Source organism: Macaca mulatta, chromosome 17 (assembly GCF_049350105.2).
Source record: "Macaca mulatta isolate MMU2019108-1 chromosome 17, T2T-MMU8v2.0, whole genome shotgun sequence".
Classification (NCBI taxonomy): domain Eukaryota; kingdom Metazoa; phylum Chordata; class Mammalia; order Primates; family Cercopithecidae; genus Macaca; species Macaca mulatta.
Window position 1 is genome coordinate 23,148,577 of NC_133422.1, and position 144,179 is coordinate 23,292,755.

The following is a 144,179-nucleotide window of genomic DNA, read 5'->3' on the forward strand; positions in this document are numbered from 1 at the left end:
GGGTGTGCTGGGCCCAATCCTCTCCGAAGGAGGACTCAGTGCCCTGGCTCATCTGACTCAGTCACTGTCAGTTCACTCAGGAAGATGGTTTGTGATTCACCCTCTGGGAACACTTCAGCACAGCGTTTGTGTTCCTTCGACAATCTGCATCAGCTTCACCGGGGGAGCTTGTTGAAGATTCAGGTTCCTGGCCTGAACCCAAGACATGCTGGATCATAAACCTCTGGTCTGGCACCCAGGGATCTGCATCAAACGGGCTATTCTTTTTTATTATTATTATTTTAAGTTCTGGGATACATGTGCAGAACGTGCAGGTTTGTTACATAGTGCCATGTGCCATGGTGCTTTGCTGCATCCATCAACCCATCATCTAGGTTTTAAGCCCTGCATGCATTAGATATTTGTCCTAATGCTCTCCCTCACCTCGCCCCCCACCCCCCAACAGGCCCTGGTATGTGATGTTCCCCTCCCTGTGTCCATGGATTCTCATTCCAACAGGCTATTCTTATGCGTTTTGGAGACTGATAACCACTGACCAGAACCTTGGGATTCTTACTCTTGTAGCCTCTGTGGTTCCTAAGATCAAACTGCCAGTGGGAGGGCCTACAATGCTTCATTCCAGGCCTTTCCGGCAAGGACTGTTCTAGAGCCATGTAGCCCTGCACATCAGCACCAGCTGTGGCACTTTGAAGAGTTCTGCTTCCTAAGTCCCTTCTCAGTGATTCTGATTCACTGAGTACTTCCTCAGGCTGCACCAATGTACAGCCAGGCTTAGTAAGCCGCAGCTCTAGGGAAACTCCAGGATTACCCCTGCAAAGACAGTCCCCAGAAGACTGTGAAGCAGGCAGAACATGTTTGCTGTCTCCCACTGTCTTCTGCATATGGCCTCCCCTTCCTCTTGGTACTCCACCTCCTGCTGTGGGCACCTCCTCTCTCTTTCACTACCAATTCTCTGATTCCTTTCATTTATCCCATTTTTGATAAGGGTGGTTGATGGCAGCTCACCTCTCCAAAACATTAGCTTTTAATGAACTGAGGTGCCCACAGGGTGGTGTATAAAATCTGGAAATATGAAATGTTGTTTGTCATATATTGTAATGTAGTATCCAAACCAACTATGTCTTCAGACTTAGTGCTTCTTCTTTATTTTATTTTATTATTTTATTTTATTTTATTTTATTTTATTTTATTTTATTTTATTGAGATGGAGTCTTGCTCTGTCACCCAGGCTGGAGTGCAGTGGTGCAATCTCAGCTCACTGCAACCTCCGCTCCCTAGGTTCAAGCGATTCTCTCACCTCAGCCTCCCAAGTAGCTGGGACTACAAGCATGCACCACCACCCCTGGCTATTTTGTTGTTGTTGTCGTATTTTTAGTAGAGATGGGGTTTCCCCATGTTGGCCAGGCTGGTCTCAAATTCCTGACCTCAAGTGATCTGCCTGCCTCGGCCTCCCAAAGTGCTGGGATTACAGGCGTGAGCCACCGCCGCACCTGGCCAAGTGCTCCTTCTTTAGATAGAATGTCATTGTGTTAGCCTGATAAAGGCTGCCAGCTTGTCATGAGAGGGAGTGTGTGTAGTTGGACCAGAGCGTACTGTGAACTGTGTGGCAGTATGAACAGAGCCTTGCTTCTGGAGACCTTTGTGGAAGTTGACTCATGTGAGTTATCACCTATTTTGGAGATGGTGGACATCACAAAGGCAGTGAGGTGTCAGCAAACCAGAGCTGTCTCTGACTTCCCTACCTGACACAGTGACACCAAGTAAAGGCATTTATCTCCAGGACCAAGAACACCCTTCTGTCCCTTATCTATAGCCAGTCTGGCCATCAAACCCAGCTCACATCTAAGCCCACTGTGGAGCCCTCCTAGGCCAGGCCTGTTCATAGCAATCTCTTCTTTTCCAAAACCACATCATGGATACTTTGATCCACCAAATGAAAACTAGTTATAGACTGTTTTGAAATATTCCTCATATCAAAGAAGGAGGTGTAAAGAAGGATGATTTGAAAGAGAAAATTTGGGATGACATGTAATATAAGTATTATTCACTTTACCATTATCTTTCCAACTCACTGGAAAGATGCTCATTGGAAGCAGCGACCATGTCTTGTCTTTTTTATATCTTGCATGGTACTCTCACAGAGCAAGTGCTCGATAAATATTAGCTCATTTGATACAGCTTTTTCTCTCGCATCTCTCCTCAGGAATGAGGCATGAATAGCAATTTACTGGAGTGCTCAAAAGTGCTTTTAATGTAGGACTTGTCGAATATTCTCCACATTGACAACTACAAAGCTGCCAAGTAGGAAATGTCTCAGGTAAGAGACCCTCTGGAGTCTCAGATTCAGATCCTTCCCAGATGAAGTCCTTCTTTGGTTGGTGATCTTAGACACCTACCTCTTCTGCTTAGTTCTAGCAAATTCTCATTGGTTCACTATGCCTTTTTCCTGTACATAGATCTTCCCCTTAGGCAATTCTGTTATTTTCTTAGAATAGTGTTTGTCCTGTTCCCCAGTCTCCCACAGCCATAGACATATCCTCTTCTGACTTACTGATGGTTTCTCTGTTCCGGTTACATTAGAAATATAACTTTGTAAAATGCTGCTATGCAAGCTTCTAAGCAAGTTTGATTTCATTGGTTTAGAGAGGGGGCCAAGAATTTGAAGTTTTCAACATTCTCTTGGGTAATTCTAGCATACAGTCAGATTGAGAACACTCCATTTTCTGTTTTACATTGTGCTCAGCTAAGAAGTTCCTGTTTTGTCCTTCTCCTCAATTTTAGGCCAGAACCCTGGCTTACAGTTTAACTGTTAAAAATTAATATTTGCAAGTATAGACATTCACCTAAAAAGCCAACAGTGATATAGACTATGTAAAATAAAACCAAATAAAATTATATAAACATAATGTATAATAGAAGAGTGTTATACTCTGCTCTACTTCTATTACTTTGTGGAGATAACTAGAATCCTCAGATATTTTAAAGGTTTTAAGGCTAGAGATTCCCCAAATGGGTTTAAGAATTGCTTAGTTAATATATGGATTATAAATTGATATGAAACTGAAAGATTTGGTGAAACAAGATCTTGAGACTCTACCAATGTTCGCTCTCCCCAAGCGTTTCTGCCAATTTCCCCAAGCATTTCTGCCAATTTCAAATGCTGGAGAAATCAAGGAGTCAAGAATGTGATTTTCTTCAAGGAAAGGATTGCCTTGAGTAGAATTTAGAACACATGACTCCCACTCAAATGTGCTGCCCAGTAGAAGATGCTGCCAATGATTAAATCAAACTGGGTTTGCTGCCCACTCTGTACCGTTTCCAGGATTTTTGATGTTAATTACTATTGAGTACAATGACATGGGATATTTCTCAGCCCATCACTATGTTTTGTATAGCACATAAAGTGTCTGGGGTATATGTGAATGACTAATAAATATATGTGTGTAATAGGTTTAGCTAAAATAAAATGATTCACATTAGGACAGAATGCCCTCCTCCATCCATTTGAAATTGTTTTATTTAATTGTATTCTACACTATTGAATCCCTAATATTTCTGTCAGCAATCAATGGAAATGATGATGGCATAAAATCTACATGCCTAACATCTAATTTATCAGGAAAAATTAGTGGGTTTAAATACATAATTAGTTTATAAAATGTGGTTTTGAACACATTTACAGAATGAGAGTTTTTATCTGCCAGCTCACTGAAAAGGCCTTTATGAGTGTTTAGGGAACTTTAAGGACAATTGTAAAAGAACTTGTAACCAATTGGAGGATGAGCCTTGGAAGAGGAGCATAAATTGTTGGCCCAAAATTGTTATGAAACTGTTTCATCTTCCCAAAAACATATTCTGTGTGAGTTCTGAACAGCCATTTCTCTATTTCTGTTCCACCTCCCTTGCTTTTTGTTTCTCTTTGGAGAATGTTAACAGAGTTTGCTAAGTCTAGGTTTTGTTACTTTTGTAAAGATACATAGATGAGTAATTGAAAAATCAAAAAGATTTGACAAATCAGAAAGCCAGAGTGAGAGACAGAATACACAAATGTGTGATTCTTGAGAGACCCCCAACCATGCTGCCTTCTCTTTAATTTGCAGACCTGTTATGTAGGTGTATCTTCTTTGTTCTCTTTTTCCCTGTCAACTAAGTAGGTCAAAGTTGACCCAGCAGCATTTAACAGCTCTTTAGAGATGAAGCAGAATACAGTGACACAGCAGAATCACTACTTTTAAGCATGAAGTTTTGTTCTTTTAGAACAGTTATTAAGATTGGGTAAATGCCCAGGTAACAGATTTTTTTCCCAGAACAGAATAAAGGACTTTCTTTCCTACCTCGAAAATTAATGGAGAATATCAATAGAATAAAAAATTGTCAAAACATGATGGTTCCCTGCTGCCACAGCAAGGACAAGGTAAAACTAGAAAGCAGATGGCAAACAGAAGCCTGCTTTGTAACAATGAGTGATTAACAGTGACTCAAGGGTTTTGAGCAACTGATCAATTGACGAAAGAAGGAAGGGGACACTGCAAGAGGTGGGAGGAAAATAAATCTGTCTCTATTTTGCTCTACTAAAGAAAATTCTGTTTTTTAACCCTTGAATAAAAAACAGAAGATATTTTTGGTTTTTCTCTTTTTATTTATTTATTTATTTATTTATTTATTTATTTATTTATTTTTGAGATGGAGTCTCACTCTGTCACCCAGGCTGGAGTACAGTGATGTGATCTCGGCTCACTGCAACCTCCACCTCCTGGGTTCAAGCAATCCTCCCACCTCAGCCTCCCGAGTAGCTGGGATAAAAGGTGCCTACCACCACTCCCAACTAATTTTTGTATTTTTAGTAGAGACAGGGTTTCGCCATGTTCGTCAGGCTGGTCTCCAACTCCTGATCCCAAGTGATCCACCCGCCTCAGCCTCTCCAAGTGCTGGGATTACAGACGTGAGCCACCATGCCCGGCCTAGATACTCTTTATTGAATATCATAATTTATAAAGTTACAAGCTGGTTAGAAATCATGCCTTCATCCTCTTGTAGGATAATGGCAATTGACTTCTTCTCTTCTGCAACTATTTCAAAGAAGTCCAGGGAAATGTATTGCAATGGACAAAACCTTATCGGCCTACATTAATAGATGATTAGGGCCAAGTGTTATACAATTCCAGGGGACAACATTCATTCAGGTGACTTACTATTTTTGCATAGCAGGTAGGAATCTCAAACCATGAACATAACTGTGCAAGACATACCCATTTGTTTTCTATAACCAAACTTAATTTCTGACTCTAGGATTCCCATCATCCATTTTTTGGAGGAAAATTTATCCTCTGCCTTTCTTGGAAGCCTCCTCCAGCCCAAAATGTGCCATTGTTCTGGGATTTTGCACACCACCAAGTGGATACTGGGAGGAGCCAGGCTCGAGCCATCTCCAGAGGCTGCCTGTTAAAGCGAATGGCCCCCAGCAAGTAGAAAGAGACGGTGGGTCATCACGAGAGGACAGAAGCTGAGGAGGCTGGTAAGAGGTCATTTGGAAAGTGTATCATAGAGAATGGTGCAGATTAGAATTCCTCGGAGGGGAGGCATTTAAGTAATCTGCAAATACAACCCAACAGAGACTACATTTTAATGACCATTGAGACAGAACCACAAACAGCAAAAGCAAGTAAAGAGGCCTTTTCTCTTGCTTTTAGCCCTCCTCTTCCCCACTGGAGGAGAGGAGGGGATGTGGTATTGGGAGCTGGAGTTTAGAAAAAGACAGCAGTAGAAACAGCCTGCGCTTCCTACTCCTGGTACCCAAACAAAGCCAGAAGTCAGGCTTCAGTTAAGAGGAGAGAAGCTTTAGTTTAAATTAAAAAATTGAAGTGAGACTTCTGTATACCTAAAGATAAGACTGTAGCTGTGGTTGAAAATGACCAGAAATGCTATGGGATCTCTCTGAGATATTGCCAAGTGGTAGGGAGGTGTCTAGCAGGGCATGGGTGAAGAGTGGTTTGCTGATTGTATCCTAAACAGAATGTGCTTACGTGCTTTGTCCCTTCCAGTCTGACTGCCCTCTGACGCCTCCCTGTCCTCCTTCCTCCCCAGTCAAACCATGACTTGAAGCCATTCTGCACTAGGCTCCTGCTGCCTCCCTGGAGGCTGCATTTGACTCCTCCCTGCTGCAGGGTCTCCCTTTCTAGGCAAACCTCTCTCTCCCTCCTACTTTTTTCAAATTCCACTTGTTCCTGCAAATATTGTCTCCCTTATATATCCTCTATAAACAGTGTAAGTTCTTCTGTCGGCTTACATTTTATTTTTAGAAACTAAAGCCAGAAGGGGCAAAGGCTACTTTACTTTCTATACCTGAAGTAGTGACTATTGGCATGAGTATGGAAAGGGCAAAGGACAAATAAAAATGGTGAGGAAAAAACATAAATTATATATCAAAGCCATATGCAGTTCTATGTTGATTTCCAATGGAACTTAGTCATTCTTGAGCTGATTGGATTTTGCTGTTGGACACAGAAGATAAATGTAACTGAAATGAATCACAGCATATTTTATACAGCATATGCTTGCCTTCTTCCATGTGCTTTATGTGGGCTGTGTAAGAGGAGAAGCAGAGAACTCACCATATTTATAATTAAATAATTAATCTAATAGCTCTTACAGATCTGCCTTTGATGCTCAACTGCAAGCTCCATGACTGCTGAAACTATGTTCGTTTTTTCACTGTGGATCTGAATTTCTTCTCCATAGGTATATTCTTGTTATATGAATGAGTGAATCTGTCAAAGTGGCAGGTATGGTGGGAGGTGTAGGTCAGGAGCGTGGCAGCCAGGACCAGGCTGCTATTCAGCCACTTTGCATGAAGAGCAGGGGATTTGGGAAAGGTGAGTAGACCTGGATTAAGTCATCTCCTGAGATCCCTTACAACACACCCAACTGTCCGGGGGCTTTCTGATTCAGGGTCAGTCTGGTCTTACATATGACCTGCCATAGCTTTGAGGGTTATAAGATATAATACAATAGGTTTTGTTCAAGCACTTGTCAAAACAGAAAATTACCAGACTATTTCTTTTTACTTTCAAGAGGCGTGAAAAAATGGCATCAACCCATTGGTAGCATTTATGCCTATAAACAATAGAAACACCTCAACTTAGTGTTTGGCTTTAAGAGAAAAATTTTAAAAATTAAATTGCCACTTCTTTACATTTAATTAGCATATTCACAGACTAAAAAAGAAATAATTGCAGGTCTCTTAAAGGCCTTATGGCTTACTCCAAAGTCAGTAGTTTCCAATTTAACTTAGACTAATGGGTTAGTCAGCTGAGGATTGCTTTGGAGAGAGGGACTTACTTTAGTGTTTACAGAGAACACTGATTCTTAAAGACTTCATGTTCTGAAAAGCATTATAATGATGAAATGATTATAAATAATAATATTCATAGGACACTTTATAAAGAAGCCTGCCATAGCTATGATTTCATGTCTAAACCAACCCAGGGAGTAGCACATGAACCAATGGTGTAGGTCCTCAGAGACATGTTTCCCTGCTTCCCCACTCCCACCCAGCCTCTGAGTCTCCATACAGCTCGGATTCAAAGATTCTCTTTTGTTCGTTCTCTATGATAGTTAGACCCACATGCTCAGTTCCTTAGTTGTTCCAGCACACAATGGCTATGGTTTGAAATATCCCAGCCTTTCCTTTCTATTTCATCCATATCCTACCCATCATCTCAAAGATAGCTCATCTTGTTCACTCCTCTGAAAATTTGTGAAACACATTTGGTATTTCATTATATTCACTCTTTCAGTGCTGCTGAACTGTTTCATCTGCTTCAGGTATTAGTGGCACAACTGGGTGTGAGATGAAGGAAGGAGGGGACCATGCCTTGTACATTACGTTGCAGAGATTCAGTTAGTAGATGTACACTTGTTGAATAAATGGTCCAGAATCATTCCAATTGGAATACTTCCTTAAGTCAAGTTACATGTTTGTTTGGTGCCCTAGAAAATGTCTAGCACTTATTAGATGTTCAGTAAATATTAATACTGCATTTGTAACCTGAGATGTTGAGTTTGGTTTTAAAATAAGCCAACAAAGTAAGCAAGCGACTTCCCAGGTATGTTAACTTTTATAACTTCTGTGTTTACAACTCTACTGCCATATTGAGAGAATAACTATTTAACATGATGACCCTGTGGTAAAAATCCATACTCATTAAGAAATAAAAGTTTGATTTTCAAGTCAGTTACAGGTAAAATCAAATAAAGGAAGAAAGGAAGGAAAGCAGGAGGAAGGGAAGGAGAGAGGGAGGGAGGAAAGAAGAAAAAAAGAAAGACATTAAAATGCATTTGACATATTGAATGTATTAATTCAATTGCCACCCAATCTTTTGCAGTGCCTCCTAATCCTGGACAACAGAACATTGCTGGACAATCATGGCAAAGCTGAGCTCAGTGGACTCACCATGGATTTACTCTGATCTGCATTACTTAGATCGTTAATGCCAATCCCTTTTTTCCCAGTAACTTTATGTCTGTTCACATCATTTCATTCTCAATTACACTAGCTCTATGCTGTTACCCTCAGCTGTTATCCTTACCCTCTATCTAAATAAGAACTCCTTTGATTTCCTTCTTCCTCATTTTAAAATTTTCTTTTTCCTTTGATCATTCTCTTATTTTTCTCATCCTGTCTCAGGAGTGCTCTTTCTTCCCAAGGCTGTGCCTTCCTCTCTGCGTGGATCTTGTCCCCTCCTGGCTTTCCAGGACCACTGCGTGAATTACCTTCTATTCTCTTGCATCTTTGGTGTCACCCTTTTCATGAGCTCTGCAACGGTACTATTGCCCAAGCTCTAGGAAACCCCCCTCTTTTAAATTAATGTATTTCTAGCCTTTCATTTACTATCTCGTTTCTCAAACGTGCAATGAACATGTTATTTCCTTTTATCTACTCTTTTGGTTTGAGGCATATCATCCTTCTAGTTCTCACACTTAAGGTCTCAAATTCCACCTGTAAGGGGGTGAGCTTGCACTTAGGTTCTAGGCTAAATCTAGTCACAGGAAAGTAACTAGTGCAGTTAGATTCACAGTTTAGAGTGTCTGTGGAAATGCTCCACCTTGAGATGGGATTCTGCCTGTGTTACTGTTACTTGAGCATACTGATGCCACCCGAATATTCACCTGCTTCAGCTTCTGCCTATTGACCCCTTGCACACTCCCTTCTCCCCCTCTCATGTTTGGAAGAATTAACCTTAAAATATTAACTTCATTATTGATAAAGCCAATTGGGGAACATATCTTTAGATGTTTGGTCAAAAGCCTTGCTGAGTTGAATTTTCTCCTACAACAGCAACCCAGAATGCATTCTCTCTGCACTTGGTTTGCAGGCTGGCTTATGGAGAGTCAGGGGTTAAGTGTTCTTCCAACTTTGCAAAAGAGAAATCAGTCATCTACTAGGAAAAGAGGAAAATCAGAGATAAGCTGAAAGCATTCCTCTCATAATTTTCCATTCCTGGGGAGTAGATTCGACATTTTTTTCCCTTAATGGAAACATGAGTCATGAGGTATAAATGCTCCCTGCTATCAGTCCTCTCTCTCCCTTCTGGGGCTTCTCCTGGTTCCTGTTCTGCCCCCAGAAAACTTGTCTAATCTTGGCTACCCTGATCCAGCCTCCACCAGCCCCGATGCTGCTGGTATACACTTGCTCCTTAACCACACATACTGTGGTTTCTGCTTTAATAACCAACCACACCAACATGGCACATGTGTACATATGTAACAAACCTGAACGTTGTGCACATGTACCTTAAAACTTAAAGTATAAAAACAAATCAACCATAAGGCTTTAATTACCCAATCTAGCCACACGTTCCCAGGCCTTTTCTTCTCTAACTTCTCAGCTCTAATACTGTGAATACATCCCGTTTGATTGTGGACAAAGAGACAATGATCATAGGTAATGCCCTATGTTTTTGTACACTAAGTTTCTTTTGTAAATACCGTTGTTTCTAGCCAGGCGTGGTGGCTCACACCTGTAATCCCAGCACTTTGGAAGGCTGAGGCAGGCGGATTGCTTGAGGTCAGGAGTTCGAGATCAGCCTGACCAACATGGTGAAACCCCATCGCTACTAAAAATACAAAAATTAGCTGGGTATGGTGGCACGTGCCTGTAATCCCAGCTACTGAGGAGGCTGAGGCAGGAGAATCGCTTGAACCCAGCAGGAGGAGATTGCAGTGAGCCAAGATTGTGCCACTGCACTCTAGCCTGGGTGAGAGAGCAAGATGCTGTCTCAGAAAAATTAAATAAACAAATAAATAAAAACTGTTGTTTTTAATTAAAAAAAAAAAGCAGTTTCCTTAATATTCAAGTATGCTCTATTCTAAGGCTTTTCTAAAAACCAGTATTCATGTAAAAAATACTTTCTACTGATGTAGAAGAGGGGTAAGAACTTTGGAGTGAAAACAGATTAGAGCTTGGGTTTGAATTCCAATTCTGACACTTACTAGTTAAATAACCTTATTTAATTTCTCATCACTTTAGTAATTTCATTTCTAAACTGGTGATTAACAGTGGCTAATGTGTATTAAATACATAATGCTAATCACTGAGGGCTTCATATGCATTATCTTATTTAATCTTACAACTCCATGAAATAATCATATTATTCTTTCCATTTTACAGATTTTAAAAATGAGATTTAATGAACAAAAGAAACTTGCCCAAAGTCACACAACCAGTAAGTGAGAGAGTTTGGAATCAAATCTAATAAAACACATATTTGAACTCAGGTTTATGTAACTCCAAAGTTAAAGCTCTTAAAAGCTGTGCTTTTCTTCTTTTTCTATACTTAGTGTATGCAAAGATCTCCTACAGTGCCTTGTAATGATTATGAAGTCGCTAGACAATAGCTGTCATTATCATCATTGTCATCATTATTATAAACAAAAGATTATGTTCGAGCTTGGCCATCAGTCTTTTTGCAGTATTTTTCAATTTGGTGTCTTATTATGGATTTACTAAAAGGAGTCAATTTCTCTTTTATATGGACACTTTGTAGTAGAATTGAAGATAACAATTGTTAGATAAATTGACATGGTGTTATTCATGTTCAAGAAGGAAACATTGACATGTTTCTTAATAAGCTAAGTATGAGAAAAATTTTCCTATGACACAAAACACAAAAACAGTAAAACAATTGATCAATTCAGCTACATAAAAATAAAACAACTTTTGCATGGCAAAAGTAAGTATTATTAAAAAGAAAGTGAAAAGATAAATGACAAGCTGGGGAAAATACTTGCTACTTCTGTCACAAACGAAAGATTATTCTGGCATGAAGACAGCCACACTGCCCTACAGGATAGACTAGAATGCCAAGAAACAAGCTCTCACACAGATGGTCAAAAGCTTTTACAAGGGGACCAAGATCATTCAATGAGGAAGAAACAGTCTTCCACAAATGGTGCTGGGAAAACTGGATATCTACTTGCAAAAGAATGAAGTTGACCCCTGCTTTTATACCACATACGAAAATCAACTCAAAATGTATCAAAGATTGGGCTGAGTGTGGTGGCTCACACTAACCCTAGTACTTTGGGAGGCCAAGGTGGGTGGATCACCTGAGGTCAGGAGTTCGAGACCAGACTGGCCAACATGGTGAAACCCCAACTCCACTAAAAATACACAAGTTAGCCGGGCGTGGTAACACATGCCTGTAATGCCAGCTACTTGGGAAGCTGAGGCAGGAGAATCACTTGAACCCAGGAGGCAGAAGTTGCTGTGACCTGAGATCGTGCCACTGCACTGCAATCTGGGTGATAGAGCCAGACTCTGTCTCAAAAAAAAAAAAGTATCAAAAATCTAAACATGAGGGCTAAAACAATAAAATTACTAGAAGAAAAAACATGGTGGAAAGCTTCATGACATTGGATTTAGCAAAGATTTCTTAGATATGATGTAAAATCACAGGCAATGAAAAAATAGATAAATTGTTGGACTACATCAAAATGTCAAAAATCTGTGCACCAAAGGACATAGTAAACAATGTAAAAAGGCAACTAAAGAATGCAGGAAAATATCTGCAAATCATATAATTGATAAAGAATTAATATCTAGAATTTATAAATAACTCTTAGAATTCAAATAATAACAAAACAACCTGATTAATAAATAGGCAAAGAACTTTAATACATATTTATCCAAAGAAGATATGCAAAAAGCCAATAAATAAGCACATAAAAAAGATGTTCAATATCACTTAGGAAAATGCAAATGAAAACCACAGTGCAAAACCACCTCACCCCATAAAGATGGCTACTATAAAAATAAAAAAAAAAAACAGAAAATAACAAGTGTTGGCAAGGATGTGAAGAAATTGGAACCATTGTGCATTGCTGGTATGACTGGAAAATGGTACAGATGGCGTGGAAAACAAATTGCAGTTGGTCCTTGAATACCATGGGTTTGAACTGCACAAGTTCATTTTATGTGAATTTTTTAAATTTTTTCAATAAAATGTGCACTGTGCTGCTTCTCCTGCCACTTCTTCCACCTCCTCCAAGTCTTCTGCCTCTGCCATCCTGGAGACAGCAAAGCCAACCCCTCCTTTTCCTCCTCTTCCTCAGCCTACTCAACATGAAGATGACAAGGATGAAGATATTTATGATGATCCACTTCCACTTAATGAATAGCAAATATATTTTCTCTTCCTTATGATTTTCTTAATGACATTTTCTTTCTTAGCTTCTTTTTTGTAAGAATATAATATAATATATATATATAACATGCAAAAAATGTGTTAATCAACTGTTTATGTTATTGGTGAAGCTTCTGGTCAACAGTAGACTATTAGTAGTGTTGTTTTGGGAGACTCAAAAGTTAGATGCAAATTTTTGACTGTGTAGGGGTCAGCACCCATAACTCCCAAGTCGTTCAAGGGTCATCTGTAAATATAGAGTTACCATATGATCCAGCTGTTTCACTTCTAGGTATATGTGTTAGTTTGCTTTGCATTCCTGTAACAGAACACCTGAGACAGTGTAATTTATAAGGAACAGAAATTTATTTCTCACAGTTCTGGAAGCTGGAAGTCCAAGACCAAGGCCAGGACTAGTGAGGACCTTCTCCTGCATTTTCCCATGGTGGAAGGTGGAAGAGCAAGAAAGAGAAACCCTGTGACCTCACATGGCAGCCAAGCAGAAGAGGACAGGTGAACCCACTCTCTTAATTCCTTTTTTATGATAGCATTAATCCATTCATGAGCCCTAATCTAAACACCTCCCACTGGGCCTCACCTCCCAGCACCGTCACTTTGGGGATAAAGTTTTCAACATATAAATTTTGGGGAACACATTCAGTTCATAGCAGTATATATACAAAAAATGAAAGCAGGGTCTCTAGCACCTGTACACTATGTACATAGCAGCATTACTCACAATAGCTAAAACAGGAAGCATCCCAAGTGTCCATCAATAGATAGATGAATGGATAAACAATGTGATATATGCCTACAGTAAAATACTACTTAGCCTTTAAAAAGAAGGTAATTCTGACACATGCTGCAATGTGGATAAACCTTGAAGACATTAAACTAAGTGAAATAAGCCAGGCACAAAAGGGCAAATATTATGATTCTACTTATATGAGGTAGCTAGAGTAGTCAAAATCACAGAGGCAGAAAGTAGAATGGTGGTTGCCAAGGGCTGGGGTAGGGGGAAAGGAAGAGTTATCGTTCAATAGTACAGAGATTCAGTTTGGGATGATGAAAAAGTTATGGAGATAGGTGGTGCTGATGGTGGTAATAACACAACAATGTGATTGAACTGTATGCTACTGAACTGTCCACATAGAAATGGCTAAAATGGTAAATTTTATGTTATACATATTTTAGCACAATACCAATACAAGAATGATTATTATTGCTTATATATAAAGTGCCTCTAAAAATTGAGAAGAAAAAAAATCAATTCAATTTTTTAAATGGGCAGAACACTTAAAAATACTTAGCAGAAAAAGAAATGCTTATGGCCTTTAAACATATGAAAAATGTTGAACCTCACTTATTTGAGAAAAGCATATTAAAATATATTTGTATAATAGTTCTCTGACTTATTATGTAGGAAAAATCCAAAAGCTTGACAATGTACAGTGATGGTAAGACTTTGGAGAAGCAAATAGTCTCATACATTGTTGGTGTGAATATAAAAATTGTAGGTACACCACCAGTGGGTGGAGTTTGCTAATATCTAGCAAAATTATATGTGCATGTATGTTTTCAGCCAGCAATTCCACTTCTAGGAGTCTATTTCAAAGATATACTGGCTAAAATAGAAAATGACGTTGTCATGAGGGAGCATCCATTGCAGTACTATTTGTAACAACAAAAGATTACAAACAACCCAAATATTCATTAAAAGTTGAATAACTGATGACATCTATTAGAATGAAAAGTGATATAACTATGAAAAAGAAACTAGGAAGACCTCTATGTATCACTGTGGAGATATGGCCAGGATATATTTAGTAAAAAGAAGCAACAAAGCCAACAAAGTTTAAAGAGCCTATACTATGCTACTTTTTGTCTCATAAAGGGATACAGTACTTTTTTATATTTAAAAAGAAAATGAAATGATGAATCAAAAAAATAAAAATCGTATGCTACAGAGGGATCAGGAAAGTAAGAAGAGAGCAGAAAGGGAATCCAGACCTCTCTAAAGTTACCTTATTTTATAATTTTAACTTGGAACCATGTAAATATCTCACATAATTAAAAAATAAGATGAAATAAAGATTTAAAATGTGATTTCTAGAAATATAAAAAAGAGAAACAAAATACATATTTTGTCTATTCATCGCTAGAATATCATAAGGACAAAAAGAACCAAAAAAACCTGAAGTTTTTTTTATTGTCAACACAATTGTTATTATTATTTTGAAACAATAAATATTTGTATTAATGTGATTTAGGAAGTAGGATTTTCAGCACAGGAGAAAAAAGTGCATCTATAAAAGCGAAGGCGTTAAGGAAAACTCTATGTAATCTTTGACTTGAAAAACATAGTATAAACTGATGGGTTTTTAAAAATCAGTCCAAACTATTGTCCAAAATAACAGTAGAAACTGATTATTTACTTATAAGTCCAAAAATATTGATATTTTCTACCTCTACCCATGGAAAAATCTGAGGAATAGTGACAACCTAGTTTTGATGAACACCCTTAATGCCCAGCTTGTGGTCTCTAAACACTATTTCCTAATTTAAAAAAACACAAGAGCTCCATGGTAAAGTAGCAGGTTTCATGTCTAAGGCAGGGAATATAGATGGTAAGTATGAGACAACTTGACACTCCTTAAGCAAGTAAGTTACAAAAAGCTTGGGGTTTTGCCGAAAGGACATTCAAGATAACTTGAGAAACTCTCACTGGTCAAAGATAGGGCTGTTTGAACACCAATAATAATACTGTCACTGATTAAAACATCAAATATATAAAAATCTATGAGTTCATTATAATGCTTCGAAAAGGGAATCTGGCTTATTACCTTTGAATGTGGTTAGAACACTGGCTTATTATTCTAAACGTTGAAAATTAAAAAGAATCGAGTATCAATCCTGCCTCTCTTCTATGAACCATGTTTCCAGTAAATCAAAGAGCTGACAAAGCTGAATTTGTCTTCATATAAGAATCACAGCAAATAAATCAGTTTCTCATCTCTAAAATGAGAATATTTGTGATCTACTTTATATTGTTGCTGTGGCTCACAGTAAAGGTGCAGTACACATTAGCTTTTACAATTACACATTTTGAAGGGTATGCTTTCTTTTTAAAAATGCTATAGAGAAAGTACACATGCTTTCAAATGTCTTATTCCATATGCTATTCCATAAAGATAAGCCAGGAAGAAAAATGTGTTTTAGGATTTTTTTTCTTTATCCTTAACCTTTGGGAGTTTGGAAATTTGATTATTAAATTCCTTGAGGTAGTCTTCTTTGGGTTAAATCTGCTCGCTGGTCAATATCCTTCTCAGACTTGAGTATTGATCTCTTTCTGTAGGGTTTTTTTTTTAATTTTTATTTTCTGAGACAGAATTTTGTTCAAGTCACCCAGGCTGGAGTGCAGTGGCGCAATCTTGGCTCACTGCAACCTCCACCTCCCAAGTTTAAGCCGTTCTCCTGCCTCAGCCTCCCGAGTAGTTGGGATTGCAGGCGTCCCCCACAATGCCTAGCTAATTTTTGTATTTTTGGTAGAGATGGGGTTTCAACATGTTGGCCAGGCTGGTCTCAAACTCCTGACCTCAAGTGATCCGCCTGGTTCAGCCTTCCAAAGTACTGGGATTATAGGCATAAGCCACCACACCTGGCACTTTCTCTAGGTTTGATAAGTTCTCTGATCTTATCCCTTTGAATAAACTTTCTACCGCATCTCTTTACCTCCTTTTTAAGGTCAATAACTCTTAGATTTGCCCTTTTGAGGCTATTTTCTAGATCTTTTAAGAGTACTTCATTCTTTCTTATTCTTTTGTCTTTTGTCTCCTCTGACTGTGTATTTTCAAATGCTTGTCTTCAAGCTCATTAATTCTTTCTTCTGCCTGATCAATTCTGATATTAAGAGGCTCTGATGCATTCTTCAGTGTGTCACTTGCATTTTTCAACTCGAGAATTTCTCCTTGATTCTTTTAAATAATTTCAATCTGCTTGTTAAATTCATCTGATAGAATTCTGAATTCCCTCTCTGTGTTATCTTGAATTTCTCATAAGTTTCCTCAACGCAGTCATTTTGAATTTTCTGTCTGGAAGGACACATATCTCTGTTTCTCCAGGATCAGTCCCTGGTGCCTTATTTAGTTTCTTTGGTGAGCTCATGTTTTCCTGGATGGTCTTGATACTGGTAGATGTTCGTCGGTGTCTGGTCATTGAAGTGTTAGGCATTTATTGTCGTCTTTGCAGTGTGGGCTGGTTTGTGCCCCTCCTTCTTGGGAAGGCTTTTCAGGTGTTGGAAGGAACTTGAGCCTCAAGCCCAATAATGCTGTGGTTCTTGCAGACTCATAGAGATACTGCCTTGGCAGTCTTGCATGAGATCTAGAAGAATTCTCTGGATTACCAAGCAGAGACTCTCGTTCTTTTCCCTCGCTTTCCCGCAAATGGAGTCTCTGTCTGTCTGCTGAGCTCCCTGAAACTGGGGGTGGGGAACACAGGTTACCACCACTGGGACTGCACCGATTCAGACTTGAAAACAGCACAGCACTGGGTTTCACCCAAGGCCCCCTGTAATCACTACCTGGCTACCGCCTATGATCACTCAAGGCCTTAGGGCTCTATGATTAGCAAGTGGTGAAGCCAGCCAAGTTTATGTCCCTTCTTTAAGGGTAGCAAGTTCCCCCAGGTCCCAGTTGGGTCCAAAGATGCTGTCTAGGAGCCAGGGATTAGAGTCAAAAACCTTAACAATTTACCTGATGTTCTATTCTACTGTGGCTAAGCTGGCATTCAACCACAATACAAACCCTTTCCCACTCTTCTCTCTCCTTTTCACAGAGAGAGGAGCCTTTCCCTGTGGCCACCACCACCACCAGTCCATGGTGGGGTTCTGCCAGGGCACTGCTGATGTTCACTTAAAGCCTAAGGGCTCTTCAGTCAACTTGTGATGAAGGCTTCCAGGCCTGGGACTTACCCTTCAGGGTGGTGGGCTCCCCTTCTTGTACAAGGCAGGTCTAGTAATGGCCATCCAAGAGCCTAGGCCTGGAATTGGGGGCTCCAAGAGTCTGCTGGTACTCTACTCCCCAGTGGCCAAGCTGGCACCTAAGGTGCAAGACAAAGTCCCCTTTACTTCTCTCTCTGCTTTTCTCAAACAGAAGGAGTCTTTTGCTGCAGTCACCACAGCTGGGAATGTGCTAAATCACAACTAAAGCCAACATGTCTCAGAGCCCAAGGCCCACGGTGTACTATCTGGGTATTGCTGTTTATTATCTGGGGCCCAACGACTCCTTAGTTAGCAGGTGATGAATTCTGCCAGGACTGGGTCCTTCTCTTCAAGGCAGCAGGTTTCATTCTGGCCCAGGGTGTGTCTAGAAATGTAATCCACTAGCTAGGGCCTGGAAAGAGGGGCCTCATGACTCTGCCTGATGCCCTGTCTCACTGTGGCTGGGCTGGTATCCAAAATGCAAGACAAAGTCCTCTTTACTCTTTGCTCTCCTTTCCCCAAGCAGAAGGAAGGAGTCACTTTCATCTCTGCGAGCTGCACCGCCTGGAGTTGAGGCAGGGGTGGTGCAAGCACTCCCTCGGCCGTGCTCTCTGGTATCACTCTAGACCATTTACCCAACAAGTTCACAGGATCTAATACCAGCCCAACGCTAGGAGTTGCCTAGGAATTGCAATCCTTGTGCCCTAGATTACTTTTCAAGCTTACCTAGGACATCAGAGCACTTATGGCCCACAGTGGCAAGGCTTTCAGAGAAACTCAAGTTTCCATCACTGGGATGGGTGATTCCCCTCTGGCTAGGTCTGCTCTGAAAGCCTCCCCCATGCGTGGGCGCTGGCTGACCCCAGCATACCTTTGCTCTCTACTCCCAGGGCAGCACTGAGTTCAGTGTAAAGTCCCCCAGTTTTCCTTCCCCCAAGTGCACAGATTCTCTCTCTCTGAGCCCCCAATCACTGCTGGGTTATGGAGGAGTGATGGTTTTCGTGATTCAAGACTGTCTCTTCTAGCCTCTTTCAGAAATAGGAGTTGAAACTAGGTACTGTGATTGTTCACCTGGTTTTGGGTTCTTGTGATGATGGTACTCTTTTGCGTGTAGTTAGAATTTGGTGTTCCTGCTGGGAGAATGAGTGGTGTGGGCTTCTATTGGGTCGTCTTGCTTTGCCCTCCAAAAAATGTATTAAATGACAATAAATAATGATTTCATGTTTTAGCAAGGAGTTTAACCCTTTTTATGCCAATGGAATCTCTCAGATTGGAGGAGTGAGTTCAATATGAGTGAACAGTATGCTATGACTACCATGAAAAGCACATGTAAACTGAGGTTGCATTAGTAGAAACTTGGGTCCCAAATATGGGATGAAATAGGTCTCTTATATAAGCAACTATTGAGACTGTATCTTCAGTATCATTTTCTCTTCTTCAACTTTCATCGGACAATGTGAAGGAAGAGTATATCCAAAGGGATGTGACTAGCATGGTGAAAGGACTTGCACTTATGCCACATAAGTTGTGATAGAAATGGAATCCCTGCTTTTCACTACATATAGAAATTAACTGAAGATGGATTAAAAACTTAAATGTAAGACCTCAAACTATAAAGATCCTAGAACAAAACCTAAAAAATACTTTTCTGGACATCTGCCTAGGCAAAGACTTTATGACTAAGTCCTCAAAAGCAATTGTAACAAAAACAAAAATTAACAATTTCGACTTAATTAAAGACCTTCTGCACAGCAAAAGAAACTAACAGCAGAGTAAGCAAACAATCTACAGAATGGGAGAAAATATTTGCAAACTATACAGCTGACAAAGATTCCTCAGAATCTATAAGGAACTTAAACAAATCAACAAGAAAAAAATCAAATAACCCCATTAAAAAGCGGGCAAAGGACACGAACAGACACTTCTCAAAAGAAGATATACAAGTGGCCAACAAACATATGAAAAAATGGTCAGCATTACTAATCATCAGAGAAATGCAAATCAAAACCACAATGAGATACCATCTCATACCAGTCAGAATGGCTATTGTTAAAAAGTCAAAAACAACAGATGCTGGTGAGGCTGCAGAGAAAAGAGAATGCTTATACATTGTTGGTGGACATGTAAATTAGTTCAGCCACTGTGGAAAGCAATTTGAAGATTTCTCAAAAAACTAAAAATAGAACTACCATTTAACCCAGCAGTACCATTACTGGGTATATACTCAAAGGAAAATAAATTGTTCTACCAAAAAGACACTTGCATGGGTATGTGTTTTAATTGAAGCACTATTCGCAATAGCAAAGACGTGCAATCAACCGAGGTACCTATAAATGGTGGACTGGATAAATAAAATGTGGTACATATACACCATGGAATACTATGCATCCATAAGAAAGAATGAAATCATGTCCTTTGCAGCAATATGGATGCATCTGGAGGCCACCATTCTAAGTGAATTAATGCAGAAAAAGAAAACCAAAATTTGCATGTTCTCACTTATAACTGGGAGCTAAACACTGGGTACACACAGACATAAAGATAGTACTGGGGACTCTAAAAGGAGTGGGTAGGGCAAGGGCTGAAAAACTTCCTGTTGGGTACTATCTTCACTATCTGGGTCACGGGATCAGTAGAAGTGGAACCTCAGCATCATGCAGTATACCCTGTAACAAACATGCACATGTACCCCCTGAATCTAAAATAAAAATAAACATTCTTAGAAAAGAAGAACTGGAAGTATTTAGCACAGACAAAACAGTACTCGATCTGGACATGGGTTAAATATTCCCAGCAATTTGAAACACAACTTATAGTCACTCTTTAAAAAACACAAGTAGAATATATTGTCTGTAATGCTTTGTAATCTACTTTTTGTCTCAACCCGTTCAGTGAATTTATACACTTGGAAACATGCATATTATTAAGTTATTTTTCCCCCATTATTTAGTAAAGTATATTTAGCCTTTCATTTTTTCTTCACTCTGCTCTAGTGCTCACCATATTAAATAGTGCTATTTTGTTAATTCAGATTCAAAGAATGCATACAATTTCAGGGACACTGTATTTTTTGAACTTATTTACCTAAATTGTGATGTATTCACAATTACAATAGTTAATACCACAAAACACACACTATCTCTTTGGTATATGGGATAGTAAATCATGTTACTGTGGTGGTTTATTTATTAGCTACCCAGTGCTTTTCCATTTTGTTGTGTACATTATTTCTCAAATATCCCTGGCTAAAGCAGCCATAATTGTGCTAAACTGTATTTGATAATTAAAGCATTTGGGAAACATCCTAATGAAAGCTCAAAACTCCCTTTGTACTAGAAAATTAGCACTCTCTAAGGTCTAATAAGCACGGTTAAGAATACCTGGGATGCCAAAACTCTGAAAAGTACTCAAAACCCCTGTGCCATCAACGAATAGGATATTGTAACTTTAGAGAAAAAAACTAAACACTACTTGAAAGTGATCAAAATAGAGGTTATTTTCAGCAGTGCAAAAAAAATAATTTAATAGACACAGAAAGCTGGTTTTCTGAAAATGACTTTGCTGTAGATGTAATTAGGAACGATATAAAGTGTATCATTGGAAAAAACTGTATTCGAATTACAGTTAAATTTCATAACCATGCATAACCATACAGAAACAATAGAACGAAGTGAAATTGCCCAAAATCATCTTAAATATTTATTACATTTATGACTAATTTATAGTACTGTATTCAGAGAAATGTTATGATTTCCATTTTTAATAAGAATTTTCGTTTCTATTCCCAGACAGTCCCACTTGGTTAGCTGTATTTTCATGAAGCTTATTACAGCTTTTTCTTTTAAAGATGGAATATTTTACATAATTATTCAATATATCAAACTCTTTTAAAGCATGGTTCAAAGTATTTATAATGAAAGGACACAAAAGCATATTTCTTGTGGCTTGTTAAGCACATTTACTTTCATTAGAGCTACCTAAAAGTATCATTACATGTTCCAGAAAAGCATTTTTTAAAAATGCTTGGGTATTTATAAACGTTCATACATTTTGGTGTAAAATTATAAAAGTAGATTTTGGAAATAGTCCAGGAAAAATGAATTTTCATTTTCTTTTATAAATCATAAATGAATTATCTTTTATTTGGTATCATTTTATGTCAATCAAATGCTAGAGTGTTCATAATGGAGCCCAAGACTCAAAAGCTTAAAATGATTTTAATCTATTCTAAACGAGAAGGCTTACATAAGTTCTCTAAATTGTAAGCCTCTGTCTCTATAAATTTGATTCAGAAATCATGATACAGTTTTTTTGGTACAGTTGACCCTTGAATAACACAAGTTTGGACTGCGTGGGTTGTGTGAGTCCACTTACATGGGATTCTTTTTCATCCAAATGCAGATGAAAAATACAGTATTCTAGGGATGCAAGACCATGTATATGGAGGGCTGACTTTTGCTATGCAGAAGTTCTGCAGGGCCGACTGTGGGCTTGAGCATGCTCAGATTTTGTTACACATAGGGGTCCTGGAACCCATCCGTTGTTTATACTGAGGGATGGCTGTGCTTCTAAACTGTGGCATTGCAGAGAAATTGAGACATGTTAAATGAAGTTCAGCTTTATTGTAGCTGTAACCATTGAAATTTGTCCTAAAGTGGGAGTTGGAGTTGACTCCTGGATGTTGGGAGAGAGAACTCCCAGGCAGAGGGAATAATATGGTAAAGCACATGCTTAGAGAAGAGTTAGAATTTTGTTTTGGCTGAAGTACAGAGTTTATCTGTTAGATAGAATGGGAAAAATCAGGTTGGATAAGCAGGTTGGGGACAGATTTTAAAGTGTTTGCTCTTTACTCATGGCAAGGATTTTGTGCCCATGGAAAGGTTTTTTTTTTTCTTCTTCTTACTTTTTAGAAGAGGCATTACATGCTCAATTTTTACTCAAAGAAGGCAACTCAAGCAATGGTACTGACAGTGAAGATTAGAGGTAGGAAAGACTGAAGATAGGATATTGGGAGATTTTGATGAGACTGATTATCTTGTTCATTAATTTATTCAACATACATCAGAGTACACATTATGTGTCAGGTGTCTGCTAGCTGGTGGAGATTATAATGGAGAATAAAATAGGAATGTTTCGAGTCTAATGAATGAGAATATCCATGAGAACTTATACTTGCTTTGCAGCCACGTCAAATGCCAAGTCTTCCTTTAAGCAACATCCTTCCCCAATTGGGATTAATTTCTCCTTATTTTGAGTTTCCAAAATAAAATAAGGGCTTGGTTTATGCTTCTGTTACAGGATGTTTTACATCATATTTGAGCCTATTTTATACAGAGATACACACACACACACACACACACACACACACACACACACACATCTTTCTTGCCAACTAAATTGATCTCCTGGGTAAGAAGAATTACATCATATTTATTCTTGCAGTTACCTAACACAGAGAAGGTATAACATGAAAATTGGTTACAATTCTTTGCCATCAGTTTCCTGTTTTGGGCTCTCACACTGGTCAGTGTGAGATAAATTTAATTTAAAGAACTAAATAAATAAATTTAGTTCTTTAAAAGTCAATATTCAAGTTTTGTTCCTATTACTATGCCCCACTTCCATAAGTGTATGACATTTTATGGCAGTTTTAAATTATTTGTATATAAGCTACAAATGTTGAGGACTAGCACCATTAATTTACAAGTTTACAAGTGTTTTGAGGTCCAGGGCAAAAAAGGTTACGTTGACTTTAGCGTAAGCTAAAATCATTTTTACAACACTAAAAATTAATTTTGATAAATTGTTACTAATCTTATATTTTAAGTTCTGATATAGTAAAAATATTACAAATATATCATGTTATGGTTGACAATAAATACTGTTAAAGTTACTCTAAGTTTTCTGTAACTATGATGACAAATGCTGTGGCTGATATTTTGCAGTGTTATGTCCTATAGATCCATACTCCTTTATAATTTTCGGAGTTAATTGCTCTTCATCTGCATCACACTATTACGCTAGTGTTTTTTGAGCTGTAGATGTGACAATGAATGGCTAAAAGGGAGAATTGCTAATTTTATTTTTATTTTTATTTTTATTTTTTTGGGACAGAGTCTTGCTCTGTCACCCAGCCTGGAGTATAGTGGTACGATCTCGGCTCACTGCACCCTCCCTTCCTAGCCTCATGTGATTCTCCTGCCTCCGCCTCCTGAGTAGCTGAGACTACAGGCGTGTGCCACCATACCTGGCTAATTTTTGTATTTTTAGTAGAGATGGGGTTTCAACATGTTGGCCAGACTGGTCTCGAACTTCTGACCTCAAGTGATCTGCCTGCCTTGACTTCCCAAAGTGCTGGGATTACAGGTGTGAGCCAACATACCCAACCAGCTCATTTTAAAAGATGAGAAAGAATGGTCTGAGAGAACCAAGGTGATTATAGAAGGACATAGGATCTGTACAGACATAATTTGCTCCTGTCCATGTCCCTGTCTTTGTCATCTAGTCGGAATGAGAACAACCAAAATATTGTCCCCAAATATCACTCTTTTGGTCTGGTTGCATGAGACTTCTAATCTGTCTAAAACATTGTGTGACCTCAACATAGTTGAAAAATATCCTAAACTTTTAAATTGGGGTTTCAGAATCTAGATTTATTTATTAATTTTTTTAAGATAGAGTCTCACTCTGTTGCCCAGACTGGAGTGCAGTGGCGCGATCTCAGCTCACTGCAGCCTCTGCCTCCCAGCTGCAAGTGATTCTTCTGCCTCAGCCTCCTGAGTAGCTAGGATTGCAGGCACGCGCCACCACGCCCAGCTAATTTTTGTATTTTTAGTAGAGACAGGGTTTCACCATGTTGGCCAGGCTGGTCTTGAACTCCTGACCTCAGGTGATCCACCTGCCTCAGCCTCCCAAAGTGCTGGGATTACAGGCATGAGCCACTGCGCCTGGCCTGGTTTGCTTTTCTATTTAAAGCAAATAAATAGTGTCAAAATTACATTGAATGGGACAGTGATTAGATGTCTTTCCTTTGGCTGCTGCTGGGAGTGGACCTGATTTGGGGTAAGGGAGGAGGGAGGAACAGGGAGTAGAACGATAGTCATCTCTTGAAAATAGAGATTTCCATGTGTGATTAATCTTGTAAGGTGACTTAGTTTGGGATTCCCAGAAGCAGATTCTGAGATGAAGATTCTTGAGCAAGTGATTTATTATTGAAGGCTTCCTCAGAGAAATTGGTAAAGGAAGCAAGACTGGTAAGGAGAAAAGAAGCCAAGAAAGGCTGCAATATCAAGGAAAGTCCCTTTAAGGGTAGGAAACATCCCGAAGAAAGTCTTAGGTGAGAGTTTTTGGAGGCGAAAGCATGACTCAACTGGGAGAGTGCTGCCCAAAAAGGATTTTTTAAAAATCTGAGAGGATTTGAGCAAAGCAGTAACTGTGTCTATTGCACAATGTTTCAGAAAGTTTTTCTTTGTGAGGCATGTCAAAGTAAAGAAATGATAGATTCTTGCATAAGCCAGTTCTAAATGAAGAGATTATTTTCAATGACTGAGATCTAAGTTGAGGCCACTGGACTAAGCTTTGGGGTTACCACAAAAAATGAGAATCGGAGCTTGAAGATGGTGCAACTTACGGCTGTGTAGGGACTGAAAAAGCTGAGGTGTGAATGAGGAAGCTGCTTTTTTTATTAAAAGAGATGAAAGAAACATGAGAGAATTACACTAATTATTAGAAAACTGTGCATGAGTAAATTATATTGACAGATTAATTGAGATTGAAAGGCTTAGAAGACAAATATTCTAAATTAGTGGAAGGTTAGAGTAAGGACGGATCTTTTTCTGAATTGAATGTTTTATATGTTTTATTCGTATGAACCACAAATTAAAATTAAAATACTATCAACATTATTTAACTGCCCAGCAAAGTCAATATTACATCTAAGTGAAGAAAGTGTTCTCAGAGAGGTTTCATTTTAAACAATGACACTTGAGAGTGGCTAGACAGTCTCTGTGGAAAAGGTGGAAAAGAAAATCATGTGATATTTTTTGCCAAGTAGGTGTGTAGGTCATGCACAGGGATCCAGATATCTGGCTTAGATTCCTGTGCATGAGTTAGTTAACGCTAGGTCACTGAAGACAAAAATAACGAATGCAAATTGTAGGCTTGCTATATATTTTTTCAGTGTCATATACACAAAGAAGCACTATGGATTCTGGGAGAAACAGTCTCAAAAGCATCTCAAGGAAGCCTCTCCAAAACAAGCATCGGGATTACATACGTCTATTTCATGTAAAATAATGTTCGGGAGACAGCAATAGCAGATGAAGTAGATGATGTGTCTTGACTTACTTATTTTGGACAAAAAATATTTAAAAATTCATCTTAGACTGGCAGTATATGTCAATGCCTCTAAATTACTTTGTGTTATGTGAGTGAGTAATGCTGGCAAATATCTGTAATTTAAGTGTTTTATTCCATTTTTGACATGATTTTTATGCCAGAGAGCTTTGTGGGTAAGAAGCCTTTTAAAACTATTTACCACATGAACTCTAATTTTCTTTTGGAATACATCATCTCATTAATTAAGAGGTTGAAGTCTCATTACTTCATGTCTGTCTTCACTGGATTATGTAAACAGCAACCCTGTCATTACCAGATCATATGCTATTTTTATTTTTCTAAAGATCTATAGCTCACAGTCATTATTTAAATAGAACATTACAGAAAAGAAAAAGCAATTTGGAGCGACCTATTCTTAGCTATGTATTGAATAGATCTATTTTTCTATTAGTGTCTGTTTCAATTTATTTTTCTTGGTTTTGGTCATAGTTCAGTAATATTCAAGAGAAAGTATTATATGGTAGCTAATGTGATATAGAAGACCCATTCCTTACATGCCATTTTTATCAGCAAAAAAAAAAAAAAAAAAAAAACTTCCCTTAGAAATACATTATAAATTCAAATAACAGATAACATGGGCTGTTTTTGACAGGCATATAACTTTTAGCTGCTGATCATTACCTTTAGTAATCATTAGCTTAGTTAATGAAAAATAAAATTTTTATAATATTAAAAATATAAGAAGCTAAACTATGAGCAACTAACAAATCAAAACCCCGTGTTCTTCTGAATTCCTGACTCCCCCCCCAAATAGTTCCAAATCACTATAGTATTCGCATAGCCCTTTAATAAATTTTATGGATAAACAGTGAATTCTGTGTTCAATGTAAAATAACATAGAAATTTAGAGTTTTAGTTGCAATGTCCTATGTAAACTTTAAAAGGTTCCAAAGCAATTTTCATAAATGCGATTCCATTTTCCACAGCCAAAATACTATACCGACCCTGACCCTCATGTACTGTTACCTATGCATTTGTGTGCCATTTATTTTTAATTACAAAATTTCTCCCCTTGATTAAATTTATTGTATGCCTTTCAATATATCAAAATGATAGATTAAATGTAGAAATAAATTATTACTTACTTAGAATAAAATTGAATCTTGCCCTTGGAATCATTTTCTTGTAGTTCCTTGTAGCTAAAATAGGGCTTTGATTTCAACCTTGCCCCTGACGTGCTGTGTGATGAAATCTTAGGCAAGTTACTCTACCTAAGCATCAGTTTCCCCATCTGCAAATCAGAGAAAATAATATATGTTTTCATTATTTTGAGAGTTAAATGAAATGATGTATACAAATTGTCAAATAGGACACAGCATACTCAGTACTTTATCATTGTTTAGTGTTGTTATTTTTTTATCTACAGTGTTTTTGGAAAACAGCATGATTAATCAATTGACTGGAAGAGACACAGTCTAACAGACAAAATATAGACCATTTATATTGGCCATGAAAGTGTCCGTAATGGCTGACTTAACTGGCTTTAGTGTGTAAAATATGGTGACTCCCATGGTTTTTAAGATACGGCTTTAAGTAGATATCAACTTCTTTACATTGGTCAACTATAATTTGTCCACAGATTCCACATGTAGTAATATTTTGAGATGTTAACTGTGGGTTTTTTTCCCTCCCTCTGTTTCCTTGCATTTGTTAGCTTTTACTGATCATTTAGGTAATGGTGCCTAGCAGGCCTGGGTCAGGACAGATACTACTGAGAATTCAGAAGTAATATATTTGCTTTGAGTTTCATATGAGGCTTTTTTAAAAGTCCACAGTAGAAACAGTATTCTTGAAATCATAGCGTTCCTTTGCAGAAGACTCGGTATTTTGAGAGTTGACATTTTGCTAAGCCATTAAAAGCACTGAGAACCTTGAAAGAATCCATTTATACTGAAATCGAGGAGTGGGGAAGAATGCATGGGTAGAATAACAGCTCCCAAAGAGATAAAAATTGACCACCATGCAGACAGAAAATGAAATAGGGCTAGAAGAGGTCTTGTGATTGGACAATGAAGCTGACCGTATTGACTAAACAATTGCAGGTATAGCGCAGACTCACGATGATCCTCAACACCAGGAAGAATGGATTAGATCTCTGCAGAGGCCAGTGAGATCAGAAAACGACATTTGGTGCAGAGCAGTGTCCCTGATGACACAAGTCCGCCGGAACTTAGAACACTTCCATGGAGAAAAAAAATGAGGAAGAGGAGAATTTTGAACAGAATATTTATCCCAAAGAGACTGAGTTTTAAACCAGAAGTATGTGTGTGAAATGCCACTAAGCAAAAGGGCTCATATTCTAAGCTAGGTTCAATTATACAGAACTAAAATTAAAAATAACTTCAATTTTCTAATTTTAGAGTTTGTGATTGTGTTGAAATACCATATCCACTAAATCATCAGGCTTTGGATATCTCAAATTTTAGTTCTTCATTAATCTGAAAGCCTCTATTATCTGAAATAGTTTCCAAGATAAGAAAAAACAGGGAAAAAAGGTTTCTTTTTCAAATAATTTTTGACTGTCATAAAATGTAAAATAGGTATATGGATTATCAAGGATATTTTAGAAAACTACATTAAAACTTACAAGCAGAGCACATTATCTTAAGCAGATTACACCTATTTTCTTCATATCTGAATTTAAAAGCAAACTTTCAAATCTATAACTCAAGGTGTTATCATTTACAAATGTTTTGAATCCCAATATAAACTTTAAAACAGTTTAGAAAACTAGAATTTTTTATAAGCGATAACTAAACTTACAAAGTATAATAACTTTTTAATTTGCAAGTTACATTAAAATCTATTTATATAATCAGCATTTGGTTCTGACTTGTCTTCAGCTGAGTATACTGTGTACTCCCCACAATCTGTAGGTTTCACCATTTTCACTGTAGCTGTTTCTGAGTCATGGACCAAAGCTGATTGTGTTACAGGATAAGCTGTTTGAAGTGTTAGCCATAGTAAGCCATGCTAAGCCATCATAAAACTATTACTGTTAGACATAATAAGATTATTAATATCAGGTTTTGTATCAGCTCCACTTACTGAATTTTAGGCACATAAAAAGGTAAGGAGAAAATGGATTTACATTTTTTTTTTTTGATGCTGTCTGTTTGAAATTATTTAATCCTACAAATGAATATTTTTTTATTATTTTTTTATTTTTTTATTATTATTATACTTTAAGTTCTAGGGTACATGTGCATAACGTGCAGGTTTGTTACATATGTATACTTGTGCCATGTTGCTGTGCTGCACCCATCAACTCGTCAGCACCCATCAACTCACCATTTACATCAGGTATAACTCCCAATGCAATCCCTCCCCCCTCCCCCTTCCCCATGATAGGCCCCGGTGTGTGATGTCCCCCTTCCCGAGTCCAAGTGATCTCATTGTTCAGTTCCCACCTATGAGTGAGAACATGCGGTGTTTGGTTTTCTGTTCTTGTGATAGTTTGCTAAGAATGATGGTTTCCAGCTGCATCCATGTCCCTACAAAGGACACAAACTCATCCTTTTTATGGCTGCATAGTATTCCATGGTGTATATGTGCCACATTTTCTTAATCCAGTCTGTCACTGATGGACATTTGGGTTGATTCCAAGTCTTTGCTATTGTGAATAGTGCCACAATAAACATACGTGTGCATGTGTCTTTATAGCAGCATGATTTATAATCCTTTGGGTATATACCCAGTAATGGGATGGCTGAGTCATATGGTACATCTAGTTCTAGATCCTTGAGGAATCGCCATACTGTTTTCCATAATGGTTGAACTAGTTTACAATCCCACCAACAGTGTAAAAGTGTTCCTATTTCTCCACATCCTCTCCAGCACCTGTTGTTTCCTGACTTTCTAATGATCGCCATTCTAACTGGTGTGAGATGGTATCTCATTGTGGTTTTGATTTGCATTTATCTGATGGCCAGTGATGATAAGCATTTTTTCATGTGTCTGTTGGCTGTATGAATGTCTTGAGAAATGTCTGTTCATATCCTTTGCCCACTTTTTGATGGGGTTGTTTTTTTCTTGTAAATTTGTTTGAGTTCTTTGTAAGTTCTGGATATTAGCCCTTTGTCAGAGAGTAGATTGCAAAAATTTTCTCCCATTCTGTAGGTTGCCTGTTCACTCTGACGGTAGTTTCTTTTGCTGTGCAGAAGCTTTTTAGTTTAATGAGATCCCATTTGTCAATTTTGGCTTTTGCTGCCGTTGCTTTTGGTGTTTTAGACATGAAGTCTTTGCCCATGCCTATGTCCTGAATGGTACTACCTAGGTTTTCCTCTAGGGTTTTTATGGTATTAGGTCTCACATTTAAGTCTCTAATCCATCTTGAATTAATTTTCATATAAGGAGTAAGGAAAGGATCCAGTTTCAGCTTTCTACTTATGGCTAGCCAATTTTCCCAGCACCATTTATTAAATAGGGAATCCTTTCCCCATTTCTTGTTTTTGTCAGGTTTGTCAAAGATCAGATGGCTGTAGATGTGTGGTATTAACAAATGAATATTTTAAAACCATATTTCCTATTTGTTTTTGTTTCTAAGTATTTGACTCAATGGAACCATGAAAAAGGGGAGCACTTTTATCTGAAAGGGACAAGTTACCATTTGATTTTTGACATTTTGCCTTTCAGTGAGAAAAAATATGTTAGTCTATACTGAGTAATACTCTTAAGAGTTACATGATGTTATAACTTTAATTTAGTTACAGAATATGAATAATTTATAGAAAGAAAAGTGAACAAAATATTTTATTCATTGTATCACTCTAAAATATGTTATTTTATAACAAAGAAAAATGATTGTTACCTTCTGGACAGAAGAGAAAATGGAGTAAAATATTTGAAGCATTGAACATACAAAAACATTATTATAAATATCAATATTTATGGGCTACTGTGAAGGCAGTTGTAAAAAAAAAACTTCCAATAAAAAGTTTGAAACAGACAAACATTTGAAAATATCTTAACAATTTAAATCATTGAAAATTCAAGTGTTTTTTCCCTTCTAAATTTTTACTTTATAAGGTAGCAAATGCAACATAAACAGGTATTCATGAGTATAATACATTTTACACACTCCCAATAGTCATAGAGACTCTTGCACTATTTTTCTGTAGGCATTCCTATTGTCTGTCTACTGCTATCAAGTGTAGGGTTAGAAGGCATTTTAACAAATGGATGACTGATTTAAAAACAACAACGACAACAACAACAAAGACATCTGTCATTAAGACAGGCCTCTGATAGTGGATGCTTGTTATTAAGAATCCAAAAGATTTTCTTAATGTTCTGTCCCGTAATTTTTGTTGTCATGGTCTGTGTTCCACACTGCCCTATGGCAATGTTATTCTTGCATTCCAATGCATTTTCTTAATTCGGCTGCAGTTTTTTCCAGTTGTTGAATGTTCCATTGCCACTGTCGTCTATTTGCCTGAAGCTTGTTCACCTGACAATGCAAACGCTTAAGAATTGCGTCATATCTCTTATGTTGTACCTATTGAAAGAAGAGCACACATCAACAGGGCTTGTGAAGTATAAATAGTAAGCAGCCATAAATAATATTTTGACTGCTCTAAAGAGGAAAGCACTTAATTAGAAACTATACACTATAAATAACTATGATAAAATAAACAGTAATTGTATAACTATTTATTCCACACTTATTACATGTTAGATACTGTGCTGAGAGCTTTCTGCATATAATTAAATTCTTATAACACCATATGATACGGGTATTATTATCCTCATTTTTGTGTGAAGAAACCAAAGATAAAAGAGTTCAAGTAATTTGACCAAAGTTTCATAGCTAGCAGGTGATAGAGTTTGGGAGTTGAGCTGAAGTGAAGTATCCATAATGGAATGTCTTCTTGTTAAGAGAGTTACCAGTGTTAAACTAAATTTGTCCTGGGGGACTCTACTTTGAGTCCCTATGTGAGGAACCACAACCTAACAGTATTTAAACTAACTGAAAGCCTAACTAGGAGTACATTTTTGTAACAATAGCTGAGACTCAGTCCACCACAGCAGCCAGCTTTGGTCAATCACAGGTGGTCCGCTGATCACACCATATTCAAATAAAACAGACATTGAGCTGTAACCAATCAAACTCTTTCTGCACCTCATTTCCATTTCCTGTCCATAAATGTTGCCTGCCCACTTTGTGAAGTGGAGCTCTCTGAACCTCTGCTGGTTCTGAGGGCTGCTGGTTCTCTCATCATTCTTCTATTAAGCTCTGTCAAATTTAATTTTATGAAATTTACATTTGTCTAAAGTTTTAAATTTATCAAATTTATTTAAAGTTTTTCTTTTAACATCAGTTAAGAAAAATGGTTCCATTTCCCATTTCCTGTATCCAGTGATTCACTGAAACATAGATCATTCGGTCTAAAAGATCCAGGAGATCATGTAGTCCATTTCCTTGCTATTAAATAAACCATCATTTATGCTGAGCCAGGCGAGGATACACTGGAAGGCAATGAAGCACAGTGGAAAGTGCTTCATTGGTCTTGGTGTTGGGCCACAAGAACACTCAATCTTTTTAAAAAACAGTTTTATGGAAATATAATTCACATACCATATAATTCATCCTTTAAAGTGTACAACTCAATGGCTTTTAGTATATTCACAGAGTTGTACAACTGTTACCGACCACAGGTTCTTGGGCTCTCATGTAATAGAAATTGACACGAGGCTGAGCAAGTTTCCCAAACAAGGCTTTTATTGGGGGCTTATGTTTGAACATAATGGAGACAGTGCAGGAGCAAGAGTTAGCTGGCTGGCTTTCCAAGGGCAGGTCTTTGTGGTGTTTTTAGGAAAGGTGACAGGAATGTGCATGGGGTATGGGAGTATCATTACAGTGCATGGTGGAGCGCAGAGTGTGCAGGCACAGTGAGAAATCATGCTAGCATGTACATTGCATGATCAAAATATGATGGATAAGCTCTTCCCTGGGTGAGGCTTTTAGTATTATAATGAGGCATGGGGTAAAGATCAGCCATTCTTCTGGTCTTGTGCACAGGCCTGCAATAAGGCTAACTCCCTTGAGTAAGGTTTACAGTGGGATGCTGCTTACCTCTGTTTCAAGAGGTATCTTGTGGTCAGCAGGCCAATGGATGGGGTTCTGCAAGGTCTGGTAATGGGTGGGTATGGAAAAAATGTATTAGTAGGGGTGGGGGCCAAATCATGGTGAGGGCTAAATTCCATTCCTACTCTGTTTCACAACTATAATCACAATCAATTTTAAAACATGTTCATCAACTGGTACCCATCAGCAGTCATTCCCTATTGAGTTGGTTCCACTTTCTGGCTATTATAAATAATACTGCCATGAACACTTGTCTGCAAGATTTTGTGTGAATATATGTTTTCACTTCTCAGGTATACAGTGAGGAGTAGAATTACTGGATCATATGGTAAGTCCATGTTTAACCATTTCAGGAACTGCCAAGCTGTTTTTCAAAACGACTGTATAATTTTACATTCCAGTGTAACTTTACACACCAGTAATGTGTGAAGGTTCCAATTTCTTCACATCCTTGAAAATACTTATTATCTATGTTTTTGGTCATGGCCATCGTTAAAATAAAAACTTCAGCCAAATTAAATTTAAAGAGTTTAATTGAGCAATGAATGATTCACAAATTGGGCACTCCCCAGAATCAGAGCAGATTCAGAGACTCCAGGGGTGCCTCGGGGTCAGAAGAAATGTATAGACAAAAAAAGTAAAGTGAGGTACAGGAATTGGAAGTGAGGTACAGAAACAGCAGGATTGGCTACAGCTCTGCGTTTGCCTTATTTGAACACAGTTTGAACACTCAGCAGTCTAGGAGTGGCTGAAGTATGGCCGCTGGGATTGTCCAACACTCAGCTGTTGTTACAGACACATACTCGTAAGTTGGGTTTTCAATCTTGTCTAAGAAGTATGGAGTTCTTCTCAGGCCATATTTAGTTTGCTTTAACACCATGCTCGTGGATGTGAAGTGGCATCTCATTATAGCAAAACATCTACTTTTAAATGGACTGATAAAATGATAGAATAATAGGGCTGGACAAGTTATCTATTCACAGGTAGTATGTGCAGTATTCCATTATATAAACATACCACAATTTATTTTTCCATTCTCCTTTCTAGGGATATTTGTGATGTTTCTATTTAGAGGCTTTTGTCAATAAAGCTACTATAAGAATGCATATACAAGTTTTACAAGTTTTTTAAGGCACATTTTTTTCATTTTTCTTGAGTAAACACCTAGGTGGAGAATTGTTTGTACAGTAGGTATATGCTAACTTTTTAGGAAACTCTCAAACTGTTTTTCCAAAGCAGTTGCACTATCTTATAATCTCCCCAGCAGTGCATGATCTTGACTGTTGTTTCATATCCTTAGCAACATTTGGTATTAATATTCATTGGAACTTTAATCATTCTAGGGGTAAAAACGTGTGAATAGTATCTCATTGTGGTTTTGATTTGTTTCCTTGGTGTTAAGGGTGTTATACATCTTGGTCATACTATGTCTTCCTCTGTTAAGTTCTGTTCAAATCTTTAGCCCATTTAAAAAAAAATGACTGTATGACTTTATTATTGGCTGATAGAAATTCTTTCTTTATACGTCCTGGATACAAGTCCTTTGTGCATATACATGTGTTGTAAATATTTTTACTTTTGTGATTTTCTCATTTTCTTTTGTTGTTGTTGTTGAAGTGGGGAGGTCTCACTTTGTTGCTGAGGCTGTACTGCAGTGGCATGATCACAGATCACTACAGCCTCGACCTCCTGGACTCAAGTGATCCTCCCACCTCAGCCTCCTGAGTAGCTAGGACCACAGGGGTGCGCCATCACACCTAATTTTTTATTTGTACAGACAAGATCTTACTGTATTACCCAGGCTGGTCTTCAACTCCTGGGCTCAAGACATTCTCCTGCCTCAGCCTCCCAAAGTGCTGGGATTATAGGCATGAGCCACTGTGCCCAGCCCTTTTCATTTTCTTAATGGTGTCTTTCAAAGAGTAAAAGTTTCAAAGTTTGAGGTCTAACATATCAATATTTTTCACTTATGGTTAGCGAAGTTTGTGTACCAAGAAATCTTTGCTAACCCAACATAATGAAGATATCCTCCTATAGTTTCTTCTGGAAGGTTTAGAGTTTTAACTTTCACATTGAGATCTATGATCCATTTCAGATGAATTTTTGTGTTTGTTGTGAGGTGGAGATACAGGTTCATTGTTTCCTCACCGATATCCAGTTGTTTTATCACCACTTGTTGATAAGACTTTCCTTTCTTCATTGAATTGCCTTGAAAACTTTGTCAAATTGACAAAATAGGATTAATTTCTGAACTCCATTCTGTTCCATTGGTCTATTTATTCTTTTACCAATACTACAGTTACTTGATAAGTATAGCTTTTTAATAAATCTTAACATCAGGTAGATTAGGTCCTACAAATTTATTCTTCTTTTATAAGGTTGTTTTGGCTACTAGATCCTTTGCATTTTCACGTAAATTTTAAAATTAGCTTATCAATTCCTGGAAAAAATACTTAGTGGGATTTTTATAGAACAATGTTGAACCTATACATCATTCAAAGGGAAAGTTGACACTAATAATATTGTGTTTTCTAAACTATGAACATAGAATATCATTCCATTTATTTAGTATCTTTAATTTCTCAGCAATTTTTATTGTAGTTTTGCACATTTTTTCACAAAATTCATTAGCAAGTATTTTATGTCATTTAGTGTTAATGAATAAAGTTTTGTTTTATTCATTTTACTTCCTCGTTGTTTATTGCTACTACACAGAAACTACATAAACATGTAACTGATTTTTGTATTTTGACCTTTTATGCTATGAGCTTTCTAAATTCACTTACTGGTTCTATTAGTCTTTTCTATTCCTTAAGATTTTCTACATAAACAATTATGCTATCTGTGAATAATGACAGTTTTACTTTTTTCTTTCCAATCTTTATGCCTTGTATTTATTTTTTTCTTATAACATTGATTAGGACTTCCAGAATAATGATGCATAAAGGAGGTGATACCAGACATCTTTGCCTTGTTCCCAATCTTAGGGGAGAAAGCATCCAACATTTCACCAGTAAGTATGATATGTTGTTAGCTATAAGGTTGTTTTTTAAAAATAAATTCCCTTTATCAAGTTGACGAAGTTTCCTTCTATTCTTAATTTGCTGAGATGTTACTCTCAGAAAATTTGTTACCCTCTGAAAATTTGTTGAGAGTGTTGAATTTTGTCTAATGCTGTTTCTGAAACTATTAAGTTGGTTACATCTTTTTTACTTCTGTCATTTTGTCACTACAGTAAATTACATCATTTGATTTTTGAAAGTTGAACCAGCCTTGTATTCTTAGGATAATCCCGCTTGGTTGTAATGTACTAGACTTTTGCTATATTGCTAAATTTAATTTGCAAGTATTTTGTTAGAGACTTGCATCTATACTCATGAGGGACATTGGTCTGTGATTTCTTTTCTGATAGGATTCCTGCTGATTTTTTTTCTTTTTGTATCAGGGTTATGTTCACCTCCTAAAATGAGTTGGGAGGAGTTTCCCCTTCTATTTTCTGAAATAGTCTGTTTAGATTGGGCATTATTTTTTCCTTAAATATATGATTAGAATTCACTAATGAAAATGTGTCCGTTGGAGTCTTATTTATGGGAAGAGTTTTTAATTATGAATTCAATTTCATTGATTCCTACCTACACCATTCATAAAGCTTAATTTGAAATAGATCATAAGGTTAAACATGGATGCAATTTCCTCTTGTGTTATAGTATGTTTTTTTTTTTTCCAAGGAATTTGTCTGTTTGTCTAATTGGCATAAAGTTTTTCATAATAGGCCTGCATCACCCTTTTAAGTCTACAGAACCTGGAGTAATGTCCCTACTAATCTCTCTCTTTTCTTGATCAGTATTGCTATGGGTTTCTCAATTTTATTACTCTTTTCAACTTTTGACTTTATTGATTTTTTTCTCATTTTTCTATTTCATTGATTTCTGTTATTTATCATTTAATTCCTTCTATTCACTTTTTGCTGAATTTATTTTTCTAGTCTGTGATGGTAGAAGCTTAGATAGTTGATTTCAAATCTTTTTCTCTTTTCTATTATAGGCATTAAAAACTTAATTTTCCTGTAAACACTGCTTTAGCTTCACCCCATAATTTTCCATATGTTGTGTTTTCATTATCCTTCAATTTCAAATATATTCTAATTTTTCTCGTGATTTCTTCTTTGACTCATGGGTTATTTAGAAGTATAATGCTCAATTTCCAAAAGCTTATGTATTTTCTAGCTATCTCACTGTTATTGATTTCTAATGGAATTCTGCTGTGATAATAGAATTTCAACTTTGAAATATATAATCTAGTATATTGTGTGTCTTGGTGAATGTTTCATGTACACTTAAAGCGTAATCAGTAGTTGTTATGTGCAGCACTTTATAAATGTTAATTAAGTTGATGGATAAGTTCTTCACATCTTCTATATGTTTACTGATATTCTGTATTGTACTATCAATTACTCAAAAAAGTTAAGATCTCTGATATGACTATAGATGTCTCTTTTTTTCCTTTGGTTCTGTTTGTTTTGCTCATGTATTTTGAAGCTCCATTATGTAAATATACATGGAGAATTGTTATTCCTTCTTGGTGAATTGACTGACCCTGTTTAACTTGGTTAGTAGTTCTTATCTTGAAATCTACTTGATATTAACACAGTTACACCAACTTTTTAAAGACTGGTGTATTCATAGTTTATCTTTTTCCTTTTTTTAACTTTCAAACTAAGTGTGGCTTTATATTAGAAGTGCATCTCTTGTGAAGAGGTTATGCTTGCCACTTGATTTTATTCAGTCTAATAATTTTCCCCCTTTTAATTGGAATGCTTAGTTCATTTACATTTAATGTAACTAATGATATTTTGGGGTTAAAATCTACCATCATAATGTTTGTCATCTATTAATCCCTTTTGTCCTTTTACTTTCTTCATTTTCTGTCTTCTTCTGGGTTGAGTATTTTTTGTTGTTCCATTTTATTTCTTCCTTTGTCCTTCTAGCTATGCCTATACCTTTATGTATTTTTTTAAGTTGCTCTAGGAATTTTAATATATTCTCTTAACTTATCACAATCTGTCTTCAATTAACATATCAGTACATGTAAAAATATAAGAACCTTACAACAAAAGGCTATTCTTGATATATATCTTACTCTACATCTTATAAAACCCAAAATCCATTATTGTTTTGTATTTAAAGTGTCAAATGACTTTTGAATTACTCAAAAGAAAAAAAGACTCATCTCTTTATGTATATATTTTCCATTTCTAGTCCTTCCCAGTATCATTTCCTTTCAGCTTTAAAAACTTCCTTTAGGCTGGGCATAGTGGCTCATGCCTTAATCCCAGCACTTTGGGAGGCTGAGGTGGGCAGACCACCTGAAGTCAGGAGTGCGAGACCAGCCTGGTCAGCATGGCGAAACCCCATCTCTACTAAAAATACAAAAAATTAGCAGGGCATGGTAGTGCATGCCTATAGTCCCAGATACTGGGGAGGCTGAGGCAGGAGAATTGCTGGAGCCCGGGAGGCAGAGGCTACAGTGAGCTGAGATTGTGCCACTGCACTCCAGTCTGGGCAGCGGCAAGACTCCAACTCTAAAAATAAAACAAAACAAAACTTTCTTTAGCATTTTTTATAGTGCAAGTCTATTGGAAACAAAGTCCACCAACTGTTGTTTATCAATACATTTTAAAAATTCAACTTATTTTTTCAGTATTAAGATTTCCATTTGGTTGTTTTATGTGATTAAAATCCTCTCTCTTTACCCACAATATCAATCATTATACACTTCCTTTAATTATAAAATGAAAAGGATGTTTGTATATCCACTATAAACATCCTGTAGAATGTGTAACATACTTACAGTTTTCTAGTCCTTGTCTAACAACTTCTGAGTCAACTGTCGCTATTTTTATTGGTTGATTCTACTTTTAGCTATGGATAATATTTTTCTTTTTCTTTCTTTCTTTTTTTTTTGAGATGGAGTTTCACTGTTGTTGCCCAGGCTGGAGTGCAATGGCACCATCTCAGCTCACTGCAACCTCCGCCTCCCAGGTTCAAGCAATTCTCCAGCCTCAGCCTCCTGAATAGCTGGGATTACAGGCCCCCACCACCACGCCCGGCTAATTTTTGTATTTTTAGTAGAGACGGGGTTTCAACACGTTGGCCAGGCTGGTCTCAAACTCCTGACCTCCAGTGATCTGCCCACCTTGGACTCCCAAAGTGCTGGGTTTACAGGCATGAGCCACCATGCCCGGCCAATATTTTTCTTTTTCCTCACATTGAGTAATGTTTTATTACTAACCATTGTGCACATGTTGAAAACTCTGAATTTTATTACTTTCCTCTGAAAAGTGTTTTGTTCTGTCAGTTAAATTACTGGTGGATCATCTTGAACTCTTGACACTTTGTTTTATACTTTAAGTTAGAGTATATCTATTTCAATTTTGTCCTTAGATCTAGGTCTTGCCTTTAGTCCAGCTTTGTTTTAGTTCTTAGTTATAGATGTGGTCTTTACTCCTAAAGTTTGGCAGTTGTGGGAATTGGGCAGCTGCTATAGTGGACAGATGTTGAAATCTCTACTCAGCTTATAAGCATTCTAATTGTTTCCCAGCTGTGCTCCTTGGAATTTTATCCCTCGTGTGTGCATTTAAGTTACAGCCAAGTTTTTGAGGGGACCTAATATGCAAATTTGGGGTTTCCAATAAGGAAAAATTCAACATTTACTCATCCAACCTCATGAAGGAGTAAGAATCCATAAAACAGTATAAAATTATTTCAACTATAAGATATTATTACTATTAGTTGTGTTCATAGTTATTAAGAGAACGTATTATGTAACAGAAAGAGCACAGATTTTATCTCATGACCCAGTAATTCTACTTCTTGGTGCAAAGGGTTTGTTTATTATGTTTCCTACAACATTACTTTTAATATTGAAAAAACTGGAAACCACTTATATGTTCACCAGTTGTAGCATGGCTAAATAAATTAAGGTATGGCCAAACTGTGGGATATTTTGCAGCAGTTAAAAATAATTAGCAGGCCAATTTGCACCAATATGAAAAATCTACAAGACAGATTGTTGAATAAGTAAATTAGTTGCAAAATGATACATATACTACATTTACATAATATTCTTCCACCCACAGGGGTTTGTGTTTGTGTGTACCATTAATAAGCGGTGAGAGTAATGAGAGAGAACAACATGCTAGAAGGTGGTATAAAAGGAACTATAGCCTTTCTTCTAACATTTTAATCCTTTTTAAGGAGAATGTATTCCTAGAAACAAAAGCTATATTTAAAAAAGAAGTGGGAAAATAGAGTCCAACAGGTTTGGATTCATATCCTACTTTGTCATTTATCATTAGCTATATAACCTTGTGCAAGTTATTTAAATTTTCTAAAATTTTGTAAGACATGTTATTATGGGGAATTTAAATAGGATAGCCTATGTAAAGTGCTTCAAAAATACCAGGCATTCAATAAATAATAACAGATTTAATAACATTGGACATTTCTTCTTATACTTTCTACAAAAGAGAATAATTAGTTGCTATCTTATCTTTGTATCTACCTGAATAATTCTTACTATGCCTTCAGATCAGCTTTTTTCCCTTTGCTTCTCTGGGTTTTTCTTTTTCCTTTGTTGAGACAGGGTCTTGCTCTGTTGCCTGGGCTGGGGTGTAGTGACATGATGTCAGCTCATTGCAACCTCTTCCTCCCAGTCTCAAGCAATCCTCCCACCTCAGCCTCCTGCGTAGCTGGAAATACAGGCACACACCACTGTGCCTAGCTAATTTTTGTATTTTTAGTACAGACAGTGTTTTGCCATGTTGTCCAGGCTGGTATCAAACTCTTGGGCTCAAGTGATCCACCCACCTTGGCCTCCCAAAGTGCTGGGATTACAGGTATGAGCCACTGTGCCCAGGCTCTGGGTTTTTCTCATAGGACTGGCTTTCTAGTTGTGTAATCATTTCTGTTGCTGACCTCAATAAATGAATACATTTGTTAATTATATAGCTGTGTATTACATCATACTAAATTAAACATGCTTTGTTCATCACCCTTAGCAGCTCTGAAAGTGTACACAATTTTCCCCTATTCTTTTAAATTTCAAACTCACGCTGTACAAAATTTAGGCAAGAGTAAGCCATCAGTGCTTTACACAATGTCTGTTATCCCAAAGCATTGCTTGCAGCATTCATCATTTGCTAAAAACTTCTCAACTGCTCCAGTATCCTTTGTATGAAAACTCTTGGATTTGGAAATAACACTTTTTTTTTTAACCTTGAACTAGAAACCACTGATTGTTGCTTAAATGTGTTATATTTGAAGCTTTGTGTTTGCATGCCTTGTATTTTGCTTCCCCAATTTTTTTTTGTCAATGACTCATAGCTTATCTTTTTTCTCCACTCTATCTTTAGTTCCTTTCTTCCAAAATATATGAAGACAGACAATAGACATTGGGGGGGAAGGACATTTTGGGAATAAATATTTGAAAAGGCTTTTTTCATTCAGATATGGCCTAAAAATACTGAAAGCATTTATTTGACAGGAAAACATTGATATTCAAAAACCATTTTTTATTCTTATGAACCAAAAAATGTAAAAGTAAGATTAATATGAGAACTAAAATATGTAAAGCACAATATTTAAAAGAATTAGAACAAAACAATGCTGTACTCCAGGCAAAAGATGATTCTTGAACTGTAACAAGGCCATGGATAAAGATATTCAGAAGGGATAGAAAAAAGACTCCAAAAAAGAAATAATAAAAATCTTTTGGTATGAATTCATCTTCTTTAAAAACTGGTTGTTTTGAGAAGGTTACTCATATTAATGATCAATTCTCATCATGGAATAAATAAAATTATTGACACAAATGCAACATTTTAGACAATGGTCTGACTATATTTGTCCTTCGGTTTCATAATTTGTTGTGGAGAATCTTTAAGTTCTTAAATTTTCATTTTTTAAACTGAATTGGGGACAACTTTTAAATGAATTAGAAGTAATAGAATTAAAATGAAAAAGTTCAAAAGAATCTTAACAGAGATGTCCCTATTATGAAAACTTAAAAAGTTTATTAAATTTCATGACAAGAAGTTTTATGATGGAAACATCAAAAAACAGAAGGCTTAACCTCAGTAACATTTCCTCTAAATCTAACATTAGTGACCACTTACATCATCCTTTACCAATTTATACTACTGCTGGCAAGATGAAGTTGATATACTTCAGTTACCTATTCTTCCTGATAAGTAGAACTAAAAGCCCTGGACATTGTATATTAAACAAACATCAGAAGCTCCTGAAAGTTGGAGAGAAGAAGGCAAACTGTCTAGGGAACATCAAGACCCAAGTAATATCATGGGCTTTCTTTTTTCCTCATATATCCCAGAGAGGATTCTGGAGAAGATAGCAATCTGGAAATGCCAAGAAGTACAGACAAAAAGCCCTAAGAAAAATTTGCTCCATCTAGTCAAAAGATAAGGAAAATAGCGGCTTAGTGAGACAGAAAACTTGTAGGCAGTAACTGTTTTACTAAAGTCAAACACCACAGAAAAAACTATGGCCCCTCCAACACTCATGCCAGCAACAGCTGGGTGGAAAGCCTAAACTTCTACCATTGCAAGGCTTTAATGAAGTGCCTAATCCCCCTGCTGGTGCACTCTCAGAGAAAGCTAACTAAAGAGCCAGGAGTTTTAACTGTGGAGTCAGGAGTTTTAATCCTCTCTAAGCAGCAAGAAACCATACACTGTGGTGTCGCTGGAGCCCATTTGAGGATCCTGGACTTCTCTGCCCATCAAGGTGTAATATTCTTCTCCTCCCTGATGTAATATCAAAGGAGGTCTAGTAGAGAGTCAGGACTTTCACCAGTACTCAGTAGTAACCAGGCCATGTCCTCGCAGTGTCCCTGGAGGCCATGTTAGGAGTAGTAGCAAGGATTCCTTTTCCCTCCAACCCAGAATGATATCAGCAGAGGCCTACAGAATAGCCTCTCCCGCTTCCATGGGAAACAATGGAGTCAGTGGAGACTGGTAGCAGAATCTAGACCCCAGTGGCCACCTGGAAATAGTGAAGATCCAGAATCTTAAAGCATAATACCCAACATGTCCATATTTCAATAAAAAATGGCTCGTAACACCAAAAAATAAGATCTCAAACTGAGCAAGAAACCACAACCAACATTCACCACACCAACATAACACAGAAGTTAAAATTATATGACAAGCATTTTAAAGCCTCTGTCATACAAATGCTTCAATAAACAATTACAAACATGCCTGGAAAAAATGTAAGAAATAGAAAGTCTGAGCAAAGGAATATAAGATATAAGAAAGACTCAAATGGAAATTTAAGAACTAAAAGCACAATAACCAAAGTGAAGAGTTCAGTGGAATTTAAGAGTGGATGGGAGAACAGAAAAACTAATCAGTGAACTGAAAAACAGAAAGCTAAAGTTACTCAATCTGAACAAAAGGGAGAAAACAGATTGAAAATAGAAATAAATAGAACCTCAGGGGCTTATGAGACTATAACAAAAGATGTCATATCTTTTGTTATGGAAGGAGAGGAGAAAGAAGGCACAGATTCAAGTAACTGATGGCTGAAAAATCCTAAATTTGGCAAAAGATATAAAACTACAGAATTGAGAAGCTGAGAGAACTCAAAAAAGGATAAATGCAAAGAAATCCACGCAAAAACATGTCATAGTAAAACTTCTGAAAACAGAAAAATGTTTTTTCCCCAATCCTGCTCATTCTGCAGACAGAAAAATCTTGAAGACACCAAGAAAGAAATACCTTACATATATAGGAAAACCAATTTGAATTACAGCAGATTTCGCACCAGAAATCACAGAGGCCAGAAGGAAGTGACATAACATTTTTCAACTGTGGAAAGAACTGTCAACCCAGAATTCTGTATCCAGCAAAAATAACCTTTAGGAATGAAGGAGAAATCAAGACATTCTTCCATGAAAAAAATAAAAGAATGTGTCACCAGCAGAGCTATCCTAAAAGAATGATTTTAGAAGTTGTATACAAAAAGGAAATGAAAGAAGAAGAAATCATAGAATGTCAGGAAGAAAGAACATAATAAAGCAAAAATATGAGTAAATACAATAGAGAGATAAAGAGGTCATAGCTAAAAAGTACAAGATTATTTGTGAGGTGATGAAAATTTCTAAATTTAACTTTGGTGAATGTTGCACATATCTGATTATATAAGAGGTCTCTGAATTATATGCTTTAAATGGTAAATTGGACACAGATCTGTGCCAACTAGCACTCTGCTCCTGAGCCAACACCACCACCAGTGAGACCAAACACACAGCCATCAGCAGGGGCCCCCTATCTCCCCGCAGCTACACTGTCTCTGCCACTGTAGTGAATGCCTGCAGGGAGGCAAGCACCCCAGGACTCATGAGCACTCTGCTGCAGCTGATGAGTTGCACCCCACTGCACTGCTACTACTGCTGCTGCTGGCATGCACAAACAAGAATGGATCCTGCTATCACTGCACTACTGACCACTTTGGCTGACATAACCCATCCGAGTATAGTGACCAGCAGTCTGGGAGCACCTTGGCACCCCCAGCACAGTGGATTCCTAACCTCGAGGGGCCAGAGAACAAAACTGGGGCCTGATAAAAGTCCTCTAGAGTTACAGCACACAGTCCAGGAGTTGGGAGCAGAGTGTTGGCCCTTCAAATCTTCCAGAAATGAAGCTAGTCAGATGAATCCACCTAATATAACAATCAAACCCTCAAGATCATCAAATAGGATAAAAGAAAAAAAAAACCATCCAAAGGTCAGCAGCTCAAAGATTGAAGGAGCATAAGCCCATAAAGATGAGGAAGAACCAGCACAAAACCCTGATAACCCCAAAAGCCAAAGTGCCTTCTTTCTTCCAAATGACCACATCACGTCCCCAGCAATGATTCTGAACTGGGCTGAAATGGCTTAAATGACAGAAATAGAATTCAGAGTATGGGAAGGAAGGTCATTAAGCTACAGAAGTATGTTAAAACCCAGTCCAAGGAAGCCAAGAATCATGATAAAACAATACAGGAGCTGACAGACAAAATAGCCAGTATAGAAAAGAACCTAAGTGACCTGATAGAGCTGAAAAACACACTACAAGAATTTCATAATGCTATCACAAATATTAATAGCAGAATAGACCAAACAGAAGAAGGAATCTCTGAGATTGAAGACTGGCTTTCTAAAATAAGACAGTCAGACAAGAATAAAGAAAAAAATAATGAAAAGGAAAGAACAAAACCTCTGAGAAATATTTAATTATGTAAAGAGACCAAGTCTATGACTCATTAGAGTCCTTGAAAGAGATGAGGAGAATGGAACCAATTTGGAAAACATATTTCAGGATATCATTTATGAGAACTTCCCCAACCTACCTAGAGAGGCTGACATTCAAATTCAGGAAGTGCAGAGATCCCCAGTAAGACGCTTCACAAGAAGATCATCCCCAAGACACATAATTTTCAGATTCTCCAAGGTTGAAATGAAAGGGAAAAATGTTATAGACAGCTAGTGAGAAAGGTCAGATCACCTACAAAGGGATACCCATCAGACTAACAGTGGACCTCTCAGCAGAAACCCTACAAGCAGAAGAGACTGGGGACCAATATTCAAAACTTTTACAGAAAAGAAATTCCAACCCAGAATTTCATATCCAGCCAAACTAAGCTTTATAAGCAAAGGAGAAATAAGATCCTTTTCAGATAAGCAAATGCTGAGGGAGTTCATTACCACAAGACCTCCCTTACAAGAGCTCCTGAGGAAAGCACTAAATATGGAAATGAAACACCAGAGTCAGCCACCACAAAAACACACTGAAGTACACAGACTAGTTACACTATAAGGCAACCACATAAACAAGTCTGCAAAATAACCAGTTACCATCATGATGACAGGATCAAATCTACACATATCAATACTAACCTTGAATGTAAATGGGCTAAATGCCCCAGTTAAAAGGGACAGAGTGGCAAGCTGGATAAAGAACTAAGATCCATTGGTATGCTGTCTTCAAGAGACCCATCTCACATGCAGTGACACACATAGACTCAAAATAAAGGGATAGAGGAAAATCCACTAAGCAAATGGAAAAACAGAAAAAAAAAATCAGGTGTTGCAATCCTAGTTTCACACAAAACAGACTTTAAAACAGCAAAGATTTAAAAAGACAAAGAAAGGCATTACATAATGGTAAAGGATTCAATTCAACAATAAGACCTAACTATCCTAAATATATACGCACCCAACACAGGAGCACCCAGATTCATAAAGTAAGTTCTTAGAGACCTTCAAAGAGACTTAGACTCCCACACAATAATGGTGGGAGATTCTAACACCCCACTGAAAATACTAGACAGATCATCAAGAGAGAAAATAAATAAAGATATTCAGGACCTGAACTCAACATGGGATCAAAAGAATCTGACAGACATCTACAGAACTCTCCATTCCAAAACAGCAGAATATACATTATTCTCATCGCCACATGGCACATATTCTAAAATCAATCACATAATCAGAAATAAAACATTCCACAGCAAATGCGAAATAACTGAATTCATAACAATCTCTTGGACTACAGCACAATCAAATTAGAAATGAAGACTAAGAAATTCACCCAAAACCATACAATTACATGGAAATTGAAAATTGAATAACCTGCTCCTGAATGATTTTTGAGTAAATTATGAAATTAAGGCAGAAATCAAGAAGTTATTTGAAACTAATGAGAACAAAGATACCAGAATCTCTGGGACACAGCTAAGGGCAGTATTAAGAGGGAAATTTATAGCATTAAATGCCCACATCAAAAAGTTAGAAAGATCTCAATTTAACAACCTAACATCATGACTAAAAGAACTAGAGAACCAAAAGCAAACCAAGCCCAAAGCTAGTAGAAGACAATAACCAAAATCAAAGCTGAAGGAGACTGAGACCAAAAAAACCCTTCAAAAAGATCAGTGAATCTAAGAGCTGGCTTTTTGAAAAAATTAATAAAACAGATAAACTCTTAGCTAGACTAATAAAGAAGAAAATAGAGAAGATCAAAATAAACCTAATCAGAAATGAGAAGGTGGATATTACCACTGACCCCACAGAAATACAAATAACCATAAGAGAATATTGTGAACACCCCTATACACATAAATGAGGAAATCTAGAAGAAATGGCTAAATTCCTAGACACATACACCCTCCCAAGACTGAACCAGGAAGAAATCGAATCCCTGAACAGACCAATAACAAGCTCTGTAATTAATTCAGTAATAAATAGCCTACTAACTGAAAAAAGCCCAGTACCAGATGGGTTCACAGCCGAATTCTACCAGATGTACAAAGAAGAGCTGGTACTATTCCTGCCAAAACTTCCCAAAAATTGAGGAGGAGGGACTCCTCCCTAACTCATTCTATGAGGCCAAAATCATCCTGATACCAAAACCTGAAAGAGACATAACAAAAAGGAAACTTCAGTCCAACATCCTTGATGAACATTGATGCAAAAATCCTCAACAAAATACTGTCAAACTGAATCCAGAAGCACATCAAAAAGCTTGTCCATCACCATCAAGTAGGCGTTATACCTGGGATGCAAGTTTGGTTAAATATATGCAAATCAATAAATATGATTCATCATATAAACAGAACTGAAGACAAACACAACATGAATTATCTCAATAGATGCAGAAAAGGCTGTCAATACAATTTAACAACCATTCATGTTAAAAACTCTCAATAAACTGAGTATTGAAGGAATATACCTGAAAATAATAAGAGCCATCTATGACAAATCTACAGCCAACATCATACTCCATGGGCAAAACCCAGAGGCATTCCTCTTGAAAACCAGCAAAAGACAAGGATCCCCTCTCTCACTACTCTTACTTGACATAGTATTCGAAGTCCTGGCCAGAGCAATCAGGCAAGAGAAAGAAATAAAACATATACAAACAAGAAGAGAGGAAGTCAAACTAGCCCTGTTTGCAGACGACATGATGCTATATCTAGAAAACCCAACAGTCCTGGCCCAAAAGCTTCTTAAGCTGATAAACAACTTCAGCAAAGTCTCAGGATACAAAATCAATATGCAAAAATCACTAGCACTTCTATATAACACCAATCAAGCTGAGAGCCAAATCCCATTCACAATTGCCCCCCACACACACCCCTAGGAATACAGCTAACGAGGGAGGTAAAAGATCTTTACAAGTAGAACTATAAAATACTCCTCAAATAAATCAGAGATGACAAACAAATGGAAAAACATTCCATGCTCATGGGTAGGAAGAATCAATATCATTAAAATGGCCATACTATCCAAAGCAATGTATAGATTTGATGCTATTCCTATTAAACTACCAATGACATTCTTCACATGGCTAGAAAAAACTATTTTTAAATTCCTATGGAACCAAAAGGGAGTCCAAATAGCCAAGGCAATTCTAAGCCAAAAGAACAAAGCTGGAGGCATCATGCTACCTGACTTCAAACTATAATACAGGACTACAGTAACCAAAACAGCATGGTACTGGTACAAAAACAGACACATAGACCAATGGAACAGAATAGATAACCCAGAAATAAGACCATGCATCTACTACTATCTGATCTTTGACAAAGCTGACAAAAACAAGCACTGAGGAAGACTCCTTATTCAACAAATGGTGCTGGGATTACTGGTTAGCCATGTGCAGAAGATTGAAGCTGTACCCCTCCCTTACACCATACACAAAAATTAACTCAAGATGGGTTAAAGGCTTAAATATGAAACCCAAACTATAAAAAATCCTAGAAGACAACCTAGGCAATACCATTCTGGACATAGGAATGGGCAAATATTTCATGATGAAGATGCCAAAAGCAATTGCAACAAAAGCAAAAGTTGACAAATGGGATCTAATTAAACTAAAGAGCTTCTGCATACCAAAATAAACTATCAACAGAGTAAACAGAAAACCTACACAATGAGAGAAAATTTTTGCAAACTATACATCTGACAAAGGTCTAATATCCAGCATTTATAAGAAGCTTAAACAAATTTACGAGAAAAAATCAAACAACCCCATTAAAAAGTGGGCAAAGGAAATAAACAGATGCTTTTCAAAAGAAGACATACATGTGGACAACAATCATATAAAAAAATGTTCAGCATCATGAATCATTAGGGAAATGTAAATCAAAACCACAATGAGATACCATCATCACTATTATCAAAAAGTAAAACAACAACAACAACAACAACAACAAAAAACCCATGCTAACAAGGTTGCAGAGAAAAAGAACACTAATACACTGTTGGTGGGACTGTAAATTAGTTCAACTATTGTGGAAGACAGTGTGGCAATTCCTCAGACTTAAAAACAGAATAACATTCAACCCAGCAATCCCATTACTGATTATATACCCAAAGGAATATAAATCATTCTATCAAAAAGACACATACATGTGTAAGTGCATTGCAGCAATATTCACAATAGCAAAGACATGGAATCAACCTAAATGCCCATCAATGGTAGTCTGGATAAAGAAAATGTGGTACATATACACCATGAAATACTATGCAGCCATAAAAAGGAATGAGATTATGTCCTTTGCAGGAACATGAATGGAGCTGGAGGCCACTATCCTAATGAATTAATACAGGAACAGAAAACCAAATACTGGATGTTCTCACTTATAAGTGGGACCTAATGATGAGAACACATGGACACATAGAGGGAAACAACACACACTGGAGCCTATCAGAAATAACATACACAGGAGGGTGAGAGGAAGGAAAGGATCAGGAAAAATAACTAATGGGTACTGGGCTTAATACCTGGGTATTGAAATAATCTGTACAACAGACTATGACAGAAATTTACCTATATAACAAACTTGCACATGTACCTCTGAACTTAAAAGTTAAATTAAGGCCGGGCACGGTGGCTCATGCCTGTAATCCCAGCACTTTGGGAGGCCGAGGTGGGCGGATCACGAGGTCAGGAGATCGAGACTATCCTGGCTAACATGGTGAAACCTCATCTCTACTAAAAATACAAAAAATTAGCGGGGTGTGGTGGTGGGTGCCTGTAGTCCCAGCTACTCGGGAGGCTGAGGCAGGGGAATGGCATGAATCCAGAAGGCAGAGCTTGCAGTGAGCGGAGATCACGCCACTGCACTCCAGCCAGGGTGATGGAGTGAGACTCTGTCTCAAAAAAAAAGTTAAATAATAATAAAAAAAATCTCTGAATAATTTGTTTTCATTTTTAAAACTTTGTTGCAGGATATCTGACAAAAATTGGTGAACTGTATGGTATGTGAATTTTAGTGAAGCTGTTTATAAAAATCAGAATAGTGGCTATTTGATAAAAAGGGTAGAAGAGAACTTTCTGGACATGCTGGGAAAGTTCTATATCTTGATCTAGGTAATACCAACATAAATATATGTACATATTAGTCCAAATAAATCAAGCTATCCATTTATAATTTGTGTACTTACTCTTATGACAATTATACCTCAATAAAATATGTTACTGTAAAAAAATTACAAGGTAATTTCACATTTCTTTCCAAAGTGCTTTTAGCAATTCACACTCACAAGAATACTGTATTAAAATTCCCATGCTCAACATCTTACCAACTGTAATACTGATAATCAGATGGGCTAAACATGGAACTTCACTGTGGTTTTAATTATCAGTCTCTTATTGTTAATGAGGATGGTCATATTTTTCTTTATTTCTGATATTCATGTTTCAGAAAAATGGTCTTTTTATACCATTTGCCCAATGTTTCACTGATTTGACATTTTCTTATCTCTTTCTTATCACATACATGTGTTATAATAATCTAGAATGGAGTCTTGTTCTTTCTCTTGTTATGGTGTATTCCCATAATCTGAAAATTTACGGCATAGTCAAAACTAAAGATATTTAACCACAGAATTTATGGAGTGTTTTTCTCTTTTAAAATAAATGCTTTTCTGACACAAATTGTTAAGTTTTTCTCCTATGTTGTACTCAATACTCAGAAGTGTGTATGTGTGTGTGTGTGTGTGTGTGTGTGTGTGTGCATGCTCATGTGTGTATTATCAGGTAGAAATCCAGTTTTATTTCAACATTTTTCTTTATTTTTCCATAAAGGTAATCTATTTTGTTTTTACCATTCATGCATGCATAATTTCTGGATTCTTTTTTCATTAATAATTTTTTTTCTGGCTGGGCGTGGTGGCTCACACCTGTAAAATCAGCACTTTGGGAGACTGAGGCAGGCAGATCACCTGAGGTCAGGAGTTTGGGACCAGCCTGGTCAACATGGTGAAACCCCATCTCTACTAAAAATACAAAAATTAGCCAGGCATGGTGGTACGTGCCTGTAATCCCAGTTACCTGGGAGGCTAAGACAGGAGAAAGGCTGGAACCTGGGAGGCCGAGGCTGCAGTGAGCTGAGATCACACCACCATACTCCAGTCTGGGCAACAGAGCAAGATCCCTTCTCAAAAATAAAGAAAATAATAATAATAATAATAATTTTTTTTTCTACTTTTATACCACTAATACACTGTCTTACTATTTATTGCTTTATAATGAACCTTAATGTCTACAAGGGCAAAAAAAAAACCATTATTTGTTTAGATTCCTAGTAAACTATAAGGTAAAATCATATTTTTTAATAGCGAATATGTAAAGATGAGGGTTTTTATCTTTAATTTCCTCAGATGCTTTGTATTGTGTCAAATTAGTCAAAAGCAAGTTGAATCATGCATACTTTTATTTTCCAAATTAATGTATTCAGGTGAAAATTATTTGCCCTTAATCGCATATTATTTTACATTTCTGTTCACCATTCATCTAAACAATAATGACTATAGAAGTCCACAGGCGGCACCACAACACATTAAGAATTTAATTTACTCTGACTTTCAATTTTGCATATTTTCAGTTTGTTTTTTTTTTTTAACTTGTCTCTTGATAACCGCGAATAGGAAGTCAGAGAGGTTTGGAAAGACAATTCTTTCCATTGTGTTTTATTCTATTCTGAGGAGTCCTTGATGTCTAAGAATGGGCAGCCTCTTTGACTACACAGCTGCTTTCTAGCCATTAATTGGGTATCATGTTCTTAGTGGAATGAGAACAACCTGGAAGAACCCTCGCCCAGATTTGAACAGGAGTGAATGCTTGCATTGTTTGAACACATTCACATATTTGAACATCTTTGAATGAGGGGGTTATCTCTAGTTATCTATTGATGATTTGTATTTACTAAATTTTATAGTTCTTATTCTTCAGCTGTTTTGAGTATTGAGAGTAAATTATGGAAATATGAATATAGTGTAAGTTTAAAAAATGGTCCCATAAAACATTGAAATCTAGATAATTAAGACTTACCTCTATTTCTTTTCTTAATTTTTCATGTGTCTTTTTTTCTTCCTCAAGAAAACAAGTTTTCTCAATGATAGATTCTTTTACAGTTAAAATTTTATCCTTTAACTTTGTAATGTCTTCCTGTATGTTGACAACATTTGAAATATAGAAGTCAAAAAAGGATGATCAATATAAATCCAATATTTCAGTGTTTCTCTAATTTAAGAAAACTAGCCAAATCAAAATTTAGTTTTGATAAATAGCATTAGAATATTACTTCTATAGGAATACAAAAATAAAGAACTGTTACTTAAAGAAAATGTAAAGAAACCTTACATTTGAAACAGAACTAAAAACCAAATGAAATAAGACAAAAAGGAAAGTGGTACTTATGGTGGCAATTGCCCAACAACAGTGTAAAAGACACTTTTTAATTCTCTAGCAAGAAATGATCAATATTTTAAGTTGGTGTCTTCTATCGTCTTTAAATAACAGAGAAATAGTAAGATGCTTAAGCTTCAATTATTAATTTAGATTGCTTGCATAACAGCGTTAAGTGTACTAAATTGATTTGAATTGGTCTGGATCCATTGGCATAGAAGCTAAGGCTTCAACATTTTTGTGAATTACATTTTCTACAACAATGGACAATGGATTATAGATTAATTCTTCACTGTGATTTTATCTGACCATGTATTTTTATAAATCCAGGGGATTTGTGGATGTTTCCTTTACGCATTTGAGCATCTAAGGTAGTTGTTATATAACACATGTACTTATTCCAAGTTTTTTTCAATTGTGACAATAGTTTCTGAATGTAATAGAACAGCTATGGGCATTTTATTAACTTCACAATAAATTTACCATTTAATGTATGTACTTGCAAAAAAGGAGTTATAGAAAAAATAGTTTTACTAAGTAATTTTCCACACCTGTACTTGTGTTATTCGGTTCCCTCCTGGATTTTGAAGATCTTGCATAAGTTCTTCTTTCATCGTCTTTAATTTTTTAACAAAATCTCGTTTTTCATGGAGTTCGGTCATAAATGACCATTTGCTTTCTACTTCTCCCAAACTATTTTTATGTGCTTTTATTTTTGCATAATATGCATTATATTTTATCATGTGTTCCTCAAAATCTTCTTGGGCTGTTTCTATGTCAAATTTAAGCTTTACATTTTCTGAATGTAAAGATTTGATTTGAGTTTCCAGGCTATCACAGTGAAGTTTGGTATTCTGTATGGCAGCATCTTGTTGATAAATTTGTCTTTCTGTTCCTTTAGTTTCTGCAGAGATAGCTGCTATTTGTTTTTCAAGCTCATGAAGTTCATTCTGTAATATATTTTAACATTATCATTATTTATTCAAAATTTTAAACATGAGAGGAAAATCAATGTTTTAATCCATATGAATATAGGAAAAATCACTCATAAAAATATATTTATCAGATATTAAAAATTGATGAATAAAAGGAAACATGCAATAAACACTATTTTATAATTTCAGAAGGGATCTCAGTTACATATTTTTTAATGTTCTATCTCATGTTTTATCTTGACATTTTATATATGTAAGATACTTTATAATAATTTTACTAATTTATTTACAGGCATCAGAAGTACACACTCAGGAAAGACAATATGATAAAAAATGATAAAGACCTGAGTTAACAATCAAAAGATCTAGGTTCTAACACCCTTATTGCTATTTACTAGTTTGTATGATCATGCATAACAAACTTTGTTACCCCATTCAAACTACACTTTTCTCCATTTGTAAAATGAGTATAAAGATATTTACTTTGCCTCCCTGGGACATTTTGCATTCCTAACTGCTGCCTTCTTTTTAAAGCCTAGTTTTCACACCACCAGTCTTTTCCGGTTCTCCTTAGAAATTTCTGAGAATTCCTTCTCAATCTCAACAGTTCCTTCAAATATAGGTCTTCATCATAATTTCCTCTTCTCACTCTCTATATGTGCTCCTTGGGTAATTTCATCCAAATTTACATATTCAGCTACATATCTGCTGATGATTCACAGAATGTAAGTAGCTGCTGAGTTCTACACCCAGCCGCCACTGGCCACCTCAAATTCACCATATCCAAAAATTGAATGAATCCTTTCTACAACACAGCCAATTACTCCTTGTATCAATTATCTGTTGCCAGAACTACAAAACCTCAGTAGCATACAATAATACATAAGTATATACTGCTGACATGACTAGGAGCAGCTGAGGTTGTCTAGGTAGTTCATAAGCCTGGGAGAAGCAAGGGTTGGCTAGGTGGTTCTGCTGATCTTGGTTGAATCTGCCCAAGTGTCTGGGGATTGGCTGATTGTAAGATGATTTAAATTGGCTTTAACTGGGCTGACAGGGGTGTCTTGGCTTTGCTTTATATGTATCTTCTCCTCCAATGGGCCAACCCAGGCATGTCATGATAATAGTAGATGCAGAAGAGTGAAATTCAGTTATGGAAGAGTTTTTTAAAGCTTTTGTTTGAGTCATATCTGATAACACCCCAGCTAGTCACATAATCAAACCCAGAGTCAAGGGGTGGAAGTGTGTCCATCCATTATGGGAAAGCATTATAATATATGGCAAAGGGTACGGATAGACTAAGGGATGAAAAATTGGGACCAAAAATGCAAATTATCATACTCCTATGTTACCCAACTTAGTTAATGGAAAGGTGAGAACCTCTGATTTTATAGCCAGTTGGTCAGAAGTATGGGTAGCCTGGGACTTGTGACTGGCACATGAAGCAGGGGCAGTCTTATGGGACTGAACCCTTTATCTTCTGGGAGCTGATGCTAATTCCAGATAGATACAGTAGTCCCTCCTTATCTAGGCGGAATATGTTTCAAGACCTCCGTGGATGCCTGAAACCATGGACAGTACTGAACTCTATATATACTATGTTTTTTTTTCCTATACATACATACCTATGATAAAGTTTAACATATAAATCAGGCACAATAAGATAATAACAACGGAATAATTATAATGCTATACTATAAGTTATGTGAATGTGGTCTCTCTCTCCTATCTTATTGTACTGTAAGATAGGAGAAGCTGCTGTCAAATGGCAGCAGCTTCTTTATTGGCAGACTTGGTCTCTCCTTAATTTTTATATTTTTCAGTCCAAACCTGTTTCTGAATCTGTGTGACCATCCCTTACTTAGTGTCACTTATTTCAGAAAATCCCTTGCTGAGGTCTTCATATAGACTTAGTGCCTTCTGGAGCAACACGTGGCCGTTATTTGGAACATGTTTTCTGTTCATGTCTTCCACCCAGAAATTTAATGTCTTTTTCATCTTAACTAAGCACTATTACACACTGTGTCCGTAACTTCTGCAGTCTGAGGTGCAACAGCAAAATTAACAGGAATTTCTTTTTCTCTTTTGTTTTTGGAGATGGAATCTCTGAGTCTTGTTCTGTTGCCCAGGCTGGAGTGCAGTGGTGTGATCTCAGCTCACTGCAACCTCTGCCTCCCAGGTTCAAGTGATTGGCCAGCCTCAGCCTTCCAAGTAGCTGGGATTACAGGCGTGCACCACCATGCCTGGCTGTTTTGTATTTTTAGTAGAGACAGGGTTTCACCATATTGGCCAGGCTGGTCTCGAACTCCCGACCTCAAGTTATCCATCTGCCTCGGCCTCCCAAAGTGCTGGGATTACAGGAGTGAGCCACCACGCCCAGCCAGGAATTTATTTTTCCTTCTTTACAACTTCATAGATGGATGATTTGTCCTTACCATAGATCTTAGCAACTTCAGTGTATGATATTTTTCTTTCCTTTAAGTTGAGAACTTTCACCTTCTCACTTAAAGTAAGTACTTTACAGCTTCTCTTTGACATATCTGAATTGCCAGCATCACTACGCTGATACTTTGGGGCCATTAAGTAAAATAAGGTTTAGTTAAACATAAGCACTGTGATACTGCCACAATCAATCTGATAACTGAGACGACTACTAAGTGACTAAAGAATGGGTAGCTCATATGGCATAGATGTGCTGGACAAAAGGATGACTCATGTCCCAGGCAGGATGGAGCAGGACAGTGCGAGATTTCATCGTGCTATTCAGAATGACTTGCAATTTTAAATTTACAAATTGTTTATTTCTGTAATCTTCCATTTAATACTTTTAGAATTCAGCTCACTGTGGCTAACTGAAACTGCAAAAGCAAAACTGCAAATAAGGGAAAACTGTTGTAGTGTCAGAACAGAATCCAATCATTGGACACACAGTTGGCATCCAGAGAATCAGAAAATTGGTTGTTAGTGTTAGAAAATGTCCCAGGTAGTGTAAGATTTCCAACACTTTTCTTCTTCAAAATTGTTTTGGATATTCTAAGTCCTTTGCATTTCCATATGACTTTTAGAATTAGCCTATGTATTTCTCTCCCAAAAGCCTCCTGAAATTTTGACTGGGACTGCGTTTCATGTATAAATAAAACTGAGAGAACTAACATATTAGCAATACTGAGTCTTCTGTTTCATAAAAATGACATACCTCTACATTTAAGCCTTCTTTAATTTTTCTCACCAATGTTTTACAGTGTTCAGCATACTGGTCTTTAAACCTTTTGTCAAATTTGCCCCTAAGTATTGAATAGTTTTGTTGGCATTGTAAGTAGTATTGCTTTTGAAGTTTTAATTTCTGATTTTCTCTTGCCAATGTGTAGAAATACACTATAGTTTTATATATTAATCTTGTGCCCTGCAATCTTTCTAACCTCACTTATTAGTTCTAGTAGCTTTTTATAGCTTCCTTGGGATTTTATTTAAATAAAAAATAATGTCATCTGTGAATAAAAACAGCTTTACTTCTTTCTTTCTAAACGGAATGAGTTTTTTTCTTTTACTTGCATAGCTATACGGGCTTGAACTGCCAGTACCATCTTGAATAGAAGTAAGAGGAGACATCTTCGTCTTGTTCCTGATCTTAGGAGAAAAACATTCATTATTTCACCATTAAGTATGTGGTTGGTTAGAGAATTTACGTAGCTGTTCTTCCTTAGATTAAGGAAGTTCCCTTTTATTTCCAATTAGCTGAGAGTTTTTATCATGAATGGATATTGGATTATAATAAATGCTTTTTATGTATCTAGAATTCTTTCTAAAATATAAATTTAATTATTTGCTTCTTGCTTAAAATCTGTCAAATGCTTCTCATCAACTTTAGAATAAAGTTGAAGTTTCTTATCGTGGTATATATCTTCCATGATTTTTCAAAACGTACTGTAATTTATTTTACCATCAAACTATTTATGGTTCTAGGAATGTACCAATGCTATTTCAGGCCTCTGCAAATATCCTCTGTGAATATCCTTAGGTCCTTTTTATTTTGAATATTATCTTCCTTACTCCCTAACCTTTAAACTTGTCCTAGATACCTAATCATTCAGATGAACTCCAGCTGCCATTTAAAACTCAACTGAAACATCATTTATTTTGGGATCACTCTCTCTCTAGTGTTAAATCTGTGTTGCGTTCATGCCTCTATCATCGACACTACTACTCTACATGTAATTATTTGTTTACTTCTTTGTCTTCCCAACAGATGGTAAGTAACATGAGAGAGAAGACAATGTTCAGCAAAATGCTTAACACAAAGTAGGCTCTCAATATAAATGGAATAAAGTCTATGAAACTCTTTGAAGACTGAAAAGTTTTACAAAATAATTTCTTTACAAAACTATGACATTAGTTTTTGAATTACATTCTACTGTATAGCTGTATTCTTTTCTAGAAGTGACTAACATAATACAAATATTTATAAGAAATCCATATCACCATAATACAATTATTGTCATCATGTATCTGCTGATGCACTTAAAGCCAATGATACTTAAAGCCAATGTCAAATAGGGCCCTACCAGTACCATGTCCACCTGGTCCCCACCAAACACATTAACTCATTTAATCCTCATGAAAAGCTTATGGGCACGTCCTATTGTTATCTCTATTTTACAACTAAGGAAACAGGAGCACAACAAATTCAATCACGGAACAAGAAGTAGTAAATCTGGCCATTTGAACTAGGCGGTTCAGCTCCTGAGCCTATTCTTCTCATTTCTATGATATATTTAATAACAATCGTTACAGAGCACAAGATACTGTTTTCATTTTCATTTCTTTAGTCATATTCACATAGCATAGTTATATCTAATTATGTTGCATGCGAAGACCAAGTATGGCTCCCATATTCCCTGTAGTAGGATTATAAATATATTTAAAAAGGAAAGGAACATAGAGGGAGGCTACTTGAAATGTTCACTGACAACAAATAACTCACAATTCATAGCTTTACAAACACTGGCTTAAAACTTAACATTCCTTCAATTCAGCATTTTAGGAAAAACTATCAAATAAGGGAATGTAAAATAATTCTATCTAACATGTTAGGTTTTATATGCTTATCCTACAGTTGCAATGACACTGTTGAATCTTTATATGTTGGGAGTGTAAAATTTTCCATAAAACTGGAATACTCTCCCTAAGTAAACTCTACTTAGGGAGAACAGAATAATTGACAGAGAATAACTTTAAAAGTGACTCCCAGTAATAAGTATTTTTAATAACCTCCTGGTCATTTACTTTTAAAGAAAGTAAAGACATTTAAAAGACTATATAAAGAAGTTACCTTCAAACTGAACAGAACTTTTTTGTTTTTTTCTATCTCTGATGCTTGTGATTGTTGTTGCTTTGCAACTTTCTCTACAGCATCAGCTAACGAACTTGTGTCTTGGTTATCTACAATTAGACAAAAGAATAAAGTATATAATAAAAATTAAAATACAGCTATTTTAAGAAAGTTATGTTTCTTTATTCAAAATCATTAAATATTTGATGCTTTTGCCTCTAAACTAAATTTAGAATTAGGAATTTTCCCTTGCTGATATAAACAAAACCAAAAGTAAAGGCAACAATAATAGGCAATTCAAAGTTGCCTACTGCAATGTTATACCTGTTCCTTTATGGAACAGTATAAATATTTTGATTGTCCTAATTTTTTTATCCAGACCACTTGCACATATACTATAATTATAGTGCTACCATAACAGCTCTATAGCAATTACAGTTGATGCATTCTCATTATAATTCTGTATTTTCAGGTTAGTATGCCTTTTTTAAACACTGTATATGTTTGTCCCGGCTAAATGTAACTGCTTCCATCTATTCTAATTTGCTATCAATTTTAACACAATTATCCTACCAGACTACTTTTTTTGTTGTTGCTGATCTTTTAATTATTCATTTCGTAAGACTGTTTCATCACCTTTTTTAGGAAATCCTTGACTCTTCCTTTCTTTGTTGTCTGACATTTTCTGTGTCTGTAATCTCCTCTTTTCCCCTTTTTGATTTACCTTCTTTACTCCTACTCAATAATCTATATTGATAATCTTTCACTTTTGTTTTTTCCTGTTGTATACTGGTGACCCTGAAAGGTAAATTAATTGTCAAACATGTCACAGGGATGTCAATGACATTTCACCATTAGTACCAAGAATTAGAATACAATGGTTTAGTGATTTTGGAATGAAAGAAGAACTGTATTTGAATTTTGCTTCTTCTGCTTTTCCACTGTTGTGACCTTGAGTAAGTTTCTTAACTTCTTTGATCATCAGTACCTCATCTTTAAAACTTCATAAGGCTGTTCTAATAATTAAAGTAATATATATAGCATGCTTAGAATAGTACCTGATATACACTGCATAATTAATTTGGGTTAGTATTAATAGTATGTAACTCCAGTACTATGAGGAAATAGATTCTGAGACTATAACCAGAATCTGTGAGAAATGATATCAACAATGATTAACAACTTCTGCTATGGGTGTGGAATCCAGGGAATATAGCACTCCTGTCCAGTGCTATTCTGGACACAGTAAGCCCAAAGCAAATTTTGATCTACTCTTCATTTAGGAGTAACGATAGGAGGAATAAGTATTTTTCTCCTTAAATCACTAAATACCTTTCTAAAGATCAATTAACTACAAAGATCCATGTACTAGTTACATGTGTCCAAAAAAATTTAAAGGATTGAAACCTGATATATATGCAACAAAAAAGACAAGCAAAGTTAAATCGTTTCCTGTGTAGAGATCAAATCTATCTAGAAATATACAACCAAGCTAAAGAAATTATGAGGGCTTACCTAGCAGATTATCATAACCATTCCTTGAAATTTATAATTCTTTCCTGTTTCTTCATGTCACTTCCTTCAACTCTCACTTCAAACCTACTCCTTCATGAAGTCTTCCCTGAAGCTGAGCCATTTACTCCGTTCACGTTACATACTTTTTGCTCAACACACAGAACTGTCCCAGATTAGTGCTAATGAATCCAAACCTGATTTTCTCTCTAGCGCTTTCATTTGGGTTTTACCATCACAGACTTCATCCTTAAATATATCTACCTTGAAAAATGCATGCCCTCTACATCTATACTTTCAGTATATACTGTCAGTTCTCTCAATTAATTACAATGGTAAAAACTTATACTTACTTTGCGCTAGTCACTGCTGTTCCAAGTGCTTTAGATTAAAAAAAAAATTATATAGTGTTTATTCTGTGCCAGATGGTATTCAAAGAACTTTAAAAATAGTAACTCATTTAACCCTATAAGGTAGATATTATTACAATTTTCATTTTACGAAAGAAAGTACAGTGAGGTACACAGATATAAGGATTTATCCAAAGAGAGCCATTAAATGTAAGACATGTGATTTGAATTCAAGTATTTTGGTTCCAAAGTTCATGCTCTTAATGCTAGACTATGATAGACTACCAAGATTATGACTTTTTATGGGAAGAATTATGTCTTCCATATATCACTCCAGAATAAAACTAGAGTCATCCCACAGTATATGCAGGGGATTGGTTCCAAGTCACCCCCTTCCCCACTTCATATCAAAATCTGTGCATATTCAAGTCCCAAAGTCAGTGCTTCAGAACCCACTTACATGAAAACTTGGCCCTCCTTACATGGGGATTTCAAGTCCCGCATATACTGTATATTTGATCCGAGTTTGGCTTAAAATACCCACCGGTAAGTGAACCTGCACAGTTCAAACCCGTGTTGTTCAAGGGTCCACTACATTTTGTATTCCTATGATGCTAAAACATCACTTTCATCAACTTACTCTTTCTATTCCCACTACTACCATCTACATTTCTTCTTTGGGAAACTATTCTGGTAAAGTGCATTTATAGAGCTGCTGCAGCTCCAACAGGCCTCCAATGGCCTAAGGAGACAATTTGCATGCCTGAAGAGGTAATCCAATGAGTTCTTCATGCTCTCACCTAGCAGTAAATTCCTGTTAGGTAACTTACCTTCCTGGTGAGTCCCCATTTCTCTCTCCCCCAAATCACAGTGCAATTTCCATAAGCTGCCTAAAATATTGTGGGCATAATTCCCATTAAATTCTACCTCCTTATTAACTTCAGTCTTCAGAAGAAGCCAGCATTCTTCATCATGAGAACCCATCCTTATTCAGCTTGGTAAGCCCCTTAGTGTGATGCTGTATTACCCACTCCCCAACCCTTTTCTATCCTTCCACTTTGACTTCTGAAATTCATGGGCCATCTTCCGCAAAGTCCTTTCTATTGTCAACCTTTTCAGTGAACTTCCCTTTTACCTTTTGGCTTTAACTGAAGTCCGAAGACATAGCTTCCTCATTCTCAAGCCACTAAGTCTGGAGATGAAACATTTTTTTTTTCTGTTCTCCATTCCACTGCCACCATATTTCCTTTTCTTCTCTCTAAAACCCTCTCTGGTTTCTTTGAAATTCAGGCCATAGACTACATAGGCTTTATCTTTCCTTGTTGTTATCAGCTGTCATCCAGGTCTTGGAAGGCTCATTCCTAGATTATAGCATCTGACTTACTGTTCCTCTATCACTACTCTCCCGTATTTCCTTGGGAATTTCAATATCCACACAAATGGTATATCTAAAACCCTGAACTCTCAGTTGTTTCGAGGTCTTCTTTCATTTATTCTCCCCAGCAACCCATAGAGTATAACTGTACCTCATCCATAATCTCAGATTCAAACTACTGTTTATTTTTCTAGCTTATCCCATCTAGTATTTTGACATTATGTGCTGTTTAACCCCGCAAGACTTCCAGTCCATCGACTCTTGTATCTTTACACATTCCCTCAACCCTTCATATATTCTTCCCTCCTTACTTCGATTAGATTCCTTTGCTTTCACCCTCATTTCCCTTACAGCTCACTCCCTGTCCTAATTCCCTGGAAGAATCCCAACCAGCTGCTTTGCTTATACTCAAGTAGCTGAATATGCTTAAAGAAAGACATACAACTATGCTGTTGACTCACTTTAAATTCAAGACCATTTTATGTCAAGTGGGACCTTGATCCTAGGCTCTTAAGATGCACCAAGTTATGTAGATGACTGTTTCACTCTTTATCCTCTGTCTTCAAACCTCCCACACCTCGTTTCCCTTCCTTTGAGTTGATAATTTACCTTCTAATTTAACTGAGATAGAAGAAAAAAATCAGAGAAGATGGTAAATTACCCATCTACCAGATTTTGTACCTGCACCTGTATACCAGCATACTGTTTTCTTGCAATAAAGTGTTCTTGCTCCTATCTAAGGCCAGTCCTCTACTTTTGTACTCCCTTCTCATAGACATTACTTCTTTGAATGGCCCCTCAATAGAATTTCCCTATTTACTTGGTCAAACGTATTATTCTTAACAGCCCATCATAAATCAACAACCACTACCACCACCACCCTTGCTTGACACCATAACCTCCTTCAGTACTGACCCATTTCTTTGCTCCCCTTTAAAGCCAAGATCCTTGCTCTCCACTTCCTCTCCTCTTTCTTCTTGAACCCACTAGAACCAGTTATTTATCACTATGCTTTTAAGATTTTTATCACGGTATCTGTGAGCTCCACATTGCCACATTCAATGAACAAGTTCCGTCTTCATTTTACTTGACTTATTGACATCATTTAACACATTTGATAATAACTGCCTTCTTGAAACACCATACTTCTTGGTTTCCTTTGTTGGTCCTTTCTCGTCTTTTCTACTTATGTTATACCTCCCAGTGCTCAGTCCTCAGGCTTCCTTCTTTTCTCATACTTATTCTACATGTGATGCCATCTTGTTTTACGGCTTTAAAATCCACCTGTAGGCTGACAATTCCCAAATTATATCTCTACCCTGAACATTCCTGTTGAGATGCAGACTCATACTCATTGCTAACCTGATATCTCCATTTGGATTTTTAATAGACATTTCAACTCAGTATGTCCCAAACTGAACTCTTGATTCCTCTGTCCACTCTATTACCACCACTAAACCTGCACCTTCACAGTCTTCTCTATCTCGGTAAATTATAAGTTCATTTTTCTTGTTCTTTAGGCCAAAAACCCTGAATTCATTAGCAGGGAGGTCTCTACAAGGGTATAGAGCCCAAGGCAATTCAACTAGACTTGCCCAAGGCAATAATAAAGGATATCTTATTGTTGATGTTTCATAGGCCCTTTGAGAAATCCTTAACACTCCAAGGGTGCTGGCCCTATTGACCTACTCAAAAGATGAGCCAGAACCTTCACTGTTTTTCCATTACGAGCTGCATGCAGTTCTTTTGGCAAAGCCTATTGGCTCTACCTTTAAATTATACTGGAATCCAATCACTCCTTACCAATTTGAAATACTATCTTAGTAGAGAAGCCTTCTCTGATAACTCTCTCTTTCACCCTCTGTTTCCTTGCCCTGCCTCATTTTTCTTGACAGCATCTATCACCACTGACATCTCCATATCCTTCTACTAATGTAAGCTCCATGATGGCAGAGGTCTACAAGTGCCTGGCATATAACAGGTGTCTAATTATAGTCTATCTCCACTCCAATTTGCCCTTTTCTAACAGAATGATGCTCCAAAAGCACTATTCTGATCATGTCAACATCACAGCCAATCTTTCAATTCCATTTAGATGGCTTTTTCTTTAGGAGGTCTTTCTTGATCTTTCTGGGAAGATATGGTCTTTCTCTTTTTAGAAGAATTGTTTCAGTATTTCTATTATGCCATTTTAAATAAAGGTATAGGTCTAAAGTAAGACAGAGCTAGTTTTGAATCTAAATTACACTACTTATTAACTTTTTAGGAAAATTATTTCCAACCTGGGCCACAGACTCCTTACCCATAAAATGGAAACAATATTAGTGCCTGCTTCATTAGGGTGATTGTGAAGACTAAATGAAATAATGCATGTTAAGCATTTAGCAGATTCCTGTCCCACAATGAATACTCAACAGATTTTTATTTTTATTATTTTCATTATTTTATAGTATCTTTCCACATTAGATTGTAAGCACCGGGAAGGCAAACACAGTGTTTTATTCATTTTTGTATTCCTTAAAGTATTTGATAAAGTAACCTAAAGAATAAAGAAAATTTGATTTATACAATAAAAATAAAGTAACTAGTACTTCTTGATCTCTATTTCTATAGCAACATAAATTGAAGAACTCTTGGATAATATTTATTTAAACCAACTATTCATAAAATTCATGCCGTAAAATTGGAAAAGTTTTGGGTTTTTTCCCAGATTTCTATTGTGCAATGAAAAGAAAAATGAAAACAAATTACTGCCATCTACCGATAATTCATTAGAATTGCATAAATTAAGGAAACAGTCTTTTAGAGACAAGACTGTCTTTTCAAATACGTTTTTAAGATAAGTTAGAACATCATCAGAGTCATCCGAAAATAATTAATTGAATAATTAAAAATAAACTGTATACCTATCATATACCCATACCGCTGAATCTGCTGACACTAGGGATTACTTCCTTTTCTGGTCAGGCAATGAGATTAGAGTTTCTGGGCACTGAAAAAGAAAGAAACCAGAGGGTTTGTACTGTTCCTTACCTCCCTATCCAAGATAATATAGGCAACATTCATACATTATCCACACTGCTTCTAGATTTCTACCAAAGGAGGGGCTTTGCTGAATGTATAGACAGTACTGGACTACCAAAACATCTCTTGTTTTGGAGTGCAGACATAAAGGAGTTGGTCTGCAACTCAAATCCAAGCTTTAAAGGATGTCTAAGCAACTGTTTCAAAAAGATTTCTACCTCTGGGACAGAAGTTATATAGACCTTTGGTGAAATCCAGTTATAACCCACCTGCTTGTCTCATTCAGAGAGGCAAGAGGCAAGGTCTTTTTTTCCTCCCCCTCTAAATAAGTAAACATGATTTCTAAACCAAGAGGAAGTTTATAGTGGGTTAAATGGTGCCCTCGCACACATCCAAAGATATATCCATGTCCTAGCTCCCAGAACTTGCAAATGTGACCTTATTTTGAAAAAGGAGTTTTGCAGATATAACTGGGTTAAAGATCTTGAGATGAGATCATCCTGGCTTTAGGGTAGGTGACTGAATATGCCAATGGACAATGGCCAGACCATATGTAAAAACAGAACTCTGACCCACAACCTCCAGCAAGCAACCCAGGAGACCAACCCATTATCTACAGTAACCAGTCCAGGAAGTCTATAAATTAGACTTGTAGAAAGTCATATCATTATTGCTAATAACAATCCTAGGAGACAAACTATAACAATTGGCCCAAATGACCAGTACTGGATTAATAACTGGCATCTTCCCTAACTTTTGTCCCCATTTCCAAGTTGAGACTAACAAGAAGAAGCCACAGAATGCTCCACTTCTAGTTGGCCTGCCTGCAGCTTCCTCATGCCGAGAGCCTCTAATTAGGGCATGCCCACTCCTCTGCCTGCCTTTGGCTCTGCTAAAATGCAGGAGATCGTGGCTCCCTCCCTTACAAGGCCTGAATAAATAGCCTTTGTTTGTTCTCATTTGATTGATCTTCATTGATTTCTATACAAGAATCCTTATAAGAGAAAGGTAGAGGTCTATTTGAGACTCAGACCCACATAGAAGACCATTTGATGATGGAGGCATGGAGCTCCAAGTCACTGAGGCCCCTAGGCAAAGAACACCTGAAGTCACCAGACAACAGAAGACGTCAGTGAACAGAAGAGGTAAGTGCTGTCAACACCTCAGTTTCATTATCTGGCCTCTATAACTGTGAGAGAACAAGTTTTTGTTGTTTTTAGTCACCCAGTTAGTCCCAATTTGTTATGGTAGCCCTAGGAAATGAACAGAAGCTTTTAGCAAGGAAATTTGCATCTGCTACATGGCCTTTTCTGGACAGATCCATAAACCTTAGTGTAAATGGCTTAAAAATGACTGTTTTGTTTTTTAAAATCATACTTGTTCTCATGAGAAGATTTACATAGCATTATAAAAATGTCTGGGAAGTTCTTCAGTAGTTTCCCATAATAGCCAGGCACCATCTCTGCCCTCAAAACACTCTAGGTAGAAAGACACATAGTCAATTAAAATGGAGAGGTACGGTAGCTGATGTCTTAGCCTGTCTACACATAACCTCTAACCAGTTAACTCACTCTATTTCCTTTGTAAGTCATAAGTGACTAATTCCCATATCATGCTAGGAAACTGTTATCTAGTAAATCTGCCCATTTCTGGTCCTATCAATTGACTAGTTCAATCTTATGACTTACTTGTGTTTGCAAATCTGTTTTTGCCAGTTGTACTTGATATTGTGCTTTTGTAACTTTACATTGTATAAACCAATGAAAGAGTGTGAAAATTGTTTCTTTAAAAATCTATGTTTAATATTTTGGAAAGACCCAACAAAGGTATGTGAGATTAACTGTAAAAGATTATAAAGTATAGTGGTGGCTCACGCCTGTAATCCCAGCACTTTAGGAGGCTGAGGTGGGTGGATCACGAGGTCAGGAGTTCGAGACCATCCTGGCCAACATGGTGAAACTCTATCTCTACTAAAAATACAAAAATTAGCCGGGTGTGGTGGTGCATGCCCGTAATCCTAGCTACTCAAGAGGCTAAAGCAGGAGAATCACTTGAACCCGGCGGAGGTTGCAGTGAGCCAAGATCGCACCACTGTACTCCAGCCTGGTGACAGAGCGACATTCCATCTCAAAAAAAAAAAAAAAAAAAATTTATAAAGTATAAATCTGCTCTCAGATTGCTTCACAAGTACCTTTAAGTTATTTTCCCCTTAAAAGAACAAAATCTTGGGAAATCTTAGCTGATGGTTTATGGGTACGGTTTATGCAAGAGATAACATGCAGAATTCCAATCAATAGACTACATGCAAAGAAAAGGTCTTGGACCTTCTCAATAGATTGGCAAATGAACACACAGTTGTTTTAGGTTAGGATACAGTTTAAGGTATTTGCTATACTTTTTCATGACTCTGTGGTTTAACTGACCTTTTTTCTTTCAAAAAAGCTTCTTTTAGATATAATTTACATACCACAAAGTTCATCCTTATAAAGTGTACAATTCAATATTTAACCATTTTTTCCACTTATTGTTTGGCTAGGGGCCCAGACTACATCTATGAGAGGGCTTCTTATATATGAACAACATGTAAAGAAGCTATTAATTTTGCTTGATGAGGGATGGGGATTCAGGGAAGATTATGTTTGAGCTTGAAGAGCCTTGAACAAAAAGTAGCAGTTAGGCATATAAAGAGGAGGGTATTTTGCTAAGTAGAGGAATTGCAAATGTAAAGAATGAAATCATGTGGCCTCTAAAGAACAGCTTTTATTTGAGTGGCTTGGGAATAGGGCGTTTTTATTTTTTCAGACTTAATTATGCATCTGAATCATACATAGAGATTAAAACTAAACAAAAAAAGGAAAACATGTTCAGGCCTGACTCCTAGAGATTATGATTCAACGTATATCTGGGGTGGAGTCTCTATATTAATTTTTTTTTTTTTTTAAGTTGCCTTGCAGTTCTGATTTGCAGTCAAGACTGAGAACCACTGGAGTAGGATAGAGTGAAAATGGGATGAGGAAGTGTTAGGACATGACGCTAGGACCAGATGGTGAAAGGAAATGGTATGCAAATACAATATAACAAACTCTCTCTTCCCTGACAACTTCATTCTTTTGAAATATTTTCTTTTTCATTTTTTTTACTGCCACTACTGTTGCATGAAAGAATACGAATCCCACCATTGTAAAAACAGAGATAAATGTTTAAAACCTTTGTAACTAAAAGACCTCTATTTTGCTTGAGGTATTAAGCTGGTGCAAAAGTAATTGTGGTCTTTGTCAATGGCAAAACCCGCAATTACATTTGCACCAACCTAATGATATTTAACACAGACTCAAGGCAGAGTGCACCTTCTGATTTCGTGTACCATCTACCGCTTGGGGTTCTTAACAAATGACCAAAGAAAACACGAATTTTGACAAAACTGGTGCTAGGGCTATTGAAGGGTGGGTTCCTATTCCGGGTTAGTGCTCCCATTCTCTAGTCAAGCACAAGAACATGCCTACTCCAGAGGGCTCTTCCAAACCCCCAGCTGAGATTATGAGACAAAAGGTTCTTTAGCGCCTACCAAATGAGCAACAGTAAATGTAAAAAGGACCTCTCGTTTCATCATAAACAGTTCCTCAGGAAGCACCATTTCTCTTACTCTTGGAAAGTCGGATTTTTTTCCCTTTGGCATACACTGGCTTTCCATGTCCTAACTGCTATTTTCAAATAAATGAACGTTATATTCTTGGAGGACAGCTCAGGGATGCTAAACTGCACCTTTATCATGATTTTAGTTAGGGATGAGGGCCTTTTACTTAAGTCTTGCTAGTGGCACATATTTTAAAAGGCCATAGAGGTCATCCATGTTGTCAACGCAAGTGAAGGCGCTCAAAAGCGTGTTGGTCAACAAGAATCAGCACAAAGGCATTGGAGGAGAGACAACAGCTTGTTTCTGGAAACAAACGAACAACAAAAAAACACTAAAAACATCTCCTCGAGAGGCCCCCTGACTTGAGCCCTGCATGGGACAAGCTGCCAAGAGCTAACATGACAAGGGACTGGTCCCGGGCTGCGGTGAGGAAACCCAGCGTCCTGACAACGCTGCTGGGTCTCGAGGCGTCCTTGAGACCGGAAGCGCGGACTTCAGCTCTCTTGGGAAACGGCTTCCGTTAGCAGAAGGGAGACTGCGGTTTGGTCGCGAGGTGGCTCCGGCAGCCCCACCTCACGCGACCCGCCATTCCCACCGCCCCCTCAAGGTGCCCTCCGTCCCGCTCTCTAACCGGGCCCTTAGTTCCCCTCCCCGTGCCCTCTGGAGACCTGCAGCTCCTCCCGCCCCGCGCCCGCTCCCGGGTTCGGTCGTTCCGCCGCCCCATCCCCCATGACGGAGCCCCTAGCTGCCTCCTCGCGACCCTTTCCGGACTCGGCCTGCCCACTCCCGCCCGCTAACCCGCCTGGCTCCGAGCCGAGGGCCCTCGCGGGACTCTGGTTCCTGTTCCTCTAACGCCGGCGGGGCTGCTGGGTGCCGGCTCGGCAGGCCGCCTAGACCCGGAACTGCTGAGGCAGCAGCGGGCTCGCGGCGCTTGGCTCATCCCGGGATTCCCCAGCGCTCGTGCTGGGCCTGCAGCGTCCGCACCAAGCACGCCGGGCGGCCCTGCCCAAGCTCCCTCCCGCCTCCCGGCAGCTGGCCCGCGGGGCCCCGGCCTTCAGGTTTCCCCTGGGATCCCGGGACCGGCAGGCGGGGAATCTGTGCGGCGGCGGCAAGGTGGGTGAGGTGAGGCGGGGCGAGGTGGGTGAGGTGAGGCGGGGCGGGTGTCGTCGCCGCTGGGCCGAGCTTACGACTCCAGTTGACCCGCTCGCGGCTGCCCAATTTCGTTGGGGCTCAGGACGAGGGTCGGGGCGGCAAATCGTCACAGAGGTCGCTGTAGACCTGTGTGCAACCGAAGGTGAAAAGCGGGAAGGCGCGGCCCGAATCGCCTCTGGTGCGCGTTGTCCGACAGGAAGTCCCGAATGGGCGGTGAGCGGCCGGTGGAGGTGCACGGGCAGGTGCAGAGCCACAGCCTGCGCCCCGTGAGCCGAGGTGGGCAGGAGGAACAGGGACCCGGGGGCGACACACGTTGGGCGGAAATTTCACAATGAACAGGGAAGGGGGACAGTCACCCACTCAAAACTGGCTAAATGAACCTCAGAGGGAGCCCCGAGCGATGGGGAAAGAAGGTTAGGGGAAGCGGCAGGAGAAAACCTTGGGCCAAAGGGCGTAGCCAAAGGGGGTCACTGGAGACCCGCAGGATGGGGTGGGAGGGCTGGGCTGGAGGTGAGCAAAGCTGGATGGGGAGAATGAATTAAGAAAGTTGCGAGGAATCCTGTCTCGTCCAAATCACTATAGCTTTTGTGGTCATTGCTGTGTGGAGTACTGCGCAAATCCTCAGGGGAACTCTTATTAGCCATCTCAGCTTTTATCATCTTAAAAGGCGAATTTCGCGTGCAGCTCCATTTAGCTTCGTGAACTTAAGCCCCTGCATATGAAAGGATGAGACCTAATATGACAGTCATGTCAGGACTAATGATATATCACACAGGTTGACAACCTGCAATTTAAAAACAGGACTTTGTCTAAACTCAGCAAGTAATTCCTTACTTAAAAGTTCTATGTAAACAAAACAGAGGAACTGTTGTGCTGCTGGAAAGATGTACCAGCATTTTCACAAAACGAATTAAAAGATGGCTTTGCTTTCACTGTCATGGTTCTCTTGTGACAGAATAGACTGGCTTTTCTTGGAGGGGACTAGATTTACTATTTTAGTTACATTTTAAAAGCAATGTAATTATTCTTTTTTAATCTACCACAAATTTCTGTTGTAACTATAAGAGGGTTTATATAATTTTATATTCTTATACTAATTTTTATTTGCAGGTGATTTGGCACAAAAGTATTCTTTCAAGGATGGCAGAAGCAGTTTTGATTGATCTTTTTGGTTTGAAATTGAACTCTCAAAAAAACTGCCATCAGACATTACTGAAGACTTTGAATGCTGTCCAGTACCACCATGCCGCCAAGGCCAAGTTTCTTTGTATAATGTGTTGCAGTAACATCAGCTATGAAAGGGATGGAGAACAAGATAATTGTGAATTAGAAACAGGCAATGGATTATCAGCTCTCTTGAAAGAATTTGAGATTGTTAGCTGTCCCAGCATGGCTGCCTGTTTGTATACCATTAAACAGAAAATTGATGAAAGAAATCTGAGCAGCATTAAGGTAATTGTACCCAGGCACAGGAAGGCATTAATGAAAGCTTTTATTGATCAACTCTTCACTGATGTTTACAATTTCGAATTTGAAGATTTGCAAGTGACTTTGAGGGGAGGCCTTTTTAAACAGTCCATTGAAATAAACATAATCACAGCTCAAGAACTAAGAGAAATTCAGAATGAAATAGAAACATTTTTGAGAAGTCTGCCAGCACTGAGAGGAGAATTAACTATTATCACTTCTCCTTTGATCCCAGGTATATTAACCACTAACTGTTGTTTTTACTTTGTACATGAAAAACCAATCTTTCTTCAGAGGTAGTTCACCTCTTTTTTTCCTCCTTTTGTTGACTGTTGTGGGCTTATTACTCATTAGCATCAGTGGCAACACAGAGCTATCATGTATGACCCTATAGTATCAGGGTCAAGGGATAACGCCTTCAAAGCCACCCCAAATAAATAAATTTGCTTTATGAAAATTTGATGTTGAGACAAATAATCTAGCCCTCCTTTGCAATGAGATTTATGACACTTAAAATCTTCTATTTAGAAATTCTGAAATTTCAAATCATTGGCACCTTCATAGAAGAGTAAAATTTAAAACAATCAATCTTGCTTCTTGGTTAAACAATATTTTCTGTGAGCTATATGCTGTTAGATATAACAAAGCCAGATGAGACACAAGATACCTTTTGAAGAGCAACGATCTCATAGGGAGTGTAAAATAAACACAAAGCAGAACGCCATAAGAACCTATGGAGGTACAAAATGCCATAGAAATTAGAAGCCAAATAACAAGGGCAGGTAGCAGTGATCAGGGAAGGTCTAATTGAGAGACTGGTATTTTGAATAGCGTCTTTTAAATCTTCACTGCTTATCTTCAACAGATATTTTCATACATGGATTTACTACAAGAACAGGTGGAATATCTTATATACCAACTCTTAGCTCATTCAATCTCTTCAGTAGTTCCAAACGGAGAGATCCCAAGGCAGTGGTTCAAGAAAATCTGCGTAGGTTGGCGAATGCTGCAGGATTTAATATGGAGAAATTTTACCGAATAAAGGTAAAACTTTGCTTTATATTTTGAAAGATCTGAAGTATATTTTTTACTTTACTACTAACTACATGGACTTTAAGCTATTTAACTTTTGTATCTGCTTTTTCATCCAAAGTTTTAGAATAATGCTGTGGTTGTTTTTCTTAGATTTATACACCATAGCCTAAAGATCAGTTCTATTTTACACACACACACACACACACACACACACAGGCATATATATGCACACACACACACAGAGTAAGTCATCCTTTAATGTTGATGGGTTCTTGGAAATTGTGACTTTAAGCGAAACGACATAATAAAACCAATTTTACCATAGGCTAATTGATATAAATAAGAATAAAGTTTCTAAGGCATATTTCTTGTCACAAAAACATCACCAAACTTCTAAATAAAGACCAACACATTCCTAATATTAAATATTGAAATAAATATGAGCTAGACATACATTTACAAAAGAGTAATAAAAACAAATTAAGATAACTATCAAATTGTTTTGGTTCAGGGCTTCAGGTAGCTGGAGTCTATCCTGGCAGATCAGGATCCAAGGTCATAACCCACCCTTGAAAGGACGCCATTCCATTGCAGGGTGCTTTTACACACACACACGTACTCCTACTGGGACCAGGTAGACACCCCAGTTCATCTCATATACACTTCTTTGGGATGTGGAAGGAAACTGGGTTACCCAGAGAAAACCCACGCAGACATGAGGAGAAGGTGCATACCTCACACAGTCAGTGACAGGGTGGGTAGTCAATTTTTTTCATTAACATTATAATGAAATGATGTGGAATAAAATGACATTATTCAAGAGCCTACTGTATATTTCATCTGGAGTCCTCAATTCTAAAAGTACAGTTAATTCTTAGAGAGTATACTACCACTGCCCTTTTTGATTTGAAGAAAGGGAACTGCATGGTGGTAGAGAAAGGCCATTATTTTATAAATCTACTCCAGGAGGAACTAGGGTCATAGTTGATGAGATAATGTCTTATTCCTTACAGAATTCTAGCTTTACTTGAGTCTGGGAAAAGTAAAAGTATCATTGATTTGGTAATTAACTTTCTTTTACAGGAAAAATTTTCATTTTGTAGAAAGTGCATTAAGAAGTGTTATACCTATCTTTATGGAAAGATGTTCATTATTCACTATATTGAATTTTATAACGTTAAACTGTGCTTTTCTTTGTATAAACTATCAGAGAGTATAATACCAAAAGCTTAAATAGTTAAATTATAAGTAAATTTTGTGTTTTCTCATTTACAAAAGTGATATATTTAATGAATGCTAGTAATCTTAAACTGGTTATATAATTTTATACCATAATGAATACCTTCAGGAAAGCTTATGGTATGAGAAATCCCACTTCCAAAACATTTTTGTTGCACATTTTTGGTATTAGACTCATCATTCCAATGACATCTGGATTATGGGAAGAAAGGAGCCTGATTCTTATGATGGAATAACCACAAATCAGAGAGGAGTCACAATAGCAGCTCTTGGTGCTGACTGTATACCAATAGTTTTTGCAGATCCAGTCAAAAAAGCATGTGGGGTTGCTCATGCTGGTAAGTATACTTAATTAAACATTTAGGATTTTACTCATTTTATTGTGCAGGAAAAATTGTAATTTCTTTCTGATAGACATGGCAAACAGTTAATTACATTACACTGTGGTAAATGTAATGATGGGAGGGGGCGGCATAGTTTTATTATAGGGACGGCTAAGAGGAGTATCCACATCAAATTATATGAATTGTAGTAGAATTCCCAAAGGAGGTCGCACCTAGGTTGATTCCTAAAGAATTTGTTGGTTTTGGCTTAGTAACAGTGTTCCTCAGTAAGGGTGCTATTAACATTTTGGTCAAGATAATACCATATTGCAGATTAAGTGTCTTTAGCCCCTGAAATTCTTAATGACAGTAGCACCTCTAGTTCCTGTAATAACCAAAACCAACCAACCAACCAAACAACAATGAAACCCTCCAAGCTTTTCAAAACACTCCCTAGGGGAGTGGTACTGCCTTCGGTTGAGAATCCTTGAAATCCAGGCTATAGGAAATGGGAATGTTAGGCATGTTTCAGAAAAGTATTCACCCAGATGGAGCTGCAAGTGTAAAGCTAGGGAGGTAGGAAAAAGCAAGATGCTTTGAAAACTGTTTTTAGTTTAAATCATTTAATGTATTTAACTGCAACTATTCTCTGAGAGAAAAGAAGTATTTTTAGAAGGTATATTGTGTTAAAGATATGGAGTTTTGTTTTCTGAAGGTATTTTAAAATGGTATTTTAGATTACCCCATAGCTGTGATTTTGTGTGAAATGAGGGATGATCTTTAAAATTTCCTTCACTTGTAAATCTATTTCTACTTTGCTTTTTAGCTCATAGGTAAAAAAGAAAGTAGCATATTTTTGTTTTGACCTAGCTGAAATAATGGGATTGAATGAGTAGAAGTCAGGTTTACTACATGACATTGTCAAAAAGTTATTTAAAATTTGAATCTTGGCTCCTGGATATAAAAAGAGGATTTTTTTTTTTAGTTCTTAGGTTTGAAAACATTTAGTTTAAAAATATCCAAGATCAAGCAGTCAAAATGAAGTTATAAATGTGAATTTCAAGTCATTAATAAGTTAATTTTGAAAGAATAAAATACCTAGGAATACAGCTGCCTTAACCAAGGAGGTTAAAGATCTCTACAATAAGAATTACAAAAACACTGCTGAAAGAAAGCAGAGATAATGTAAACAAATGGAAAAACATTCCATGCTCATGGATAGGAAGAATCAATATTGTTAAAATGGTTACACTGCCCAAAGTAATTTATAGATTCAATACTATTCCTATCAAACTACCAATATCATTTTTCACAGATTTAGAAAAAACTATTTTAAAATTCATATGGAACCAAAAAAGAGCCCAAATAGCCAAAGCTATCCTAAGCAAAAAGAATAAAGCTGGAGGAGTCACATTGCTCCCTTCAAGCTGTACTACAAAGCTACTATTACCAAAACAGCATGGTGCTGGTACCATAACTGACACATAGGCCAATGGAACAGGGTAGAGAACCTAGAAATAAAGCCACATACCTACAACCCTCTGATCTTTGACAAAGTTGACAATAACAAGCAATGAGGAAAGGATTCCCTATTTGATAAATGTTGCTGGGATAACTGGCTAGCCATATGCAGGAGATTGATACTAGACCCCTTCCTTTCACCATATACAAAAACCAACTCAACATGGATTAAAGATTTAAACATATAGCCTAAAACTATTAAAACCCTAGGAGAAAACCTAGGAAATACCATTCTGGACATAGGCATAGGCCTTGGCAAAGATTTCATGGTGAAGACTTCAAGAGCAAACAAAAACAAAAATAGACAAGTGGGATTCAGTTAAACTAAGGAGCTTCTGCACAGCAAAGAAACTATCAACAGAGTAAACAGAAAACCTATAGAATTGCAGAAAATAAATCTATAAGGAACTTAAATCAACAAGCAAATAACAAATAATACCATTAAAAAATGGGCAAAGGACATGAAAAAATGCTTCTCAAAAGAAGACATACACGTGGTCAACAAGCATATGAAAAAATGCTTGATATCACTAATCATTAGAGAAATGCAAATCAAAACTACAATGAGATACCATTTCAGACCAGTCAGAATGGCTGCTATAAAAAAAAAAGTCAAAAAATAACATGTTGGTGAGATTGTGGAGAAAAGGAAATGCTTACACACTGCTAGTGGGAATGTAAATTAGTTTAGCCACTGTGGAAAGCAGTTTGGATATTTCTCAAAGAACTTAAAATTAGAACTACCATTCAACCCAGCAATCCCATTACTGGGTATATACCCAAAGGAATATAAATTATTCTGCCATAAAGACACATGCACATGTATGTTCATCACAGCACTTTTCACAATAATGAAGATGTGGAATCAACTTAGATGCCCATCAGTGGTGGACTGGATAAAGAAAATATGGTACATATACATAATGGAATACTATGCAGCCATACAAAAGAATGAAATCATATCCTTACAGCAACATAGATGCAGCTGGAAACCATCCTAAGTGAATTAATGCAGGAACAGAAAATCAGATACCATATGTATCCTTTAAGTGGGAGCTACACATTGAGTACACATGGACACAAAGAAAGGAACAGTGGACATGGGGGCTTACTTAAGGGTGGTGGGTGGGAGGAGGGTGACGACTGAAGAACTGTCTATTGGGTACTATGTCCACTACTTGGGTGATGAAATCGTTTATACATGAAACCCCAGTGACATGCAATTTACCCATGTAACAAACCTGCATATATGTACCCCCGAACCTAAAAATTTGTAAAAATAAAAATAAATTAACTTTAAAATATAATATAATTACATACATTGTATACTTATTTTATCAGATATCAAAAAGAATAAAATTCTTCTATGGGGCTACTTTAATAAAGATCTTTTAACCAGATATGTATACATAGATATACATGTGCTGTAGGAGAAAAATCAAATAGAAAGGAGGTGGATGAACTACAAGTGAGAGGATAATTAAGGAGGCTCACTGAAGAAGAGAGCTACTCTCATCTGTAGAAAAGCCCTGACAATTTCTCTCTTTAACTCAAAATGCCTATATGTAGTTGCTTCCCTTTGAACATCACTGTCTGTATCTTCCTAGGTGCCTCAAAATCATTATGTCAAAAACTCAACATCTTTTTCCCTGAAGTCTTCTCTGCCAGTTAGGTTTCCTATTTTGATTATTGACATCCTACCCACTTACAGATAGAAACTTGATTTCTTCATTCTGTTCTTCCCATAACCACATATCCAGTGGGTTACCTGTCGAGGCTGAACCTATCACCTAAGTACTTCTTGCTTTCATCATCTCCTTTTATCTGTAAAAAATGATCCCTTCACCTGAGTGCCTAGCTTTTGAAGGATATGAGTATGGAGTGCTTAAGGAAGGTGTAAGGGGAGTCATTATTGGCCAACCATATCAGCTGAATCAAACTCAGATATAGGGAATAAAGGAAAAATGCAATATTCTTAGCTTTCTGTCTTTGGCAACAAGAAGGTAGCAGAAGTAAAGAAGATGGTTTTATCTTAGAACACTGTAAGATGCAAGGCAGGTAAGGCAGAGATGGCAAGGGAACGATAGACTGGGCAAGTGGGAAGGGAGTAAAAAGAGACTGTTAATTGAAATATAATAGGTTTTGTTGTAAAAAGTGAGGGAGAGATGAAAACTGCAAAACATTGCTGAAGGACATTAAAGAAGACACAAATAAATGGAGAGAAGTTCTGTGTTCATGGATTAGAAGTTAGAGAAATGCAAATCAAAACCACAATGAAATATCACCCCACATCCATTAGGATGGCTAATATTTTAAAACCTCAGAAAATAAGTGTTGTTGAGGATGTGGAGAAATTGGAACCCTGGTGCACTGGTGGTGGTAATGTGAAATTGTGTAGCCACTATGGAAAACAGTACAGCAATTTTTCAAACAATTATAAATAGATTACCATATGATCCAGAAATTCCCCTTCTGGAAGTATATCCAAAATAATTGAAATCAGGAACTCAAAGAGATATTTGCACACCAGTGTTGATAACACAATTATTTGCAATAGCCAAAAGGTGAAAGCAATCTAAGGTACATTGGTAGATGAATGGGTAAGCAAAATGTGGTGTGTGCATACAATGGAATATTATTTAGCTTTAAAAAGGCAGGGAATTCTGACACATACTACAATAGAGATGAACCTTAAGGACATTATGCTAAGTGAAATCAGTCAGTCACAAAAAGATAAATACTGTATTATGATTTCACTTATATACCTACAATAATCAAATGTACAGGAACTGGAAGAAGAATGGTGATTGCCAGGGGCTGGTAAAAGGAAGAAACAAGGAGTTATTGTTAATAGTTGTAGAGGTTCCATTTTATCAGATGAAAAAGTTCTGGAGATTGGTTATACAACAATGTGAATTCAACACTGCTGAACTGTATACTTAGAATAGTAGATTTTGTGGTTTAACCACAATCTTTTAAAATGTGAAAAATAGAGAAGACTAAGCTATGATCTCAGTGGAAGCTAAAACTAGAGAGCATCTTTAAATGGAAGATGAAGAAAACTCGCACTTCGTGTCTCTTCTGTGTCAGGTGCTTTGTGTAGCATAGCTCATTTAAAAACCACATGATAATACAGTTAATCTTGTGGTTCATTCATTATTTCTGAACTTTGAAAAATATACAAACTATATCTGCTCACTTTTAACTTAGACATAAATTCAGGTGAAATTTTGCTACATTTTGACTTTCCTTATCTCTTTTTATTCCTATTTACCAGGTTGGAAAGGTACTTTGTTGGGTGTTGCTATGGCTACAGTGAATGCTATGATAGCAGAATATGGCTGCAGTTTGGAAGACATTGTTGTTGTACTTGGACCTTCAGTAGGACCTTGCTGTTTTACTCTTCCAAGAGAATCAGCAGAGGCATTTCATAATCTTCATCCTGCATGTGTACAACTATTTGATTCACCAAATCCCTATATTGACATCCGTAAAGCCACAAGGTATGTCTGATTTCATTCAACTGCAAGTTTGATTCTTTCTTATTGCTCTAAAATGAAATTTATTTTAGAGAACAATTAGTAACTCTAAGAAGAATTTAGGTGGCAGTTATTTAAGCAGCTGACATGAACATGTACACAAACACTCATTTTAAATATGAAATCTGTTTTCATTTGAGTTTGAATAACAGAATTTTTTTTGTCTCATTGATTTGAAAGTGAAGGAAGAAACATCTGGCATTTAATTTTAAGAGATCTACTTAAACTTCATATAGAAAAGTTGGCATGTACTTTACTTCACAGCCATTCCTCAGCTAAATTCTCCTAAATGTAATGAACTCTCAGGAAGCTGATATTTTAAAATTATTCTTATTATCTAATTAACTAGAGGAATATATTTTTTAGAAAAAATATTAGATAATATAAATACACAGATTTTTACTTTCAAGTTTTTTACAGTTCTTTGCATTTTTGAATTTATGAAGTTTTGCTATTAATAACTGGTGAAAATTATTTGTCATTACTACAAAGGCAAATTAATGTGTGTTTTAAATCACGTTTCCATTCCAGTCACCGAAACCTTACCCAGAGTCTGCCTCATTTAGTACAGACGTGGAAGAGATTGAAATTGATTCTTAAATGTGACTTTTTAAATCAAGTATCACTAATTTGTAGTCATATTTCATATCATAAAGTGTTCATGGAGAAGCAAGTTTTCTGAGAAAAATCTGGCTAATAGAAGGAAAGGAGATGAAGGGCCAGATGACTAAAAAGCATACTCTGGCTGAGCCAGATTAATTTTGTCTGATATCCTGGTAACTTTCGTAGAGATTTCTTCTTAAATAAGCACTTGATTTTGATTATAAAATTCTGTACCTAGATTTTGTCTATAGGACAATATGGAAGGTTGTACTGTGCATATATGAACTTATGTGATAAATGCTGATACAGTGTAGCATTTTTTTCCTGACTAGTCCATGTTCTGTAATTGAATAACAGTATACATTGTTCTAGGTACATCTTTCCTGGAACTCTTTCATGCCAACATCCGTATTTTTTTTCATATTGCTTTGGCTATTGGGACAATAAACTCTTGCTCTCTTTTGAAAAATATTTTTCCTAAGGATTCTTCTAGAACGGGGAGGAATTCTTCCACGGAATATTCAGGACCAGAACCAAGATCTCAACCTCTGTACATCTTGCCATCCTGACAAGTTTTTCTCCCATGTCCGAGATGGCCTTAATTTTGGTACACAAATTGGCTTCATATCAATTAGAGAATAAGGTACAGTAGGTTTTCTCTCCTCTTTCCATTTTTCCTCTCTTTCATCCCTCTCTCCACATCTCCCTCCCTTTCTCTTTCTTCCTCTTTTAGCTGTTTCTTCCCCTCATTTTAAAAAAACAGTTAATTATGTTTAACTTTACTCCTTTATTCCTATAGGAAGAATGATGTTTCTACTTTTTTAGTGATATAATAGTAGTAGCAAAGTTCATTTTCAGTAACACTCTATTATAAAGAGCAGCCACTCCTTTTCCTAGTTAATGAAGAATAATTAGCCAGGCTTATGTTAAAAGTATAAAAATAAAACAATTTAATCTTTAAAAAAGTATGTAAGTATTTCCTTTCTCTCTACTATGTACTTGCTATCTGTACATTCCTTATCCTAACATCCTTATAACTTTTATGTTATTTTCGAAAATAAATCTTTGCATAAAGATTCTAAATTCTAGGATAATAAGAAATTCTCACATACAAACTAGCTTGATTTTCAACTAGATTTCCAAATGATTATCTGCAGTTGGAGTTGGCCAAATTTTTGTTTTAAAATGACAGTAAATAGTTTAGACTTTGTGGGACATACAGTATATGTCTCAGCTACTCAACTTCACCATTGTAGAGGTAGAGCAACAAGAGATACTGATAATATAGAAATGAATGAATATATCTGTGTTTCAATAAAACTTTGTTTACAAAAATCAGGTGAGGGAGCCAGGCACAGTGGCCCTGCTCCTGTAGTCCCAGCTCCTCAGGAGGCTGAGGTGGGAGGACTGCTTTAGGCCAGGAGTTTGAGTACAGCATGGATAACATAAACCCTGTCTCTAAATAATAAAATAAACAGGTAAAGGGCCAGATTTGGCCTATCGGCTATAGTTTGCTGACACATGATCTAAAGTCATAGAGCAAGACTGAGTGTAATTTTCTTAAAATAGTATTTATTAGAGGTGGTTTTGTTGGAATTATACAAAAATATTTCATGGCACTGATTTAGCACCGCCCCCTTAGGACATATGTAATTTTCCCTAAGGTTACTTCTAGCTGAATTAATATTATTTTTTACTCTTTACAATGTTTTTAGCTCTTTAACTTACAGAAAAACTTTAATAGACTTCACGATTCTAAGGGTCTCATATTTGATTTCTATGTATTTTACAGATACTTGACTGGATTTTTGTATAACTGTTTCCTGCCTCCTTCCAAACTGACTGCAAGAGAGAAATTTAGCTGTTTAATCTACTTAAAACCAAATGGATTACAATGGATAATTCATCTTTAGGGTACATTTTTACTGTTATTCAAAGTCAAATGATTTTCATTTAATTATAATAATAACTGACAAAAATCAGTATGTTGTAGCTAATATGTTTTATGCATGACAATTATTCTTAAAGTTTGTTCTTCCTGTTTATTACACAGATCAGGAATAGATTTGTTCAGTTCAGTATTTATTGAATACCCTCTATTGGTCAGGCATTGTGTTAAGCATAGGTGAACAGAAATGAACACGACTTTTTTCCTTTGAGTCTAATACAATGAAGGAGATAAACACTTCTGCAACTTAATTTTAATAGCAGTAGAAGAGAACATAAGGAATAGAGGTTAATTTTACCCAGAAGGCAGAATAGAGAAAATATTACAAGAGAAAATCACATATCACATGGGCTCAAAAGATGTAGAGGTTTTTGACAAATGAAGAACAGCCATAACAGGTAGAGGGAACACCATGAACTAGGGCATGAAACTGAAAGTGCATAACATATTCTAGAGAGAAAAGGGTGTGGGCAGGAGTTAGGGCTGGAAAAACAGGTTGGAAACAGATAAGTAAGGGTCTCAACTGCAGTGTCAAAGAGCTTGCAGTTTATTTTCCAGGCAATGAGTAGGCAGCCAAAAAAAAAAAAGTAACGATTTTTTTTCTCCCTCCCCCATGGCATCATATTTAAGAGGACGAATTTAAATTGTGTGAGACCAAAGCATAGAGACTAGATAAGGGGTGGTCAAAATATTTCAAAAAGAAATAATGAAGATCCAATGAAGGAAGTGGAAATTAAAATAGAGAAGAGAGTAGACGGATTAGAGAGACATTTAAGAGATGGAATCAATAGATCCTGTTACTAGATAATGGAAGTAAGAGGTGAGGAAGAGTGGAAAAGTCATTAATGACTCTTAAGATTTCTGCTTGGCTGTTTACCAAGATTGGCAGCAAAGAGAGGGAGAAGGTTTGGGAAAAGAGAGGAGGATAATGAGTTTGACTCTACATAGAATGAAGGACATCCAGATAGAAATCTTTGGTTAATAATTAGAAATATAGACCTAGAAATTAGGAGGAAACCTGAGACAGAGACAGAGATTTCAAGGTTTACAGTACAGAGATGATGCTTGATTCTGTTGGAGCAAGTTGGATCATCTAGGCAGAAATTAGGATGAGAAAAAGGAGGTCCAAGAATATAACCTTACAAAACACCTGCATTTCAGGAATAAGAAGCTGAAGGAGTAAAAAAAATTAGTCACAGAAGTAAGAAAAAATAGGGTAGTTGTTTTGAAGAAGCCAGGATAGGTGTGGAAAGTACTCAAAAAGAAATCTTCAGGGATAAAATAAAGAGATAATTAAAAAGAAATCAGTGGATTAAGCGCATTGAAACTGTTCTATAGGCAGTGGTCATTGAGTCGGCTTTCAGTGCATTAGGAAGAAGATGCATAGGTGTCAACTCTTCTTTGACAGCATTTACTAGAGAAGAGAAAAAGCTGGGGAACTACATCTTGAAGGAAGGGACTTTTTTTGGATGAGTGGTTTTGAGTATGTTTGTCAGTTAAAGAGAGAACTTAAGTTAGTTTTCATTTGGGAGAAATTGTATATATATTTAATGTAAGTTATCACATTGCATCTTAAAAATTTTCTTATTTAATACATGTATTTCCTACATGTATGTGTGGTGGCATGACAGCAAATAACATTTGTTTGGTATTTCCAAAGGACTTTCATGTACATTAGCTCATTTTACCTTTACAGCTACTCTGAAATACACGGGCATTATCCCTTTTATTCAGCTGAGAAAACTGAGCTTCATTGAGGTGGAAGTCAAAAATCACATAATTTGTGATGAAGTCAGATTTGAGCATACGTTTTGTGACTCCAATTTTCCTCTCAGATTTTAAAATTAATTAAAGGGACCTTAATTATATTTTTATTTTTAATTTTTTGTTAACATAATTTATTCAGTGAAAATTTTGTTGAGGTACTGGGACAGGTTAAAAAACTACAGTTGTAACCCTCAGGATATTTAATATCCAGTGAAAAGTGACAATCAGTAAACCAGCAATTTCAATACTTTGATATATGTTGTGAGGTTGTGACAACTGATTCTTGTTTAGTTTAATTCTATATCTCCCTTAGCCCAGTGTTAAATTTAAATAAAATACCTCATTTTTTCCAATTCAGGGAAGGCACTAAACATAAAGCATAGGATAAAAATGTTGAACTCATCCAAAATATTATTTTGTTTAATGAAAATGATAAAGATTAAGGAATACTTACATGTATTGAGAAAGGTTAATAATTTTCTAGTTCTTCACTGTGCATTATTTTGTTTGAAGTTGGTAAATTTGGAGTATCCTGCAGACACATTTTGCTTTATGTACTACAACATTCTACAACCAAATGAAAATTATTTTGATTATCTGATTTCGGATTATCTCTGCCAAAGTATGTAATGAAAAGTTGTCTCCTTGCTGTTTTACTGAATGAAAAGTGCTGATTTAGTAACTCAGAACTATCAGGTTATTAAATAATCATCTTATTGCATCTACAAGATAGCTGTCACTCTCACACATTTGTATGTAGGTTTCTAGGACTTTTGGGGTACAACAACAAAGATTTCTAGTAAATTAGGTTTTGGTTTTGTTTTTAATTTTAAATTTATAAATAACAATGGTACCTCTTCATGGGATACATAATAATGTTTCTGTTCATATAATGTATAGTGATCTGACCAAGGTAATTAGCATATCTATCATCTCAACCATTTTTCTTTGCGTTATGAAGATTTAATTGTTCCTTCCAGCAATTTTCAAACTATGTAATATACTATTGTTAACTATAGTTATCCTACAGTGGTATAGAACACTGGAACTTATTCCTCCTAAAGTTTTGTTTTTAATCTAAGCACTGCTACTAACTGCACATAGGAAATATTGATTGCTGTTTTATTAATAAGGGGAATTAAGTTTGTAAATCAAATAAACATTAATGAAATACCTTTTTGGAAGTACTATCAAACTAAAACTTACTGGGCCATTTATCTAACTGTAATTTTAAATAGTGAAGAATAGCACAGTGGCCAAATATGCGGTACTCCAGTGCTTTATAAAACAAATGAGATGATCTTACCACTAGGAGGTAGTATTTCAACAAGTAACTCTACTCTTATTTCTTGGTATAAAGTTGAACCAATCTTAAACTCTGTATTTTCTTGTGGAATAAAAAGGGAGGGGAGGGTGCATTTGAAGTTAGTGAATGTATTGCTCTTACTTTAGGCATAACATGGTAGTTCAAGTAGATAAAAGCATTTAGGAACCCTCACCCACTTCTATCTCATTCCTACAGAATCTCTAGTAACTGCTTTTCTGTAAGTAGATTTTTGGGAGAAACTCAGAGAAGCTTATTCTGTGTAACATGGCAAAACAGAAATAATACCCAAATATTCAGCAGCTGGAAGGAAAGATAACAGGGACATATGAGTTATATGCTTTTATATCTCAAAGTGGGATTTGATATTTATTTTTATTTGATTGTCGTAGAGTTATACTTCCAATGTATCCATCATACTTTTTGTGTGAACTCTTAGAGAATGCTACCAATCTATGAAAGTTCAGCACTTCAAAGAAAGCATTACTCAGTTATCTGTGTGTTATTGTGTTTGTATGCATGGGTCTTTGTGGATGTGCTAAATGGCAAACAAGAAATATATGTGTGTTAAATATGACATATAGCCTCTTTGCCCTAGCTAATATAAATCAACACACACATAACACATTGCATTCAGTGGAATCATAGATTTCTCCCTATAGATTTTTTAATAAATCATGCAATGAAGAATGGAAAACATGGTCCATATGCTTACTGGATGTGTTTCTGGGAACCCTGATCTAGGGCACATGCATTTTCATTGTAGGCAGTGTTTTTAAAGTTTACTTGTGATTTCAAAGATTGCCATAAGCAATGCATTGTTCTGTACTAGGTCATTGCTTAATGAAGGAAAAAGAAATCTGCCAGTACTGCTTTTTCCAGATTAACACATTTGGTTTGAACTCATAATGATTACATGTCAATTGTGTTGAGACAAACTTTTCATACTCTCCTTAGATGCATTTTTGTAGAGAAGGAAATGCTTACATCACATTCCCCATGCCCTTGTGCCAAGCACCTGAGGTGAGCTATGTCTCTGTATTTGGAGCAGACGTTTTGTTTTATTTAATTCTCAGAAGGTTGGGGTGTCCAGTTACTACATTTTGTTAAACAAAATTACCAGCAGACACTAGCTCAAAATACCACATTCCTTTCTAACCAAAACCAAAACAAAACAAAAGACAAAAAGAGGGAGTAAAGGGAGTACTCTTGTTTCATGAGAAACTGTAGAAAAGAGATTTGTTCATGGTAACAGTTGGGTTTTTAATGTCCTTCATTTTCTGAATTCTGCATCACATACTGCTTCAATTTACATCTCACCATGCTTTCCTGTTCCTTACATTTTTAAAGCACATGTTTTAAGGTTGTATTTTCTTATCCCTCCCATCAGCCTTGTTTTCATAGTTGATATTTCATATTCACAAGGTACCTTCATTCCTTTGGTTTTCTACTTTTCAATACATATCCAGATTTGGCTATAGAGTTGTCTGTTTGACATATCCTGTGTCCCCTCAAATACAACATCCTCCAAACTTAACTCATCATCTTCTCTCCAAAACCTGCTCCCATCCTGTCTTCTATCTCAGAAGATGAAATTGTTATTCATGCAGTTGCCCAGCCAGAAACCCTGGAGTGTCTCTGAATGCCTCCCTTTCCTTCTCCCCTTCCCTTCCCACACTACTGACTGTGTATCTACCATCTGTTCCCATGACTCTTTCTCAACTGCCACAGACATGCAGGTCGTCATCTCTCACCTATATCATTAGAGCAGCCTTCTGACTAGTCTTTCCTTATTGAATCCCTTCTTACAGTATCATTATTGATTGTTTTAAAATGCAAATCTGGTCATATTACATCTCTCAAAAAATTTTTATGGCTTTCCCACTGCCTCCAAGATAAAGACCTACTCACTAAAGTGTATAAGTGCTGTCATCCTCTCTCCCCTGCTTGCTTCTTTAATTTCTACCACTCCCCACTCTGTGCCACATGCTTTAGCCGTTCTGTACTTTTTTTCATTTCCTAGAGTATACCATTAAGCTAGGCCAGACCAACGAGGTTGGTTGGCATTCAAAGACTGACTAGAACTCAGATTTCTGTTTAGGATTACCTTCACCTAGGCTTTCTACTGAATTAGCAAATAGGAAGTACCAAGGACATCTACAATAAAAAAATTTATGTAAATGAGTACAACACTCTAGTGTCTCCCTAATTTCTTATGGAGATATGGCCAAAATTCAGTTGTCAATGTAGTATATATATAGTGAGTACCATACCAGATTGTACATGGAAGTTAAGTAGCTTTTGTTCCACTGGGCAGCATGAGGGGCCATGCTAATGCTCAAAGGTCTACCTTCTACTGTATGAGGAAAGTTTTACTATATTGAAAAGCATGCACAATATTTTTTTCTGTGTTATTGGGTCAACAGCAGTTCTCACCATGATCACCATCATCTTCCACAGCTATGTTTTCTCTTGCCCCTTGGCTTTGGACACATTGCTGGCTCTTTGTACACATTGCATACGCACAGCGTTTGTCAATGTCGCTTCTCTTGAATAACTCTTAACCATCCTTTAAGACTCAGATCTGGGGTCATCTCTTCCAGAATATTTTCCTTCATTGTTTGTCTCATTAGCACCCATCCTGAGCATCATTTTTTATAGTCCTCAGTGAACTGATTTTTAAATGTTGGTCTGTTTAATTGTCTACTACTAAATATAGACTCCATCAGAGTAAGGAGCATATCTTACTTATCTTCATATTTTTAGTACCTAGCAAAGATATTATCACATTATAATAATCTAGTATCTATGGGAGAAAAAAGGGAAAGAGGGAAGTGTATTAGTCCTTTCTCACACTGCAATAAAAAACTACCTGGGGCTGGGCACAGTGGCTCACCCCTGTAATCCCAGCACTTTGGGAGGCTGAGGCAGGCAGATCATGAGGTCAAGAGATCAAGACCATCCTGGCCAACATGGTGAAACCCTGTCTTTACTAAAAATACAAAAATTAGCTGGGCATGGTGCCACGCACCTGTAGTCCCAGCTACTTGGGAGGCTGAGGCAGGAGAATCGCTTGAACCCAGGAGGCAGAGGTTGCAGTGAGCCGAGATCACGCCACTGCACTCCATCCTGGGCAGCAGAGCGAGACTCTGTCTCAAAAGAAAAAAAAAAAAAAAAAGAACTACCTGAGCAATTTATGAACTACTGGGTAACTTATGAAGAAAAGAAGTTCAATTGACTCACAGTTCCATAGGTTTAACAAGAAGCATGACTGGGAGGTCTCAGGAAACTTACAATCATGGTGGAAGGTAAAGGGGAAGCAAGCATCTTTTTTTCACATGGCAGCAGGAAAGAGAGAATGGGAAGGGGGAAGTGCCCACACTTTTAAACCATCAGATCTCATGAGAACTCACAATCACCACAACAGCAAGGGGGAAATCCACCCCCATGATCTAATCACCTCCCACCAAGCCCCTTCTCTGACATGTGGGGATTACAATTCGATATGAGATTTGGGTGGGGACACAGAGCCAAACCGTATCAGAGGGGGAAGAATCCTTAAACAATCTCATACAAGGTCTGGAAGGATAAATATAATAAATCGTATTTTGGAGTGTTTGTGTTTTATTGATTTTCACAAGGTTCATTTATATTTCCAGTGTTTTGTTGAATCTATTTAAATAATAATGATATATCAAAGTCACTAAAGAAAGTTTTAAGACATTTGGCCGTATTTCTTTATCCATCATTAGAATTTACTGTTTTCAACTTGTATAGCAACATAAACTTTAAAATGCTGCTTTAGGACAAAAAATGCTGGTAAGGACGTGGAGAAAGGGGGAACTGTTATACACTGGTAGTGGGAATGTAAATTAATACAGCCATTATGGAAAACAGTATTGAAGTTCCTCAAAAACCTAAAATAGAACTACCATATGATCCAGCAATCCCACTACTGGGTGTATATCCAAAGGAAAGGATATAAGTATGTTGAAAGGCACTCCCACATTTTTTGCAACACTATTCACAATAGGCAATACAATCATCCTAAGTGTCCTTCAACAGATGAATGGATAAAGAAAATGTGGCATATATACATAACAGAATACTATTCAGCTGCAAAAAAGAATGAAATCCTGTCATTTATGGCAACATGGACAAGCTTAGAGGACATTATGTTAGGTAAAATAAGCTAGGCACAGAAAGATAAATACTGCACATTCTCACTCGTGTGAAAGCTTTAAAAAAATTGGTCTCAGAAGTAGAGATTAGAGCGGAGGTTACTAAAGGCAGGCAGGGAAGGGTAGAAGGTTTGGAGGGATAATAAGAAGTTGGATAACATAAAATTACAGTTAGGAGGTGTATGAGCTAGTTTTCCACAGCGCTGTAGGGTGACTATAATTAACAATTTGTTGTATATTTTCAAATAGCTTGACAAGCAGATTTTAAACATTTCCAACACAAAGACCGTATAAATGTTTGTATTGAATATGCTAATTACCCAGATTTGATCGTTATACATTGTATACATGTATCAAAATATCCTGTGCCCCATACAAAGGTACAATTATTATGTGTCAATTAAAAATAATAAAAGCAAAACAATTTTAAAAAGAAAAAAATACTGCTTTAGGATACATGTCTCCTGTGGGAATCACGTATGTTAAAAACTAATACTTATTTTAAAAAACTAATTATTTCCACTCCTGTAATAATATATTTTTAATATTTATCTTATACCATACCCTGTCTATGCCTTTAGTGAAACAAATACAAACTATTTAATCAAATCTCTATGACAGTGACCCAGAGAGTGAAGACCAAACATGTAGATCTTTTCCATGAAAATTCCAACTTTTCGATAGTTTTATTGATATTTGATAGTAAAGTAGTCAAATAGTTGTTTATTTTTATTTTTATTTTTTATTTTTCTCTTTCAGTAGTCTCTATTTTTAGAGTAGTTCTCAACCTTGGCTACATAATAGAATCACCTGTTAAGCTTTGAGAACCCCGATGTCTAAGCCACATGCCAGACCAATTAAATCAGAATCTGGGGTAGGACAACATCAAGGCTTTTAAAGCTTCCTGAAGGATTCTAATGTATAACCAATTTTGAGGACCCCTTCTCACTAGGTACTTTTATATCTTCAGTGTTTAGTTGAATTTATTAAAATAATATAACTTTAAAGTACTGCAGGCTGGGTGCAGTGGCTCACACCTGTAATCCCAGCACTTTGGGAGGCTGAGGTGGACAGATCACCTGAGGTCTAGAGTTTGAGACCAGTCTGGTCAACATGACGAAACCCCATCTCTACTAAAAATACAAAAATTAGCCTGGCATGGTCGCGGGCCTGTAGCCCCAGCTATTCAGGAGGCTAAGGCACGAGAATCGCTTGAACGCTGCAGGCAGAGTTTGCTGTGAGCTGACATTGCGTCACCGCACTCCAGCCTGGACGACAGAGTGAGACTCTGTCTCCAAATATAAAATAATAATAATAAAAGTACTACAAATAAAGAATGCTTGCAGTGGAGATCTGTTTTAAAGCATTCAGTCATGTTTCTTTACCCATCTTTAGACATTTCTGTTTCACTTGTGGTAAACTTTAGATATTATTAAGTCTAACCTGATTTAAATTTAGAGCTTCTCACCTCCCCAGCTTAGACCATACAAGCACTGGGACATAAGGCGTAATCTGTTCTCTGTTTTCCCTACTGTGATCATCTTTTTCACCTACTAATGCTAGGGTGTTGATAGTGAGGAAGGATGAGAAATAGGTTGGGTTAGTGGGCCACCTCTGCAACTCGCCTCCCCACCACTACCACACACCCTTTCAGACAAGGTGCTCTCCAGCTGACCATTTACCGCACCCATCCAGCTTTGATGGTACACTCTATACAGCCTCGTCCTATTTTACAAAGACCATTGTAGCCTAGCTATTGTCCCTTAACCCACAGGAAACTTGACATTTTTGCCCCATCAAATTCTAGATGTGCAAACGATTCCCAGTATAGCCCTGTCTCTTTGCTATCCAGGCAGCTCCAGGCACTAACCAGCCTCCTTTTTTTCAGACTGAAGCAGAGGAGAGTGAGGCAAAGGTCACAGTGTATTCAGCTCCCAAACTTAGGGGACCACAGGTCGAATTTAACTTAAACGATCTGCTTTGGTTCCCTGCAGCGCGTAGCTCTGATGGAGGGAGATGGGGCTTTTTTTTGAGGAGTAAAGGGAAACGCACAAGACTATGATAATGCTCTTTAAAAAATTCTCAGCCGAGTGCGGTGGCTCAAGACTGCAGTCCCAGCACTTTGGGAGGCCAAGGGGGGTGGATTGCCTGAGCTCAGGAGTTCGAGACCAGCCTGAGCAACACTGTGAAACCCTGTCTCTACTAAAATACAAAAAACTAGCTGGGCGTGGTGACAGGCATCTGTAGTCCCAGCTAGTCTGGAGACTGAGTCAGGAGAATCACTTGAACTTGGGAGCGAGACTCATCTCCAAAAAAAAAAAAAAAAAAAAAAGTTCTGATCTATTTCCCTTCTGAAGCTTTAGTCTCTGCAAGAATATGGGGCTACCACTTTTATCTATGGTATTTTACTTTATTATTTATTTATTTATTTATTGAGACGAAGTCTCCTTCTGTCACCCAGGCTGGAGTGCAGTGGCGCGATCTCCGCACACTGCAAGCTCCACCTCCTGGGTTCATGCCATTCTCCTGCCTCAGCCTCCTGAGTAGCTGGGACCACAGGCGCCCACCACCATGCCCGGCTAATTTTTTGTATTTTTAGTAGACACGGGGTTTCACCGTGTTAGCCAGGATGGTCTCGATCTCCTGACCTCGTGATCTGCCTGTCTTGGCCTTCCAGAGTGCTGGGATTACAGGCGTGAGCCACTGCGCCCGGCCAGCTTTGGTCTCTTAACAAAGACTGCACAACAGGAAAAATCTCATGTTACATTCTGTTACAGCTTTATGGGAAATCACATTTCTAGTAAGGAAGGAAAACTCAATAAAATGAGAGTCAATGAATAATTCCTTGACATGATTTCATCAGTGTGGCAACCATTATTGCTTCTCAATCTGCTGGAATAGGAAATACACAGAAACATCTTGAAATATTCCCTCCACAAATGTTGAGTCTGAATCTAATCAAACTCTAGAGCTAACCACAAGTTTATAAAAAATTTGGAGAAGGAAGGAGTAAGTTAAAAGATACCACAACTCAAAGTGTGGGACAATTGATCTAATTTTTGTAAATGGTCAATGGTAAGAATTGAAAGAAAGAATGAGAGGGGGACTATTAGATTAAAAGAGATTTATGAGACATGACAATCACAAGCAATGAGTGGACCTAGTTTGGAGTTTGATTAGAATAACCTAACTCTAAAGACACATGTTTTTAGAAAATTGTGGAAATTTAAATCCAGGGTAGGTATTAAATGATACTAAAGAATTATTGTTAATCTTGTTAGATGTTAATGACATTGAAGTTGTGTTAGAAATATCCATGTCAATACATATTGAACTATGTAGGGATAAACTGATGTGTTATCTGAGAGAGGCCACTAAATGCTTTAATAATAATAAAGAAAAGAAGGCATGGATGACACAAATGTGGCAAAAGTCTTTAATTGTTGAATCTGAGTGATGAGCATCTGGATCTTCATTATACTGTTTTCCATACTTTTCTGTATGTTTGTATTTAGCATAATTTTTAAAAAATTAAACTTATAATAATATCTAAAGTAATATCTCTGTTTTTGAAAAAGTAAATATACATGTCAGTTTTCTTTGTTAAACCAGAAGACAAACATTGTCAATTCCCTACTCTTCTATATGCATGAGTTGGAGGAGAAAATAAAAGCCTGTGACTGTTGGATTCTTATTTGAACAAAGAATATGAAGTCTAGGCAACACAGCAAGACCCCATCCCTACCAAAAAAAAAAAAAAAAATTAGCTTGGAGTGGTGGCAGTGCCTGTAGTCCCAGCTACTTGAGAGGTTGAGCCGGGAGGATTGCTTGAGTCCAGGAGGTCGAGGCTGTAGTGAGCCATGATTGCACCACTGCACTCCAGGCTGGGCAACAGAGTGAGATGGCGCACTCGTCTCCTGCCCCCCAAAAGGAGTATGGGAGTCATATGTCATTTATATTAACATGGAAAACAAAGAGTTCATATAGAGGAGGTCCATAATTTTTTTTTTTTTTTTTTTTTTGAGACGGAGTCTCCTTCTGTCACCCAGGCTGGAGTGCAGAGGCGCGATCTCCACTCACTGCAAGCTCTGCCTCCTGGGTTCACACCATTCTCCTGCCTCAGCCTCCTGAGTAGCTGGGACTACAGGCGCCCACCACCACGCCCGGCTAATTTTTGTATTTTTATGTAGAGACGGGATTTCACCGTGTTAGCCAGGATGGTCTCGATCTCCTGACCTTGTGATCCGCCCATCTCGGCCTCCCAAAGTGCTGGGATTACAGGCGTGAGCCACCGCGCCCGGCCCATAATTTTTAAAATACAGACAGTAATGACTTAACATTTTTCTGCTAGAACTGCTAAACAACTATTTAAATGAAGGAGCTTACTCTTAGACTTCCTGTTATATTAAATGAAATCTGGTTGGCATGATGATTCCTTTAATGAAAAACTACATAGTTTCCATCCACTGGCATAAGAGTGGAATAGAAATGTATAGCCAAATAACAGTTTATGGTCTATACTTGGAATATCGTAGTCCATTTTGGGAAGTAACACCTAAACAAGTTCAGAGGAAAGCCACACTAATGGTGAGGGAGCCCAAAGCCATATATGACCATGGAGGAATGGTCTCAAAGGGATTAGAAATTATTAGTGTAGAGAAAAATAAATCTCAGAGGCCATAAGATAGCACACTGCAGGTGTCTGACATCCAAAATACCAAAGAGATTGGAAAACACAGAACCAATCAGTAGAAATTATAGGAAGGCTGATTTTGGCTTTGTATGAATGTTAAGAAAGACAATTGCCAATAGGCCTTAAACCTCCCAGAACATTTTCCCTGGACATCCCAAAAATGCAACCATTTTTAATGCAACCTCTTTTTAATGCAACCATTTTTCAAGATTGTGTTTGCAGAAAGCAACCTTAAGGGATAAGCTTAGGTCCCACTTTGGAAAAAACAGCCACCTTACTTTCTGCTTATTATAAAAGCAGTTGATTTCCCAAACTCAGTATTCCTAACATAGGACACAAATCCACTGTATGCACAAGATATACCTGGACTTCTCTATGGTGCCTCCATGGAACTTAGGGGGCAAGGAGAACTAACTCAAATATGATGTTCACGCTGCTTGGTAAGCATGAATAATGAAGTCTTTTATCTCGTATCTTCTGCCAACATTTGTGAAACAGTGATAGGCTAATTTATTAACTTGTAAGTATGGTGAGATCAAGAAATCTCATACCCAACAATGGAGATCACATTAGTTAGTAGATTTCCTATCCAGAAGTGTTCACCTGTGGATGTGTAAACTTCTTGGAGAAGATAATTATAAACGTAGCAAAAAATAAAGTTTCAGACAAGTAGTTTTTCTTAGACTTTCAGTGTCATTTCAATTTCATAAATTGCATTATTCCTTTTTAGGAAACAAATAGTATTGGACTTATCTACAGAATACCAGGACTCCCTAGGAAGTCTCTACATAAATATGGCCTCAATATTCATTTAAATGACCCAAATTCCATCCATTGTCTCTATGTATTTCCACTCTAGTAAACCTTTAGTTGCTTTCAGATAAAGGGAAATCCAAGATTATTATGCCAAAAATGTAATTCTCTTAGACTTCATGCCAGAGTTCTTAGCATCCAAGGGAGTCAAGATTACCATAGCCAAGGTATATACTACCAATATGACTTAGTGTTGTTGATCATCTGACTGAGGCAGTGTTTACCAGATTTTTCCACTGTCTAGTCTCTGCCATGACATCCCTCTTTCTTCCTTACTAGAAGTTGAGTATCTCTGACTCATCTTATCGGAAATTCACTGACATTAGTTTTATTAATATTAATAAGAAGTTAGTATCTATAGTGTTGGTAAGCACACATAATATTTTTCTCCCATTGCCAAAAGCCTCTGGTAATATTTATCAGAATACCTTGAAAATGTGTATTAGAGTCTAATCTAGAATTTTGAATGAGTGGCGTAATTCAGTTTGGGATTAGATACGATGTATGGCCTTCACTGAATGCAGGCAAAGCTTTAATACTAGCATCATGGTCAAAAACTCTTTGTCCTCTTCGTTGGCAAATGCTTTGTGCATCACACGGATATATCCACTGGGTGGCAGTATGTACTCAAGAATATTTAATGTTTTCTCGTTGCTTCAATCTAACGGAATTTAAAGATGTCAAACTTTTTTTTAATCTGGAAAATAGCCATTGTAGCGAATCTTAAGAAACAACAATTGTCTGAATGCAAGCTCCTCCCTAGAGATGATTATGCAGAGTATAATAATGTTAATATTGTATACTTCCTACCGTTTACTCTCAATCATATTCTTTCTTCTGCCAATAATACTCTTAGTATGAGAATTGGTAAATACCTATTATCCTACCTCTTATTTCTGTATCCTATCTCTTAGTTCTGAGGAACTTGTCTGGCAATAGACTTTTCCCTTTCTCCATTTTGTTTCTTAAATATCATACCCTCTCCACAGTGAAATCAAGAGATAGACCTTTAAGCTTCTATATAGTACCATATGTACCGCTTTAGTTCTGCACTACCTCCTAGACAAATAGAGCAGATTCTTGATATTCACATAGTCTTGCGAGGTCATATGGTTCTCTTTCACATAAATTAATTCTGTCTGAAATGCAGAATGACACCAATTAACTTGCTCTACGTAAGATTTGTCTTCAATGAAGAGAGGGAAACCTTCCAAGAAATTAAATTGTGTAATTAGGTAGGATTACAACAATGAGAAAAACCCACAAAAATAAACATATTTTAAAAATTGAAAATAAAATACTAATGTAGTTGTGTTAGATGGTAGAATTATGAAAGCTTTTGTTTCCTTTTTTTGTGTAGTTTTTCCTATATTTTCTTTAATGAACTATATTCAAATAAAAAATATATAACTGCTCTTAAGCCATCTTTTATCTTTCTCCTGCCTCAAAGATCCCTGTTTTTAAAATATCCTGTCTAATTTTCTGCTATCTGACTTTCCAAAAGATATTTAGTAAGAGTTTGACATTTCCTTGCATCTCCACATGGCACTGGTTTCTGATGAATGTGATGGGAGATTTGACTCATTTTTTAAAATAAACATTTTACAGAGAGTTGCAGGGATAGTGCAGAGTTCCCATATACCCAACACTCAGTTTCATTTATTAGAAACATCTTATATTAGTTTGGTACATTTGTTGCAATTAATGACCCAATATTGATACATTATTATTAACTAAAGTCCATACTTTATTCAGATTTCCTTTGTTTTCACCTAATGTTCTTTTTCTGTTCTAGGATCCCATGCAAGATAACTTATTACAATTTATTTGTCATATCTCCTTAGATTCTTCTTGGCCATCACAGTTTCTCAGAGTTTATTTTTCATGACCTTGGCAGCTTTGAGGAGCACTGGCCAGGTATCTTGTATTAACAGAATGTCCCTCAGTTGGAATTTGTTTGATGTTTCTCTCATTAGAGTGAGGATATGGATTTGGGGGAGGAAGACCACAGAGGTAACTATTCTCATTACCTCACATGGAGGGTATGTGCTACCAGTCTGACTCAGCATTTGTTGATCGTCTGACTGAGGCAGTGTTTGCCAGGTTTTTCCATCACAAGGTGATTCCCTTTCCATACTACACTCTATGGCAGTGTGTGCACAGCCCACACTTAAAGAGTGAAGGGTTATGTTTCACTCTGTGATGGCGGATATCTACATCAATCATTACAAATTCTTCTATACCTGAGATTTGTCTACTGTCTCCCATTATTCAACCATTTATTTAAGTCAGTGTGAACTCATGGATATTTATTATATATTTTAGATTATAATATAATATTATTTATTTGTTTTTCTTAAATTGGCCATTATTGCTTTTTCAGTTGTGTTCCTGTGTCCCTTTGATATACTCCCATTGTTGTGAGATGTGATTTTAGCACGCTGTTACTTTCTGGCACTACTAGTACTTCCGAATCATCTTATGTAAGTCCCTCCCTGGTCCCTACATTGGATAATGCTTTTTAACTCTCATCATAACGATCAATATTGAAAAGGACACACTGAGTGTCCATTGCACAAAGACCTTGTGTTAGGAATACAACTTTTTTAAAAGTCCCTTTTTGGATAGGTCTTTTCCTTTAGCTGAGAAAATTAGACAAACACATATAATAGCATAATCCCATTTATTAAACATAATATTAGCCTAAAAAGAAAAAAACTCCACATAGTAGTGTGTACTCACCCTTCAATTCCCACCTGTGAGTATGGCCTGAATACTCATAGGAAGAGGTCAAATGTGCTGTGTAGGAGGAGATTCTGAGGCTGGACCAAACAGGAGGAATGTCATCTGAAAGCTATCATTAGAAACATCTGGCTAAGGAGAAACAATGATGTCATAATCAGAAGAGAACTTAGAACCAGCAAGTTTCCTCCAGCTGTAAGTTCAAATTCAATTGCCAGAAGTGTACGCATCACTACTGACAGCCCGTCTGATGTTGTGACTCTTCAAGGACTTTTGAGCTCAGTTAATAATTTTTCAAATAAAAACCCCAATATACATATATAGCAAAAAAGATATGTAAAAATTTCTTACAGTTATATTATTTGAGTTTTTGTTTGTACAAAAACTCAAATAATATAACTGTAAGAAATTTTTACATATCATTTTTTTTCAGATAAATATACTGAAACCCAAATATAAAGTCAAGAATGTTAGAGCTGGACATGACCTGAAAGAGGTCTGTGACCTGGGAATCACTCCACAGTTAATGTGGAACTAGATGCCAACTCTCTTGACTTTCGGATCAGAGCTTTTTTCACCACAGAGCTTTGCTTCATTGAATAATTTATTTACACATTCTACTCATCCATACATTCTACAAAAAAAAAAAATTAATAGCTCCTTCATGCCTGACACTGTGCTCAAGTTTATAAGTACAAATTTTGAGTTTGCACTACTGTAGAGAATTGAATAACAAAATTAGGTGAACTGCCACCAGGTGGCATAAATCCTCATACTGGCAAGGACATTTGTAGGTAATTTGTAGTAACTATTCAGTTTTTCCTCCTAGACGTTTTTTGTTTTTTTTTTGTTTTTTGGGTTTTTTTTTTGTTTTGTTTTTTTTCAAATTCAGATGGTGAGAATTGGTCTGAATGTACAATTCAGGCTTATCGTTTTCCATCAAGTTGTCACCAATCTTCCAGTCTCCCAGGCAGAAGTCTTTGAGTTATGTTTTGGTTTCATCTTCTGCTTACTGAGTCACAGCTTATTCAGACTGGCCGCTTTCCTCATTTTTAGCTGCTTTATAAAAGCCTTCAATTTAGCAGTGTCAGGGGAAAAAAAACTACCTTGGGTTGGTCTTAGCCTACTGCAAGTTCACTGCTGCCTCTGAGCCTTTGCTCCTGCTGTTCCACTTCCCTGAAATTCCTTCTTCTAAACTCTTTCATCATTGACTCACCAATGTTCAACAAATATTTGAGTGGTTGTTATGGTGATGCTGATATATGAAAATGCCAAACTATATACTCTCCTCTCATGCCAAGATCTGCTATGTCCCTCCCTGCCCTTCTGACAGTAGAGAAGTTCTAGTAGGTTAAATGGGTATATGATCAAATAATTGCTATATTAGGGACATTTACCAGCCATCGTGGTGACCAAAGTATCAGCCTTGCAGAGGTGATCAAGAAATAAATTGGTCCTTGGTTTACGTACAAAGGTAAGTCAACTAGTTTAAATGGATACAGGGTCAAATATTGTCCTACACAGTGAGATAAAATGGCTTGGTACTTCAAGTCTGACAACTTTAGACTTTGAAATTTTAGATGGGAAGAGGTATGATGCATGTAGGCAAGTGGCCAAAGTTGATTTTAAAACGAAAGGCTGGAACCAGATTAAAAGGGCCCTTGAATGACATGCAAAGAAGATAGGACTTTATCTTTTAGGCATTAGAAACCATTACAAGAGTTAGAAAGGGGATGACATGAACAGGTTTGCATTTTAGATCCTCTCTGGCTGTATGTGGCATGGATTGAAGAGAGGTGAGACCAGATATGTGCAACCAGTTGGGAAATAACCATAGAGTCTGGGTGGGTGGGGATGTTAAGGCCTGAACCAAGTAAAATCTGTGCTGAAGGAGAGGCAGGGATGGATCTGAGACAGTCAACAGAATTCGGTGAGGAATCAAATATGGGAATAAGGAGAAAGTGCTTTGCGACTGCCAGGTTCCTGGCTTAGGTCACTGAGTGGGGAGTGATGCCTTTAATTAGGCATAAAAGAATACCGGAGGCTGAGCAGTTTTTAGGGGGTGGTGGTGGTAGTGGTGGTGGTGAACGTTTTGAGTTTACTTTGAGACGACTGCATGATTATTTGCACTAATCAATTGCATATGAAAGGTCTCAGTAAAGAAAACTTTCTTACTACCATTCATTCATCAATCGATTTGTCAGCCGAAAGTGCCTCCTTTATGTCTTATAAGGAGTTAGGTGCAATGGGTATTATGAACCCTACATCCCAAATTTTCCAAAGTAGCTTTATTTTTCTACAGTTTTTCTTTTTGACAAATGCAATTCATTCAATATTTACTTAATGTGACTAAATTTTTATATCTTGTAAGACTTTTCTTATAAGTTAATAAATCACTAAAAGGTTTAAAGTATGAATCCTGCAAGTAATGTATTTGTAGCCTAATCCAGAAGAACTCCATACTCATTAGAGAACCATTTAGTGGTAAACTGCAATGTTGTAAGGTTTTCGGGGCATCCAGAAAGTGGCTTTCATTTTGGGTAGGAGGAATTAGGGAGGGCTGCACGAAGAAGCTGGAACTGCAGCAAGGATCTGAAGGTAGAACAATAGCTGAAAAGTCAGACAGTGGGTGAAGAAAGCAACATCAGCAAAAACATCTGGTTGGAATGACTTCGGTGTGTTCAAGGGAGATTGAAGACCTTGGCCTCCCTTGGTCAGCCTTTTGGCTCAGTCACAGAGAGTGACTAAATTCATCTGATAGGTTATATAACTCCTGTTACTACTTTCTTATATCTGTCTTCAATTTGGGATCAACTTTGTGATGATTTGTCTAAGGTATAATGAAAATTTTCAGTTGTGTGGTTTCCAGATTCTGTTTTTGCATTCCCTTCCTGGCATTTTTCAATTTGCATTCCATTCTGATTTTCAGCTTTTCTGACCTTCGTCAAAAAAGCTTTTGATAAATTTTAGTATTCCATAATCACCCTTGTTTCTCCTTTTGGTAACATCCCCATTTACTGTGAGGTCCACAAGTAGCCTTTTGAAGTAATGTAATTGCAACTTTTATTAAAATTAACTGTGAATAATAAGATATCTTAAAACACATCCTCAAGAGCTGTAAATGAAATAAACACTTGGTACTGAAAATCTATAATGTAATAAGGATATATAATAGTGCCTCCTGCACAGTCGATAAATGTAGTAGGCATTCAAGAAACATTTTGAATGTATGAATTTTACTCAATAACCTATTAATAAAGAAGACTGCATCTTCTTTGTTAAAAAAGTTTCTTATACTGCTAGAGCAAGAAATACAGCAGGAGGCTCAGGGCATAATCTGCCAGGCCCAGTGCTGCTGCAAATGATTTCCTCTGGTTTTGTCCCCAGTCAAGGCAAGCTCTGGCTTCCTGGTGCTCTGAGGTGAGATGAGGGTCAGGGACCTGGTGTGTCAACTCCCTTCTCTCCAGGCGGCCCTAGTTCAGGGATCTGTATGAAATGCATCAAAACATCAGTCCAAGTGGCTGACATCCACTTCAGCTATTTGTTTGCAAATAAGAGTTCTAAATGCTTTGAAAACAGTTTGTTCTTTAAAGTTGGTAAGCATTCCTTTTTAATTTGTTTACAGTCTTTTTGAGCAAGCTACTGATATTACTGATAAAATGAAAATTCAACTAACCTTACTTTGATGGTTGGTCATAAGTTCAAAATAAGCAAAGTCCAAATTAATGAGATTTTATTATCTGTGTATACAAGTTTACCTATATAAGCTTACATGTGTGTGAATTAAGAATCATAGCAATTTAGCACTGGAAGGAAACATAAAAAAGAATTCTTTCTAAACCCTACATTTTGCAAATGAAGAAATACGTAACTAGTAAATTGTTCTTTTTCTTGCACCCAAGAGACTAGTTCTATATTTAAACACAATCCATAAATAGCCTCCTTTACAGATACAATTTGCTGTGATTTCACGGCTCTGCTGAGCACATTACATGTTATGTAATGCTCTTCTATTAGCTGTGTCTTAGCATCTCTTATAAATCTGCAGGCTCTTTGAAGGTAGAGATTATATTTATTTTTGCATTCCCCAGAGAACCTGCCCCAGCCCTATCCCCACAGCTGATGTGGGATCGAACATCCAGCATCTGCAGGTGGCCATGAACCTATGCTGAAATCAAGGAACCAGACTGTGGGTTCCTGTGGGTCTCCTGTGGGCTAGGCAAATTTTCTTCTGCTTCAGAACAACTGATAGTTTCTCTGGACTGCCTTGTTTATATTTGGAGCCCTGTTGTCTCTATTCTTCACCTAATAGTTATGAATCTGTACCCCTATGCGGAGGCCCACCCATCCCATTGTTTTCCCCATCCCAACCTCAACTACCTTAAACTAGGCTGGATTTGCCATTCCCTTATTTGGACACAAATTAGAATTGCTGCCACTTCTCCACCCTCTCACCATTGTGCTGTGTGGTAAATAACCCAGGCAGCCTGCAGTGATCCCACTCTTAGAGCTAAAGCTATTTGCTTGCCTTGCACTGTTACATAACATAAATGAGTGCTCAATGATTTGAAAGAATAAATTTGGACATTAATGATTCACTCAACAAATACTTATTGAGTACCTAATATATTCCATACCACCATCACCCTATTCTGTGTGCTGGGATATAGCAGGGAATAAAACTAAGTCCCTGCCCTCATGAGATTTACATTCTAGTCAGGGAGGTACACAATAAGCAAATAAACAAATAGACATATAATATAAAGTCACTGCTAAAAAGTAAGTACTGTCACAAAATGTAAAGTAAGGAAAGGGAATAGAAAATGACAGGAGGGAGTGCTATTTTAGATAGGATAATCAGGAAAGGCCTGGACATAGAGACATTTTGAAATCATTTGCACATAGATGGTATTTAAAGCCATAGAGTAAGTGAGATCATCTGAAGAACAATGTGGTTAGTGAAGAGATGTGTGAGGACTCAGCCTGGGGCACTCCAACAGTTAGTGGTAGGGAAGATAGGGAGGGTTCAGGAAGGAAGGAAGGTTGAGGAGGAATAGCCAGAGAGGGAGAAGGGCAAGCAGGATAGAGTAGTGCTTTGGAAGCCAAATTGAGAAAATATTTCAAAAAGGAGGACAATTGGCTACGACCAAGGTTGACATTTGGATTGGCAATGTGGAAGTTAATGGAGGTAAAGGCAATAGTAGCTTCATTGAAATGAAGGGGACTCTGATAGGAATCTTGGACAGAACAAGAGAAGAAGAAATGGAGAGATGAATGTGCACTGTGCCTTTGAGGTACACTGCTACAAAAGGAAGAGGAAAAGAGGCAGTATCTACAAAGAACTGTGAGATCAAAAGAGGCTTTTGTTTTTGTTGTTGTTGTTGTTGTTGTTTTTACGATAGGAGAAATCACAGTATTTTACGTGCAAAAACAAAGATGCAGGAAATAGGGAAAATTGGTGATACAATACAGAGAGGGTAGTTATTGTACCGACAAGAGGCAGTGAGATTCAAAGACAGGACATTTCGAAAGAAGGCAAACTAATAGTCAATGATAAATTAACCATTCTGGCAAGCACACATTTCATTTTTGGTCTATTTTGCTTTCTCATCAAGTTGTGGTTAATGACATACATGAAATTTTCATAATAATAATATCATTGTGCAGAATTTTAGACAGTGGCCCTTCAGTGAAGTCATTGGTATTTTAATCAAAATGATTTGCAGATTCTAATTCCCAAACAACTTGAAATTTCCAGCCCTCAGTGTATGGTAAATTATCTATCACATTACCGTAATTAGACCCATGTAATTAAAACAACAGCAGCTTCTTTTATGTCTCTGTGGCACTTTTGCTAATGGGGCTTTAGTTCTCTCCAGTAAAGCCTTAGAGAAACCCAAATGGGAAAAGTATGACCCTATAAACAGAAAAGACAGCCTTTACTATTTAGGTTTTTCTCTTTATAGTACCTCAATTCTGAGTTCCCAGGCATAAATATAGGTAGAAACTGGCCTAAAGTCCAATCTACTTTTTGGAAAAGTATGTATTCCATAGGATGCAAAATTTAGATAAGATAAATAAGAAACAAGATTTTCAGAATATCAGAGCTATAAAGGAAGATCACCCTCAGTGAGTATAAAACCTTAATTAAGACCGCTATGACAGATTCCTTTTAATGTAAAACTAGTGATTTTTAAAGACATTAAAGATCACCTGTTACAACTTCTTTATTTTATAGACGAAAAAACTCAGTGCCCAAATGGTTAAATAACAAATACAAAGATGCATAGGTGATTAGTGGCTATGTTGGGTGGATTTTAAAATTAATTTAAAAAAACTAAAATAATAATATTTATTGACTGTTTCCACATACCAGGTACTGTGCTGATCACATTACAGTCACACCCTCATTTAAAATTTATAGCAACTCTATGAGGTGGATAATAGGAGATCTCTTCACCAGCTACCACTGCATTGACTTACTAACTTCACCACTTGTCTCCACTTCCTTCTTTGTAAAACACACTGACTGATGCTGGTACTATGTTAAATGCTTGAGGCTGGTAAATTTATTTGAAAATTTATTTTCACTTATCCAATCTGCAGTCTGTAGTCATAAGCTATGTTGGCATCAGTATCACCTGGGTACTTGTTAAAAATGCAGATTCTCAACCCCCAACCAGACTTACTGGATCAAAAACTGGGGGTGGGGTTTAACAATTTATGTTCTCCATTCAAGAGATTCTGATACATGCCAAAATAGAACACTACTTTAAAGGCTAATACAGGGGCCAAGCAGAAGCTCCTGGAGCTCCTCTCTCATGCTACCAAAAGAGTAAACCAAAAAGCAATACTGCATCCTTGAAGCACCATAGAGATCATTGCCACCACTGAAAACTTAGAAGCTATGTACCTAGAAGCTATGTTTGTTTAGGGAAGTGATTCCTTTTATATTCAGATTTAACATACAAATTTGACTGGATTTTCATGAATGACAATGGATTATTAAAACTCAACCAATGGTTACTTCAGTTAAGCTGCTGTTTCAGCTGTGGCCTTTTTTATTGAAACAAACTGACACCTCTCTTGGCATCTAACATGCAGTCATTAAATTAGCCCATTTTCCCACTATTCCAAAGAACAATCTGGTCTAAGGCTTATGTCAGCTCTTTAGCTCTGTGCCAAAATTAGGCCCACTAGGACCTTAAATGTCCTAACATCTCACAGAGCATAACATTAGTACACTACATCTGTGACATCATACTGTTAAGATCTGCATAGCAGGGAGTAACAGATACCCTAGAAACCTTTAAGGCACATTTGTGGCAGTAGCTGGAGGAGAAAATCCATGAACATTTAGGTGCCTACCATCTCAGCAAAGTTTCTAGAGTCAGGTTGTCTGCATCATGTTGGGTTATTCTGTCCAGAGGCAAACATTTTGCACCTTTGTGCCCCTACCACTGAGAAAGAGGCACAATGTTTAGTAGGTGTCTTTGGATTTTTTGAGGCAACATATACTACATTTGGTTGTTCTGCTCTGACTCATTTAGTCACTGACCAAAAATATTTCCAGCCTTGAATGGAGTCCAGAGCAAAAAGAAATCCATGGTTTGTTAGATTTTAGTTATAAGAGGCTCTGCAATTTCAGCTTTTATAAACCAGTGGAACGTAGGTTCCTTAAGTGTCTGTGGCAGATAAGGAATCTAAATGGAGCCTGCTCCTGCACCAAGTTTGACTAAGAGAATCATGGTGTGAGCCTGTAGGATTTTGCAACAAGTCTATAACCTCTTTATCAAGTCACTGTTTTCCTTCTGAAAACAGTTTGTGGCTTGCTGCCAGGTCCTGATAGGAGTGAATACCTGACCGTAGGTCTACAAATGACCTAAGCTTTCCAATATCAGTTGATTGTTTGGATCTAGCTGATCATAAAGTTAAATGTGTCTAGAGATGCTCCATTAGCAAATAAAAGTGCTATATATGACACTGGGCCTGAGCAAAACTCAAAGGCAATGTTAAGACATTAACAGGACTTGCTTCCACTCCCATGAGTAGAAGGCTGCTCATCGCCTTTTCCTCCTCAATTTGCACACATGGCCCCATGGGTAGTTCCCTATATCATACTGCATACAGAGAAAAAAATTTGGTTCTGCCCAAAATGGCACCAGGCATTCATGGGTGACATGAGAGGCAGTAGAGAAGGGAAATCTTCCCACTAGATTAAACTTCAGATGAACTTGAACTTCTCATGGTGAACTTCACCTAGAAAAAAATACTTTGCTTGAGGAAATTGCTCTCAGATTATCAATTTTAACCACTATACCATTGGAATCATAAGACACAAATAACACATTTATATTAGTGGGTAATCTACTGAGTTCAATTGAAAAATTGACTCATCTTGAAAGTATAGTCCACTCTGAGAACTTATAGCATAGCAAATGGTGTACATTCTTTAATCAAACACTATCTGCTTTAATAAGCTACAGCACAATTATGTTGTCTAGCAAACCACCCAAAACAGTGTAGAGTAATAAGTGTTTCTGGCTAACACATCTAAAAGTCAATTGAGGTTTGGCTGACCCAGCCTGGCTTTGGGAGGGCTTGACACCAAATATCTCTCATCCTCCTTGGACTACTTGTTACACAAGACACGCTCTTCTCATGGTGAAAGGCAGCAGTTCAAGAGAGCAAGCCCAGTTATGCAAGCTCAGTTCAAGCCTCTGCTCAGGTCATGGTCACTAGCATCCTATTAGCCAAAGCAAGGCACATGGGCACGACTAAATTCCAGGGGTTAGGGAATATACTTTTCTCATCAAGGAGTGGGACAAAGGTGAATATTTGCAGAACAATCGTCTAATCTACCATACCATCTGAATTTAAAACTGTAATTTTTGTTTTTATAAAAATATCATTCAGTATGTTGTCAAAGGGCTGCACTAGTGCAAATAGTTGATTCAACACAATTTCACAAATATTCATTGAATGTTTTTTATTTGCTGGGCACTATGTTAACTACCTAAAATTTAGGGATGGATAAGACATAGTCCCTGCCTTCAGGAATCTCAGAGACAGAACTGTAAACAAAATAAAATTGGATGTGATGAATGCAACAAAAGCCTTTACAACTCTCTAATTTTGGGTTGTTGCCATTTTACACAGAAGAAACTGATATTCAGAAAGATTAAATGATTTGTCCAATATTATATAACAGATCAAACTGAAATTAAAATTTCAGTTCAAATTTGGGAGCAGGAACTAAAACCTTAAACTCTTCCTATCATTCCACATAACCTTCCCCTGAAAGTGAGCATAGAGGTGATCCAGTTTAATACCTCACTTGATACTGGGCTCTTGGTATCTGTATGGTGACATAATGCCAGTATCTTGGTGAATTGACCCCAGGATAACAGATGTAGAATGAATTACATATGCTTTCCCCTGCTCCATAATTCTACTCTTTTTACTTTGGTTAGATTTACTTAGATTACCCATCAAACTAATCTTGATAATAATATTAAGTAGTAAGTCAGATTTGCATACCTCTTTTGGGCTAAGAGAGAACTGAGATGCTGAAGGATGCTTTAGTCAGGCTGCATATTTTTAAAATATGTGAGTCACAGGCAATAACTCTTTAGTGGATAGAACTTTTGGTAATATAAATGATTTTGATGACAAAGGTGTAAATTGAACAGACCATTATGTCCTTCATTTCTGAGAAGTAAAATGTCTGTGGTCAGTAATCAGGTATTCTGAGGGTTAGTGTGTAAGTATAATTATGACTTTCAGCTCTATTAGCCACTGTGAAGCTATTACTGTAATGTTTTGTTTTAATATTTTCTTAATGTGTATCATAACAGTTTCAATATAAAATGGCTCTTCATATTTGTTCAGAAGAATTTTCATGAGTTTGAAGAATACTTGCCATAACCCTAGTAAGGCAAATTATAGGTACCATATTGTTGTTTCCATGTTAAGAAAGAGAAACTGGAGAGAGAAAGAAAATATGCACTTAACTTGGGTAAAGTACCAAGTCACTGGAAAAGTCAAAGATAGGACTGGAGTCTAGTTATTACTAGCCTGGATAGTAGACTTTTGGTTCTTGAAACAAAACTTTTAGGGAAGTATTAAGGGCACAAAAATAAACTCAACCTCTAAGGCTTAATTTTGTGGGTCTTGTCAGAAAAAGATTGAATCATCACATTTAATGCTGGGGCAAAAAACCAGGATAATTATGAATATTAGAAAGGGTTCAGAAGCTTGGTGAATCACAATATTTCTGTGCCATGCTTTTATACTGAAGGATATTTATGTTCCGTTTATTTTTTGCAGTGAGTTTCACGTTGTTTGGGGTTGATTTCAGTACGCTCCAGTTATGGTTAGGGTAATACTAAATGACGGTGTTTTGTTACCTGAGTTCTCCCTCTTCTTTCACAACTCCCAAGCTTGTCAGCACTTGAAGGATCGCTTCCCTGGACGCTCAGTATTGAAAGTGTGTCTCAGTACTGAGGGTTTCTTTCTCAAACAATCCCAGTCAAAGCTGCATAGCTTGCTTCCCTTTCCTGAGGCCTGAGCACTGGAACTGGGCTGGACTGGGCCGCCTGTTCTTCAGGTAGTTTGCGACATTAAATGTGTTAGAAAATACTTTTTTTTTTTTTGAGACGGAGTCTCGCTCTGTCACCCAGGCTGAAGTGCAGTGGCGCGATCTCGGCTCACTGCAAGCTCTGCCTCCCACGTTCATGCCATTCTCCTGCCTCAGCCTCTCAAGTAGCTGGGACTACAGGCGAGCACCACCACCGCGCCCAGCTAATTTTTGTATTTTTTAGTAGAGGTGGGGTTTCACCGTGGTCTCAATCTCCTGACCTTGTGATCCGCCCGCCTTGGCCTCCCAGAGTGCTGGGATTACAGGTGTGAGCCACCGTGTCCGGCAGAAAATACTTTCAATAGACCTCTACAGAATCAGGAAAATAATGACAAGAAAAATACATACATCATTCCTAACTTTAGGTCCAGATACTCAGAGAATAACTGCCTTATTTACAGTGGGCAAATGCCCTTAGAGAGCTTTAGGGGCTGTTCCCACCTGTGTGCTTCTGATGCAGAAACAGATTCTCAGGTGTTTTATCTTCTGAAAGGAAATTTGTTTACACAAAAGGGAGGTGAGGAGATGGCATGAGATTTTAGAATGACTTGTCTATGAACCTATATGAGCAGACCACTGGCATAAGAAACTAGATCTATTGGGAATTGATATACTTTCTTTTTAATTTTTTTGTCTTATTTCTAAAGAGATAAGTGGATGGAAGAACTTTTTGACCCTCTTCCTTAGGATCGGAAGGTAAACATCCTCTCATGATGGGATGGATTATTTGGAAACCAGTCCATTAAAGAGAGCAATTTGAGATGGGAACGCTTAACCTATTTTCTTGCCAATAATGGATCCTTCCTCAGGCTGTGTTTAAAAATTTCCTCAGCCTGCTTGGAAGCACTGGAATTTATCAATTTAAGCATTTCCATGACATCAGTTTTGTATGTCTCCATCTGAATTTCACAAATGCTTTTAGCTAGAAGGTATTTTTTCCTGAATATTTAAAAAAGGTCAAAATAGCAAAAGTTTACAAGATCATTTTCTGTTATTTTTTTTTTTCTTTTGGTAAAACTAAACTGCTTCAATGGTCAATTGCCAAATGATCTATTCTAATTAAATAATTGTTTTCTTAATTTTTCTATGGCTTTCAGGGTTATGGTTTTTTAAAAAATTAAGTCCTATAGAAAACTCATGTAACTTGCACTGAAATTTTTTGCAAATACATTCCTTTCTCCTTTAAAAATCCTTTCATGTTTCTCTCCTGTAGAGATGGAATTACTTGTATATCCTTTTTGTTTTAAGGCAGACTGTTGAATTTCTTTCAGTTTGTTGATTCAGTCATCACTTCTATTACAAGTATAACTCAACTAAATTTATTTTACTCTTTCCTCTCTTGATTTTGGGGAATTGAATTGATATTCTAATGCATTTCTTTTCTGCGAGGCAGCCTTACTGTTCCTATGATGAAGATTCCTAATTTATTTGGACATCTCTAGATATAATTTAATTGCTTTTTGGTGGTTGAACTTTTTCCTTTGGGTAAACACCTATTCTGTGCCTTTCCCTTTATGTACTTTTCTTTATTCATGATTCAGATGGTATTGCTCAACTGTCTTAAGGAGAATTCAAACATTGCTCAGGTGAGATTCAGGTTTGTTAGTCCCATAATAGGGAAAGCAAAAATGATTATTAGGTGAAGTGTATGCAAACGAAACCAGAAGTTGAGATGAATGGAGCTGATTTTATTTCTAAGTGACTTCAGAATGCAGTATCAGGGCTAGAACCCAACTGGATTCCCTCTGATTTCAGATCCTAGATTTGTTGATTGGCTCTGTTGTCTCACTGGTCCATTGGCCAGGTTTGTCTTCTTCTGAGGGAGAACAGTAGCTGGAAACAAATGGAAACTAGTTTATATCTTCCAGGAAAGATTTTGCCCTGCTAACTTTAGCTCCTTCCCCTAAGTTGTTAAAAGTCTATTAGCATGCTGAAGGAAAGGCATTCAAGTTCTTCATCATTAATGAATTAATTAATCAATACACATTACTACCCATTATGCCAGATACTGTGGGTATACAAAGATAAATACAAATAACACCTTCTGTTTATTGAGCAAACCCATTTCTAGGAACTTTTTTCATATCTTCTTCCTAATTTTCATAACCATCTTTCAAGGGAAGGATTGTTATCCCCATTTTACAATGAGTAAACTGGTATTCAGAGAGATGAAATGACTTGCTCAAAGTCACACAACTAGTAAATAGCTGAATTGAGATTTTTAACTCAGGTCTGATTGCAAACTCATTTTCATAGATCCTGCTCATTTACTTTTCCATCTATGAATAGAACTTGATCTCTGCCTTTAGAAGATGACATGTACACAAAACACCACATATTGGATGATTCCATTTATATGAAATGCCCAGAATATGCAAATCTATAAAGACAGAAAGTAGTGTAAGGGCTGCCTAGGGCTGGGAGTAGGGGAGTAAGGAGTGATTGCTAATGGGTATAGGATTTCCTTTTGAGGTAGAAAAAATGTTCTAAAATTGTTTGTGATGATGGTTTTACAGTTTTGTGAATATACTAAAAATCATTCAATTGCGTAGTTTAAATGAGTGAATTCTATGGGATTATAGGTCAATAAAGCTGTGCGTGTATTTTCCCCCCCCCCAAGGTTAACAGTGTAATGAGGAAGATAGATCTATGAACAGCTAATATTTCCAGGGAACATAAAAACAAATATGAGCAATGCACTCTGGAAACTCAGGGGAAGGTGTAGTTGTTAATAAGACCAGGAAACTGGGAGATGGCTTTATGGAGCAGATGGCTTTGAAGCTGAATCTAAGAGCAAAATTAGAATGTTGGTAGGCAGAGAAGAGTGGTGGCTGAGAAGTCAGCATGGGCACAGTCAGAGGTCCACGAGAGGACTGGGTTTTTTTGTAAGAGTGGCAAGTCATCCAGCTGGAAGGTGATGAAAGTTGAGTGAGGAACGCAGAGAGAAATGAGGTTGGAAAGGATCTGACTTGAGTGCCATGCTAAGGAGCTAAACTTCATTCTATATAATATGGGGAATCTTTTTCACAGGTGGGAGACAGTATTTTTTTTTAACTTTTATTTATTTATTTATTTTAATTGAGACAGAGTCTTGCTCTGTCACCCAGGCTGGAATGCAGTAGTGTGATCATAGCTCACTGTAGCCTCGAACTCCTGGGCTCAAAGGATTCTCCCATTTCAGCCTCCCAACTACCTGGGACTACAGGGACATGCCACCCAGCCCGGCTAATTTTTTAATTTTTTGTAGAGACAGGATCTTACTTTGTTGCCCAGGCTGGTCTCAAACTCCTAGGCACAAGTGATCCTCTCGCCTCAGCCTCTCAAATTGCAGGAATACAGGCCTGAACCACCGCCACTGGCTGAGAAAGAGTATATTTTAAAACCGGATCCGAGTTTCTGTTTTTCTACATTAGAGATCAGAGATCTATTTTCAGAAAACCAACATCACCCATTAAATGAAGGTTGCAAATCTGAGTTTTCCTAATTTTGTTTTAATGTGTTTATTGTATATATTTATAAATTTCTTTGGGTTTCATAATTGTGTGTTTAAAAGGTAAAATAGTATTATATGAATATAGATTTTTTTGGACACTTCCCTTTAAAGTGAGTTCATAATTTGCTTAAATAAGAAACATTTGTCTAGGAGATAGGATATTAATCAATGTCTCTTTCAAACTTGACCTAATGAGCCCCATTCTGTAGTAAAGGCACTCTAGGTATCTTCTTCTGCAGATCAAGAATCTGTACCGAAAAATCTCAGCACCAATCCTGTCACAGTAGAGCTTTTATATAACAATTGAATAGGAATTTGTAGTTTGTTAATATAGGCATAGAAGTAGGAAAATATGACCTATTAAGAAATGAAAGTTTAAATAGTTGAACCTTGTGAAGCAATCACTAGGCATGATCTTCATGTTCATGTAGGATAGAATCTTTGCTGTGGGTTTCATTTGATAAATTAAAATGTTTTTTTACATTAAGTAATGTTGCTCTGGTTGCTGCTATAGGTACTATAGGGAATAATGGCCACAACAACCAGCAGCTTTTCCTCCATGTGCACTCACTTAACTTTTTTTTTTTTTTTTTTTTTTTTGAGACAGAGTCTCACTCTGTCGCCCAGGCTGGAGTGCAGTGGCCGGATCTCAGCTCACTGCAAGCTCCGCCTCCCGGGTTTACACCATTCTCCTGCCTCAGCCTCCCGAGTAGCTGGGACTACAGGCGCCCGCCACCTCGCCTGGCTAGTTTTTTGTATTTTTTTAGTAGAGACGGGGTTTCACCGTGTTAGCCTGGATGGTCTCGATCTCCTGACCTCGTGATCCGCCCGTCTCGGCCTCCCAAAGTGCTGGGATTACAGGCTTGAGCCACCGCGCCCGGCCAACTTTTTTTTTTTTAAACGGAGTCTTGCTTTGTCGCCCAGGCTGGAGTGAATGGTGTGATCTTGGCGCACTGCCACCTCCATCTCTCCGGTTCAAGCGATGTTCCCGTTTCAGTGTCCTGAGTAGCTGGGACTACAGGCGCATGCCACCATGGTCGGCTAATTTTTGTATTTTTAGTAGAGACAAGGTTTCACCATATTCGTCAGGCTGGTCTGGAACTCCTGATCTCAGGTGATCCACCTGCCTCGGCCTCCTAAAGTGCTGGGATTATAGGCGTGAGCCACCGTGCCTGGCTGATTTAACATTTTAACAGACTTACTTGACAGAAAAAATTGGAGGTGGTGGCTGACCGTTTAACCCTCTGCTTTCCCCCCTGCAAAAAACCACAAGAGCTTCATTATATTTTAGCTACCAGGCATTGGGCAGTAGTACTCTTTTTCTTCTTCTTTTTTTTTTTCATTTCTTTGTTTCAAAGAGATAGCAGTTGACATATCCTTAAATACAAGCTCAGAGTTCATTTTCTGGTGAAAAAGGAATTTTGAAAAATTCCTATATTTTAACTTTACAAACTGTATCATGATGCCTTTCAAAAGGTGCAAAAAGCAGAGTTAGCACACTTGGTCAAATGAGACCTCATTTGAATTTTTTAATATTTAGGAAACTATATTTTTAAAATTTCTTAAAATTTAAATTAAAATATTTTTAAAAATTCAAGTGTTATATGTCCCCTATTATTAACATTTAAATTAAAAGATTATTACAAATTCAGTGAAGAAGGAGGCAAAAAGAAAGTGAGGGAGAGACATTTTATAATTACTTTAGTTTTTTAAAAAAATTGCTGTTATCTGTACTCGTTCCAATTGTTTTGATATATTTGACTTTCTTTTTGTTACTCTTCACCTCCTTCATTATTTTTCCCCCTTTCTCTCCTTTATTTCTCTTTACTATTTACCATTTTCTTTTTTATTGCCTACTCTCTACTCCCTTTTCTCCCTTCTTCTCTTAATGGATCATACTTGGGACTAAAGAATAATTAATAGAATTAATGTTTATTGAGGATGATTTAATGTAATTTATTAATCATTTAAATTGTGAGCAATTAAACTTTTAATATTTTTTTCTTTTTATGAGGATGATGGAGTTGAGTATGAGGGGTGGTAGATTCAGGTGTGAATAGTATATGCATGCACTTACTCTAATCTGCTTTATCTAAGAAAATAAAGTTTGAAGTTATTAATACTGTACCTGCATCTTATCTTTCCTTTTTTTTTTTTTTTTTTTTTTTTGGTCACCTCCTTCCCTATTTTGGTCCTGGCATGTAATGCTGATCTGTAGTTGAGATTATATGAACTTAGTATAAATTCTAGTTGAATATTTATACTGATCATTGTCTCTGACTTGAATTTTTTTTTTTTTTTTGAGACGGAGTCTCACTCTGCCACCCAAGCTGGAGTGCAGTGGCACCATCCTGGTTCACTGTAAGCTCTGCCTCCTGGGTTCACGCCATTCTCCTGCCTCAGCCTCCTGAGTAGCTGGGACTACAGGCGGCCGCCACCACACCTGGCTAATTTTTTGTATTTTTAGTAGAGATGGGGTTTCACTGTTTTAGCCAGGATGGTCTTGATCTCCTGACCTCGTGATCCGCCCGCCTCGGCCTCCCAAAGTGCTGGAATTACAGGCATGAGCCACTGCACCTGGCCTCTGACTCCAATTTTAAAAGCAAAATTAGTGTGCATGATTTGGCCTAACTTCTCCTGCCATTGGTGAAATAATCAGGAATTGAGAGAAATGTGTGTGAGCACTCCTTTCTAAGATTTCAGCAATACTATTGAGAAGCAGAAGCAGAGGCTCTTCAATCTCTTGGAATTATAATAACCTTCTCTCTTAGTCCATTTTGCATTGCTATAAAGGAGTACCCCAGGTTAGGTAATATATAAAGAAAAGAGGTTTATTTGGCTCACAGTTCTGCAGGCTGTATAAGTAGGTTGCCACCAGCATCTGCTTCTGGCAAGGAACCTCAAGAAGCTTCCACTTAAGGCAGAAAGTGAAGGGGATCAGGTATCACATGGCGAGAGGAGGGGAGCAAGAGAAAAGAAGAGGTGCCAGGCTCTTTTTAACAATCAGTTCCCCCACAAACTAATAGAGCGAACACTCACTCATTAGCAAGAGGATGGCACCAAGTCATTCATAAGGGATCTGCCCCTAGGACCCAAATGCCTCCTACCAGCCCCCACTTCCAACACTGGGGATCAAATTTTGATGTAGGATTTGGAGGGAACAAATATTCAGGCTATATCACCTTCCTTTTCCTTCCAAGACTCACAGTTTGACTCTTTCCTCTCTTTTTGATCATTTGAAACCTCAAATTGTTTTACCAACACATTCATATTAATGCTCTTGCCCATAAAGGAAGTAGAATTTTTATTTCTGCTTGTTGAGACTAAAGAACAGGTAGTGAAACCATTCTTGTGGTCACTGAGCAAATCAAGCCAGGAATGGCCCTAAGCTGCACTCTAGGACTTTTGACCACTAACTGTCCAAAGGAGGAAAAAGGAGTATGTGTGATTCATCTTCCAGTGAATTGTCTGAGCGAAACATTCTAATGCTTTTGCCCATGCTAGTCACATACTTACAATTTTAAGTACTAGGCTATATCTGAGACTTTTCCAGGGGCATTTATTCTGGAAGAGGGAGCTAGATTTTGTTATAAAAATATAATGAAGGCTGGGTGTGGTGGCTCATGCCTGTAATCCCAGCACTTTGGGAGGCTGAGGCAGGTGGATCACCTGAGGTCAGGAGTTTGAGACCAGCCTGACCAACATGGAGAAATCCTGTCTCTACTAAAAATACAAAATTAGCTGGGCATGGTGATGCGTGCCTGTAGTCCCAGCTACCCAGGAGGGCTGAGGCAGGAGAATCGCTTGAACCCGGGAGATGGAGGTTGCAGTGAGCCGAGATCGTGCCACTGCACTCCAGCCTAGGCAACAAGAACAAGACGCCATCTCAAAAAATATAATAATAATAATTTTATATATATGTGTATATATATATATATAAAATGAAAAGCATTCTAGATAGAGGAACTGATGGAAAATAATCATTTTACTAATGGGTGAGTTAAAGTGATTAAAGACAATGTGAGATTATGTATAGGTTTGGAAGAATATTCTTGAAATCTGTGAAGCTAGAAATTTTTTGTTAAGAAGAAATTTATTTTGGAAAATCTTATTTATGACAGTGGAAAAGTCAGAGTTCAGATAATCAGACAGCATTATTGATAGATTTGCTTTGTAAAAGTGAATGGAAGAAAGGATGTCAAGATAGTCGTAGACTATCTATAGACTTCTATATGTAGAGATAGAAGAAAGGATGTCAAGGTAGCAGTCTCCCATTGAGCCATCCTCTACTTTCTGCTACAACATTCATAGAACAGAATTGATTTAAAAAAAAAAATACAAGCCACTAATAAGACAGTTTGCTAACAACATCTTATGAGAAATTCCTCTAAAAACAAGATCAGGCCAGGTGCAGTGGCTTATGCCGGTGATTCCAGCACTTTGGGAGGCTGAGATGAGTGGATCACTTGAGGTCAGGAGTTCAGCCTGGTCAACATGGTGAAACCCTGTCTCTACTACAATACAAAAATTAGCCCAGCGTGGTGGTGTGCACCTGTAGTCCCAGCTACTTGGGAGGCTGAGGCAGGAGAATCGCTCGAACCTGGGAGGCAGAGGTTGCAGTGAGCCAAGATCGCACCACTGCACCCCAGCATGGGCAACAAAGTGAGACTGCATCTCAAAAACAAAACAAAACAAAACAAAAAACAAAACCAAAAACAAAAAAACAAGATCTATGGCACCAAATATAGAACTCTAATTGGTAATTGACACAACTGTGCCACACAAAATATGGTGTATTAGTCAGGGTTTCTGAGAGGGACAGAACTAATAGGATAGAGCTGGGTGTGATGGCTCCTGCCTGTAAGCCCAGCACTTTGGGAGGCCAAGGCAGGCGGATGAACTGAGGTCAGGAGTTTGAGACCAGCCAGGCCAACATGGTGAAACCCCGTCTCTAATAAATATACAAAAATTAGCTGAGTGTGGTGGTGCACACCTGTAATCCCAGCTACTTGGGAGGCTGAGGCAGGAGAATAGCTTGAACTCAGGAGGCGGAGGTTGCCATGAGCCGAGATAGTGCCACTGCACTCCAGCCTGGGCAACAGAGCGAGACTCTGTTGTCTCAAAAAAAAAAAAAGCGAGTCTCAAAAAAAAAAATACTAATAGGATATATATATATAATATATATATGTATAATATATATGTGGTAGCTTATTCAGCATGAATGCACATGATCACAAGATCTCACAATAGGCTGTCTGCAAGCTTGAGGAACAAGGAGAGCCAGTCCACGTCTCAAAACTGAAGAACATGGAGTCTGATATTCGGGGGCAGGAAGCATCCAGCATGGAAGAAAGATGCAGACTAGAAGGCTGGGCCAGTGTCACCTTTCCATGTTTTTCTGCCTGCTTTATATTCGCTGGCAGCTGATTAGATGGTGCCCACCATATTAAGGGTCGGTCTGCCTTTCCCAGCCTGCTGACTCAAATGTTAATCTCCTTTGGCAACACCCTCACAGATGCACCCAGGATCAATACTTTGCATCCTTCAATCTAATCAAGTTGACACTCAGTATTAACTATCACAAATGGCAAACTTACTATTGTAAAAGAAAGTAAAAATTTCTTTATCTCCCACGATCAGACTCAGATTCAGGGCCTATGACTAGAAAATTAAACTAGACTAGATTCAGGGCCTATGACTAGAAAATTAAAATGCTCTGATTTTCTGGTTCAACCAAAATATCTCCACACCAACTATCTTACTTAAGTAAACTGCATGGTTTTTTGGGGATTAAAATCCTGTGGAATCTAATTTTTTAGGAAGTGTGTCAGTTCTCAGGACAATACTAATTATGTGTTTCTGATCCTCATCCTACTGCCTCTCCTTCAAAAGGCCTTGGTTACATTTTCTTTTTTCTCTTTCTGCCTTCTATAAACTGACTTACTCTAAAAAAGGGAACTCAGTTTGAGCTAGGTGCCCACCTTTGTTTCAGTTTAATTAAGAGAGAAGAGGTACTATGATGGTTAATACTGTCAACTAGATTGAATTGAAGGATGCCAAATATTGTTCCTGGGTGTGTCTGTGAGGGTATTGCCCAAAGAGATTAACATTTGAGTCAGTGAACTAGGAGAGGTAGACCCACCCTCAATCTGGGTGGGCACCATCTAATCAGCTGCCAGTGAGGCTAGAATAAAAGCAGCAGAGAAACGTGGAAGGACTGACTGGTTTAGTCTTCTCCCCTACATCTTTCTCCTGTCCTGGATGCTTCCTGACCTCAAACATCAGATTCCAAATTCTTCAGCTTTGAGACTCTTGGGCCTTCCACCACAGACTGAAGGCTGCACTGTTGGCTTCCCTATTTTTGATATTTTGGGACTCAGACTGGCTTCCTTGCTCCTCAGCTTGCCTCAGACGGCCTATTGTGGGACTTCACCTTGTGATCATGTGCATCAGTACTCCTTAATAAACTCATGTATGTATATACACACACACACATATATATATGTATGTATGTATGTATCCTATTAGTACTGTCTCTCTAGAGAACCCTGACTAATACAGGTACTATGATACAATAGAGTCACAGGGGTTGAAAGTGAGACATCAAATACAAAGAAGGGGTATGGACTCTGCAGATACTCCAAAATGTGTCTACTTCAGGATTGTATTTTTTCAATATTCTACTAATTAAAGTTAGAGACAGGGTACTGGTTGTTTATAAAAAGAATCTACCTAAATTTAGAAAAGTTATAATAATTTAGGGCCTATGGGAACTGGAATTTGAGCTAGGTGAGAGCTGTGTGCTTGAGTATGTTCTGCGGCTGTAGACACAAAAAGGGAACCTTAAACTGCTGATGTGAAGAGTGAATAGTCCTATGTCTGACTGTATGACTTAGAAATTTCCAGAATTGATGAAAGCCATCAACCCTCAGATTGAGGAAACACAATGGATCCCATGCTAAAAAATACACCGGACAACATTATAGCGAGACTACAGGACGCAAAAGATAAAGATTTTAAAAACAACTAGAGAAAAAAGTTAAAATATATAAATCAACATTAAAAAGTAACTTAAAGATGCGTGTGTTTGGAAATTTAACTGTGAATTCAATTTTTTAAAAAGATATGGGGAATTTGAGACAAGCCTGGGGAACATGGTGAAACCCTGTCTCTACAAAAATAATGCAAAAATTAGTTGGGTGTGGTGGTATGTGCCTGTAGTTCCAGCTATTTTGGAGGCTGAGGTGGGAGGATGCCTTGAGCCCCGGAGGTTGAGGATGCAATGAGCTGAGATCGTACTGCTGCACTCCAGCCTGGGAAACAGAGTAAGACTGTCTCAATAATAATAATAATAATAATAATAATAATAATAATAAAGATATGGGGCAATCTAGGTTAGCTAATTCTTCTTAGGTGAGCTGTGGTTATTTGTGTCCTCCAAAGAATTTGTTCATTTTATCTAAGTTGAAGAATTTATTGGCATAAAGTTGCTCCTAATTTTCCTTTTAATGACTATAGAATCTGTAGTGATATTTCCTCTCTCATTCCTGATATTGGCAATTTATTTGTTTTCCCTTCTTTAGCTGATTAGCTAGAGTTTATTAATTTTATTGACTTTTTTCCCCATAGAACTGGGGTTTTTATTTTATTTCCCTGGTTTTTCTTTACTGCTTTTTTGTGTTCCATTTCATTGATTTCTATTTTTATTTTAATTCCTTTTTATGCTTATTTTGGGCTTTTCTTTCTCTCTTAATAGTTTCTTAAGGTGCAAACTTAAATCATTCGTTTTAAACCCTTCTGCTTTCCAAATACAAGCATTCTTACTCTATAAGCTCTTAAACCTCTGATGCCCCTAAAACTCCTTGGCTGTATCTAACAGATTTTAATATATTGTGTTGTTAAATCAAGGTTAGCCTAAAGCTGCCTCCTTACATATTTTAAGTTCATTCTAAAGGTTTCTCTGTTCACTGTGTACTGTAACAAGTGGAGGTGTAAACAGACCCAGCCTACACTTGTGCTAATTACTGAGTTTTAGCCAGTCAAACATAGCCAACTGTTTGAACCATGTTCAAATAAGGCAAACACCATGCTGTAGCCAATCAGAGTGTTTATCTTCATTCAGCTCAATTTCTAATTTCACTCATGGTTTGTTCTTTAGAAGTGTTGTCTAGTTTCCAAATATTTGGAGATTTTCTAAATGCATTTTTGTTATTGATTTTTAAATTTAATTTCATCGTGGTCAGAGAATATGTGTTATTTCAATCCTTTTAAATGTATGGTCTTGCAGGTTAAATTGCGTTCCCTCAAAATACATGTTTAAGTCCTAACCCCTCGTACCTGTCAATGTGACTTTACTTGAAAATAAGGTCTTTGCACATGTAGATGTAGTCAAGTTAAGATGAGGTCATACTGGATTAGGGTGGACCCTAATCCAATGACTGTTCTTGTGAGAAGAGAGAAATGTGGACACAGACACATACAGCAAGAATGCCATGTGATGGCAGAGGCAGAGATTGTAGTGACATACCTACAAAGCAAGGAACACCAAGGACTGCTAGTAACCACCAAAAGCTAGGAAAGAAGGCATGAAGCAGATTTTCCCTCAGGACCTCCAGAAGAAACCAACTTTGCCAATACCTTGATTTTAGGCTTCTAGCCTTCAGAACTAGAAGATAACAAATTTATGTTGTTTTAAGTCACCTAGTTTATGATATTTTGTTATGGTGGCCCTAGGAAATGAATATACCTCGTAAATGTTGCATGTGCATTTGTTAAAAAAAAAATGTGTGCAGATGTTCCTCCTTAACTTATGATGGGGTTATGTCCCAATAGACCTATTGTGAGTTAAAAATATATTAAGTTGAAAATGTATTTAATTCACCTAACCTACCTTAAACACGCTCAGGACACTTACATATGACCACAATTGGGAAAATCACCTGGCAACAGAGTATGCTATAGAGTATTGATTGTTTATTCTTGTGATCTTGTCACTGACTGGGAGCTTTGGCTTGCTGCTCCTGCCCAGTATTGAGAGAGTATAGTACCGCATATCACTAGCCTGCGAAAAGATAAAAATTCAAAATTCTAAGTAGGATTTCTACTGAATGTGTATGGCTTTTGCACCATCTTGAAGCTGAAAAACTGTAACTCACTGTAAGTCAGGGACCACCTGTATTCTGTGAATGTTGGATGGAGTCTTCTAAAACATTAGTTAGGTCAGGTTTGTTGATAGTGCTGTTTGAGTGTTCTATGTATTTCATGATTTTTCATCCACTTTCAATTATTGAGAGAAGGGTGTTGAAATCTTCAACTTTCACCGTGGATTTATTTATTTGTTTTTCCAGTATTATCAGTTTTTGCTTCATGTATTTTGAAGCTCTCTGATAATAGGTATAAAAACATTTAGAATTGTCATGTCCTCTTAATAGATTGCTTCCTTTATCATTAAAAATGACCCTCTTTATTCCAGCTAATTCTTTGAAATGCACTTTATCTGATATTAATACAACTATTCTAGATTTCTTTTAATGAGTGTTAGCATGGAAGATCTTTTTTAATTCTTTCACTTTTAACCCATCTGCTTTTTAAATTTAAAGTGGGTTTCTTATAGATAGCATGCAGTTATTTTTTGATGTTATCCAATCTGACAATCTCTGCTTTTTATTTGGTGTGTTTAGATCAATTACATTTAACATAATTAGTGATTGTTGAGTTTAAATCTATGCTTTTTGCCAGGTTTAGTGGCTCATGCCTGTAATCCCAGCACTTCGGGAGGGTGAGGCAGGAGGATAACTTGAGGCCAGGAGTTTGAGATCGGCCTGGGCAGCATAGCAAGACACCTTTTCTACAAAAATAATACAGTAAATAAATAAATACCTCTATGCTTTTTCTATTTATTTTTTAGTAATGATCATACTAAATTACACATTTTGGAAACCTGACAATTACTACAAGAAATTCGGAAAAAAGACATGTCTTTAAATTAATTTCTTTTTTTTTTTCTTTTCTTTTCTTATTTTATTTTATTTTATTTTATTTTTTTGAGACAGGGCCCTCACTCTGTCAACTAGACTGGAGTACAGTGGTACGATCTTGACTTACTGCAACCTCTGCCTCCCAGGCTCAAGTGAGTCTCCTGCCTCAGCCTTCTTAGTAGCTAGGATTACAGGCATGCACCACTACTGCCTGGCTAATTTTTGTATTTTTAGTAGCGACAGGATTTCACCATGTTGTCCAGGCTGGTCTTGAACTCCTGACCTCAAATGATCCATCTGCCTCGGCCTCCCAAAGTGCTGGGATTGCAGGTGTGAGCCACTGTGCCCAGCCTTAAATTAATTCCTTAAATATAATTTTGACTGTGTATTCTTTTACCCTTTGATTCTTCAAAGGATAAACTTTCACAACTCATTATAGGAATAGTTATATACATTTTTAGGATTTTTGTCAAATTTGGGAAAACCTTGGTCAAATTAGTTTCATACATGATTTGTAAGATTTGGAAGAATTTTCCAAAGGACTAGCTTCTAGTTCGAAACAGTTCATATTGTCTTTCTTTGCCTCTCATGTATTTCCAGTGCCAAGTGCAGTGTTCATATCACTATATGTCCTCTGGTCATGCATTATTTTGTCACAATTCTGAGTGAATTGGCGTGGTGAAACGAACATTTCTCCTCTACTAGTGCAGCAAGCAATAACTTAACTATACATGGAAGTGACTATGACCTACATAAAAATACCCCACTAAACCCAAACTAAATGAGTCCCCAACTCAACATCCCCTTAGAAGAACTCAAAAACCTGTTATACCAAATGTTTCTAGGAAAGTGTGATGGAGAGAAGTTGGAATAGTCTTAATGGTTGCATTTAAAGTATTTCACTTTTTCAAACTTTATAAAAACATGTGACTTGTAAATATATTATTGAGACAATAGAAACAGTCTGTGCAAGTGAGCTTCATTAGCTTCATGGTAAATCTATTCAAGGGATGACTATTGTAGGGGCAAGTCTGAAATTCTTAGTAAGTCCTAGAAGGAACATTTAGCATAGATTATTGATACTTATGTTTAGAATGTTAGGCACTTAGAACCAGTAGTTGTCAGCTACAGGCTTAAGTACCATTTCTGGGTCAACAGGAAAAGTCACCGACTTCCTCTGTTCTTTAGCGTTTTACTCTAGACCACAGTCCCTTCTTACCCCACACATTCTCCCAGGAACCTCATCTGCTCTCATCTATTTAATTGCCACCTATATGCTAATAATTCTCAAATCTAGCCCAATCTCTCTCTGAACTTTAGACATGTATGTTCCACTGTTCCTTGATATTCCTGCATCAACTAGAACCTTTTGTCTTTCTTTTCAACCTGCCCTGCCCTTACCTTCTGTGTTGACCAAATCAAAATGCTAAGAATTATCCATGGCTTCTTACTGTCTGACCTCACCCTACCAACTGCTGAGCACACTGCCAAGCACATAGTAGATGTGTACTAGACTTGAGGTATTATGTTATAATGTTATAATCATATCAGTAACTAAGTCCTGTTGGAGTTCATTCTAAGTATTTCTAATCCACCGCTCTCCAGTCCTACTATTCTCATCCAGGCTACCATGTTGTCTCATGTGGATGGATTATTGCAATACTCTCATCTCTACCTCCTATCTCACCCCCTCCCGTAAAATTCATTGTCCACACTGAAACCTGAATGTTTTTTGAAAATGGAACTCTTACTTAGGACACTCTTCTGATGACTATTCTTCAAAGCCTTCATATTGTCCTGGGTATGAAGTTCTGACTCCTTTACCCCTCTTTCAAGGGCCTATACCAGGCCCAATCATACCTCTACTCTCATTTCTTACCACTTCTCTGAAATGAACTCTGTTCTGGCCACATTGAGTCTTTCAGTTCCTCAAATTGCCATGCACTCAGTTCCCAGACCCTTTCACTTCTAAATTTCAATTGAGCACAATCATAATGACTCTATCACCTAAATATTTTTTCCATGCCTCTCTCCCACTCCCACATTGCTGCCAGTCTGTTTTTCATCACTTCTTTATCTGCAATAACCTCCCAACTGATCTCTTCTTGATCCTAGCTTGCTCCTTTCAATTCTTTCTTCACTCTGCCAGCAGAATGACCTTTCAGAAACATTTTATCTTATCTCTCCTTTCCTTAAACACATTAATGGCATGTATCCCTACAACTTTTAGGAGAAAAATAAAATGTCTTAACAGATAGAGTCCTTTGTGATTTGGTTTATGTCCATCTAGATCTCTAGTTTCATTTTTTACCCCTCTCTCATACAGATCATTTCCCAAATTGAGATCCTCAAGTTTTCTAAATATCATGCACTTTCCTACCTCTGGACTATGCCACATACAGTTTCCTTTGTGCTTTTATAGCATCCTTATCATACATTATCTTTCCAACTAGATCACACACTTCCAGGGTTGTTTCTTTATACTTTTATGTGTTTTCTATAATATTCATTTATTATTTTTACATTCTAACAAAATAAAAGAATTGTGAGGGGGCTATCCATTGAGGAAACTGGATATCCATTGAGAGAATTTAGCTGTAGAAGAGAAAAATGTGGTGGGATAAGACAGGCAACAAGTTGGGTGGTGGGTCACAATACCTGTTTTCAAACATCCAAGGGCTTTCTTGGAAGAGTTTAGATGTCCATCTGGTGTAGATTTTAGGGAAACAGATTTTTTCTTAGTGTAAGAAAGTTGAACAGAGTTGTCTGAAGAGGGAATTTGCTGCTGAGTCAATAGGAGGTGAATGAATCACTTCTGGGTTTGTTTAGTGGAAGGGCTCTCCCTGATACAGGGACATTTCTGTTCAAAGAGGGAATTCAGCCTCTTCTGGAAGGTTGGCTCAAGTGGTCTGTGAGGTCTCTTCTATCCTTTGAATTTCACCATTACAAAAATAATGTAATAGCTTTCCACCCTTATACCCTGAAAACAGATTGACTTTACACTATTTAGAGGGTTCTGGTGTAGCTAGAGGAGCACAGGCCCCTCTCAGAATTCAGTGTTAGTCCTATCTTTGGTAAGAACTCTTTGATAGAGCCCTTTTCCTTCTTTGTGTTGTTCATCTTTTTTTTCTCATCAGTATCCCATTCCTGAGGGCCAACACTTGACAGAATAGTAGTAAATGAATAACTTTCTATGTGTTAGGACACAACACCTTACTCTGTCCTATATTATGTTTCTCTTTGTGCTTGAATTATCTACCCAACTAGAATGTAAACTATGCCTTAAATTTGTATGTACCCCTTTGCAGCCTTAAATATGGAATTATGGAATTCTTACTAAAGATTATATTTATCTGTAGTAAAAATTCCAGGTCTAAATTAAACTGAATTGAATTTAGGCAACAGGAAAACAGACCCAACAAATCCACACTGAAATATTTTAGTAATCTATCAATCAAAGGGATTAAAAGAGATTTTAAAAACCCCATGAATATAGAACCTCAGTATAATCTGGCATACATAAAAGTAGTTTCTGAAATGTGGCAAATCACCAGTCCTGGCAAATTGGGAAGATAGGTATGCCAATTACAGAGTAAGAAGTTGAAGAGTGCCATGGAGAATTAGGAGCAATAACACAGGATGAATGCCTTCATACTGATTTAGCCTCAGGTGGTCCTCACCAGAATCTGACAGGCAGATCCCCTGGGATTCAGGGAGTATTATAATCCCAGGGAATTCAGTCCATTGTTAATGTTGGTCTGGAATCATACACAGTATGAGTTAAGAAATACCAGAATTCATAAAGCAAGAATGTTTCTCTTTTGGGCAGCTGAAAATTGAATTATCTGCCAATGGGAAGGAAAGCAGCAACCAGATTCCTCAAGGGGAGAGGCTTTGGTTTCTCTTTACTTGCAGATTTTTCTATAGGTAGTAAAACTATGAGCATCAGTCCCTTGGTCTTAACTGCAAAGTATCCCAGAGTATCGACCAGGGAGCTGTTGATCTGCAAATCCTCCACCTTCTCCCAGACTTACTGCATTTGAAGGTCCCCCAAGGGGCAGCATCTTGTTTGAAACCTAAAATAATTGCTTATCTTTATAGAGTCAGAGAGGGGTCTGAGGGAGAGAATAATGAAATGAAGACTAGTAGAAGCAGAAAAAAAAGGAAGTGTTTTGGATGGGGAAGGGAGAGACAGCTTGAAGCTTAGGAAAAAATTGACCAGTTTGGAGAATAACCTTTTCCTCAAAAATCCAATTGAAAGTGTTCACAAGTCTGTAGATCTAACCATGTTGGCTGGTTTGCAGCAGCAGAGATGATGACAAGCCTGTGACTCCTGGATGGAGGAAAGACACTCTTGTGGTGTGTCCCACAAGACCTTCTGCCTTCCAGCTGACAACATCATCTGTGTTTCAAAAAAATTTCTGCTTCCAATCAAGACTGAAACTGAGAAATTTTCCTGACAAGAGTGGAAGTTGTAGCATGCATAGCCTGTTAGATTTACTTCCTTTGTTTGGTGAGAAATAAAATCACTACTCCACCAACAAATTGGAATGCCTAGGATATTCTCTCTCTCTCTTTCTCACTCCCTCACGCATACACCTGCCTCCCCTTTGTGCCACGTGCATGCATGCATGTGCACACATCTACCTTATTACTTTAGAACTACGTCTGATAGTGATAGACATAATTATCTATCTATCTATCTATCTATCTATCTTATCTATCCTTGTCACTGTCTCTGTCTCTCTCTCTTTCCAATAGTTCCTAGATTATGGCTAAATTTCCCCCCACATTTGGTAGGACAAAGACTTTTTACCATTAAGGATTTTTTTTTTTTTAATGTGCCTGCTACCAGTCATAAAGGGAATACCAAAAGGTAACTCCAAACAATTTTTTGGACAGAGGTTTACTGCTGAAATAGATGAAATAACTGATAATTTATCACAGTAGTTAATTTGAAGGGGATAACTGGCACCTGGAACTACAGAGTTGCTGTGTTGATAAAAACAAAAACAGCCGCCTTACTTTGTAATTACAGCTTATGTTAAAGGTTTTCTTTTTCTATTGTGGAGTTGTTGCCAAGGCAATAGCTTGGCAATCTTCTACATGAATGCTTTGCACATTAATCCACACAGGCTTCACAGATGTTAATTTTTGTAACACACCTATGCATTCCAGAAGGGCAAAATATATTTTAAAAAATCTGTTTTATATGGTAGGAAAAGAGCATTAGAAAACAAGTTTTTCTGGCCTCCTGTGTCCCTTCCAGGACATACTCACAGTGACCATCATGGATTTTGAAATGGCCTCCAGACCTTAGCCCAGGACTGTGAGGAAAAAAGGGCAGGAAACCCAAAGGGAATCCACACGACAAACCAGATCAAGGACATGGCTAATGGTCAGAGTTGGAAGTTCTGCTACTGAGACAAGGCGGAAGCCAGGAGGCAGAAACCCAAGAGGAACTAAAGCCAAAAGTCACAGTTAGCAAAAATCAGGGCCAAAGCACAAGACAGAAACCAAAGGAGCGATCACTGTTGAGCAAAACAATCCAGTATCAGCATTCAGACACTGCCCTCGATGCAATTTCTGAATACTCTTGGTGCAACAATGCTTCTTTAACCCCAACTTGAGGCAGCTCATGTCGAAAACATCCACTATTGCTGGGCTTTGGGAGTGTGATTAATCTTGGAGGCAAGGTGAGCTGTTTAAGTTTTCACCCATCTTACGCTGTGAGGAGACAGAATAAAGAAAGCCCTTCATACTCGCTGGCTCTGGCGTCATAAAGCTTACCAAAGTAGTAACATTAAAGCAGGGCCTGGACCAGGTTGGGTGAGTGAGGTGCCTCGAGTACAAAACTTCAGGAGGCATTTACTCTTCAGGTCATACGAATGCGGGGCCACCGAGGCTCAGAGAGGGGAGGGGCCCCTTCACACCCCAGGCAGGGCAGCTCTGGACCAGACATCTGGTGCTCTGTGTCTCATGGACGTTAGGCCATGAGTTCATTCTGAATCAGAGAGTCTGTGGAACTCATGGTGTTTCTTGAAAAAGAAAAACAACATTATTAATATTTAGCTACTCCCTGGCATTTACTAATGTAGGATGGATAAAAAGAAACTCCCAAACTGGTGAAATAGAAAAATTTTGGTTAACACCATAGTAAAGACATTTTTTTCATATTCTTTTTCTGGCCAGAAAGTTCTAAATACCTTCCCAACAGTATTTGCTGCAAAAAGAACAGAGAGGAAATAAATTATTGTGTGACTCCAGCAAACACTTGCCAAATGAACAGACAATGAATTAGAATTGGCAAAAGGGAGAATGGAACTCACATGAACTCAATATCCTTTACTTTAGTTTCATTTAGTAGTTAAAGTATTACATTTATTTTATATACAATTTTTACACCTTTTTACAAAGGCTTTAAAAGGTATCTATATTAAGTGTCCACAAACTTTTCCTCTGAAACATGGCTTAAATCACTTTGGCTGACTCTGATCTCAACCAGGTAAGATGTTAAGGAAAGACAAGAACAACAACAACAAAATGGTGTAAAACTTTATCCAACCATGGCTTAACAGGACTTATTGGTTAATTTGGATTTGGGTTGATTGTCAGGATGGCCTTGAAATTCATGTTCTAAATTTAAATAGGAATTTCTTCAGTTTTCCATTCAAGAAGTGATTTTCTTTCTTTTGTTCCACTAGGCTGTACAGATTGTATTCTCTGTTTCTGAGGCTGTCATCCGTTAGCAGGATTTATAGTTGCTGACAGCTTGCTTTAATAATTCACAAGGAATAGAATCTATTTTGTGCTCTCCCTTTTCTCAGTCGGTTCAGTGATGCAGACAGATTAAAAACATGCTTTTTGTCAGTGAGATAAATTAAGAGGACTCAGAGACACCCTAGGAGGAGTCATACTGAACAAGTTACTACGATGAAATGTTTTCCCACCAGTACACAACTAGATAAAACCAGAAACAGACCAGGCTGTATTGTGAACCCTTCAATCTGGTAAGCCTGGTACTGAAGTTAAACCTGCTCTCTGGTCATACCCCAAACTGTTGAGTTAATTTATACAGGCAGCTGAATGTACTGGCTTTCAAGTTTTAGGGAAGGGAAATCATTTTAAGGACAAAATGAAATTCAAAATTCACACACAATTTATAAGCTGTGGCATTTTCTTTTTGTGAATTATGGTAGTAAAATGTGTAACTAGCACCTATTATGTATTGTTTATATAGTTATCTGAAAAAGAAGATGCCTTTATTTCTGAGTAGCATCAGACAGCAGAGCAGGAAAGAGAAGGCTGCCTGGCGATAACTTCTACTCCTCAGTTTCCAGGAGAAAGCGCCTCCTGGGTCCTGCTGTTGCTTCATGTTTCTTTAACATTAAATGTAACAAGTTCTGCATCAGGCTCAAATCCCATCTGGCCTCAGCCCAGAAGAGGCCGGGGGCCTGTCAGGCCTTACAGTGCCCTGACTTTGTTGATAGATTCTGTCTGCTCATTGAAATTCAGCAGTGGAGGAAGAAGGTGCCTCCTCCTTGCAGGCTGTTCCTCTCCCTAAGCAAACAAGACTGCGGCTCAAAGGCAATGTAGACCATGGAGTCCACAGCCAATTTCAATACTTAGTTCCTTCCTGACGCCAATAACCAGACCCACACCACAAGATGGACGCACCCTTCTGGGTAAAGAATGTATTTATTTAGGTTCATGCAGAAGCCAAAGAAGAATGAACAGGGCAGATGAGCAAATCCTACAATGGACCTTGCAAGTGAACTGAGAACTGTTTGGTGACTGGTTGACCACTTCAGCTCACTAGTGTGCACACATAACGCCCTTTCAGACTTTGGCATTCCTTGAATTTTCAGTTTGATTTTGGCACTAGCTGTTTTCATAGATATTTTTTCTTATTTTTCACGTATTTCATGCCATTATGGAAAGTAAGTGTGTTTTGGCTAGACATCCTAGCAAAAAAAAAAAAAAAAATTATGGCTTTGAAGAGTATTATCTTCGAAAGAATATTACAAATCACTATCTGGAAGTCAGCTGGCATCTGATATGTCTTTATTTGTCTACACATGTAAATGTACATAGATATATAGGTAAACATAGATATAAAATATTAACCAAATTTATACGTGGTTTTCTTTAGGTAACTATAGATAAAAACTGTAGTTTCACTTGGCTTTTGTAAAAAGTTGGCATCTAGTTTTTCATCTAATTGGTAAATGTACATAATTTTAAAATAGCTTAATATATTTTTTCTTAGTTTTCTTTAAAATGTGAATTGAAGTTGTGATTTGAAGTTGGAGTAAATATCACTGGAGGCCCAGACATTCCCTGAAGTTGAATAGGGTGACCCTTTGGTGCTTGGAGCCGTAACTTTACCATCTAAACTGCTCCAGAAATTCCAGTGACCAAACTCTGATATTTTTTTCACTCCTCCATCACATTTTAAACTTGTAGTGGACCTAAAAGGGTTTCCAGTTCACCCTTGCAACTTTGCCCCAAGTTGAAGGAAGAATTTACCCCAAAATGTGCTCTCTATAACAACAGCATTTTTCCAGTCCTTGCCTCACAAAGGTGAGGTCTCTTGAAACCATTATGGCTTCAAATGCAAGGGATGTGGTCTCAGCTTCACCATAGCAGCTGCTGGGAACAACCAGCTCTCCTAGATTTATGCCACATAAACACATACCCAAATACTCCAGTTCAATTTATTTTTCCTCATGCCATTACTCTTAAATATGAATTCTTCCAGTGGTGGGCAAACCAATTTCTAAGGCTGTTTTATTTTCTTCTTTCTTTCCTTCCTTCCTTCCCTCCTTCCTTCCCTCCTTCCTTCCTTCCTTCCTTCCTTCCTTCCTTCCTTCCTTCCTTCCTTCCTTCCTTCTCTCCATCTGTCCTTCCTTCCTTCCTTCCTTCCTCCAAATAACTACAATTCTTTTGATGGCATCCAAAAAATGAATGATTTTGAGGTATCTGGTTATGACTTCTGCAGACCTTTATATTCTGGCTTTGAACTACAAAAAGACAAACAGGAAGGAAGAAAGGAAGAAGAGAGCAACAAAAACACACACAAAAACACGCACAAAAACCCCTGCAATCTATCGGTGAAATTGTACCCTCAAATAACATTCTATAAATTATCTTTGGTTATTTTAATAGGAGTTATAACCAGTTTTAATTTACTCATTCAAAATTCAACAATATTTGTTGAGAATCTACCTACTACATGCCAAATAGATAAGTTATCAGCCCTCATGGTGTCTAGTTTTGCTTAGGGTAGATATTTAATAAATGAGAGAAAAAAATTAAGTAAAATAATTTCACATAATGACACATACTTGTAATTAGCTCTACCATAGCCTTCCCAGACACCCCTTTAGGTGTGATGTTCTTATTTCCCTGGTCAGTAGGAATGCTGTCTATACACAGCCTTCACCTCTCAGACCCTGTGATGGTTAACTTTATGGGTCAACTTGACTGGATTAAAGAATACCTAGACAGCTGGTAAAGCTTTATTTCCAGGTATGTCTGTAGAGTTATTTCAGGAAGAGATTGGCATTTGAATCAATAGACTGAGTAGGAAGATCTATCCTCACCCAATGTGTGTGGCACCATCCAATCCACTGAAGGCCTGGATAGAACAAAAAGGCAGAGGAAAGCTGAATTTGCTCTTTCTTCTGGGGCAGAGAAACTTGTCTTCTCCTGCCCTTGAACATTGGAACTTCAGGTTCTCTGGTCTTTGGTTCTCAACCCTTTGGACTTAGACTGAAGCAAGTTACCAGCTTCCCTGGTTCTCCAGCTTGCAAATGACCTATCATGAAACTTCTCAGCTTCAATAATCATGTCAGCTAATTTTTGTAATAAATCCTCTATCTATGTATCTATCTATTTATCTATCTATCTATGTATCTATCTATCCATCCTATTGACTCCGTTTCCCTGGAGAACCCTGAGTAACATAGTCTTCTTTGGGAATTGCCTTAGCTGAAGAGAGTCACCTTGCCAAAGGTCATGTTTCCTACCTATAGGGTAGTCATATCCAATAACTGGACCCCCTTAACCCAGCTCAGGACAACTCTGAAGGTCTATTCCATCTTTTGGTAGGATTAGCTCTGGTCCTTGTTGGGACCACATCACAACCTGACTTCTTCCTCTGCCTAATCCTGTTTCTATCCTTTCCATCAGTGAGGACCAAGAGGACTCCCTAATAAACTTTCTATTTATTAATCTCTACCTCAGTCTACTTCTTGGGAGTCCTGATCTGCAACAGTTAGTACTAGCAGAATATCAAGAAAACAGACACTGATTTAGCATTTGGGGGCTGGATGACTTGCTGCCTAGCTAGGAGTAAAGACACCGTCACTGGTGGTGGAGATTAGTACTACGCAGGAGCCCAACAGAAATCAGCATGGCCAGCAGCAGAGACCAGCCGAGTCCCCAGTATAGCACCAACCCTCCAGGATGCCAACCAGCCACTTGGTGGCAAGTAAAACACATTAGACACTTGGTGGCAAGTTAAACACATTAGACATTTTCTACCCTGGAAAGAGTAGTGGATTATTTTGATAGAAATAGAAATATATTTGGGGAATATACATAAAAGTTTGTCTTTCCTTTCCACAGAGCTTCAACCAGCACTACTACTTGAGGACCTATGCAGTGTTTGTCCATGAGCATGGAATGACTCATACTGGCATCAGAGTTAGGGTCCCACTTTGAAGGAAAGGGGATGCAGTAGTGGGCACATGACTAAGAAATCCACCAGTCCTCTCAGATACTGTACCACCAGAAGCTGCTGGCTTAGCGGAGCAAAGGTATGTTCAAAGAACAGCTGAAGCAGGAGCTTTGAGATTATACTTTGTGGGGATGGGTGTCATTATCTAGGGTGTGGTGCTTACCAGTAATCAATGAATTTTATGTAGTGCTACATCCTGACTAGATAGAATACGTGGGTCCTGGAATTAAGGGATAGAGGCATGAATGGTCCTTAATCTCTCCCAGTTACCTGTTTGCGGGATGTATCTTCCTCTCCTGGCGTCTCTGGGTTCTGTGGGTTTAGTGGTCCTGGTTCCCAGAGAGGAAATGCTTTCACCAGAGAACACAGCAGGAATCTTACTAAACTATAAGCTGAAGCTGACTCTTGGGCACTTTGAGATCTTTGTGCTAAGGGACCGATAGGCAAGAAGGGGATGCTTCCTGGCATCAGTAGGACATTGGGCTACTGTTATACAGTGGAGACAGGGAAGAATATATATGGCACCTACATTATCTATTTAGGTGCCTCTTGTTATTCCTTTGCCCAAGTTTGACAATAGTAGACAAGTGCAAAAGCCATAATCGGAGAAGGACATGGTGACTGAGAGCTCAGATCCCACAAGATAAGGGTCTGGTTCATGCTACCAGGCAAGACAAATAAACCCATGGAGTTTCTAGGTGAGTTTAGGGAGCATATAGAATGGAGAGTAGAGAAGGGAGAATGTGATCCCAAGACTGGCTGCAGTGGCTAGAAGTGTATTTCATTCCACTAAACCTCAATAATGTTCACTGAGAATCAGATGCCCCAGCATCCTAACTAAGCTGCCTCCAGAATTTATACAAAGCAGTGGATTCAAAGGATGGACTCTGGTGAGATGCTGCCCTATTCAATACTAAAAGTCTTACTCCTCAAGAGGCTGAGAGTGTTGCAAACAGATAGTTTTGGCTTTCAGGCTTCTTTGGAAATTGTCTCATCTCAAGAGCTGCTGTGCCTTCTTGGGGCAGCTAGCATCCAATGTGGGGGGCATAAAGACTTGTCTCCTCGTTTTGAAACTTGGTATATTCTAAAAAGTCATTCTAGCTTCAGAACTCCGTGTGGGATTGGCTGAGGTGTTTGTTGAGACCACAGTTGCAGCCTAATTTCTCCCTTTTCCTAGCACTCTTATCTTCCCATCTTCAGGTGTTGATCAAGAACACCTCTAATAACTTCTTCCATGCAAAACCACTCCTCACTCTCTGGTTCCCTGGGCATCCACCTGCAACAGTACTATTAAAATATATAAAACAGCAAAATGAAATAGAAGATCAGATACAAGGTGAGGCTACTCTAGTTATGATGATCAGATAAGTCTCCTCTAAGGAGCTGATATTTGAGCTGAGATGTGAATGATGAGAAAGATCACAGAAAGATCTGGGGGAGTAGCATGTACCATTCCAGACAGAGAGAAATATGAAGGCACTGAGGTGACAATGAGCTTAACATGTTCCACAAAATGAAAGAAGTTCAATGTAACTCAGGCAAGACAAATGAGAACGAGGCTGATGGAAACAGTGGCCAGATCATGGAATTTGAACTTTATTCTAAATGCAATAAGGAGTTACTAGAAGTAATTAAATATACGACTTTGACTTACAGGAGTAATAAATGACTTACAGGAGTTTGAAGAGTAGAATAAAGACAATCATTATAGTTATTATATATATTGTTATGAGACTATGTAATAGTCTCACCCCAAGAAAGAGACGGGGTGTTTTGAACTAGGGTGGTGATGGCGACAGGTGGTTGACTTTTGGTATTTATTTTGGAGGTGAATTCAAAAGGATTTGTGATGCATTACAATGTAGGACCATGAAAAGAGAATAATTAAAGATGACCCCTAGGTTAGGCCTGAGCAAGGAGTAGTACCACTAGTAGAGAAAGAAAAGAGGAGCATATTTGGAAACAGAGGATCTAAAGCTACCTAAGGACAGGGTACAAAGTTTCCAGAGAAAAAGAACAGATTAGAGAGTTAGATTACCTTTTTAATTAAGTAGTGAACTCAACTCTGTTAACCCCTTCAGTCTCTCTTTGTCTCAGTTTCTCTGCTTTCCATTCTTTCCTAGGCCACAATGAGATCTGATAGACCTCAACATCTATAATTATAAGCTGGTTTACGTTTCTCAGAGATGCTGCATTTTCAGCAGTCTCTCAGGTGACACTGAGGCTGTGGTCTGAGGACATTTTGTGTAGCAAGGTTCCACTGAAAATAACATCGTTGGATCAGACAGACCTGACTTTGAATTGTTTCCCAGCCAGTTATTAGTTGTGTAATATTGGAGAAGTTTAAATCTTCTCTGAGTTTAATTTCTTGTAAAAATAGGAATAATGTACCTGCCTCATAAAGTTACCATGAGAATTAAATGATGTCATGTCTCTAAAGCATAAAGCAAATAACCCAGCTCCTTACTCACAATGGGATTAACTAATTTAGTGTCCCTCCCTCCCACCCTCAAACAGACTATATGTTTACAGATTATATTAGAATCTTAAAAAATCATTGCAAGACCTTAGGCATCCAGAGAATTAGCATGTATAGTTTTGACTATTGCCAAGTAATTCCAATGGTCCACATAATGTAACAATTTGAAGGTGCACATTGGAATCCTATATACTGAGAAAAGGCTGGTTTGCAGGAGTGAGTAACTTACCTGGGGTATAGCCTACCCAATAACAAGCATCCTCATCTCAGGCTGACTTGATGGTTCTTAGCTCACCTTTCCATCTGCATGCCTTTTGTGAAACAATAAAACCTCTGTATCTTATGGAAAATGTCTCTGCTAAACAAAGGAACAAACAGAAAAACAAAAACTAAACTAAAACCAATTAGCAAATTGTGTTGGCATAGAAGTGAAAAAAAAGTTAAAAAAAAAAAAAAACAAAGAAACAGATGATATACAGAAAAACAGGAGTTTGGGATAAATAATGGAGTGGGAATGCCACATTGGCAGCAGCTTGGATCCATGCTATGAATGCTTTTACCATGTGCTCTACAAGGAAATAAAGAAAGCTAATTCACAAACGGTTTCAATAAGTTTTCCAGACAGAATTTGTATTATTAGCCTTATAAATGAGTCTAGCCCTCTATAGAATTCTAAAGGTCTTAAGGGGTTAATTATAAGTTTTTAGTAATACTTGACTGAACTTTATGGGAAAATTCTGTGCTATAATGGTATCTGTGATTTGGGGAATGTGTACATGTCTCAGGGTGTCTCTCTTAAGAATTTCAGGGTCTCTTGTAATTATTTTAATATTACCACATTGTTCTTGTTGTGTAGCAGATTGCAAAATGCTTATTATTAAACCATCATGGCAGTAATCACATTGTAAAGAAATAACTTGCATATTTAATTTCCTGTTTTACAATGAGGCTATAGCATTTGCCAGTAAATATTCAATACCATTGTACACAAGCACCATGCTACAAGGTACTTGGACAAACAAGACTCACCTGAGGAAGGGAAAATACTGGCTCCATGATGGAAATGTAACCTTGAGACTTGGGAGGGTAAATTATCTTGGGCCAATAACAGTGTTACCTATGACTGGCAGAAGGTCATAATACTGGTGCATTTTAACAGCTGTTAGTCCCCCAGTAGTCATCTAGGGAGACAAAAGAGAGAAATCACTTATTTTGATACTAAAAGCACAGAGCTAGCTCTAAAGTATCTGACATATCCTAATCCTGATCAGCAAATCTCAGCACTTTTGCTTGGTTTGAAATCACTTAATTTTGACTGGATACTCCCTGTAGTAGGTAAGACTAACACATCCAACGATAGATGTATTTCTACAAAAAATGATTTTTATACTCTCATTCATGAAACACGCAGTCTCATTTTCCCAAGGCTCTAAGCAGTGTCAACGCGGTGTTCCTTTCGTTTCAACTCTGAAGTCCTTGTAGGAATAACGATCTCACATTCCTTTGTTGTTTAAAGAGGATGAATTCCATGGACAATCCTCAGATGAATTAATTAGATGAACTCTGGTATTTTCTGGGGCAGGTTAAGGGGAGTGAACCACAAGATTGATAAAATTCAACTGGATGCCAACTCCTTTGTATTATTTTCTGGCACCCTTATTTAAAATGCAAATACCCAGAGATGGTAATACATTAAAGAGCATTAAGGAGTAAATACATGGGTGGTGAGGAAGAGAACCCAATGTCTTCAACAAAATTCCATAGGAAGGGTCCCTACCTTTTACTTGGTTCAATGGGATTTGAAATAAGTTCGAATTTGAGATCTGCTACTCTTTAGCTCCTTGCAGCAATTAAACTCCCATAGTCTCAGTTTCCCATGAAAGTAAAACAGTGATAATAGTAACAGCATAATAGCATTGAAGGGAGGAATTGATTAGATGACATATGCAAAAGACACAGAACAGAGCTTGGCAGATGGGAAAAATTTACCAAAAGTTTATTTTTCTCTTTTGATAAAAAGTACTTGAATATCATATTACATTTTCTCACCCTACTTCATTAGGACAACACCAGTGGATAGGCACCCCCGCTCAGGAGACCAGGAAATCTCCCCTAATAGGACTTCCAAGTGAATTATTGAACAGTGAAGTTATTCAAAAATTATTGAATGACTGAAAAGAATTCCAAGAATCAGTGGTATTCTGTGGAAGTTATTAGGAGTAAGATAGGGACTCTTCCTATGGAATTTTGTTGAAGACATTGGGTTCTCTTCCTCACCACCCATATATTATTATTATTATTATTATTATTATTATTATTATTATTATTGAGATGGAGACTCGCTCTGTAGTCACCCAGGCTGGAATGCAGTGGCATGATCTTAGCTCACTACAACCTCTGCCTCCCGGGTTCAAGCGATTCTCCAGCCTCAGTCTCCCAAGTAGCTGGAATTATGGGTGCACACCACCATGCCCAGCTAATTTTTGTATATTTTTAGTAGAGACAGGGTTTCACCATGTTGGCTAGGCTGGTCTTGAACTCCTGACCTCAGGTGATCCGCCCACCTTGGCCTCCCAAAGTGTTGGGATTACAGGCGTGAGCCACCTTGCCCAACCATATTATTTACTTGGTTCAGATTTGTTATACTAAGTAATTCAGAGGTTTCTTCAAGAGAAGAAATGTAGAGGATAATGTTAATAAATTAACAATGATCAGACTCATTATTGAGCAGGACTGGAGTAGCAACAGAAGGAAGTCTATTTCTAATGTCCTATTCTGAAGATGTATCTCATTTCTTCCTTTTTAGAATGCTTAAAAAGTTATTCTATCACAAAGCAAAACATAGTGCTACCATATGATTTACCAGTTGTATTCCCAGGTATTTGCTAAAATGAGTATAAAACTTATTTTCACACAAAAACCTACATACAAATGTTTATGGTAGCCAAAGGGGATCAGACTATGTCAGCCCCAAATATGCCACTTTGGCATAAGTGTTATTTTGGGCTCAAGGCAATTATAGGAGGAATTCTCTGACATCTCTCTTTCTGCCTAAAGCATGGCATAAATTTCCCTTTGTGAAGGCATCCTCCCTCTGCTCTCCCATGCCAGGAGGCAGTAAACAACTCTCATCACAGGAGACAGAAAGCTGGCATGAGATGTGTCTGCATAAGCAAACCTTACTAAAATAACTCTTATCCTCCATTAGTTTCCCCCATATATTTACCTTTCTGTAATTTAATGTCCCTAGAAACTCAAACTGCTTTCCTTTGTTTTGTCACTTCTCCACACTTTATCACCCTTTGTTAAAGTAGTATATAAGTACTTGGTCTAACCACGTCTTTGGGTTTTCACTTATTTTCTGTGAAGCTCCTTTGTGCATGCAAAATGAACCTTTTCTCCTATTAATCAGTCCTTTGTTCGTTTAATTTGCAAGCCTCTTTCATTGAACCTAAGAAGGCAAAGAAAACTTTTTTCTCCTACTCTACATAACTTTATTCATAATTACCCAAACTGAAGGCAACCAATGTGTTTGTTGTTCAATGGGGAAATGGATAAACAAATGATGACATATTCATATAATAAACTATCATTCAATGATAAAAATAAATCAGCTATCAAGCCTCAAAAAGACATGAAGGAAACCTAGATCATATTGCAAGTAAAATAAACCAATCTAGAAGGCTATATACTATATGATTCCAACTATATGACATTCTGGAAAAGACAAATTTATAGAGAGTAAAAAGATCAGAAGTTGTTGTGGGTTTGATGGGGGATGGAGAAGGGGAGAGGAGGGATTTTTAGGGCAGGGACACTATTTTGTATAAAATTGTAATGGTAGATAGATGATATTATGCATTTGTCAAAACTCATAGAACTGTACAACACAAAGAGTTAATCTTAATGTAAACTATAGACTTTAGTTAACAATAATGTATCAATATTGCTTCATTAATTGTACCACACAAATGCAAGATGTTAATAATCGGAAAACTGAGAATAACGGAGGGTAGATTGGAGAGAAGGTATATGGAAACTCTCTGTACTTTCTGCTCTTAAAAAAATCTATTAATTAAAAAGTCATTTAAGGATACCTCATGCTTTATATGGCTTATTAAAATACAACAGATATAGGTAGAGAGAAAAGAGGGAATAAGAAGACTGTAAAGCAAAGGGAGAGGCAGAAATATGTAAGAATTATAAGATAAAGAAAATGAATTTGTGGCACCAGAAAAAAAAATTAGAAATTTAGAGAACCATCTTTTCTTTCTCTTTTTTTTTCCTCTTTTCTTCCTTTGTTCCTTTTTAGGGAAGTGGAGTAGGAATGGGGACTGTAGCAAACTTAGAATGTGGAATAAGTTAATGGCATTGGATTTTTAAAATAGTTTGTGCACTTTTCCTGAAAGCATGCATTCTACTTATTTCTGATGGAAGGCTAGAGTGTCTGGCATGGTATATACTTATGAGATGATTAAGCAAAAGATGGTTTCTGGCGGAGGTTGTGTGAAGTAGTATAATGTGACACTAGAAAAGTCATGTGGCTGAACAATTGGGAACTTGCTCTCCGTTTGAACTCCAAGAATAAACAGGCCTTACTAGGAGTACTGGAAATCAGAGGTAATGGTGGTACAAGGCCTAGAGTAAGGCGAAGGGGCATAAAGTAGATGACAGTATGTTCCCCAAATTAACTTTTCTTTTATATCGAGATATAACATATATATAGGAGAGTGCATGAATCTTAAATGTACAACTTGTTGAATTTTTATTTATGCATAGACCCATGGATCCACAAACCAGTTCAAGATACAAAATATTTCCAGTACCTTAGAAAGCTTCCTTTTGCTCCTTCCCAGTCAATATCCCTGCCCTTAGAGGCAATCATTCTGATTTGTCACTAAAAGTAAGTTTTGCCTGTAAATCTCATATAAATGGAATTGCACTACACGCACAACATTTGTGTCCAGCTTTTTTTACCCAACGTATGTCTGTAAGAGTCTATATTGTTTCATGTAATGACAGTGGCTTTCTAAAATTGGTATTCATACACTTTATTGTATGAAATACCACAGTTTATCCATTTTATTGCTGATGATCATTTGGGTTGTTTCCAGTATTTTTGCTTTAATGAATAAACTTGCTATGAACATTCTTTTATATGTCTTTTGGTGGATATACACATGTATTTCTCTTGTGTCTTTACCAAGAAGTGGGCGTGCTGTGTCACAGGATAGGCACATAGATATTGCCAAACATTTTTCCAAAGCACTTTTACAATTTAAATTTCATAGCAACATATGAGGATTCCAGTTGCTCCATATCTTCAGCAACTTTTGCTAGTACTTGTCTTTTAAATTTAGTCATTACAGTGAGTGTAGAGTAGTAACCATTCTGGTTTTAGTTTGTATTTGCCCAAAGGGTAATAACATTGAGCATTTTTCCTGTTTAATTATTGTTCATTCGGATATCCACTTTGCTAAGTTCTTACTCAAGTATTTTGCCAATTATTGAACTTGGATTTACTTCTTATTATTAATCTGTGGGAGTTTTTCATATATTCTAAATAGAAGCCCTTTGTCAGATACGGCAACTATCTTTCAGTCTGTGGCTTGCCTTTTCACTCTCTTAATGTATCTTTTGATTAATAGAAGTTCTTAATTTTGATGAAATTTAATTTATCAATTTTTTGTTTTAAAAACAGTGCTTTTCTTAAACTGCTTCGGTCTTTTCTTATTCCAAGTTTTTAAACATATTATTCTCTTTTCTTTTTCTCAGCAACATTTATTGAAAATTCCAGTCTTTTCTCCCTAACTGAAGTGGTGTTTTTGTTGTATATCAGATGACTGTATATAACTGGGTCCTTCTCTGCATTCTACTTTGTCTTATTGCCATATTTGTCTATCTTTATGCCAGTATCACACTGACTCAATTACAAAGCTTTATAAAAGCATTTGTAGCTTATCTTGGTGATTCTAGATAGTTTGCATTATCATACACATTTTAGAATCAGTTCTAAGTAAACTCTTCTTTACGATTTTGTACTACTAAGTTATAGCTGGCATACTCTCTAATTTTTTATATTTTTTTAGTCAAAATTACATATGTACATAATTTAAATAGTCAAATAGCACTATAAACCTTTAAATGAAAAAAGTAGTCCTTTACTCCTAAATCTCATTTCAAGAAGCAAGCTTTTCAAGTCTTTTAGCATTCTTCTGGTATTTAATTTAATATTTTTCAACAATGTACTTATAATTTTATTTCTTGATTTTCAGCTTTAGATGATGTCTACTATGGAGCATAATTCAATTCTCTTACATTTTCTCAACATAAATCGCTTTTGTTAGGTCAATATTTGTTAGTTATATTATTATTATTATTTCCATGTAAATATTTTTCGCAGAATTCTTTTTTTTTTTTTTTTTTGAGATGGAGTTTTGCTCTTGTTGCCTAAGCTGGAGTGCAATGGCACGATCTCAGCTCACTGCAACCTCCACCTCCCGGGTTCAAGTGATTCTCCTGGCTCAGCCTCCCAAGTAGCTGGGATTACAGGTGTGTGCCACCATGCCTAGCTAATTTTGTATTTTTAGTAGAGATGGGGTTTCACCATATCGGTCAGGCTTGTCTTGAACGCCTGACCTCAAGTGATCCACCTACCTTGGCCTCTAAAAGTGCTGGGATTATAGGCATGAGCCACTGCAGTCGGCCTTCACAGCATTCTTCTATACCTTTTGTTTTCCCTAGAGATAATAATCACCTCCTTGCCCACATTCATTTTGTTTTATATAGTTTACTACTATTAATTCATTCTTGAACTCTGCCAAAACTGTTTCCTTTGAATATATTAAATTACATTAGGAAACCTATCACATTTTTTTTTTTCTTGAAAATATCTCTCTCATAGCCCTCTATTCCCCCTCAAGTCTGGACTGACTGATCTCTAGGTCTACAATGAGAGTTAGATGTTGCCAAAGAATCTGCCTTCATGTGTTAATTTATTTGTGCTGCTTTAACAGAATACCACAGACTGGGTAATTTATAAGCAATAGAAATTTATTTCTCACAGTTATGGAGGCTAGGAAGTCCAAGATCAAGGCACCGGCAGGTTTTGTGTGTGGTGAGAGCCTCTTTCTGCTTCCAAGATGGTGCCTGTTGCTGCATTTTCTGGAGGGGAGGAATGTTGTGTCCTTACCTGATGCAAGGGCAAAAGAGGGAACTCACTCTCTCCAGCCCTTTCATACAGGTCCTAATCCCATCCACGAAGGCTCTGCCCTCATGAAATAATCACCTCGTAAAGGCCACACTTCTTAATACTATCACATTGGCAATTAAGTTTCAATATACAAATCTGGGGGGACATATCAGACCATAGCATTTTATTACCATTTATGGGATTCCCTTCTCCTCTTGTGTGGGACTCCTTAATTCCAGCATCCCACATCTTCCTTTTTTTTGATTTCACCCTTTGTTTTGATGGAGCACATTTTGTAGTAGCTTCTTAGCAACGAGTTCATAGGAGATAAGTGTTTTGAGAACTTGCTGCCTTTGTTTTAGTCTTGTAATTAATTGATCATTTGACTAGGTGGTGAGATGGAAAGTTATTTCTCTTTCGGATTTTTAAGGCATTTCTCCATTATCTTCTAGCTTCTGATAATACCTTGTTATTTTGCAGTTGTAATAACATAATGCAATCAATGTTAGTTTGATTCCTAATACTTGTCAGTTTTTCACTCCCAAGAAGGTTTTAGAAATTCTTTGTCCTTCAGCTTCTAAAATGTCCTGACTATAGGAACCAATATGGATCTTTGCTCATGCTTTGTTCTGAGCATTTTGTGGATCCTTCAATGTTTTTTAATCCTGATACACTTTCAAATTATTTTTTAAATAATTTCTATGTCCCTGGGTTTTTGTTAAATCTCTCTTAAGATTCCATTAAAATGATGTTGAACCTCTAAATCAATTAAATTTTTAATCTTTCTATTTTCTATCTCTTGAACTATCAGACTTTCTACTTGATTTACTAAACTTTATCTTCCATTTCTTCTATTAAAATGTTCATTTCTGCTTTTGTTCCCTTGATTTCCAAGAGTTTGTTTTTGTTCACAAAATATTGCTTTTTTTATAGCCTCCTGTTCTTGTTTTGTGGATGCTATTTCTTTTTTATTTCTCTGAGAATTATGAGGATTAGTTATGTTTTGATTGATGGTTTCTTAGTGTTTTACTCAATGCCTTTTTCCTTAAATTTCTTTTTTTCTCTTTTTTGTTTGTTTTGGTTTGGTTTATGTCTTGTATACCATAGGTCTTTCATACTATTATTGGCTGTGTGCTTATTTATGGTTAAGATACAAAAATAGGCTGCTTATAACCCCTTAATGAGTATGGATGGGCCTTGTTGAGAAGTGAGCTCTAACATAATATCTAGCTGAAGTATTTTCTTAGAGGAAACCCAGCTTTAGTATCTGCAGACCTTTTTGCTGGGTCAGTTTCCCTGGATATGCATCTTCCTTTTTCATGCCTGAGGGTTATGACTTCCTGCCAGCATTTCTAGGGCTGAGTGGCAAAGGGGGCTGTGGTGGGGGTGGGGAGGGCTCATCTTTCAGAAATTTCACATTTGGCGTGTTCTCCCTGTTTTCAGTATAGTTCTTCTGTACTATGTGTAGTGAGATGAAGCTAGAGTTTCTCTGGTTCAGTCTTTCCAGGAAACGAACATACCTTTTGTTTTCTTTCAAGCGGGGAAAAGAGGCAGTTCTTTGCCTGAGCAGTGCGGGAAGAGATCTTTGGGGATAATTGTTTCTTATATGAATTTTCAATCAAATTTCTGGCTTCTAGCCTCACTTGAGACCCCCACTTTCAGAGGTAGTTGATACCCCAAATACTAAGGCTTTTTGTGGCTTTGTAATATGCATCTACTTATGTCTGGACGTACCTTGGAGGTTTCCCCAACCCATAGCTCTTCCAGGATTTTTCTAGTTTCCTAAGTCAGCGATCTCTCACCCATCTGATTTCTGATTTTTGATTTTTTATAGTCATTTATTTTCCTCTTTTCTTTGTACTTGTGGATTTATATGTTTTAATACCTTTACTGCTTTCCCTGTGAAGTTTCTGGAGAAAAAATACTTGTGTTCAATCTGCATTTTAACTGGAAGCTAGTTTTTTAATGTTTAAGAATTTAAAATCAGCTCTTGCCCAAAAATAGAGTGACCAGCTCTTGATAAAAAGTCTTTGAAACAGAAATAAGAATTGCCACTTTTTCTGTTGTTGTTCTAATGGCTGATTGACAAGAAAAGTGCCCCTTGTTAACATGTTCTTTTCAGGAATAAAATGGGAGCCAAGAAATGAATCACAGCCAAGGAGACATTTTGGGATTGGTTTTCTGGTCATATTTGGAATCAAAGCTGGGCACAATGGCTTGTGCCTATAGTCCCAGCTACTTGGGAGGC

At 37.4% G+C, this 144,179-nt stretch overlaps 2 protein-coding genes across 20 annotated transcripts; one reads left to right on the forward strand and one right to left on the reverse strand.

Annotated features, from left to right (window-relative positions):
- Positions 1–30,781: 30,781 nt before the first annotated feature.
- On the reverse strand, positions 30,782–70,635 carry CCDC122 (coiled-coil domain containing 122). Of its 12 annotated transcripts, none has more exons than XM_077973602.1 (8): positions 70,248–70,635; positions 65,309–65,394; positions 61,031–61,058; positions 59,802–59,963; positions 59,166–59,275; positions 53,453–53,851; positions 52,545–52,661; positions 30,782–31,555 (listed from the first exon to the last, which is right to left on the reverse strand). In XM_077973602.1, exons 4-8 carry the CDS (start codon positions 59,845–59,847, stop codon positions 31,406–31,408), a joined length of 822 nt encoding a protein of 273 aa, XP_077829728.1. In that variant the 5' UTR covers positions 59,848–59,963; positions 61,031–61,058; positions 65,309–65,394; positions 70,248–70,635; the 3' UTR covers positions 30,782–31,405.
- Positions 66,017–89,600, forward strand: LACC1 (laccase domain containing 1). Of its 8 annotated transcripts, none has more exons than XM_015120901.3 (7): positions 66,017–70,488; positions 71,323–71,914; positions 72,545–72,723; positions 74,126–74,291; positions 79,075–79,300; positions 80,422–80,582; positions 81,732–89,600. In XM_015120901.3, the coding sequence occupies exons 2-6, from the start codon at positions 71,353–71,355 to the stop codon at positions 80,579–80,581; spliced, it is 1,293 nt and encodes a 430-aa protein (XP_014976387.1). In that variant the 5' UTR covers positions 66,017–70,488; positions 71,323–71,352; the 3' UTR covers position 80,582; positions 81,732–89,600.
- The last annotated feature ends 54,579 nt before the right edge of the window (positions 89,601–144,179 follow it).

Excerpts from the sequence above, each read along its gene's own strand:
- CCDC122 (XM_077973604.1), bottom strand. The coding sequence starts at position 59,847 with ATGTCAGACAACAAAGAAAGGAAGAGTCAAGGATTTCCTAAAAAAG. Across the intron at positions 53,852-59,165 it reads AAGTTCTGTTCAGTTTGAAG|AATGAACTTCATGAGCTTGA; the intron begins GTAACTTCTTTA and ends AATATATTACAG. Across the intron at positions 52,662-53,452 it reads ACCGAATAACACAAGTACAG|GAAGACATTACAAAGTTAAA; the intron begins GTGTGGAAAATT and ends GTCAACATACAG.
- LACC1 (XM_015120901.3), top strand. The coding sequence starts at position 71,353 with ATGGCAGAAGCAGTTTTGATTGATCTTTTTGGTTTGAAATTGAACTCT. Across the intron at positions 71,915-72,544 it reads CACTTCTCCTTTGATCCCAG|ATATTTTCATACATGGATTT; the intron begins GTATATTAACCA and ends TATCTTCAACAG. Across the intron at positions 74,292-79,074 it reads ATGTGGGGTTGCTCATGCTG|GTTGGAAAGGTACTTTGTTG; the intron begins GTAAGTATACTT and ends CCTATTTACCAG.